Genomic DNA, 125,404 nt, shown 5'->3' with positions numbered 1-125,404 from the left:
TTAGGATATCCATTTTGTTAGTCGTGTAAGTTGTATGTTGTACAGGTGTTTACACCTTGATTAATTTTCATGATGGGATCGGGGTTATCAAATACACGCCATTTTGTTGAAAAAAGACTTCCAAGATTTAGATAGCGTTGTTAGAGAATACTTCATCCAAGAGAGCAATGTTCACGCCTTTGGAGAAGTTTGACGTTGTGCTTGCAAAGGACTACCGCCCTGTCGAAAGCATGCTTACAAGATCCATTTCAAAGAAGGGACGTTAATCAAGATCGCAACTGAAGAAGCCAATGACATATCAAAGCACATGTTCAAGTTCGTCGAATTTGACACCATTCCCATTAAAGCACGCCAAATAACTTTTCTCATAGATGTGATTGGTGTATTGAAAAAGTTAGAAAGGCTGCTGGGTAACTTTTAAGAGAAGTCGTAATCATGAATAAAAGGTAAGGTATACTGCTCATGAAAAATTTACATATTATAGCTTTTACTTTACCAAAAGATTTAGAAAAAAAAAAAACAAAAGCGAAAGATGACATTAATTTTAGATGTTCCTACTTAATTTATTGTTTTGGTTTCATATATATTTAGGAAAGAGTTGTGAAAGAACACATGATGTTGGTTGAGTGAGTCTTAAAACGAGAGAAGAAGATCGTAAGAAGACAGAGGCTGCTAAGTACGTTTTGTTTTATTCCATAGAAATGTTAAGGACATCCTATTCCTAATTTTGATTTTTCTAGTCATGCATTTTGACATGTACTTAGGGTGTTTATGAGTAAGCTATTACATGTCTTTAACAATGAAACCACCCAATGAACATGTTTGTTTTGCAAATAGACAAATTTTTGTGGTAGTGCAGAGAGCATAATGTTAGCTATCATATTTGGTTTTCCGTTTTCTCCCTCCTTTTCTCTTTCATAAGTTCATAACAATGGGTAATGCCTCAAGTAGCCTTGATTGAATTAGTAGCTTGATATGTTTGATATTTCTTTTCTTTTTTCCTCTAGAATGCTTAAGAATATACTTTTCATGGGTTGTTGTGTTGTTTGACTTCATGCTACTATTATTTAAGTTGATTGGTTTATTGTTTGAAAAGATGCCTATAAAACTGAGAATCAGCACAAAGTGATAAATTTGATCTAAATAGGGAGCCATCAAAATCGTTTCTAGGAATAAAATTTAACTATTATGATTTTTTTTACAAAAAATACTTTTCTATTTGGCTTTTTTTTTTTCTTTGTCTTTCTTTCTCTGTACAATTTTAACAATTAACATGATTGTCATACATTTTTAGTCGATACCGCAATATGATTTTTTTTTATTGAATTATTTGAATGTGGACTAAGAAAATAGGTTTTTGCCAATTGGTTGTGGTTTTAGCATCATATGGTTGCACTATATCAGTACTATGTTCCCTTTAAATGTTTCTCTTTAGTAGTGGTTATAAAATCCCTTTAGTACTATATTTTGTGGACCAAGCAAGTGTTCATAATCAAATTGCCAAACCGAAGTGTTCAAGATTTTTGTTGAGTGTCTAACAAAGTAGTCCAGGTTTGTCTATGCAATCTTTCCATTCCGTTATATATGTCCCCCATTCTTCTAATTTTCTGGATGGGACGTTTTCTTATATTTAGATCAAGCTAGGATTGATGTTAAAGAATTCCAATTTTAGGGGTTTTCACCATTCCAATTTGATGTTAAAGGATCTGTTCCTTTTGCAAATGCGAACAATTGAACACGGAGTGTTTAACTAAGTCTGAACTAACATAACTTAGATGGATTTTACTTTTAATTTTCGAATGTGAAAATATTTGGCAATACTCTATGAGCTAAAACTAAGGATTTAATACAAACTCTGACAATTCTATGTATATTTAATTAATGAAAAATACATTTTGTTTGCCCAAATTATAGCGGTGCTTTGTCAATGAAAATATACACTCATAAACACTTGCACATGTACACTAATAATTTTCCTCCCTTTATTAAGTTTTCGTAAACCTTGGATAAATTGGAATTGATTGAGATTCGTCATCTAATTACATATGTGCTTTCCATTCTCACTTCTATGGAACTTTATTTTGTAACCTGAATGTAAGCTTACTTATTTGCTTAACTTCCGAGGGAGCTGAAGGGTGAATCATAATGGAGAATGCAAAGTAATGGGGTTGGCAAGCATGAGTGGACAACAACTTAAGAACGTAGTGGACCTCTTTCAAACCAGGTATATATGTTTTTTTACCTATCCCTTGGTAAATCGACACTACATGGTGTTAGACTGTTAGGTACTTTAGTTTACATGCTTCAATGTACCATTTATCTTTTATGATGCTTTTTTCCCCATAGAAACTGGCATTATACAATCTAAGTTCATAATTTAGTTCTTCAATATGTCAATTAGACTAGACAACACGACTTGGCAAATCTCATTAACTGCAATGCACACACACCATTCAGGGAACACCATGTCCGAATTCAAGGTTATCTACCTTAGATTCCAAATTAGGCTACACATATAACACATGACTAACTGAGGGCACCTTATTCAAACTAGCTTACAAGGGTTTAGGACTATAGTTCACCATTTCATTGTTAGATTTAGTTGAGAGAGTATCATAGTAAATGTATTTGCCTGTAAATGAGAGCCTGAGAATGAAGACACCAAGATGATTGGGCGTGCCATCACAAATATTTAAAGTCAATATGCCAATGCAACTCCCCCGTTACATGAAACATGAGTTGATGACAACTTTAGGTCAAAGTTGTCATTGGGTGTTGGAGCATATTCACACACAAGTAGTTGATGAAGCTGAGGCATGTTGATTTTTGACGTAAAAGATACCCGACAAACCAGATTATAGTTAAGTTCTTTTGTAAAATGAACGACTGATATTTGAATTCTAAATAAGTTCCCAAAAGTTTGTGATTGAGTTTAACATAAATTTAGCTATTCATTCAATACCCAAATGATAATAAAAGGTATTAGTTAAATTGAGACAAATAGTTGCCATGTTTGTAATAGTATGAAAGAGCATATTGTGGTTTTTGGGTTCGAATAATGCTTTTGGGAGACCATTCTTTTGGGAGACCAATGGTCTGTTTGGAATGCTTTTGGGGGACCACTGATGCCCTGATGAGCATACCCTTTGCATGTCGTCAAATGGCTAAAGATCTCGCACTAGGTAAAGCCAAAGGCAAGAATTTTGTGTTCTCTCCATGTTCCATTCAACTTGCACTGAGTTTTTAAACAAATGGCTCCAGTGGTTCCACCTTGAAGGAATTGCTTGAAGATTTAGCACATGAAAAGATTAGACCCTATACGAGGAAATGGGAGACTGGCATCATGGATACCATTATGGAGTTAGACCTTGTTGTGAAAAAAAAAGGTTCTAAGGTTTGCCATTTGTGTGAAGTTAAACACTCTGTTCCAGCTATTGTGTTTTCAACCGGAGGCTATACTGGCAATGTTTACCATGACTTTAATGATGGGCTTATACCACTGTACATCACTTCCGAACATATGAAGAAGAATGTGGTGTTTGTAGTACTTTCGAAAGTACCATCAATTGTGGATGAGTAGGTACGGTGATGTCCTATCCCGCCTATCCAATTACCATGTGATCGACTTCAGTAATGACAAAAGAACACATTGCTTCCCTGAGGTAATTGTTGGTCTCAAAATCCATGACGAGCTTGCCATTGATTCTTCGTTAGTGCAAGGAAACAAGAGTATTAGTGATTTCCACAACGTTCTAGACAAAGCATATTGGCATAGAATACAAGGATGGATTCCAAAGGAGAAAGAAAAGGCGCTATTGTCTTCATCACCAACATTATCTGCACTGGAAGAAGGTGAAGAAACAGAACTAGCAAAATACAAAGAGAATAAGAAGCCGAAACTGGTCATCTTATCCCGAGGTGGATCAAGAGCAATAATTGATCAACATTTGTTAGTGCATTTAGCAGAGAAAATTGGATTCAAAGTGAAGGTGTTGAAGCCAGATAGAACAACTGAGCTGGCCAAGATATATCAGGTTCTCAATTCTACTGATGCCATGGTTGGAGTCCATGGTGCAGCCATGACGCATTTCCTCTTCATGAGACCCAGTTCTGTTTTAATCCAAATTATACCCCTTGGCACAGACTGGGCTGCAGAAACTTACTACGGTGTGCCCTCGAGGAAGTTTGGGCTCAAGTACATTGGATACAAAATCCTTCCGAAGGAGAGTTCTTTATACAACAAGTATAATAGTGATGACCCTATACTTAATGATCCAGACAGTATAAATGCAAGCGGGTGGCAATTTACCAAGAAAATCTATCTGGATGGGCAGAATGTCAAGTTGGATTTAGAACGATTTCGGGAGCAGTTGTTTCGCGCCTATGTCTACACCATCTCGGAAAGGAGCAGAGGGCGTTCTTAGCATACTTATTGCCGTTATTGGTGATTGAACTCTCATGGGTCTTCTTACATCCGTGAACATACGTAGAAGGTAGCTAGCTTGTAAAGGTTAACTTTGTGACATTTTCTGTCTATATATGTACGTTATACAGTATTACCAATTTTTGGCGAGGGCCATAACTTCTCCTGTATAAATTTATGCATCAGGATTTACCATTATACAGTATTACATTTTCCGTGTATTGGATTTTTTTTTGGGGTAAAGATATGTGTATTCGATTGAATTTGTCACAGATGTTATCATCTTTGAAGAACTTTTCTGCTTCAGTTTGGGCTAGAGGGATACATGCTCAGCTCTTTTAGAACTTGAGCTCTCCCAGTAATAGGAAAAGTCCAGAAAAACCGTAGTATACACTAAAAACCACTAGTAGATCATGTCATACATCCAATTCCATTTGGTAAGGCTTGTAGCGTGGACTTTCCTAATAGATATGTAAAAACAGCATTGATTATTCGTTTGAGATGCCATTTAAATTCGTTTCACCATACCTGATACACAGAGAAACAAGGCAGGCCTAGTCTTGAAGCCTGCCAACATCTAAATAGAAGTGCACCTATAAGTCTGAACTTGGAAGGATATTCAAACACATAAGAGAAGAGAATTGAAGATGAGATTTCATTGTTGCTACCCACATGCGGTGTAGCAGTTTCCACAGACCACAGGTAGTAGTTGCCACAAAATTTTTTTACTGAGTAATAGGATTCCATCTAGTATCTTATCAGATTTTCGACAAAACAATCCAACTTCGTCTTAAAGGACTTGTGATTATACCAAAGGAAGATGGGTTCGAGACGAGAGTAATCTTCATCACTCATACACGGAAGAATGCACATTTCTTGATCCTGGCTTCAGATGCCATAAAAATGGACGGAAGGATGATGAATATCTGAAATGGACAAAACTGTTATAGGGTTGCACTGCTTGAGGATGGCCTTTGTTTTTGTTTATGTTACCTGTTGCAGTGTGTTGTTCTAAAGATCCTCAGACTTGTGAGAATGTAGGCATGTAGCCAAAAGTATTTGCAGCTTAGTTTGAAAAGTTCTTGTTTAGTTGTAATGAGGTACTGTTTCTTAAGATTTTCATCCAAAGGTCCCAACGTCAGTTTCTCAGTTATGATTATCAATAGTGTTTTTTATATTTATACTAATTCACATTACAAACCCTTTCTGTCAAGGAACACCTTCATGTGAATCACTTGCAGTCCACACACAAAAAATATTTGTATATGTTAGTGTAAAAAAGAGAAGGGTAAAAAGGATCTGAAATTATACATGTTCACAAATTTGCACAGAATTGAACTTTTTATTTTTATTTTATATTTGCTGCTGAACCCAAGTTACTTCTGGGCTGCCTACGTACCATGGAGGGGGACATAAAGCCTTACCCCACTGACAGGATCAAGCTAACACGTAGTTCTTTTTTCAATTACAAGCAAGAGGATTCACTTCTAGTATGAGAGAATAGGCTCTGAAATCCTGATTTGTGGTCGCTTCCTCTAGCAGCTCATCACTGCAACTCCTTTGCTACACCAGGTATGAAAACCGAGTAGCTTGTCTAAGTCAGCGTTTTTTGATATTACGTTGATCGATCGCCCATTTTGCTGGAGATTTCGGCCATTAATATCTTTGTCTCCCTGGTCGCCATTTTCTGAAAATGCTTCAGCAGAATTTTTTTCCTCCTCGTCCTCAATAAGGGCTGCCTGTGCCTTCAGTTCTTCTATATCAAAATTCCAATTGCTTACTCCCCTTTCGTACTGATTATGCGATATCTCCTCCTTTTGCACATCCTGAATATTACTAGGTGCTTGCATATGTTCTACGTTCACCTTCACTGTTTTTGGGATCTTCCCAACAATGGAAGGAATCTTCTCCACAAGTGCTCGTACGCAACTAGACTTGTGATTCTTAAAGAATCGATCCCTCAAAAGCGCTGTTGCTGAAGGTCTTTTGATGGATCTTTTACTAAGCACTTAGCAATCATCTGTTTAAATTGCTTTGAGAACTTCTGGTCTTTTATATCATCTAAACGCGGTGGATCTTCTGTCAGGATTGTAAGAAACAGTTTCACAGGAGGATACTCTGAGAAAGGAGCATGACCGTGGGCAAGCTCTATGGCTGTGATGCCGAAGGACCATATATCTGCTTTAAAGTCGTATCCATGCCCTTCTTCCATATCCAGGATCTCTGGCGCCATCCAGCAAGGTGTCCCTGTTATTGTATTTCTTTTGGGTCGCCTATCACCAGAATCAAAAAGAGAAGCAGACACACCAAGATCACCGAGCTTAATTGCTCCATGTGAGTCGACTAAGATGTTTCCAGCCTTGACATCTCGATGTATACACCCTTGCCCGTGAAGATACTCCAAACCCTTCAACGCCTCATATAGAACAGTACAAATAACCGCCTCGTCTCGCAACCCGTCTTTATAAGCTGTCTTAAGTATGTGTTGAAACGATCCTGCTTCCATAAACGGCATCACAACCCATAAATCATTGCCGATAACAAAAGCACAGTGTGCTTTTAAAACATTAACGTGGTCGACAAGTTTCATAAGGCGAACTTCTTTTGCAACCTTGTCGGGGTCTTCATGATCAAAATCAAGAATCTTTATGGCAACCGTCTCCTTCAAAGGTTTGCACAACGCACGGTACACTGTTGCAGCACCACCCTTTCCTATTTCTTCGTATAGCTCGTAATGTTCTTGCCCTACTGGAAACTCCATCACCCTTGTTGCCGCAGGAACATGTCTCCAGAGATGAACCATTGCCCTTCTTCTTCTTCTTCTTCTTCTCTTGCAGATCGAAATCAACTCTAAACACAATTATTATGAAAAGGCTCAACTCCATCGCATATTTATATAACTCGGAGTCGGTCTGTGTTAGTCCAATGATGTCTCGAGGGTGCTTCTGAACATTTTTCGAAATATTTTCGAACATTGCAAAAAACCACTTTCTTGTACTGTGGGCTTGGTGCACTTGAGTTTAGGCCTCACAGCCTAACATAAAAGCCCACTAGTGCTGAATATATAACATAGGGGTTATATATTTTCAATTTTTTTTCGGAATCTAATATGCTAGCCAAATCCGATCGAATTTTTTTTCGGATTCAAAATATATTTCCAATTTCAGAACTTTCGGAAATTTCGGAATAACTCTGAAATTTTGGAATACTTGGTAAATTTTCAAAGATCTCTTTACTTTCAATTATTTTTGGAATATCAAACCAATGTTCATTGTAGGGAGAGAAAACTATGTCCACAACACCAATGCACCAACAACAATACGTTTACTTGTTTGTTTCTCGGAAAACTCATTTTCATTCAAACAAGTGATCCAAGAAAAAATGAGAAAAAGAACCCGCACCACCAATAGCAAGCATTGCATTACATTTGAGGTCCGGGTATTTGTAATGTTTCAATCTTTTTTTTCGGTGTGGAAATTAAAGCGTGAAGTGTCTGCATAAATAATGGATTATGGTCTTGGACTCTAAGTAGCTTTACATAATATTCTATCTATTGGAATTTGGCTTTTGGATTGGTCTGGAAGTCATTGTATGACTCAATGACATGTTTTTTCATATCATTGTTATTATGGCAGATAGTGTAATGACAGTAGAGTGGTCCAATTCAAGTGGGGAAGTAGCGGATAGGTTATGTTTTTGTTTTGTTTTTGGAAGTAAAAAACTAGAAAATGAATGAACGGTCGAGATCTAATCAAGTGGATAGTGAGAGAAGTATATATTTTCGGAATAAATTGGCAATAATATCGGAAATTTCAGAATTTTCGGATCGGATCGGATCGGATTTTAGAATTATATCCAAATCCGATCCAATTTTTTTTCGGAAATCGGAAAATCGGAAAACCGGCCCATGAAAACTACACCCAGAGCCAGACCAATTTCGGGCCGGATTTCGGAAAAATCGGAAATTCGGCAAAAAGAGACACCCCTAATATAACATAAACATTTCTAAAACATTTCCTGCTTTTCCTTGCAGCAGAAATGGCTTGCAAACTAATGCAGAAAATCTCTCCATGACACACAATATTACTGGGAGACAACCAGTCAGTTATCAACTCTCTGAAGAAGACCAGTTCAAATTCTGCTGAATGGATTAGTAATTCTATTTTAGGAAATATTATAAGTATTTGTAAGAACTTCCCTTTTTCTGTAAAACATTGTTGGATTAACAGAACTGGTAATGGGGAGGTTCATGCATTAGCCAAATGGGCATCTACTTTTAATGGTATAGATCGAGCCTCCACCATTGTTCTTAAGATGTAATCTTTTCTATTTTGAAACTTAATGGAAATGAAATGGTATTATCGAAGAAAAAAAAATTGATTATGGATATAAAAAAAATTGTTTGGTATAAAAAAAAACAAAAAAAAACAACAACAACATTTCGTGCTTATATATATACACTAGGTATAACCCGTGCCTTCGGCACGATTGTCTTTACATTTCTTGATGTTCATTATAGTCAGAAAAATAAAGTTAATATAATTCAGTAAATTCACTCAATATCATTTGTTTAGTGTTTATGGAAAAAATATATATTTGTAAGACACATCAATTTTAGTATGCAGTTTCTTTTGTAATTGAATAATTTTTAATTATATTACTCTAAGTTTTTGTGGCTGGCACATTTTTATTCAAATACTTTAGCATGCAAGTTTACTCTCAAGAAAGAAGAACAACTTTTAAATAATATATAGGAGACAAATATCAGTCCAGACTCCAGACCGTATTACTGTTCAATTTTACACACGATTATGTTGTCATTCTAATTTCAGATACTAATTTTATTCCCAAATTAAAGCATATATTGTCTAATAATTTTATTCTCAAATTAAAGCACTGTCCAATAACCACTAGTTGCACCACTGTCACAAAATCTGAAGCAAAATATTATACAATCTTCGACATGGAATATATTTGCAAGTTTTGTATTCCATTAACTCGATCTGCTCATAAAATAGGAATAAACGTGAAAATATTGTAGCAAATCTCAAGTCATTATCAAACAATAAAAAGTCCAGATGAATTTATTCAAATTACTTTAGGCTATGTTTGGTTTGAGGAATCGAAATTCCTAAAAAAAATGGTGAAGAATACAGAAATAAAGAGTGAAGAGGAGAGATGCAGAGATGCAGAGAATTTAAGATGGGTATTTTTTTTTTCTCTTATTAAAAAAAAGTATAACTTAAAGAAAAAAAAAAGACTAATCAAACAATTACACCAGTAGTACTTAAAATACAAACACTATGCATTGTTTTTAAATAAGTACAAAAAATTAATTACAAAGTTTTAATTAGAGAGTTGTATACCCTCTCTAATTGCTTTACAAATTTCAAGTATGTTGTATATGGCATTTCCCACCTAGTAAGCCAAGTGGGTTTACCAACTGTAATCTCATGATTTTGTTGGCCAAGTGTGACAGCCGTAAAGTTTGTTTTAGGCCAAGTACTTGACAGAAAAGAGAATTCTAGCCATCTTCAACACTTTAACCATCTTCAACACTTCAACCATTTAGGCTTCACTAACTACAGTAGCTCCAAAGATCCATATGCCCTCACAGTAGCCATATAGTCTTATTCCATCCATAGTCTCCTCAACCCTTTGATGACGCCCTCCTCGATATACTTCAAAATCGCCAAACACTCAACAACAAAGCTTGTGTTAATACTAATATTCATACATAGCGCCTGAAGTATGGTAGTCACAATCTGTATATATCACCTCAAAACCTGCTATGCTAGAATGTCATTTGATGACCCTGTTTACATGGATTGGTCAGGTACTTCTCATTTAATCTCCTTGACCCTGACTTCAGCACCATGTCCCCCACTTCTTAATGTCATATATAGTGTCAACTACAATGTTAAACATACAACCCTTGAGAGCTAGCAAAAAAATTATATATTCACTTGCTTTTTTTGAATTCCTTTTTGCTCCTTCTAAAAAAATAAATAAATAATCCTTTCTGCAGAAAACTTGCCTCCAGTTTCTTGCCTTCTAACACTGTCTGATTTCTGCATTTCGAAAGTGATACCATTCTAGAAATAATTGTAACTACCTAAAGATGTTTCATGTTTGTGTTATCCCCCTCACAATGTATTAGTGCCTCTTCTTTCATGTTCTTTCATAAAGTCGGTCCTGAAGCCAAAGATCTTTGCAACCCATTTGTACAACCAGCAACCACCTCGAGATGAATATATTTATTATCAGCCACCTTTTCATGCCAAGATCAATGCCGCACGCGCCTTTCATGTGTTTGAATGTAATCAAATACTACTTTGAATCGGTCAGCAAATATCACGTCTCAATATGAATGATAAGAGATTAAAAAAAAAGGATTTGATAGTTAGGTAAGACTTAATAGGTTTCTAAAGAATAAATGAAAACATGAAACTACAAAAGGCAATTTCCTTGATACATCGCGACCTTGCATATCGAAAAGTTCAAACACCAAAAGCACAAAGAAAAACAATAGTTCGAACTAAGAAGACACTCGACTACTAATAGAGTTTAATTATCTATCACCGCTAGAATTCAAAGGTTGTAATCATTAAGACATGCTTCGCGGAGGTTGAAAGCCTCAAAATTCAATTTGATTAGAAACTATTCCCCTAAAAGAAATCTTCGTGGTCGTGTATTTCATATAAATTAGTACGTTTAATAGTGACACACATTTGTAGTAAACAAATCTATCCTTGGCAAACTCTTCACAGAATATATAAAGGGAAAAAAAAAATAGAAGTGAGGGAGATTTAGCATAGCCTAGCAACACAATCATTGCTTTCAGTTGATGTCAATCAATTTGGTGATATCCCAACCAAGGCATGAGATGACATTCTAAAATTAAAAGCTAGATGATGTCATTGCCATATCGGAAATGGTTTTCAAAGAGGTTTTATACTTTTATGTCGGTCTATTAAACTCAAAAAGTTTATAACCTTCTTTGGAGCTCAAACCGACATTGACAATAGTAGCCATTCTCTATGAATTTCCAACAACAACCATTTTAAAAGTTCCATTGAAAAATTCAATATCTTGTTGAAAGTTTAGCCACCTATTTTCTAACCATAATCGACAATAAGATATTGCAGCTCGCCATGTTAAGCCAATAATATATACAATGCTTATATTACAACCCAAAATAGTAAATAAAAATATTACAATCCCCTATTTTGATCATACTTAAGGCACTTAATAACACCAACATTTGTTTAATTAATGTGTATAACCAACAAAATTTCGAGATTTACATACCATCCAATATCCAAAAGGGACACAACCACATTCCAATAATAGCCTAAGTTCTCATCCATATGATATTTCAAATATAGAATTAATAGAAAAAATAAATTCATGATTGATAAATGAGGGGTTTCAAAGTCGTACATGAAACTTGATGCTTAAATTGATAACTTTGTACCTTGAAATTTATAAGAACCCCAATACTCGACCAATCATCTCGATGCAAGAAACAATAGTTATTATAGAATACATATGAAAGAAATTATCTAACAATAATCAAAATAGAAAAGAATCCCTAACATGGTTTTGTCCGTGAAAAGATAGAAAACCCAAAAACAAAATTATTAAATATATATATCGAATGACGCTATCATGCAAAGGCAGTGCCATGCCACTGGAAGGCGGCAAACACTGACGGACTTGGATAACACCAAAGACCACCAAAAATCCATTAAAAGGGGGAAACAATATTAAATCTACATAATAATGCTAAAAAAATAAAAAATAATTCCTAACATGGTTTTGTCCGTGAAAAGATAGAAAACCCAAAAACAAAAATTATTAAATATATAAATCAAATGACGCTTATCAAGCAAAGGCGTGCCATGCCATTTGGAAGGCGGCAAACACCGATGAACTTGGGATGACACCAAAGACCACCAAAAATCCATTAAAAGGGGGAAACAATATTAAATCTACATAATAATGCTAGAAAAATCTGATGGAATATGAAACTACTTGATCCAAAAGTAAGATTCCACTATGAATACCAAAAAAAAAACTATTTTAAATTGAAAAACTATATATACCATAACACTCCTGAAATTGTCGGATTCTCAAATGCAAAGAATAAACCTTTTTTCTTATCATTCAAAGAAAGAGCTCTTCACAGGAATACCATCCATTTAAATAACATAATATCAAAAAAATCTTTTGAGAAAAAAAAGTTGTATTAGAAACTATAATACCAACCGTCTAATTCAGTTCAATGTTTGATCACACATAATTTCTTATTAATCGTATAAGATTTTCAATGTAATGGAAATGTAAGAGAGCTTATAACAGTGTAGGTAACCTGAATCTTCTGAACCAATTGGCAACGATGCAAATCTAGCAGCAATTGCCTGTGAAGCAACCTGAGGGAGAAAACATATCATGAGGGAGTATTCTTATAGAGTATTTAAGAGATTAGTAACCTATACAATATTCTTAGAACCCTAAATGAAAAGCGGAAGACATACCTAGAAGAAGATGGAGTCTTCCTTCCAATTTCTAAAAAAATGAAGTATTCAGAAATTGAGTAATTTATAGTTGTTACAAATTTCATTAAGCAAAGAGAGAGAGAGAGAAAGAGAGTACTCCATGTTGTTAATGGTGAAATTGGAATTTGGGATATTATCGGAAAAAAAAAAATTGGGATTTGGGAGAGAGGAGTTGTGGGAAGTGAAAGACGTTTCTTTCCTTTCAATTGTGAATTAAAGGACGTTTTAGAAGGTTTAATACTTTAAACCAGACATAGTACTTATTAATCTTCACTAACAGTTAGCACTTGTTCAAAGAAGTCGAATTTCATTTCAAAGAAGGGACGTTAATCAAGATTGCAACTGAAGAAGCCAATGACATATCAAAGCACATGTTCAAGTTCGTCGAATTTGACACCATTCCCATTAAAGCACGCCAAATAACTTTTCTCATAGATGTGATTGGTGTATTGAAAAAAATTGAAAAAGTTAGAAAGGCTGCTGGGTAACTTTTAAGAGAAGTCGTAATACTGCTCATGAAAATTTTACATACTATAGCTTTTACTTTACCAAAAGATTTGGAAAAAAAAAAAAACAAAAGCGAAAGATGACATTAATTTTAGATGTTCCTACTTAATTTATTGTTTTGGTTTCATATATATTTAGGAAAGAGTTGTGAAAGAACACATGATGTTGGTTGAGTGAGTCTTAAAACGAGAGAAGAAGATCGTAAGAAGACAGAGGTTGCTAAGTACGTTTTGTTTTATTCCATAGAAATGGTAAGGACATCCTATTCCTAATTTTGATTTTTCCAGTCAGGCATTCTGACATGTACTTAGGGTGTTTATGAGTAAGCTATTACATGTCTTTAACAATGAAACCACCCAATGAACATGTTTGTTTTGCAAATAGACAAATTTTTGTGGAAGTGCAGAGAGCATAATGTTAGCTATCATATTTGGTTTTCCGTTTTCTCCCTCCTTTTCTCTTTCATAAGTTCATAACAATGGGTAATGCCTCAAGTAGACTTGATTGAATTAGTAGCTTGATATGTTTGATATTTCTTTTTTTTTTCCTCCAGAATGCTTAAGAATATACTTTTCATGGGCTGTTGTGTTGTTTGACTTCATGCTACTATTATTTAAGTTGATTGGTTTATTGTTTGAAAAGATGCCTATAAAACTGAGAATCAGCACAAAGTGATAAATTTGATCTAAATAGGGAGCCATCAAAATTGTTTCTAGGAATAAAATTTAACTGCTATGATTTTTTTTACAAAAAATACTTTTCTATTTGGCTCCTTTTCTTTGTCTTTCTTTCTCTGTACAATTTTAACAATTAACATGATTGTCATATATTTTTTGTCGATACCGCAATATGATTTTTTTTTTTATTGAATTATTTGAATGTGGACTAAGAAAATAGGTTTTTTCCAATTGGTTGTGGTTTTAGCATCATATGGTTGCACTATATCAGTACTATGTTCCCTTTAAATGTTTCTCTTTAGTAGTGGTTATAAAATCCCTTTAGTACTATATTATGTGGACCAAGCAAGTGTTCATAATCAAATTGCCAAACCGAAGTGTTCGAGATTTTTGTTGAGTGTCTAACAAAGTCCAGGTTTGTCTATGCAATCTTTCCCTTCCGTTATATATGTCCCCCATTCTTCTAATTTTCTGGATGGGACGTTTTCTTATATTTAGATCAAGCTAGGATTGATGTTAAAGAATTCCAATTTTAGGGGTTTTCACCATTCCAATTTGATGTAAAAGAATCTCTTCCTTTTGCAAATGCGAACAATTGAACACGGAGTGTTTAACTAAGTCTGAACTAACATAACTTAGATGGATTTTACTTTTAATTTTCGAATGTGAAAATATTTGGCAATACTCTATGAGCTAAAACTAAGGATTTAATACAAACTCTGACAATTCTATGTATATTTAATTAATGAAAAATACATTTTGTTTGCCCAAATTATAGCGGTGCTTTGTCAATGAAAATATACACTCATAAACACTTGCACATGTACACTAATAATTTTCCTCCCTTTATTAAGTTTTCGTAAACCTTGGATAAATTGGAATTGATTGAGATTCGTCATCTAATTACATATGTGATTTCCATTCTCACTTCTATGGAACTTTATTTTTGTAACTGAATGTAAGCTTACTTATTAATTTGTTTAACTTCTGAGGGAGCTGAAGGGTGAATCATAGTGGAGAATGCAGCGTAATGGGGTTGGCAAGCATGAGCTGGACAACAACTTCGTAGTGGACCTCTTTCAAACCAGGCATATATGTTTTTTTACCTATCCCTTGGTAAATTGACACTACATGGTGTTAGACTGTTAGGTACTTTAGTTTACATGCTTCAATGTACCATTTATTTTTTGTGATGCTTTTTCCCCCATAGAAACTGGCATTATACAATCTAAGTTCATACTTTAGTTCTTCAATATGTCAATTAGACTAGACAACATGCACTTGGCAAATCTCATTAACTGCAATGCGCACACACCATTCAGGAACACCATGTTTGGAATTCAAGGTTATCTACCTTAGATTCCAAATTAGGCTACATATATAACACATGACTAACTGAGGGAACCATATTCAAACTAGCTTACAAGGGTTTAGGACTATGGTTCACCATTTCATTGTTAGATTTAGTTGAGAGAGTATCATAGTAAATGTATTTGCCTGTAAATGAGAGCCCCGAGAATGAAGACACCAAGGCGATTTATCGTGCCATCACAAATATTTAAAGTCAGTATGCCAATGCAACTCCACCGTTACATGAAACATGAGTTGATGACAACTTTAGGTCAAAGTTGTCATTGGGTGTTGGAGCATATTCACACACAAGTAGTTGATGAAGCTGAGACATGTTGATTTTGACGTAAAAGATAAATTAATGCACTGTGATTATAGTTAAGTTCTTTTGTAAAGTGAACAATCGATATTTGAATTCTAAATAAGTTCCCAAAAGTTTGTGATTGAGTTTAACATAAATTTAGCTATTCATTCAATACCCAAATGATAATAAAAGGTATTAGTTAAATTGAGACAAATAGTTGCCATGTTTGTAATAGTATGAAAGAGCATATTGTGGTTTTTGGGTTCGAATAATGTTTTTGGGAGACCATTCTTTTGGGAGACCAATGGTTTGTTTGGAATGCTTTTTGGGGACCACTGATCAGTTAGTTGTTTTTTTTTTTTTTTTTTTTTTTTTTTTTTTTTTTTTTTAATAGTATTACCAAATCCTAAATCATTATTTGTCTGTGGAATTTGCCTCTTGGAGCTGTGGTTCACCCTTTTTCTATTTAAGACCGGTATTTGCTTCAAGCATAATTCTAATATGCATGGTAAGAGGATGTCAAGTGTGCTAGAGCCATTGCTTGCTTAAAATTGCGGAGGATGCTTATATATATGAGAATGCAAGAATGATTGAAGAGGCAAAATAAATGTTATAATTGAGAATTGTTTGGGGGTTGAAGTAGTTATATGTATTAAGTGACTTCATTAGACATGTAAATTAGGGTACTTTCAAGATAGTTAGGGGCTTGGTGTGTAGTTTTCTTATATACCCTATCGGAAACTTGGTCGTTAATTCAATTTGTTATTCATGATACCCAGTAATCATACATTGTGTGAATACTGGGTAGCTCTCCTGTCATTATTAAAAAAAACCATAGGTTGTCCTTAATTATGTGAATAAGAGTACGTTATTGTCTTTTTCCCTCGATTAATTTGGTAACTTTCTCATAATTAAATTCTTTGAGCGCTTGAATAAAGTATTGTATTTTCTATTAAATAGAATAGACTGTATAAAGCTAGCTATGGTATTAGACTTTTTAGTGTTTTTGATGCCCTCGAATAAAGAGTATTGTGTTTCTATTGGTTCTTTTCTATTCTTCCTTTGTAATGCTATGAATTTTTTAGTGTATTATATTGGATTTTATTTTAAATAGTGTACTAGATATTTACTTTAGAAGCTTGGTTTTGTCGTCCTAACAATTTAACTCTTAAAGTTATGTGTTGTTGAATTGGCCATTGTTTTCTTCTTCTGTAGCAAGCGTTGAATGGGTCGAGTTTAGTGATGGTCGCTCCAATTGAAGTTAGTCTCTGTTTACATCCAATGCATCTACCATCAATATTCTATGTGTTGTCATTATGTGATCCATTTTGTCTAAGGAAGCTGAAGTATTTTCATTGCGTTTTCATCTCAAACACTTCATTTTATTGCGCTGGGTTTCACATGCATAGGGAACTAACATATTGTAAGCTCGAAAGTAAAGTATGCTTCATTCATCACTGTGAAAGTTTTGTATTAATGGTGGGTCACTCTGCGTTAATTTGTGCAAGTGCATCCCTTCCTCTACATGTTACCTCACAAGAATTGTTCGATTTACTTTTGTATAAATTATTATGGACATGGAGCTTAAAGGAGACGAGAAGAACATGGAAGAAATTATTGAAGTTACACAACAACTTTGCTGGAGAGAGTCATTCAAGAGGACACACAACTAAAGTGTCGGGCAAGGATCCTAAACGGCATAGCAACTTGCTTACTTTTTTATCGCATCAAAAACTACAATGTGATTGTAATTTTTATGACTGAAAAGTTGTATAGTTGGTTTACGTTTGATTTCTATCATTCACTGTTTTCAATGTCTATTAATTACAAAAGTGTAATTTCTCACTGACTAAGTTTTAAACTTATAGCACTCTCAAATCATTTTTGTAGTATTTGTATATATTGTCGGTTTTGCTTGGTGGGTTTTGATTTGGTATTTCTTAACGATGTTGTTTACCATTTGAATTAGCACATTCACATAAAAATAATTGTATGTACGGCTCGAATAAGACATTCCTGCCGAAGGATATTGACAGTGTCGGCCCTAGGCCTATGTTGCCTAAGCCCTTGCATAGGGCCCAACAATAAACGAAATTCAATGGCCCGTTATCTTTTGAAAGAAAAGCCTACTACATTGATAAAAAAAAAAACCAACAAAGATCCATTACAAAAAAAAAAGCCCACTACTTAAACCCCAACAACCCCGCCCCTGAGACACACACAATTTTTAAAGAGATTTGCATAGGGCCCATTGGATTTCAGGGCAGGCCCTAGATATTGAACTTAAAATATCTTTGCAGGTCCACATTGGTTCACATTTGTTTGGTTAACTAATGATGGACGTTAGAATTGATTAAGGCATACCTAAGAGAATATGAATCCTTTTGCACGAGATTTTCAAAAGACTTTTAATAATATTGTTCTATTTCATAAGTATATGTGATTCTATATCCTTCAAATTCTAATATGAGCTATAAGATTTATTTTGACATATAGTTTGTCCATGATAACATTACAATGAAATAGTTACTACTGACTTAACCATCTTAAAGCAATTTTGTCATTTGTAAGAGCAATTATAATTGTTTATATACATATTCGATAAGTGAAACATTTATAGCAGCAGTTGAAAACAAGGCTTTAGAGTTCCAACATAAATCTTAGGGGTTTAAATTTTATTTTGTGCTAACCACGTTTTTTTACAATGGCAGTTCAGAATGATTGCATTGGTACTATTTTGCAGTAGAGCTACTAAGGGAAGTCCCAAGATACCATCCCAAACGATTGCTTTTGTGTAGTGGCATTGTAAAAGAAAATGTGTACAAATTCGCACATAGGCCACCCATTTTAAAATACTTAGATAGATGTATAACACAAGACAACAAAATAAGCATCTCATAACCAACCGTGCCGTAGGCACGGATAATATTCACAAATATTACCATGATGCAACTGTCACCCATACCCGGGTTTAAAGAGTTATATTAAATTTTCTACATGCATGATATTGTTTTATAATAATTCTAACAGCTGGGTTTGATGGTCATGGAGATGAGTCTTAGGGATTAAGCCCACTTTTAAAGTTCAACTATTTAAAACAGAAATTAATATGGGGGACACGTGTGTGGTTGGGATCGTTTTGAATGAATTAAATGTTATGGATTAAATGGTTTCTTTATTTTCACACTTAATGACTTGAGAGGTTTCATTTGAGACAATTACATTTTATTATTATTATTATGAGACGTTTTTTTTTTCTTTGTGCAAAAAAAAATTTGTAAACATTTATGGCGTTTTGAAACCTCAAAGTTTTTTCTCAAGTTTATGTTTATGTGGGCTTGGGATTTAGATAAGTTTAGAAATGAAAGGACCCGCCTATCCTAGAGTCATGCTAAGTGCTAACTGTTAGTGAAGATTAATAAGTACTATGTCTGGTTTAAAGTATTAAACCTTCTAAAACGTCCTTTAATTCACAATTGAAAGGAAAGAAACGTCTTTCACTTCCCACAACTCCTCTCTCCCAAATCCCAATTTCTTTTTTTTTTTTCCGATAATATCCCAAATTCCAATTTCACCATTAACAACATGGAGTACTCTCTCTCTCTCTCTCTCTTTGCTTAATGAAATTTGTAACAACTATAAATTACTCAATTTTTGAATACTTCATTTTTTTTAGAAATTGGAAGGAAGACTCCATCTTCTTCTAGGTATGTCTTCCGCTTTTCATTTAGGGTTCTAAGAATATTGTATAGGTTACTAATCTCTTAAATACTCTATAAGAATACTCCCTCATGATATGTTTTCTCCCTCAGGTTGCTTCACAGGCAATTGCTGCTAGATTTGCATCGTTGCCAATTGGTTCAGAAGATTCAGGTTACCTACACTGTTATAAGCTCTCTTACATTTCCATTACATTGAAAATCTTATACGATTAATAAGAAATTATGTGTGATCAAACATTGAACTGAATTAGACGGTTGGTATTATAGTTTCTAATACAATTTTTTTTTTCTCAAAAGATTTTTTTGATATTATGTTATTTAAATGGATGGTATTCCTGTGAAGAGCTCTTTCTTTGAATGATAAGAAAAAAGGTTTATTCTTTGCATTTGAGAATCCGACAATTTCAGGAGTGTTATGGTATATATAGTTTTTCAATTTAAAATAGTTTTTTTTTTTTTTTTTTGTATTCATAGTGGAATCTTACTTTTGGATCAAGTAGTTTCATATTCCATCAGATTTTTCTAGCATTATTATGTAGATTTAATATTGTTTCCCCCTTTTAATGGATTTTTGGTGGTCTTTGGTGCTGTCCAAGTTCATCAGTGTTTGCCGCCTTCCAGTGGCATGGCACTGCCTTTGCTTGATAGCGTCATTTGATTTATATATTTAATAATTTTTGTTTTTGGGTTTTCTATCTTTTCACGGACAAAACCATGTTAGGAATTATTTTTTATTTTTTTAGCATTATTATGTAGATTTAATATTGTTTCCCCTTTTAATGGATTTTTGGTGGTCTTTGGTGTTATCCAAGTCCGCAAGTGTTTGCCGCCTTCGGTGGCATGGCAATCGCCTTTGCATGATAGCCGTCATTCGATATATATATTTAATAATTTTGTTTTGGGTTTTCTATCTTTTCACGGACAAAACCATGTTAGGGATTCTTTTCTATTTTGATTATTGTTAGATAATTTCTTTTCAGATATGTATTCTATAATAACTATTGTTTCTTGCATCGAGATGATTGGTCGAGTATTGGGGTTCTTATAAATTTCAAGGTACAAAGTTATCAATTTAAGCATCAAGTTTCAGGTACGACTTTGAAACCCTCATTTATCAATCATGAATTTATTTTTTCTATTAATTCTATATTTGAAATATCATATGGATGAGAACTTAGGCTATTATTGGAATGTGGTTGTGTCCCTTTTGGATATTGGATGGTATGTAAATCTCGAAATTTTGTTGGTTATACACATTAATTAAACAAATGTTGGTGTTATTAAGTGCCTTAAGTATGATCAAAATAGGGGATTGTAATATTTTTATTTACTATTTTGGGTTGTAATATAAGCATTGTATATATTATTGGCTTAACATGGCGAGCTGCAATATCTTATTGTCGATTATGGTTAGAAAATAGGTGGCTAAACTTTCAACAAGATATTGAATTTTTCAATGGAACTTTTTAAAATGGTTGTTGTTGGAAATTCATAGAGAATGGCTACTATTGTCAATGTTAGTTTGAGCTCCAGTAAGGTTATAAACTTTTTGAGTTTAATAGACTGACATAAAAGTATAAAACCTCTTTGAAAACCATTTCCTGATATGGCAATGACATCATCTAGCTTTTAATTTTAGAATGTCATCTCATGCCTTGGTTGGGATATCACCAAATTGACGACATCAACTGAGCAATGATTGTGTTGCTAGGCTATGCTAAATCTCCCTCACTTCTATTTTTTTTTCCCTTTATATATTCTGTGAAGAGTTTGCCAAGGATAGATTTGTTTACTGCAAATGTGTGTCACTATTAAACGTACTAATTTATATGAAATACGACACGAAGATTTCTTTTCAGGGAATAGTTTCTAATCAAATTGAATTTTGAGGCTTTCAACCTCACGAAGCATGTCTTAATGATTACAACCTTTGAATTCTAGCGGTGATAGATAATTAAACTCTATTAGTAGTCGAGTGTCTTCTTAGTTCGAACTATTGTTTTTCTTTGTGCTTTTGGTGTTTCGAACTTTCGATATGCAAGGTGCGATGTATCAATGAAATTGCCTTTTGTAGTTTCATGTTTTCATTTATTCTTTAGAAACCTATTAAGTCTTACCTAACTATCAAATACTTTTTTTTTTAATCTCTTATCATTCATATTGAGACGTGATATTTGCTGACCGATTCAAAGTAGTATTTGATTACATTCAAACACATGAAAGGCGCGTGCGGCATTGATCTTGGCATGAAAAGGTGGCTGATAATAAATATATTCATCTCGAGGTGGTTGCTGGTTGTACAAATGGGTTGCAAAGATCTTTGGCTTCAGGACCGACTTTATGAATGAACATGAAAGAAGAGGCACTAATACATTGTGAGGGGGATAACACAAACATGAAACATCTTTAGGTAGTTACAATTATTTCTAGAATGGTATCACTTTCGAAATGCAGAAATCAGACAGTGTTAGAAGGCAAGAAACTGGAGGCAAGTTTTCTGCAGAAAGGATTATTTATTTATTTTTTTAGAAGGAGCAAAAAGGAATTCAAAAAAAGCAAGTGAATATATAATTTTTTTGCTAGCTCTCAAGGGTTGTATGTTTAACATTGTAGTTGACACTATATATGACATTAAGAAGTGGGGGGACATGGTGTCAAGTCGTGGTCAAGGAGATTAAATGAGAAGTACCTGACCAATCCATGTAAACAGGGTCATCAAATGACATTCTAGCATAGCAGGTTTTGGGGTGATATATACAGATTGTGACTGCCATACTTCAGGCGCTATGTATGAATATTAGTATTAACACAAGCTTTGTTGTTGAGTGTTTGGCGATTTTGAAGTATATCGAGGAGGGCGTCATCAAAGGGTTGAGGAGACTATGGATGGAATAAGACTATATGGCTACTGTGAGGGCATATGGATCTTTGGAGCTACTGTAGTTAGTGAAGCCTAAATGGTTAAAGTGTTGAAGATGGTTAAAGTGTTGAAGATGGCTAGAATTCTCTTTTCTGTCAAGTACTTGGCCTAAAACAAACTTTACGGCTGTCACACTTGGCCAACAAAATCATGAGATTACAGTTGGTAAACCCACTTGGCTTACTAGGTGGGAAATGCCATATACAACATACTTGAAATTTGTAAAGCAATTAGAGAGGGTATACAACTCTCTAATTAAAACTTTGTAATTAATTTTTTGTACTTATTTAAAAACAATGCATAGTGTTTGTATTTTAAGTACTACTGGTGTAATTGTTTGATTAGTCTTTTTTTTTTCTTTAAGTTATACTTTTTTTTTAATAAGAGAAAAAAAAAATACCCATCTTAAATTCTCTGCATCTCTGCATCTCTCCTCTTCACTCTTTATTTCTGTATTCTTCACCATTTTTTTTAGGAATTTCGATTCCTCAAACCAAACATAGCCTAAAGTAATTTGAATAAATTCATCTGGACTTTTTATTGTTTGATAATGACTTGAGATTTGCTACAATATTTTCACGTTTATTCCTATTTTATGAGCAGATCGAGTTAATGGAATACAAAACTTGCAAATATATTCCATGTCGAAGATTGTATAATATTTTGCTTCTGATTTTGTGATAGTGGTGCAACTAGTGGTTATTGACGATGCTTTTAATTTGAGAATAAAATTATTAGACAATATATGCTTTAATTTGGGAATAAAATTAGTATCTGAAATTAGAATGACAACATAATCGTGTGTAAAATTGAACAATGTCTGGTCCGAGTCCGGATTGATATTTGTCTCCTATATATTATTTAAAAGTTGTTCTTCTTTCTTGAGAGAGTAAACTTGCATGCTAAAGTATTTGAATAAAATGTGCCAACCCCAAAAACTTAGAGTAATATAATTAAAAATTATTCAATTACAAAAGAAACTGCATACTAAAATTGATGTGTCTTACAAATATATATTTTTTCCATAAACACTAAACAAATGATATTGAGTGAATTTACTGAATTATATTAACTTTATTTTTCTGACTATAATGAACATCAAGAAATGTAAAGACAATCGTGCCGAAGGCACAGGGTTATACCTAGTGTATATATATAAGCACGAAATGTTGTTGTTTTTTTTTTTTTTTTATACCAAACAATTTTTTTTATATCCATAATCAATTTTTTTTTTCTTCGATAATACCATTTCATTTCCATTAAGTTTCAAAATAGAAAAGATTACATCTTAAGAACAATGGTGGAGGCTCGATCTATACCATTAAAAGTAGATGCCCATTTGGCTAATGCATGAACCTCCCCATTACCAGTTCTGTTAATCCAACAATGTTTTACAGAAAAAGGGAAGTTCTTGCAAATACTTATAATATTTCCTAAAATAGAATTACTAATCCATTCAGGAGAATTTGAACCGGTCTTCTTCAGAGAGTTGATAACTCGACTAGTTGTCTCCCCAAAGAATATTGTGTGTCATGGAGAGATTTTCTGCATTAGTTTGCAAGCCATTTCTGCTGCAAGGAAAAGCAGGAAATGTTTTAGAAATGTTTATGTTATATTAGGGGTGTCTCTTTTTGGCGAATTTCCGATTTTTCGAAATGAGGCCCAAATTGGTCCGCTGCGGGTGTAGTTTTCATGGGCCGATTTTTTCCGAAAAAAAATTGGATCGAATTTGGATATAATTCTAAAATCCGATCCGATCCGATCGAAAAATTCTGAAATTTCCGATATTATTGCCAATTTATTCGAAAAATATATACTTCTCTCACTATCCACTTGATTAGATCTAAAACCCGTTCATTCATTTTCTAGTTTTTTACTTCCAAAAACAAAACAAAAACATAACCTATCCGCTACTTCCCCATTTGAATTGGACCACTTTGTCATTACACTATCCGCCATAATAACAATGATATGAAAAAAAACATGTCATTGAGTCATACAATGACTTCCGCACCAATCCAAAAGCCAAATTCCAATAGATAGAATATTATGTAAAGCTACTTAGAGTCCAAGACCATAATCCATTATTTTGCAGACACTTCAGACTTTAATAATTAATTGAAAAAAGATTGAAACATTACAAATACCCGGATTCACCGTAATGCAATGCTTGCTATTGGTGGCGGGGTTCTTTTTCTCATTTTTTCTTGGATCACTTGTTTGAATGAAAATGAGTTTTCTGAGTAAACAAGTGCGTATTGTTGTTGGTGCATTGGTGTTGTGGACATAGTTTTCTCTCCCTACAATGAACATTGGCGTATGATATTCCAAAAATAATTGAAAGTAAAGAGATCTTTGAAAATTTACCAAGTATTCCAAAATTTCAGAGTTATTCCGAAATTTCCGAAAGTTCTGAAATTGGAAATATATTTTGAATCCGAAAAAAAATTCGATCGGATTTGGCTAGCATATTAGATTCCGAAAAAAAATTGAAAATATATAACCCCTATGTTATATATTCAGCACTAGTGGGCTTTTATGTTAGGCTGTGAGGCCTAAACTCAAGTGCACCAAGCCCACAGTACAAGAAAGTGGTTTTTTGCAATGTTCGAAAATATTTCGAAAAATGTTCAGAAGCACCCTCGAGACATCATTGGACTAACACAGACCGACTCCGAGTTATATAAATATGCGATGGAGTTGAGCCTTTTCATAATAATTGTGTTTAGAGTTGATTTCGATCTGCAAGAGAAGAAGAAGAAGAAGAAGAAGGGCAATGGTTCATCTCTGGAGACATGTTCCTGCGGCAACAAGGGTGATGGAGTTTCCAGTAGGGCAAGAACATTACGAGCTATACGAAGAAATAGGAAAGGGTGGTGCTGCAACAGTGTACCGTGCGTTGTGCAAACCTTTGAAGGAGACGGTTGCCATAAAGATTCTTGATTTTGATCATGAAGACCCCGACAAGGTTGCAAAAGAAGTTCGCCTTATGAAACTTGTCGACCACGTTAATGTTTTAAAAGCACACTGTGCTTTTGTTATCGGCAATGATTTATGGGTTGTGATGCCGTTTATGGAAGCAGGATCGTTTCAACACATACTTAAGACAGCTTATAAAGACGGGTTGCGAGACGAGGCGGTTATTTGTACTGTTCTATATGAGGCGTTGAAGGGTTTGGAGTATCTTCACGGGCAAGGGTGTATACATCGAGATGTCAAGGCTGGAAACATCTTAGTCGACTCACATGGAGCAATTAAGCTCGGTGATCTTGGTGTGTCTGCTTCTCTTTTTGATTCTGGTGATAGGCGACCCAAAAGAAATACAATAACAGGGACACCTTGCTGGATGGCGCCAGAGATCCTGGATATGGAAGAAGGGCATGGATACGACTTTAAAGCAGATATATGGTCCTTCGGCATCACAGCCATAGAGCTTGCCCACGGTCATGCTCCTTTCTCAGAGTATCCTCCTGTGAAACTGTTTCTTACAATCCTGACAGAAGATCCACCGCGTTTAGATGATATAAAAGACCAGAAGTTCTCAAAGCAATTTAAACAGATGATTGCTAAGTGCTTAGTAAAAGATCCATCAAAAAGACCTTCAGCAACAGCGCTTTTGAGGGATCGATTCTTTAAGAATCACAAGTCTAATTGCGTACGAGCACTTGTGGAGAAGATTCCTTCCATTGTTGGGAAGATCCCAAAAACAGTGAAGGTGAACGTAGAACATATGCAAGCACCTAGTAATATTCAGGATGTGCAAAAGGAGGAGATATCGCATAATCAGTACGAAAGGGGAGTAAGCAATTGGAATTTTGATATAGAAGAACTGAAGGCACAGGCAGCCCTTATTGAGGACGAGGAGGAAAGTTTTTCTGCTGAAGCATTTTCAGAAAATGGCGACCAGGGAGACAAAGATATTAATGGCCGAAATCTCCAGCAAAATGGGCGATCGATCAACGTAATATCAAAAAACGCTGACTTAGACAAGCTACTCGGTTTTCATACCTGGTGTAGCAAAGGAGTTGCAGTGATGAGCTGCTAGAGGAAGCGACCACAAATCAGGATTTCAGAGCCTATTCTCTCATACTAGAAGTGAATCCTCTTGCTTGTAATTGAAAAAAGAACTACGTGTTAGCTTGATCCTGTCAGTGGGGTAAGGCTTTATGTCCCCCTCCATGGTACGTAGGCAGCCCAGAAGTAACTTGGGTTCAGCAGCAAATATAAAATAAAAATAAAAAGTTCAATTCTGTGCAAATTTGTGAACATGTATAATTTCAGATCCTTTTACCCTTCTCTTTTTACACTAACATATACAAATATTTTTTTGTGTGTGGACTGCAAGTGATTCACATGAAGGTGTTCCTTGACAGAAAGGGTTTGTAATGTGAATTAGTATAAATATAAAAACACTATTGATAATCATAACTGAGAAACTGACGTTGGGACCTTTGGATGAAAATCTTAAGAAACAGTACCTCATTACAACTAAACAAGAACTTTTCAAACTAAGCTGCAAATACTTTTGGCTACATGCCTACATTCTCACAAGTCTGAGGATCTTTAGAACAACACACTGCAACAGGTAACATAAACAAAAACAAAGGCCATCCTCAAGCAGTGCAACCCTATAACAGTTTTGTCCATTTCAGATATTCATCATCCTTCCGTCCATTTTTATGGCATCTGAAGCCAGGATCAAGAAATGTGCATTCTTCCGTGTATGAGTGATGAAGATTACTCTCGTCTCGAACCCATCTTCCTTTGGTATAATCACAAGTCCTTTAAGACGAAGTTGGATTGTTTTGTCGAAAATCTGATAAGATACTAGATGGAATCCTGTTACTCAATAAAATTTTTTTGTGGCAACTACTACCTGTGGTCTGTGGAAACTGCTACACCGCATGTGGGTAACAACAATGAAATCTCATCTTCAATTCTCTTCTCTTATGTGTTTGAATATCCTTCCAAGTTCAGACTTATAGGTGCACTTCTATTTAGATGTTGGCAGGCTTCAAGACTAGGCCTGCCTTGTTTCTCTGTGTATCAGGTATGGTGAAACGAATTTAAATGGCATCTCAAACGAATAATCAATGCTGTTTTTACATATCTATTAGGAAAGTCCACGCTACAAGCCTTACCAAATGGAATTGGATGTATGACATGATCTACTAGTGATTTTTAGTGTATACTACGGTTTTTCTGGACTTTTCCTATTACTGGGAGAGCTCAAGTTCTAAAAGAGCTGAGCATGTATCCCTCTAGCCCAAACTGAAGCAGAAAAGTTCTTCAAAGATGATAACATCTGTGACAAATTCAATCGAATACACATATCTTTACCCCAAAAAAAAAATCCAATACACGGAAAATGTAATACTGTATAATGGTAAATCCTGATGCATAAATTTATACAGGAGAAGTTATGGCTCTCGCCAAAAATTGGTAATACTGTATAAGGTACATATATAGACAGAAAATGTCACAAAGTTAACCTTTACAAGCTAGCTACCTTCTACATATGTTCACGGATGTAAGAAGACCCATGAGAGTTCAATCACCAATAACGGCAATAAGTATGCTAAGAACGCCCTCTGCTCCTTTCCGAGATGGTGTAGACATAGGCGCGAAACAACTGCTCCCAAAATCATTCTAAATCCAACTTGACATTCTGCCCATCCAGATAGATTTTCTTGGTAAATTGCCACCCGTTTGCATTTATACTGTTTGGATCATTAAGTATAGGGTCATCATTATTATACTTGTTGTATAAAGAACTCTCCTTCGGAAGGATTTTGTATCCAATGTACTTGAGCCCAAACTTCCTCGAGGGCACACCGTAGTAAGTTTCTGCAGCCCAGTCTGTGCCAAGGGGTATAATTTGGATTAAAACAGAACTGGGTCTCATGAAGAGGAAATGCGTCATGGCTGCACCATGGACTCCAACCATGGCATCAGTAGAATTGAGAACCTGATATATCTTGGCCAGCTCAGTTGTTCTATCTAGCTTCAACACCTTCACTTTGAATCCAATTTTCTCTGCTAAATGCACTAACAAATGTTGATCAATTATTGCTCTTGATCCACCTCGGGATAAGATGACCAGTTTCGGCTTCTTATTCTCTTTGTATTTTGCTAGTTCAGTTTCTTCATCTTCTTCCAGTGCAGATAATGTTGGTGATGAAGACAATAGCACCTTTTCTTTCTCCTTTCGAATCCATCCTTGTATTCTATGCCAATATGCTTTGTCTAGAACGTTGTGGAAATCACTAATACTCTTGTTTCCTTGAACTAACGAAGAATCAATGGCAAGCTCGTCAATCGTCATGGATGTTGAGACCAACAATTACCTCAGGGAAGCAATGTGTTCTTTTGTCATTACTGAAGTCGATCACATGGTAATTGGATAGGCGGGATAAGACATCACCGTACCTACTCATCCACCATTGATGGTACTCGAATACTACAAACACCACATTCTTCTTCATATGTTCGGAAGTGATGTACAGTGGTATAAGCCCATCATTAAAGTCATGGTAAACATTGCCAGTATAGCCTCCGGTTGAAAACACAATAGCTGGAACAGAGTGTTTAACTTCACACAGATGGCAAACCTTAGAACCTTTTTTTTTTTCACAACAAGGTCTAACTCCATAATGGTATCCATGATGCCAGTCTCCCATTTCCTCGTATAGGGTCTAATCTTTTCATGTGCTAAATCTTCAAGCAATTCCTTCAAGGTGGAACCACTGGAGCCATTTGTTAAAAAACTCAGTGCAAGTTGAATGGAACATGGAGAGAACACAAAAATCTTGTCTTTAGCCATTTGACGACATGCAATTCTCTCACGATGAGGAAATCTCGTCGTCTCCTTTAACAGGTTCTCATCTCTTCTTGTATATAATTTTCTAATAATAATTAAAAGTAAGAGTGGGGTTATGTGTTTCATCAAATTTCATTGTGTCACAACTCACTTGGAAGTTTAACATCACCCCATTTCAAAATTTGATATGTTTAGGGTTAGGGATTATCCAATTTGTTGACTTTTTAGTTTGTTTGGAGAGGTGAATTTGTCTCAGTTTGGAATTGACCCAAGTAAATGTAAGTAACGAGCAATCTTTGGTCTTTCGAGTCAGGAGTATTGACTGCAATTAGATTTTATTGTGGATATCAGTTGTTTTTCATTTCGCAATTCTTTTGTCGGGTCTGTTTCTTGCACAGTTTTGGACCAAATTTTCAAGTTTTTTTTTTTTTCTCCTGTTAGAACCAATTTTTAAATGTTTTCGATAGCTCTGACACCTGCTTTGCCTTGGATCTTTAGAACTGTTTATTAAGCCTGATGCTGATATAACTTTTTTATTTGTCTGCAGACAAGCTAAGTGTACTATCCTTCCTTGAGGCTCTAGACGATTCTGTTGCAAAAGTATCTGATTCTGACGATACGGAGCTGCCATCTCAAATGCCTAGTGGTAGTGATGCTATGGAAGCTGGGGGGAAAGGTAAAACATATTTGGCTAATGATTCTGTTTTTCATTTGTTAATAGATTAGTGAAAAATTAAATCTAATATACTTGTATACTGATTAAAATGATTTGTGAGCTCGTCATATTAAATCATATTGTGAATGTTAGTTCATAGTTCATAGTTATTTGATTATGGACGGTGATCTCTGTTTCCTTTAAATATTGCAAAATGAGTTTTGAAATGCACTAGTGTTTACTAGTACACTTTGTTGATCGATTCATGATTGTATTCAGCTCATTGTTTGGTTATTTAGTTTTGTTGAATGCTACGTTGAAAGAGATAAGTTATTGGGTTGTTGATCGAGTTCACTGTTCTTTGAGTGTAAAATGAATTATACATACAGATCTAAAAATGAATTCTAAATTGCACAAATATTTGCTTGGACACTGCATAAAGTGATTATTGTTGTGAGGATTTTGGAACACTAGCAATATTACTTATGTATAAACTCAGCAGTTGTCACATGTTCTGTTTCTTAGCGGATTGCTTGAATGACTCTTTGTTCTGTTTAGTTTCTCGATTTATATATATTTGTTTGATTCTTCTGAGAATCCTTTCAAGGGAATCTTGACCAGTTTTCCCAAAAGTGGAGGTAGTGAGTTCGGAAAGTACTACAGTCTACCAATTAAGCAACAAATAATTTGTATACTTTCTTTAAAAATCATCCCTTACCAAGGTGCAAGGTGCATATAAGTATAGAATGGATGAGAGGTGTTGTTTCAGGGCTTTGGGCATTCATCTGGAGGAGCCACGCTGGTATAGCAGGTTGGTTATATAAGGATAGAATGGATGAGAGGTGTTGTTTCAGGGCTTTGGGCATTCATCTGGAGGAGCCACGCTGGTATAGCAGGTTGGTTGATGTGTATGTTTCTTGTGGATATTCTTCTTGATTATAAGAGAGAGAAGAGAATTGTAAGGTCTTCAATTATTATTTGATAAAAAGAATATTTAAAAGGGCCACGCTGCTTCAATTCTACCCTTTTTGTATAGAAAAGTGGACATACTAAATTTCTAATTTTAAAAGTTTTTTTTTGCAATTTAAGCAGTATGTTTTTTCTTGTATTTATTGTACATTCATTTATTCACCGTACCCACAAGTATCCAATACTCCCTTGCTGCAGGAATTTATGTTGATGATGATAAAGTTGTCCATTTCACCAGAGGAAGAGGCCAAGAAGTGGGCACTGGTACAGTGTTGGATGTTCTTCTTGTCAGCTCAGGACTCAGGACCTGCTCAATCTCTAGTTCCTTGCACTGTCTACACATAGCTAGAAGAAGGTAATGGCGTTGTGTCATCTTGCCTTAATTGCTTCCTTTCTGGTGGAATTCTGTACCGTTTTGAGTATGAAGTCGGCCCTGCTCTCTTTCTAGCAAAAGCACGAGGTGGAACCTGCACTCTAGCAGTGTCAGACCCAGATAACGTTGTATGTTCACCGAGCCACCTATTTACTTACAAATGGATTTGGGTGCTACAATGTATTCACAAAAAATTGTGAGGACTTTGCTATCTACTGCAAGACGGGTCTGCTTGTTGTTGAACAAGGAATATTAGGCCAGAGCGGGCAGGTGGTGTCGATTGTAGGTGGACCTCTTGCAGCTGTTTTATCGACGCCATTACGCCTTGTTACCGCTAATGTGTATGGGATGGTGGCAATGGGTGTAGGGGTCTACAGCCTACTGTGCTAGTTGATATGCTGCTGACATTGGCAAGAGGAACGATGTGGTTAAAGTTGAGGCAGAGGATCTGGTAACAAGGCTGGCAACAGGTAGGCTCCAAGTTGCTGAGACAATGGCCATTGTGCCTGCGGTTCAAGTACGGTAGTGATCCGGAACATGTGTATACTTGATGTGAGAGGGTTAATAATCTGTTGGAAGTTGCATGTTGGTGATTTGGTTTGTGAACTGTGTCATCATTATTTGGTGTAGCTGTTGTTCTTTGGGTATGTCGTTTGGGCTTTCTGTCCTTGGTGTAGTTGTTTTTCTTTTATTTGCTAGCCTGTAATCATGTATTATGGTGCCTGTCTCAGACGATTCTGTGTCGAAAGCCCTTGGTGTAGTTGGTTTTCTTTTATTTGTTTGCCTGTAATATCCAGACTACTATCTTGGGCCTTATATTACTGGTTCTGCAATTTCTGCACAATAAGATTGTTGGCAACATCCAAAGTATAAGTGAAGTACTGTTGATTTAAATTTTTGTTTAAGTATTCATTTAGATTTTATATGATCGGATTCTGAGTGTTGGAAATTGCAGAGACAGTAAGCAACATTTTCCTTGCTTCAGAATAAATGATGAAATTTGTATAAAGATTGGAGTTTTCTCTTGTCTATTTATAGTTGAAACAAGACTGAGGTTGATCTGAATGGCCTCCTTGTTTTTTAAATGGTTAAGATAGTAGTTATGTTACGGCATTTGTTTAGTCTATTTCATATTAACTCCTCAGTCCTCACTGTTGAGTACGTTTTAGTTCTCAGGCATCATAGTTTGGGCGAGGTGGAATGTTACCTAACCTTCTTGAATTTCGCTAGGAAATGTCTTGAATTTCTGGTTCAAGAAAATTGTTAAGAACGATTTTGATTGAGAGAGAGAGACTCTACCAGAATTGAGAGAGGGAGAGAGTGTTGAGGCGGGCTAACCTTGAGAGAGAGAGAGAGAGAGAGAGAGAATCGAATGATCAAAACTAGGGTTAAAATTGATCAGAAAATTGCCGAAATTGCCAAAAATTGTTATTTGCTGAATTTGCCGGCAAAAATTGTGTTATCAAGCACCACCAAATGACATTTGCCACATTTGCCTGTTGACAAAACAAACAACGGCAAAACTCTATTTTCCTGCTAGGTAGTTTGCCGACAAATTTTTAAGTGGGAAAATGTTTTCCCATTACATATTTGCCTCTTAAGTGGGAATATTTATAAAGCACACCCCCACCTGCTTGATAAATTTTCCCACTTGTTGGGCAAATAAATAATGAGAAAATAATTTCCCACTTAAAAATTTGCCAGACAAATACCTAGTGGGAAAATTTTGTTTTTCCGTTGCTTGTTTACACAATTTGCATCAACTGGCAAATGCTGGCAAATGTCATTTGCCAATTTTGCCGGTGCTTGATAACACAAAATTTTCCACTGGAAAATAAATTTTAAAATTTATTATTTTGTATTTTGTATTTAAAATGGTTCATACATTTTAAAAAGATAAAACACATAACAACTTTTCATACAATTTTCCCTGAATATTTTTACATTGACTTGTGATATCATGAAGGAAAATTACATTTCTTACTTTGCACCCATATTTGTTTTGTTGATTAAAAAGATAGATAAAAACACTTCACAGTGTTGGGTCCAAGAGTGCAGCTAATACAAAATACAAGCATGAACAAAACAAAGTCACCTAGTTGCAGTTTATACTCGAACAATTTCTCAGGAGCTTTGTGAAACTTTACGCATTTCTCAGGAGCACCACTCACTCACTACCTGCAACACCTTAGCACCACCCACCAACACCTGCACCACTCACCAGCACCTGGCAGCATAGCAGCAGCATCATTTGTCAGCAGCAGCAACAACACTTGTCAGCAGCAGCACCCACACACCTGCACAACACACACACTCCACTCCACCTGCAAAATTTAACTTGGAACATAACAACACAACTAAAAGCACTCTCACACAGTTACACTACAACTAAACAATCTATTCATTTCCAAACAAGTCTCCAAACCTTCAACATCACCATTTCCAACACACAAAACCAACAAGGCACCACGACTTGCACTGGGGGAATGGAGAACCGAAAAAAAGATACAAATAATCAGCAGACTACAAGTGTGAGGAATTAATCGGTGTCACAGACCAGTTTTGGTTAACACCTTCTCCAAAAACCAATAAAGAGTCTAAAAAGGATGTAGTTCCCCAAGAAGAATAAGTACCAGAACGATAAGTACGAAGGTAGTCCAAAGCTTGGAAGCTACCTACTAAAACAATAATTTAATAGATAAAACAAGGTAACATGTTACATACCTTTAATCGTGTTTGTCCAGCTATGCTGTTGACTACTCCAAGAGGAAGACCAAGTGATTCCAGTACAGGGCCTTGTTCAATGTGAACCTTTGGAAAAAAGAGACAAAAATCAAAAAGACTTTGAGAACGATATGAATATACATATATTTGGTGATAGGCAGTGAGAGTGCCAGCATACGCAGTAATATAATCCCAGACTGATCCTTCCTTGTACTTGAGTTGAAGAAGACTTTCCTCAGTACTCTCAAATGAGTTCTCTTTGAGAGCATGTTGGACTGTTGCACCACTGAATGAGGTTTTATCCATCAAACTCAAGGTGAAAAAGAGAAGCATTATTCCATGTATAAATTGAGTGAGTCGGTTAAACCTCTTATCGGATATTAGCAATGCTGAGACTGGTAGAGTTCCAGCTAAAACAGCACTTCCTAAACAAGCTGTCTGAAATCTAACACCCTCTTCATCACTAAATGCAATCACCTGCAAGTTTCGAGCAGTGAAGCAACAATAAGCCAGGTTATAGTAAACAATTGTGATGCATCAACTCTTCATTATGTCAGGGAACAATCAAATTGAAGATGGATAGCTATAAACCCAGACATGCACGTTAGCTCAACAAAATGTGAACCTGTATGCGATAACTGGGGAAAGATCAGATTATCTAACAACCAAGTATCATGCCTATATCTTCCGTTCTTGTGATCCAGTTCTTAAGTACTTTGGACAGTAAGTTTGTTCTAGCTCTACAAATAGGAAGTTAAACAACACTCAGCAGGAAGTCAAGGTCCAATTTGTCAAATGGTAGTCTAGTTTCCCTATATGTATTCAATCACTGCCGGATCTGAACATAACCACGATTCAGTGCTCAAAGTGAAACCTATTTATAACGGGTGTTAGTATATATTTCTTTAACAAGCAGGACTCACTTTTGAATTATGATTCATAAACTACGTAAGGTACCCCCAAAAGCATTCACATGTAATATATCAACATAGTGCACCGCTGGCATAGTCATCACAGCTAAGCAAAAACACGAAGTGGCATCATATTTCACTGACCTTTATCGGTCTTCTTATATTTTCTAACTTTCCTTCGATCTTCAAAACCTTAACTGCAGACACTGCACAAACTATACCTAATGAGCCATCGAACATTCCAGCATCAATGACAGTGTCCTGTACAAGATAAATGCTAATCATCAACTAATCACACTGCCAGAATATAATAAAAGTATCGGTGTGTTCTAGTCTATAGAAACCACCCTCATGCAGACTTTACTCAAAACATGAAATTAGTTGTAAATACTTTCGATATTACCTTCCCTAACTCCTGAAGCCTGGATGCTGCTTCTTCCTTCAAAATTTCCGGGAACAAACCACTTCTAATGATGTTCGTATCGTTTGTCTCCACACCTGGTCAAAATAAAAACCTTCATAAAGATAAACTCAACACAGTTTCACCATAATGTAGTATTTCTCTCAATTTAAAGAATTGGGCATGCATTTGTTTTCCTTTCTGAACAATCAATATTGAATCTTTCATCTTAAAACTCACTATATCAATAAACTTTATCCCAAAATCTGAATTGAAATTGAAATAACAGTTAACCAATTAAAATTGATTTTTTTTTAATAAAGTCAATTTTCTGTTGGCAAAATATATCCGTCTCCCATATGGATAAAATTTTCCTGCTTCGGGTGGGAAAAGATGGTCACGTGAGTGTTTTGCCGGCAAATTGGTTTTATTTTTGCCAGACCCATATATCGCAACAAGCAGCGGCAAATATGTGTTTAAGTGGAAAAATATCGATTTGCCAGCAGGAAAATGGATTATCAAGCAAGCCCTAAACTCTCACTCCAGATTTCCGGCGTCAGCTTCCCTAAATCTTATTGTCACGAGTGAGTCAAAGGATTGGGTTGGGTATAACAGACTTGATGCATGAGTCAATTTGTCGCCTCTTCCGCCCATTTGTTCACTTCCTTAGTTATCTCGATTGCCTTCATCCACATTATTCCACAATATCAAATTAATTAATCCAACTAATTACTACATATCTTTCCGAATAAAATTAAATTTCTATAATTACATATTCTGGCTACTGTTTTCTTCTAATACTTCAACATGTTTTAGGATAAACATAAATTTCCATAATTTTCGTTCAACTTAATGCATTTTGCTGAATAAAGCTGGTTAGTACTATAATATTTCAAAACTATTTTTGAGCTATTAAATTTTTTTAGCAGTATAGACCAATTTAAAAACATTGTTCTAAGAAAAATTTAAGATCAAATTAAAAGAAAAATGGCTCACCTTGTTTTGGAAATCTACGCTTTCAGCCTTGCCTTTGTATATCTCTTCAGCAACAGTCACGAAGGTTGGTTTCAGAGTGCAAGACTGGTCAACCCAAACACCACCAACAAAAGATAAGATAGGTCCACCATCAGTGGATCCAGTGAGTATCTCAATAAATTTCATAGCAACAGAGTTGAGATCATCCAAGTTTTTAGCATCTAGAAACTCAAGCAATTCCTTCAAGGTGGAACCACTGGAACCATTTGTTAAAAAAGTCAGTGCAAGTTGAATGGAACATGGAGAGAACACAAAATTCTTGTCTTTGGCTTTACCTAGTGCGAGATCCTTAGCCATTCGACGACATGCAAAGGGTATGCTCATCAGGGCACCAGGTCGACCTCCAGCAATACCAAATCTTGGGTTTCCACCCCCATTCCATCCACGCACACAGGGGCGGATCTATGAGTTGGCTGACCCGGGCTGTAGCCCCCTTTAACTTTGCTCAAAAATCATAAATACATTGGTAACTGCTCGCAAAAAAAAAATAGTGAGGATTAGTGCTAGTAGCCCCCCTATTGTTGAATCCTGCAACCGCCCCTGCACGCACAGCATGACTCGTGTTATATTCAGGACTATTTGGGCTATCAAAAAGAGATTGCTTAAGCCGGGGGCGCCGTCCATGCACAGTGCCGTCAATCGTTGGGCTATATGCGCTGGAATCTCCAAATGTGTAATTCCTTTTAGACTGCTTATAACGATTGACCTCCACTTGTTTTCCGTCTAACTCATGGAATGTCTGGTGCATAACCTTTTCCACGGCTGCTTCAGTATCAAAAGAAATAACTCCAAATCCAAAAGGACGACGCCTAGTATATTCTACACAGGTAACATGACCATATGTCCATATGTAGCAAAATATTGGCGTAATTGCTCTACTGTGAATGTGAGAGGCAGGCCGTGAACAATTCTCTCTCTTTTAACATCCATATTCCCGCGAAAAATTTGTTGGGCCTGAGGAGGGGTATCAATATAAGAAAGCCCAATTAGCAAATCAGCGCTAGCAGACGATATGGGACTATAGGCCACATTCAAATTTTGGGTCCTGCCCACGCAATTTAAAAAGCCGAAGTAATTTTTTTTTACTATCCCCTACCGATGATCAAACGGTGGGGAAACGCATATATAGGAGAAAAAGAAGAAAGTAGATAATAACTTATACGAACTTGCCCATGATTGAGTTGGTCTCGTCTTATATGTGTAGTATAGAAAAGTTATAATGTCGGTAGCACAACTGGTCAGTTTGATTCCTCTCAAGGCCACTCACGAGATAGTACCTGGTCGAATTTCCAACTAGGGCCTCGAGATTAGTCAAGGTGCATGTTAGCTGGCCCGAACACATGGTTAGCATATATATATATATATATATATATATATATATATATATATATATATATTTATATATATATATATATATATATCAACAACTCATGCGCAACAACAATTCGTTACCTAGTACCTCTACATGCCCGTGAACATTCTATAAACAGCCCTAAAACTGGAATTTTCTAAAGAAATAACTTCAACATTTAGTAGAGGACAACTTCAACAATCAACCACATATTTCCATGTACATATTTACACCAAAACATCACCTGGTAACTTGATTATCGGAATAAAAAGAAGAATAAGCAGAGGCAACTTGAGTGATCAATTCCAAACAGATAAGATGCAATTGTATTTGTACCATTGATGCAAACATTAATGTGCATGCAAATTGGTGAACCTTGACAGAACTTTTACTCCATAAACAGGAATAATGTTATCCTATTTTACTCCATAAACAGCGTCGTACCTGCCAGCTATAAACTACCAAAACTCTCTAGGACCCCAACGAAGACCTCTTGTAACTTTTGACGCTATACAAGTTTACAAATGACAAAACTCACTACAAAAGAAAATGATGGTCATCAGCAAACAACTCAATCATCTAAGTCACTCTAGGAAGTACAAATAGTACAAGACCAAACAGAAAATAAATGCTCATACTTCACAATGTATAACCAAAATTCAGAATATAATATAAACTATTACAAAAGCAAAAGGTTTAGAAAGACAAAGACAATGTACTCCATCCTATAAACATGTCTTAGGAAGCCAAGCTTGATGTTGCATGGAGGATTTTGTTTCGGTGTGCATAAACAATGAATCCTCACATCCCTAAGCAATTACTTCAGAACATATTATGGAGAGACCTTGGATGTTCTTGAGAAATCAAACATCTTCTTAAGCGCACTAACATAAGCTCGGATGCTGGAGACAACAATATCCATTCCTGCCCCAGTCCCACTGTCGAGAACAAACAATTATATAAATAGAGAGAAGGCTATTAACATACACGACAAAAAACAGAGAAATACATCAACTTTCCACACCTGAACGTCCGATTGACTGTTTGCAGTTTGTACAATAACAACATGATCGAGTTCATGGAGTACTCAAGAAGTGTCACCTGTACCTACAATGGTAACAACATGTATTCGATTGCTAAATTACGAAAAGCTAAAAAAAAAAATAACAAGAAGGCTGAGCAAACCTACAAAAACTGAATTTTTTTTCCAACATCCCTAACTTAATTAACCCCATGAAAATGCTCCATCAAATTAGTTTTTATTTATTTATTTATTTATTTATTTATTTATTTATTTAAATATGACCCTTAAGTATCTTCACAAAGGTAATAGGAATTTCATCAAAACGGCCTCTAGCAAACCTAACCAACCTAACCCTAAATATATTCGAGTAGGCTTTAGATCAACTATTTGTGATCTTTTTTGTAATGTAATAGCCTTCTATACTATTATAAGATTGTTACTCAAATCCAAATTGACTATACAATGAACCATAAAACATCCTTCCGAATTACATAACCCATGAAACAGGGAAACAATCACAGTTGTTATATATAAAAGATCAGTTGTTACCTGTTTCACTTTACCTGAGAATAAGCAGAGATCACTAAGTTATAGTGATTGGCCAAGGTCCCATCGCCACGTTCATGGATGATAAAAATAAACAACGCCAGCTAGTTTTGTCCATTATGTGAGTGTGAGAGGACGAAAGAGCAGGGAAGGAAAAACGAAAAAATGAAAAGAAACATACCTGAGAATCAACAAAGATCACTAAGTTTTGAAGATATGAGAATCAAAGTTTCTTCGTTCAGCTAAAGACCATATAAACAGACGTCACCATTCAATAGGAATTGAAATAGATTTGTACAGAACTATAAATTCAGTTGCTATAAGATCAAAAAGAAGAAATTAGGGAAAAAAATCACTAACCAAGGTGTTCAAACAGTTCTTCAACGCAATACTGACAAAATGTAAATACACTCCAACTCACAAAACCTACATAATTTAAACGAAGCAAATTAACCAAGTAAGAGCAAATACAAATGTATCAATTTGATTAATTACTATAAATTCAATTAGAAACTACTCAACACGTGACTATAAATGAAAAGAACTTACGGAATATAGTAAGACTTATGGGTAAACAAAGTTTGGGGTGCGACTTTCTTAATTTGGATGAGGCTAGGAGAATATCGCGATATGTCCGAAAAAGTGCACCTTGATAGTGTGACATATAATTGACCGTGGCTAAGCTTCAGTGCGAAGGTCAATCCCCACATACTTCACCGATTGTTCTTGTGACTTATTTATAGGTAATTGATATATATATATATATATATATGTGTGTGTGTGTGGGCAAGTTTATGATTCTAGATGTCTTTTAAGAAAATAGGAAGTTGCAATTTCCTAAAACACCAAAGGGCGATTTCAGCCCTTTCTGAAAGGGTCTTTCAAAATTATATGGGTTTGCAAGTTGCAATCTAGCTTGAGCACTAGGACCTGCTCAACCCCATAGCAAAATATGCATGTGCTTAGGGCCTCGTGAGCCCAAGCCCCCAATATAATTCAACCCACAACACCACTGCTTTTCAGCCCCTATTTTAACGGTTAGATAACGTTTTATATTAGAAAGTAGAAAATTACATTAGTTCTAACAGAGAACAAGCCCATAGATGGTGCCGACTAGCAAAGTCGGTAAAATCTTTGAGTGATGATACCAAAGGTCTGGGGCTCGAACCCCGCCAGCATCAAAGAGTTACTGATCTCATTTAAAACAGGCTTACAAAAAAAAAGGCCCATAGGATCGGACAGAATTGGAGATTAATTTAGCTTCTAGTTTGGGTCGGCAGATAATTATGGCTTAAGGACAAACCGGATTGATCACTGCTTAAAGACGATATTACCCTCATTTAAGTTTTTATCAGTTAAATCAAAATCCCACGTGATTTTTCAATTTTGTTTTTGACCCTCAGCACACTCACACTTTATGTTAGGACTAACATATATGAGAAATTTCATTTATTTCATGGTGTACACATGCATAGTGGTGTTTGCATGTTTGTTGGACACATGCATACTGGTGTGTGCATGTGTGGTAGTAGTGTTTCCATGTTTGATGCACACATGCATAATGGTGTGTATGTGTAGTATACACATATGCATAGTAGTGTTTGCATGTGTGTTATACACATGCATAATGGTGTTTCTATACACATACATAATAGTGTTTGCATGTTCTATACACATGCATAATGCTATGATGTGTGCATGTGTGGTAGTAGTGTTTGTTTGTTTGTTGCACACATACACAATGGTGTGTGCGTGTGTGGTATATACTTACATAGTAGTGTTTGCATGTGTGTTATGCATTACGTATACACATGCATAATGATATTTGCATGTGTGTTATACACATATATATATGCATATCATATCATACACGCATAGTGGTGTTTGCATGTATATCGAGAAAAGGTTATAATTTGTATTAATAAAAATAATTTCTTGGACTTCCAAAAATGTCCTTATAACTAAATTATTAATGATAGATCTTTGATGTCAGCCCTTTTTTGTTCTAAAACTGTAATTATTGGTCAACCATGCCTAAAACCGAAATTATTGGTCAATTTAAGTGTTTGGGCCTAAATCTATGTAGTTCTAAACAGACCCTATATTTGCCCTTGTCCTTCTCCAACCAAAAAGAATCACATCTTTTGGCATTCAAATTTTGCTCAAGACCCCAATTGTCTTGAGCAGTCCCTGTTGAGCACTAGCTCGGTGCCTATTATAGAGCAAGAAAAACACAAAAATTTTATTTTCTTGACTCTATTTTCTTTTAGGTATTTATTCAAACCATCAAAGATTTTGCCCTCATTAAATTCAATCAATCTATACGCAAGGAGGTACCACTTAAAGAGCTCGAGGTGCACAGAACTTACTAGCAAAATAAAAGAAACGTTTATAGGCATTGAAGAGAAGGGTGAGAATGAGGAAATCTGGTCGATCTATCGTATCACAGTCTCACACTAACATTATTCGGTTATTCCATTCCAATTGAGCCATGAAACAAATTATTCAAAACAAAATACACCGTTCATCGAATCGTCAAACCTACCGTTCACATGATAACAAACCATCAACTAATAAAACTAACAACCGAGGAAAAAAAAAAAAAAAAAAAATAAAACACTAAAGAGGCTCGAGATCCTTTGTTCTATGATATCTTTTCTTGCTTACTCCGGGGTTTGTTCTATGATATCTTTTCTTGCTTACTCCGGGGTTAAGGACATGCCCCATGAACAATACCATCCCGCTTTCATTCTCTCTCACCATGAACATGAACGGATGATCTGCCACAAAGTCAACACACGGACGTGGAGGCGGTGGACCAGCACTACTCCCAATATAAGTAGCAACAGTACCAGCAGCAGCAGCTTTAGTTCCTTCCTCATTAACTTCTATATGTGACTTTTGATGAACGTTTGAAACACGAAGTCCGCCACCAAGTACCATCTCATCAAGTTCTGATTTCCCGGAGAAAGGCAACTTTAGTCCAACACCTTGAAGAATCTCAGATGCTTCAACGTAAAATGTCATCTTGAACTTTGGTATCATGAATTCTCTCACGTCAACTACACTTGGATACAAACTTACATACTTTTCCAAGAACAATGGATCAGAACCCACCTGCTCAATAATAGGCCACAAACCATCTACCTTGTTAGGAAGTATGATATACATGGAAAAAGTTGCTTTGTTATCCTTACTGCTCTTATATGGTAGTCCAAGAACTTTAAAATCTTCGAAAGTATCAATCCGCTGGTTATCGTGGCTAGTCACGAAAGGAACTTCCACAGAATTTCCATCAAGAAGGTTAAATTTGGAGTCCTTAGTGGCAGACTTACGAAAGGGTTTCATCCATCTTCCTTTGAAATAGAGTGCGTTTGCGAGCACGAGTACCGTATCTGGATCTAAAGGATGAGGTATAACAGACTTGATGAGACCATTTGTCGCCTCTTCCGCCCATTTGTTCACTTCCTCAGTTATCTCGATTGCCTTCATCCACAATATCATTGTTTCATAAGAAATTAAAATGAAATAATATAATTTTCAACGGCACAAAAATGAAATAATTCTAGTTCCTGCATACATATTTTCCGATAAACATAAATTTTCTACTTAGACAATGAAGCCACTGTTTTCTTCAAATGATCAAATCTTTCAATTCTTGTTCAGCTTAGTGATTTGTTTATAACTTTATATAATAATAAATGCATGGTTATTAGTATAGTATCAGTTCTTTAATATATCAAAACAGTTTTCAAGCTATAAATAAACTTTGGCAGTATAGCCAGTTTTCAGAATTTTGTTCTGAAAAAAAAAATGGACTGATGATCACCTTGTTTCGGAAGTCTACGCTTTCAGCCTTGGCTTTGTATATCCTTTCAGCAAGAGTAATGAAGGTTGGTTTCAGAGTGCGAGACTGGTCAACCCAAACACCACCAACAAAAGATAAAATAGGTCCACCATCAGTGGATCCAGTGAGTGTCTCAATAAATTTCCAAGCAACTGAGTTGAGATCATCCAAGTTTTGAGCCTCTAGAAACGTGAGCAATTCCTTTAAGGTGGAACCACTGGAACCATTTGTTAAAAAACTCAGTGCAAGTTGAATGGAACATGGAGAGAACACAAAATTCTTGTCTTTGGCTACACCGAGAGCGAGGTCCTTAGCTATTTGTCGACATGCAAATGGTATACTGGGATCACTTACATAGGCATTATATGGGCTCCTCAGGGCATCAGGTCGACCTCGAGCTAATAGTCTCGGGTTTCCAACAACACACCGACCAGACACAGCCCCAGCATTAATCGTGGGGCTATGTACAACAATCGCAGGACTAGTTGGGCTACATCCATGAATTGTGGGATTATATGAAGGGCTGGTAGGACTATACGAAGTACTACTAGTTGGGCTATACCGAGGAATTGTAGGATTATATGGAGGGCTGGTAGGACTATACGCAGTATTACTAGTTGGGCTATATCCAGCCATAGTAGGGTTATATAGAGGGTAACGATTTACCTGCACAGGTACTCCGCTTACCACATGCAAGGTCTCCTGCATAACCTTCTCCACTGCTTCTTCAGTATCGAAAGATATGACAACAACTCCAAGATGACGGGGACAGCGAGGGTAATAACTACTCTCGTTGTACTTAACTTCTATATCAGTTACATGACCATATGTCTCAAAATATTGGCGAAAGTCTTTTTCTGTCCGAGTGGGAGGTACCGGACGAACAGCTATCTTGCTTGTCTCCATATCTCCACCTGTTTCACTTTTCCTGCAAGTATGAAATACCAATTTTTCACGATCATAAATGTTGGACAAAGGTACAATAAAATTTCATATAAAACTAGTTTGGCTGTTCCTTGTTCACAATCATAAATGTTCGACAAAGATTCACGTCTGTAAGTCAACGATATATTTATTATTTAACTAAATTGCTCGTCTCACTGTGTTCTCATGAGAAACTAAACTGTGAATCTTATTTATATAAATTTAAGTTTAAAATGACCTCCCTATCTTAATTGAGATTTAAGAGAATAAAAAAGGTGTAGAAGGTAGAGAATTACTTGCCAAATGCCAATTGAGTTGCAGATTAATTTGGAAAGCAACTTATAGGAATCCAAAGAGGTTTATAATTTTATATATAAGAGAGGCTAATGTGCAAATAACTTCACGCAAGTAATGTGGGACTATTCCAACAATTGAACTTGGGGATTTCCACTTCCACCGCGCAATTTAAAAGGCCCAAGTAATTTCATTTCACAATATTCCTGTTTGATCAAAATAATGGGGATACACAGTAGGATGGATCATCAATCAAGTACGTGGCTCCCTATGTCTTCACCCTTTCAAGGACTGGTCACCAAAAAAACCGATATATCCGATATATCTCGGTTTTTGGGTACACCGATATATTAACCGATATCGAAATTTTGGGCCTTGCTGTGTAGATAATCGAATCTCTTGATTGCGCTTTTGCGGCTTGGAGTGGCTGTGTTTGGTTCAACGAATTTTGATTCTCAAAGAAAGAGAAAATCAAGAAACTAATTTGCCAGAATCTATTTTCGAAGAATGTGTTTTCTAATTGTTTGGTTCACAATTTTAAAAACTGGTCCACTGGATCAAACCCTACCTAAAACCCGATAACTCTCAGACTAGGGGTGGGAATTTGGCCCTAACGACCCTAACCCTTCCCGACGACCCGACCACTAAGCCCTATAAGCCCTCCACAACTAAAGCCCTCACAGTTAAAGGCCCACAGAGCCTACCTAATGCCTTCCAGTATGGCTAGGGCTAAGATTCTAAAACATAGGGGCAGACCCTAACCAAGCCCTAACCGCCCTGTTTCATACTTTCACTATAAATACACATACCATAATTGTCCAACTCTTTGTTAAATATTTTCAATTAAAATAACATTGTCCTTTGTAATTTATCACTTACACCCAAGGGTACTTCCAATAACTTGTTTTATATAACAAAACTTGTCAACTTAGCAGCCTATGAAAGAACAATGAAAGCACTAGCCTAATAAAAATAAGACTTTATTCCTTTGATCATCAAGTCAAAGTCCATAACTTATTATTCTCTAATTTCTTTTCTCACTTATTTCTTATAAATTATATTTTTATTCACATCCAAGCCAAGTCTAAAACTAAAGATTTCCTTCCACACCATTAAAGCAAAATACAGAGCAGACATTTGTAACATAGAAACCAAAAAACAACCTTTGTCAGAAAAATGACATTTGTAATCTCAAACCTTTCTTCATCACTTGTTCAAAAGCCAATATTTTCATTTCCATATACAAAGCTTGAATCACTTTTAAATTAGAAGAAAGGTAATATTATATTTGTTTGAATCTATTATAGAAATAATTTATGATATTACAAATAGTTTAACAACTTCCATGACCCTTAACCAAAACTATTATGTTTCTTCTTTATATATATTACTTCTTCCTTTAAAATGATAATATAATTATTTGTCTATGTATTTCAATGTTAAATGTAATTTTAGTGAGGTTTGAGTAAGAGGAAGAACAAATTCGAACTCTCGATGTACTTGATTCATTAGATTGTGGATGTGCATTTTAAATTTTGGACTTATACGGGATTATTACTAGATTGGTTGGACTTTGAGTTTGTAGATTATTGTACATTTTGTAATATAAATGAGTTTTAAACCCGATGTAGTAAAAAAAAAAAAAAAATATATATATATATATATATATATATATATATATATATATATATATAGGTCCCGCCCTAAAGCCGGCCCTACTAAAGCCCGCACCCTAAAGCCTTTAAAAGGGCTAGAGGTCGTGGGTGAGGGCTTGAGGTTTCGACTTGTGACTCGCCCGACCCGCCCTATATCGACTTTTAGGGTCGGTCAATAAATTCGGCCCTAATATCTTAAGGGCTTTAAATGTTTAGGGCCGGGCTAGCCCGCCCCGCCCATTGCCCACCCCTACTACATAACACACTAATGACTTTCTAGTTCCTCTACTTAAATAACTTCAAAAAATCTCGGCCTCGACAGGAAAAAGGAAAGCAACTTCTCTTGTTTTAAAAAAGATGTTGTTTTCCTCATTATTAGCCCTGAATGGAAAATGTTTTCTCTGTTTATCATTTTCCATGGTCTACCAAACACTTAATAGAATTTAAAATCCAAGAAAATATTTTCTTTTCTCCCATTTTCCATGAACCAAACACAGCTATATAATGTTTTTTTGGCGATATGTAGAACCAAGTCTAAATGAAAAATTAGACGATTCGGCATGGGATCAAAATTTAGAAATGCATAGCAAGATAATCTTTTTTTTAGCCATTCAGATGGTAGACATCGAGAGACTAAATTGGTTGTTAGAATCAGTTTAGTAGAGCCAATCAAATGACTTGGCCTATTAAGCTAAGAACGCGAGTCACGCGGATCTCTGTAACTGAACTTGTTAGTGAACCAGACATGTTGTACAAATAGATAGCTGGTATGTAACTGCTATTCAATGGCATAGAGCTTGCCTACGATGTTAATTAGAATCTTGATGTAACGGTGCTCCACGTGGCCTGGTGTATGTTATTAGCATGACCATCCAATTAATTCTAGTAACTAGCCATTTGGCCCGGCCTATGGCCGGACTTGCTACATAGATAGCTAATGACTCAAAAGCCTAAAGTTTACTTGAATAAATAATATATGTATATTGATAGCTAATGATTCATTGTATATTTTATTTGAAGGGTTTATGTTTTTCTAATTTTTTTTTAAGGGTTTTGACAAAAGGTTTTATTTCTATTTTTGGATTATTATTATCCTAAATAACAATTCTTATCATCCACCTATATAAACTATATCAAAATATAACGCAACAATCAAGGAATATAACACGTACTCAAAACATACCATATATTTAAGCGATAACCGAATTATATTCATTACACACAATGGCCTCTACATCTGCATATGATTATGAAGTTTTATAGCAGATCGGTTAAAGAGCCGTTTCAAAAAGATATCTTTTGGTATAATACAATAATCCCAAGCTAAAAAATTCATACAAAAAAGAATTCAATTAATCTACTTTATTTCTTCAATTGAACTCTTAACAAATAACTAACACAATTGAGACTTTCCACAACCATTTTTTTTATCCGACTCCAAGTTCAATGGCCGTTTACATTTTGAAGGAATGAAACTGCAAAACTGAAATAATGGTAATCCCCCTTTGAATGCTTACATTCATCCCGCCAGATTAGGGGTTGTTAAGTAGTAGCTACTGATAAATGATCCCATTTGACAATAAAATCTAAAAAGTTCTAGCCACTTCTTGCAACAAAATCCTAAATGCAAAGATATATCAATCCTTTCACAATAACGAAAATTAGGTATCTTGTAATTCTAGCTACACAAACCCATTACTAAAAAAAAGTCACCAATATGAAGCCCAAAAATTGTATTACTTAACAATTTTAATCCGAAAGTAGTTTTATTGACCTATGAGACTTATAAGTTAAATATGCTGACGTTTATATGACAATATGACTCAATTCTGAATAGATCCGACCATAAAACTCAAATCACACTATGGAAGGATAGATTTACTTGATCAAAGTCAACACCAACATAGGATTAGGCATCGTAGTTATATCTGGAATCTAGCTAGTGTTTGCCTAAACAGCAACAACAATATATATAAATACCAGTTGCCTTTTCTATGTGTCTCTTTTCTACGTGTCTTTCGGTTGTTCACAAAATTCGACATCTAATGCCTTCACTTTTAACATTTCCAAGTACTGCAAAGCATGGAACTTAATGGTACTCTACATTATGAGCCTGCCTGAACTCAAAAAGGGAAATTTAAATAAGATTATTTTTTTTTTGCTAATAAGAATACCTGTATTAATAGCAAAAGGTGGCTACATTGTAGTAAGCTCCAAAGAGGTAGCTTTATTGGACTTCACTCTTTTATGTTCATAAATCTATAATAAGTGAGTCCATCTTGTTCGCCCTTGTGTAGGAAGCCAGGCTTACCTTCTCACCATTGTGCAGTTCCTTTGGCCATAGATGTTCCTAATACAGTACATAAGTTAGCTCCACAATGAACTTCCCTCCAACTTGTTAAGTTGATCCAAGTTGTTGTTTAGTTGCTCCAAGTTGTCTGATCTAACCTTCCAGTGCACCTTGTTTGCTTGGAATGCTTTTACTGCTTCACCAGAATCACTCAATCCATATATAATTCCATTCCAGTTCATTGGCTTTGCTAGTCCCTTTGACAATGGCCTTAACTTATACAATTGGTATTAAGTCGGATACAATGGGTGCAAAGGACTTAATCAGACAGAACTTGATAAAATCAACAACGCATAATCAAAGACTTTTACCACACAATAACATAGTAAACGCAAAGTCATTATACTATGTGAATAACTTAACACCACGTAATAGCATTGTAACAATCAACAATCTCAATATGACATCTTTTAACATCAAAATAACTTTAGACACTCATTGGCATGAGGCATAGTCAAATCAAATAAGATGAGGAAACAGAGATAGAAGAAGGAGATTAGAGATTGAGCATGATTATTACCTTTCAAGTGAAAGCTTTGTGCAAAACTTTTGAAGCTCGAGTTTCCATAAAGAAATAGTTTGGGTGTTGTTTTTTTAAAAAGTGTTGAGTTTAGTGTTTAGGGTCTAACTTTCTTAATCGTTAGGAGTTTCCCAATAGCACTAATACTCTTCATTCTTGACCATCGGATGTGCCCAAACAGTTTTCTCCTTGACCATTCGATGTAGGCTTCACAGATTTTGAGTAAAATATACCTTGAAATCGTCACTTCATTCTTCTTCAATTCTCTTTCTGAGCTTTTCTCCTTTAAGTTGTATCTGCCACTTAGGTTTTCAACAGTGTGTATGCTCGATGATCTCACTTGTGCAATCAATACATTTTTCATGTAACGTAATTCCAATTTCAGCACAGGGGCTTGGCTTAGCTTATTAAAGCATTGTCAGTTTGTCACACAATTCCAATTTCACCAACAACAATACAACATGTATTAATTCTCGTATACATGAATATTTATCATACTTGATGAATATGTAACATTGAATAGAAATATATAATAAAAGTGAATGGTAAATTAGAAAATGGTTATCATAGGAAATAAACAATCGTACCTGATTCAGAATCAGAACCATGATTGAGCTACAATATCAGTGATATGTTGGTCTACCACCATCAAGACCCTGGAACGGAATAATACGATAAAATCAATTGACAAACTAACGCAAAAAAATAATTCAAAGAGAATGGAGAAACAAAAAAAAAACAATTAACTATTTTATTTTGGTGAGGTTTTGAGATATTATTCTTTAAATAATAATGAAAGTAGTAAAGTAAATCAATCGATGAACTGAACTTACAAAAAAAATAGTTCAAAGAGAATGACGAATCCTTGATTCGATTTCTTCTCAAGCGAAGCTCATTGGCAAAATTGAGGATTCTCCTTCCCTTGAAGAAGATGGGTGTGATTGAATTAAATTTTTTAAAACATGTGAGTCTTTTGGTTGAATTTCGGAAGATGAAGAGAGGGTTTGGAAGAGATGTGGTTTTTAGTACGAAGGGTTATTTTGATAATTCCGAAGGCTCCATTCCCGTTGAATACTCATTTTAATTCACAACGAAATAAGTCCCTTGACTAAAGCACAGGCAAAGAAAAAGCATGCGCTGTTTAATTGATTTACAACCGCAAGTTCAATAACAATTACACCATTCAACTACCACTAACTTTATTAAAATATTATTATCGCACTCATAACGCATCAACTCGTCAACACCAAACATGCAATTATAAACAATTAGGTTAGTGTCAAAATTTTCATCTAAAGGTTTTGGGATATTGTACATTGGTACTAAGTTTTAATGAATGCTTAGATTGATACTGAACAAATTAAAGGATAATTATATTATTAAGAAAAGGAGAGAGCATACCAAAGGTAGATCTGACCAGGAGTGAGATTTAATGTTTATTGCTCTTGTAATAGAAATGTACTGCTGAACCTATTTGTAGATGAGCATTTCAATGCCCATTAGCAATAACTGCAGCCTTCACTGTGATTATCGCATGGCCGCCACATTAGTTAGCATTTGTCATTCCAACACCTAACATTAATATCACACCAAAATGTACTTAATAATCCATTCATCACCAAGGAAAGTGTAAGCAAACATAGCCTAAACTTAGGCCAGAGATAGCAATATCTCTAACAACAAATAACCTATCGTACTTGAGCAATTATCATGAAAAGAAGCACCTGAGTATTATTTATAAAAAAAAAAAAAAAAAACCTTGAAAGTTTTAGTACCTAAACCTGGTTGATATATTCTCTAATCGGTTAATCTATTTTTCTAGTAAGGCAAAACTATTTACATTTTGCATATGATATGAAAGTGGTAAAATTTAAACCCACACATCTTCAACATAATAAATCTTGGAGCATGTTACATGCTTACAATTTTTTTGAGATGCGCAGAAAAAAGAAGAAGAAGAAACCTTACTTCATTTCATAACATAACATTCGCTTATAAGGATAGAATATTACTTGGGTTGTGAATGTTGACGGTTATGGCTATGTTGCCACTACTTTATCTATTATGTAGAAAGCTTAGTCAAACCCTCTCGCTGTTTCTAAATGGTGCATTGCAATTATATAACCTTATAGTTTAGAATGGTGAAATCGGAGAATTACTAATTGTCAAATTCCTGTAATGGAAAAAAAAATAAAAAATAAAAAATAAAAATAATAAAATAAAATAACAGGCTAAAAAATAAACCAAATTGCAAAAAAAGAGAAAGAAAATCAGGATGAACAATGTTAACAAAAGGTCTTCCAAATTTACTTATTGAGATTCCTAGTGCATCTACATGTATACCGTTCAAGTAATAGTCTTGCATTCACAACATGAAGTCATCTCCATTGACCGTAAGCATTGAAGAGCATATAAAATGTTTAAAATGAAAAATAATAAGAGTAGTTTTTAGAAGAAAATAAAACTTTCAATTACAGTATAAGTCCTCACTAACATATAACCATACTAACATCTTTAAAACGCATCCAATAAATAGAATACCTCATCCCCCCAAACCCATCCCATTATTGTGCTTTGGAGGTTTTTTTCCAAGTGGCATGCAGAAGAATGTAGATGGTCATACAATTACATCCTCAAATTCTAAATGATAATAAGTTCAGATAGTCGACTCTTTTCAACATCTTCAGAATGTCAACTTGGTCAAAAGTGTATTGTGTAATATTTTGCAAACTTTTAACAGTAAGGTAAAAATAATTTTCTAACATTTGGGCCTTACACTTGAAAAATAGCCTAGAAAATCAAGAAAATGATTGGATAATCGGTGGTAGCAAGAGTTTCTATTTCATTTTAGAAGCTAAGGCACGGAGAAGCAGAGGACACAAAAGCTCCAACGTGCAAAAAGTATGCAATGCAAGAGGAGCATCCATTGGAAGCCCTACTAATAAACAATATGTCCTTGCCTGCCCAGCCACAAAAGTCAAAAAGAAGTAAGTTTCAACCTATAAAAGTCAGAACTTCGATTTCCTTTGAAGTCTGTTCGCGCTTTTTGTAAGAAAGTACATCGAACCAATTGTATACGTTATTTATTTGTAAAGAAAAGGCAAGGGTGATTTGAAGTGACATAGTTTTGGTAGAAAATTTTCAATTGAATCCACCTCTCGCCTTCATTCAGATGTCATAGAAGCAGAGGACACCGAGGTTATAGGCTTCCGCAATTCTCATGAGCAGTGGCACAAAGAGCAGCATGTTGTTCTACCCTGTAAACAGATGAAAGAACCCTTGCATCACAATGTAAGTCTGTGCTTCCACTTTGTTCTTTCTTCTGATCTATGGTCCTCAACATACATTTTCATCACTGAATTTCATTGTTTTTCTTTACTTGCGCAGGAGATCACAAACTTCCACTTTCTTCAACTAATTCATCAGTCTTTTGTGCTATACAACTACATAAGTGAACAAACTCGGGAAAGAAATTAATAATAAATTTGTTAGAGTTACATGCATGAGTGTTGTATCATGTGTGTAGATATATTACTATCTATAAATTGAAAATGACATGAAGCCTACTAACATAATATGAACACAAACGTACCTTGCATGACTTCTGCTGTTTTCATTTATAGTTTTATAATATCTTGTGAGTCTATTAGAGTTACGTACTTGTCCTTTCAATCTAGGAATTGCAGAACCTTCTCAGTTCTCACCATATTCCTTTTGCCATCTCTTGACCTTCATAGGTGCAACTATCGTTCTTTTGCAAAGGGTGTCCAACTATCATAAAAGGCAATCATTAATTTTGCAAAGAACAGAAAAATTAAAGAAACCATGAATATAACTTTAGACACTCAAGTACATGGGTATGATTCTTGATCCATTACTCAGACAAATGGTGCTTACTGGGAGAAAATTATTGACGTGATGTATGAATAAACCAATGAAGGTTCTCTGAAAATTTAAGCAGACATGCATGAACTACTAAAACCTGATCTAAACCATGACTACAAATCCATAGCAGAATCCTAGACAATGTTATTCTTGGACCTGCATTATGTTAAATTATTGCTCTTCTCGTTGAAATAATCATGGATTGTGTAAAACAACTCTATAATATAAGAGAACTCTGTAACTTAAATAGAGTCCAAGTACAGTGGTCAATGGTATTACGGTACTGTTATGGTGAGCACTGAGCAGTACTGCAAAGAATTTTCATACATCATTTAAAAAATGAAAGAGATTAAAAAGAAAAAGAAAAAAGCAGTTAAAATTTTAACGACTATGTGAATAAATGAAACCCAAAATTAAAAGAACGTACAAAAAAATATCTAAAACTTTATCAAATAGTAAACAGTATTAATATAGAATAACTAAAGCTTCTGCACAATACGGTGATGTGCACCTAGGCTGAGACTTCAAATATTAATGTGAAAATGTTGCAGTGTTGCTGCGTATTAAAGAAATAAATTACTGCTAAAGATAAATCAAATATCCGGGCATCCAGCTATTGCACTAAGTATAGATTTGCTTTGCCGATGGTTATATTGATTCTATGGACCAAAGCACACTCCATTCTATTATAAATTTATAACATATGATGGAATCAAAAACATGTGAAGGCAAGCGTATGAACAAATAATTTTCAAACTTCTAGGAAAAGCTCTTCCATAAGAATGACAACGAATGAAACTACAATATATTTGCTACATAGAGTATACTTAATAAATAAAACTTCGTTCTATATGTACGCCGAGAGATAAAATACAACGCCATAACTTAAAGACTGCTTCTTTCCTGACCACAACTGACTCTGACGACACACTATATATATACCACAACTGACGATAATTTAAACTGACATTCTAAATCAAGATTTCCAGATGAAAGATTTGAGAGATGTTGGCAGAATGGCAATCATCATTTTTTTGGGAGAGAGAGAGAGTTTGGGGAGGATAGGCTTTTTTTTTTTTTTCTTTATTGAGTTTTGTGGGTTATGGTAAAAGCTAAGCTGTTCATCCTAGAGAAAAAAGAGGTGACGACGTGTTTCATTGGAACATTCTCAAAAATCTATCCTAAGATAGGTTTAGCTCTCATTTTTCAGGTTTCCTTTTGTTTAAGAATGGAGATAAGATTTAATAATGGAGATAAGATTTAAGAGATAAGATTTAAGAATGGAGATAAGATTTAAGAAAAAGGTTTTTATCTACTTATCTATTTTGGGCTACGAACAATTGAAATCGCCAAAAAAGTGCGTAGAATTCATTTTTTAAGTAAAATCTAATGTGTCAGTCCCAGAAAAAAAAGAAAAAAGAGGGGCTGACGTGGTCACTGGGAGCATTTTCCACTACTCAGTATTAATGGTCTTTGATTGGTGTAGGTGTGTAATGGATAGACCGTTCAACATATTGTATGTTATCATTCAAAGATAATTGCTAATAAAAAGTATCAAGATTTGTACGTTGCAAATAACATAAATACGAAAGATATTCTGCTAACAATAGAATATAACTTCAAGATGTGGTGGAGCTAGAACTTAGGTCGCTCAAAGCCCAAAGAGATCGATAATACGTACTCTTGCGAGATAGTAGGTCGGTGCTTATCAAGACTCAAGGTGACCTTGATGAATTAGAAAGCACGTTGACTCTCTTATGGCGACTCCCGTTGACTCACGTTGACTCTCATTTGACCGTCGCTGTTTAGATCTCAATGGTGGTTGTGTGTCCTTGGGGCTTCCTTAGAGGCTCTGTTCCCACCCAACAACAGCTAAAGGAAGCACCTTTAGTAGATCTCACTAAGAATAATGAAGGAAATGTTGAGAAAAGAGTTTCCTTTGCAGACAAAGTTCGCGGTGCTCAACCTCAACAACTGGATTTGGATTCTCTTCGGTTCGAGAAATGAAAGGAAATATGCGATGATTAAGCTACCAAAACAAGCGGTGGAAGCGAGGAAAGCTTTCTTTGTAAGTACTGACCCTTGTTGGTAGAATAGACTTAAAGCTCAATGTGGAAGAAGTTCGTAGAATTGCATTGGAAACTTGGAAGCCAAAGGGAGACTGGAAGATCATTCTTCTTGGTAAAGGATTTTTCATGATTCGGCTAACTTGCGAGGATGACTGGAGGAAGATATGGTGTGGCGGTCCATGGAAATTCAAAGATCAAACTCTTCGATTAACAAAATGGGCCTTTGATTTCGACCCCGACGTCGGGTAAAATCTAGTGCTTTAGTTTGGATTAAGTTTCCAAAACTTGGACAACAATATTGGGATTATGAAATCTTGATGTCTATGGGTAGAGGACTTGGCTCTCCTGTTGGTGTTGACAAACATACTCTGCAAAGAGACTATGGTTTTTGCTTTAGTATTGGTTGAAGTAGATCTTGAAACCGATACCAAACCTTGATACTTGTTGAAGAGGATGAGCATACATCTTTCCTTCAAGAAGTTGAAGTTGAAAAACTCCCAAAGTATTGTGGTCCTTTGTAAATTGTTGGGCACCTTGTTGCAGAGTGCAAAGCACCGCAAAAGGATTTAGGCATAAAAGAAACGATGAGTGGTCGAGAAACAAGCCGAGGTTGTGCAAAAACGAGAAGAAGAATAAGAGGAATAGAAACAAGAACAAAAATGTACCGATCGAACCAGCGAACAATGTCACCGGTTGAGGCGATGGGTACGATTCGTTGAGGTGCCCTACTACAACACCAACCGAGGTGGTTCCAATTGATGTGGGCACCGTGGATAGTGTAGTTGAGCAGACAAGCAACCGAGGAGGATGCACAAACACAAGAAGATGGAACCGATCACGTTGATGCAATACCACAAGTTGGGGTAGCGTAACATATAGTTATCGATGTTGTTGCATTGCTTCCACTAATTTGTGGAAATGCAATCAATGCAACCTTTGAATGCACCGCAAGCGGAGGTTACTGACTACTAAGCGCTCTCTAGCTGTTGAAAATTTTGTTTCTCCAACTCGTGTAGTCTTACACACTACATTGCACCTCCACTCGGAGTTACTATGGCTGAAAATACAATTGTGCCGCAAAGAGAATAGTCGGCGGTGATTCCTATTCTCCCATCATGAGGACTATGAAGAGTGGAGCATTAGAGCCCGATTCCTCTTCAACGATGAGAATGGCTAAGTTCAATTCTTCTTCCACTACTGGAGAGGGAAATAGGCTCAAATTATTGAATGAGGCAAATTCACTGCTAAGATCGGTTAATTGGGTGACCTCATGATGATGATGATGAAAATGCCGAGGATGGTAAAGAACCATGGCGAGAAGATAGCAAAGAAAAAGTATAAGCCTGCATGGATATCTCAGGAGCAGATTGATGACGAGGATAACTCACATGATGGTGATGAACCATGGCTGTTTCAAAAGGAGAAAGGAAGCAAGACAAAGGGGAAAGATGTGGATCGACTCCTCTTCCACCCAGGGGCAAAAGAAAAATTCAGCAAGATATAAATGATTTTCTTTTCTTTGGAAATGCACATGGTTTAGACTTTGGAATGAAGGCTTTATCACCTTCATGGAATTTATTTTTGGTTTCAAAGTGGGAACTTAATCCGGGCGGGTGGTGCTTAACCCCTAGTTTGTAAACTTATTATTATATATAATACATTCACATTTTGCTGCAAAAAAATCTCTATATATAATTCAAGTTGGAGTGGTCCTAAGTCAAAGTGGAATACTGAGAGAATATGATGACTTCACAAGTAATAATAAATGGGTCACAAAATAATCTTGTGATTTGCTAGCTAGAATAGTATATGATCCCCGAATATGCTCATGGCTGGGGTTAAAACCACTATATCAGACAAAGATTTCTCACATTAATCACATGCAAATCAGTAGATTCATGTCTTAGCGACCTAGCTTTTACTTCAAAGATGACATTTTTGTATAAACAAAAGAGAAATGGAGAAACTTATCTTGATCATGAGATGATTTGCTTCGGCCATTGACATATAACCTTTGAAATATTATTGTATTAAGTATGTTCACTGTGAAAAATTCCGCCTAGCTTTTTGTCCATACTTTGTGGGCTTGAGAAAAACGAGTGAAGAATATAGTTTTCTCAAGAACTTGTCCCCGCAGACGGCGCCAATGTTTAGGTATAGATTTATACTTTCAACCTGAGATCGGATTTGATGGAGAAGTGGTTGCACTCTTCCTTTGGAGAAGAGTTGCCTACGTATCGAGTCTTTGGTTAGACTCGAATCAAGCCAATCGTAGTTCTTTAGAGATTGAAGATTGAGCTTTTTGTGGAGTAGATGGAGCCCCTGTGGAGAAGGTGGAGCTTCCCTTTCTAGATGCGTCTATTATGAAATAAAGACCTGGAGACCGTTACAGAGTAAGGTCTCTCACTAATGTTGTTGTTGACTATAGTACGCAGCAGTTACATTTATTTCCTAAGTCGTCTGGACGACCTGACCTTAGAGCGTAATGCTTGTAGGTCATGGTGCCGACCTGTGATTGGAATCTGGACACGTGGTCTGCCACGAGTGGTTGAGAGTGGAGGGTACTGACATTCACAAAGAAACTAAATTAGTTTTTCACAAATATCATATCTTGATGGTGGATTTGAGAAAGTTGTTACCTAGTAACACCTCTATAAATGGAGCTTCTTTTACCAACAACACAAGGTGGCATTTTACTGATTCGTTTTTTTGGTAGTGCTTTAATCCTCTGTATATCAAAAGATTATGATGATCCATTACATTTTCTGAAGTTTCTCCTCCTCCACTACTTTCTACTACTGCTATTGCTTCAGCTTTAAGTTTTGGTTCACATGATGATCAGGGCGCGGCTCAACTGTATAGCAAAGTAGGCCTCCGCTTAGGGCCCCGTAGCCCAAGGCCCATACAATATAATCCAGCCATTGAAATAAAGAAAAAAAATTAAAACAAAAAGCCACTATTGTTTTTCATTTATTTTTAACTGTTGGATAAACGTTTTTACATTGGCAAATTGGAAACCATAAAATCACGTTAAAGTAGTGTTAAACACTTAAACTCCTTCAGTTCCCTCGCCTTCTCTAACAAAAAATAGTACACCTCTATAACTAATTAAAGTTCTTCATCACCCCATGACAAATAATCAAGTATATATACGCCAACAATTCAATCTTATCTATATCATTTTTTTGCCTTCTATATGGTTTTTTTTTATAATCTCGCTCTCTCTCTCAATATTTGTTTTATTTGGTGTAGAATTATTCTGCATTCTCTCTCTCTATATTCGCAATTCTTTGTTAAATAAATCTATTAAAGTTTCAAATTTGTGCGAAGACTATTCAAGAAAGAAATAAGATAAAGCTTGGATCATATGAAATAACATAAACAAATCAATAACATGTTGTGAGAAAAAAAATAAAAAAGATGTAACAATTTTTATTTGTTAAAGTAGTGTTAAACACTTAAACTCTTTCGGTTCCCTCGCCTTCTCCAACAGAAAATAGCACACCTCCATAACTAATATAATTAAAGTTTTTCATCACCCTCATAACAAATAATTAAGTATAACACCAACAATTCAATTTTACCTATATCATTTTTTTGTCTTCTATGGTTTTTCCCAATAATTTCTTTTTCTTTCTATATTTGTTTTATTTGGTGTAAAATTATTCTGCATTCTCTCTGTCTATTTGCAATTCTTTCTTAAATAAATCTATTAAAGTTTCAACTTTGTGCGAAGACTATTCAAGAAAGAAAAAAAAAAAAATTTGGGATCATATGAAATAATGTCTAGCAGTTAAAATCGGTTTTCGGATGTAATCGGTCTAAAGCGATATGTGATTAATCGGTGATTAATCGGCGATTTAATCGGTTTTATATTATTATATACAATTATATCTTCAAAATATTTTAATATAGAATAGCAACAATATTAAATGTATTAATAAAAATTATTATTAATTAGTAGGCATTGTTATCCTTGTTCTTATTTATTTTATTGTTATTAAAATTTTAGTTGTTTTTATCTAATTTGTAGTTTCATAAAATAAAAAAATTATCTCATTCTTATGTAATATTAATATTGCAATTTCAATGCATTTGGTGTGACAAAATTTGCAAAGCTCTCTTTCAATTTGATTGATTGAATAAAAAATAGTTATTAGTGGAAAAAACATAGAAAATAGTCAAAATATAACTTTTTTAGATGAGAATATATATTAAAAAAACTTAGTAAAACTTTAAAAAATATAAGTATAGATACGTGGCTTAACAAGAAAAGTAGTATGGCCATGTAACTAACATTGGTAAGCACCATAGTACTTCTTTACAAAAATAGAATAAAACAATGTTTGACTTTAAGCTTTGACCATCGTCCTCAATCTCTCTGGTTTTGCTGCTGGTTCTCTCTCTGTCCTCTCTCTTTGTATTTTGAGGAACCCATCACTCCTCAAAATTCCATCCATCGTCCTCAATCTCTCAAAATATAGATCTTGTTTGTATTTTGAGGAACCCATCACTCCTCAACCAATCACTCCTCAAAATTCCATCCATTTGCAGTTCTGGAATATTAATATTGTTAGGATCCGATAATATCGGCAAGGATTTTTCTCATTTTTTCGAGAAAACAGTGTTTTCTCAGTGTTATCGGTCGATATGACCGATTAAATCGGCAACTGAGTATTAACTGAGAAATCGGATAAAAGCATATCGCTCAACCCCCGAGATACGATTAATCGCCGATTAATCAGCGATATAATCCGATATTAACTGCTTAGAATAATGTATACAAATCAATAAGATGTTGTGAGGAAAAAAAAAAATATGTAACAATTTTTATTTGTTAAAGTAGTCTTAAACACTTAAACTCCTTCAGTTCCCTCGCCTTCTCCAACAAAAAGTAGCACGCTTCCATAACTTATTAAAGTTCTTCATCACCCTATAACAAATAATCAAGTAGCACACTTCCATAACTTATTAAAGTTCTTCATCACGCCAACAATTCAATCTTACCTATATTATATTTTTGTTTTTTATGATTTTTTCCTATAATTTCTCTTTCTTTCTATATTTGTTTTATTCGGTGTATAATTATTCTACATTCTCTCTCTATTTGCAATTTTTTGTTAAATAAATCAATTGAAGTTTTAAATTTGTGTGAAAACTATTTAAGAAAGGCAAAAAGAAAAAGTTGGGATCATATGAAATAACGTAAACAAATCAATAAAATGTTGTGAGAAAAAAAATAAAAAAAATGTAACAATTTTTATTAGTATATATTAATCATATAAGATTTCTTATTCGAACTTTGCTTAGGGCCCCGATTATCTTGAGCCGCCCTGATGATGATGAAGCCATTAATTTAGAAAATCTAAAAACTCTAGATTTTTTGAGAAATGAGAGGAAGTGAACAGTGTGTTTGAGTAGAAAAAAGTGTCTCTGTGAAGTGTTTTTTCTTGTTTTTTTTAAGTGAGAAGAAATATAGACGTTGGTTTTACTTTAATGGAATTTTCAAACACGATGAGTGTTTAGCTGGTCGTGGGACCAAGATTTGTTATCGTGCTCTTTTTTGGGTTGTGTGGGCCACGTGTTAAGGGCCAATTCTTATTTTTCCTGGTGTGTACATGGGCCTCGGGCCCGGTCTATGGTCCCAGTAAGGCCGAAGCAGCAATTGCTGTCTCAAATTTGAGTGTGCACATAGAGTCCGAATTTGTGGACAGAGTACATTTCTATTTGTTAAATCCATTTTCGGGCAGTGTTTAATAGTTTTTTTTGGGCATTCACTGATTTCACTCCACCAGATAATAAACTAAGGTCTTGAGACAGCAAACAGTTAATTATTCACAAACTTATTCTGGTGCACGTATACCGGTATACGCTAGAGTGAAGTGGTGAACCAAGCAAATGGCCACCTCACTGAAAAGTTGTCAAAGGGCTTTGAATTAATAAATATTTTATTGGTAAACACCTTATTCGATGGTCCAAGTGATAATATAGCCGTGACCCGTGGTTGTGCAAGACACATTTACATTTGCCCGTCTATGTACCAAATTATATACATGATTATATGTTATGGAATTTTTCAACTCTATGAGTGTAGACTGTTTAGGCTTTCATCACTTGGCTCTTTGGCAACTATTGTTGTCTATCGCATAACGAGTAATACTACACTGATACAAGAAAAATGACACAGTCAAGACACAGTAATGTGGTCTGTTGTAACATCAATGTTGCAATGGTGAAAATAAGAGCCAAAAATCTCTTTTCTCTTACTCAAAACACTTTTTCTCGATTTTTCCATTATCATCTTTCCATTTTTATTTTGTCATTTTCATATTTTCTTCATAACAAACTATCAATTCTATTGATTTTTCATGGTGCAACATTGATATTGAAGTGATATTTCTCGGTGCAATATTGACGTTGCAGTGATTTTCATGGTGCAACATTAATATTGTAGTGGTGATTTTTCGTAGTGCAACATTGATGTTGCGGTGCCACGTCACTGTGTCGGTCAACTGTGTCAAATTCTATATGTCGGTGTAGAATTATTGATCGCATAACCCTTAATATTTACTGTAGTGGCCGGCTACATTCTCAATTCATAAGTTGACATGTAATTCACTGCTTTCACTTGGCCTTACTTGGGTTTTTTATGTTTCGTTTTTTTTTTCTCTAGAAATTTTGATGTTTCTTTTTGGTTGTTCTCAATGATTAGTTGCCTGAGTTTAATGCAGTGTACGTACTTGACTTGTAATCTTGTATGCTGTGTCGAACATCAGAACATCCCACCACAAATGTTCATGCATTTCCTATCCAATGAGGCAATGACTAGAAGTCGAAAGGATTAGTTCTTGTGTGTGGGTCCTAAGGAGACGCCTTAGTTTACTGGGATTTCATTTAAGTAATGGTGAGACAAGTTCACAAGTAAGACCGAGACAAGAACGATCATTTATATATAAAATAAGGAATCAAGAAACAAATATACCTACCATTAAAGAGGCAGATTGAAGAGAGAGAGAGAGAGATAATGAGTAGTAGTTCAGGAGCAGGGAAGACGGTGTGTGTTACAGGTGCTTCAGGGTACATAGCTTCATGGCTTGTGAAGCTTCTGCTTGAACGCGGTTACACTGTTAAAGCTTCTGTTCGTGACCCAAGTCAGTTCTCTTCTCTTCTCATATTTGTTATGGAGTAGTCCTTAGCTGAATCTGACTAAACACACAATTGCCAGAAGAAGTAGTAGAAAAACATAAGCAAACTCATTTTATTTGTTTATTGGAATCACCCTTCTTCTAGCTTATCTAGTGTGTAAGTATTACAGAGGTTCACAAGTTAAAGTAATTCTACTGATTCAATTCACCCAGCTTCAGCCACATGCCCACATCCGAATTTTTTAGTCCACACACCACATAGCAATTAAGCTATGTATAGATGTTATTGATTGGTATTCCAGACCTCTACTGCGGGATGATGAAGAGCGGCACTCAAGCACTCAACCCCAGGATTTTAAGAAAACTCTTACCCAGTTATAGACAAATTTAAGATATCAAACATGCCTTTGTGAGTTGTGAACTTGTGACCAGTGAATTCTTTGAATTTTAGCTAATTAGTACTCTATCACCCCTTGGGAAAAAAGTAGATTAATAGTGAATTATGTTATTTTTCTTGTTGTAAATATTCAAGCGCAACATATAGCAGTCTAATTGCTTTTCGTCTGAAAAGAGCAGTAAGATGAGTTCATGTTCTATACTTCAAGATGGTATGACCAATGTCTCGCCAATCAGATGATTACTATGATACCATCTCTTCCAGTTGTTTAACAAAATAGTTAAGTTGATAAAATGTTGCAGATGATTCTAGAAAAACTGAGCACTTACGTCGACTTCCTGGAGCAAACGACAGACTTCATTTGTTCAAAGCAAATTTAGTCGACGAAGGATGTTTTGACTCCATAATTAATGGTTGTGAAGGTGTTTTCCATACAGCCTCACCCTGTTTTTTTAAGGCAGCAGATCCACAGGTTTGGTCTATGTATATCTTATGCTGACATTACCATAAATCTATTGAATTTAGCCCCAAGTTCCCCCTGCACAAATTTTTATTCTGATCGTGTGTTAGCTTCGATTGTTTACATTTTTCAGACTGAAATAATTGACCCCGCCGTGAAGGGAACACTCAACGCATTTTGGGTCGTGGTGCAAAAACGCCTTCTGTGAAAAGGGTGGTTGTGACATCCTCTATGGCTTCAGTTCTACACAACGGAAAACCTCGAACTCCTGAAGTTGTAGTTGACGAGACATGGTTTAGTGATTCAGATTTCTGTAGAGAGTCAAAGGTGCTTCCTATATATTATCTGAGCTTTTTGAAATGACAAGTACGAAACTCTACTAGTTTTGTCCCTTTTATGATGCTAGTTTGAGCATGTGATATCTTCTTCATCTGTTTGAGGAACTTACAACTTGATTTTCTGTTCAATTTTTTTATATGTTAGAATTTGTCATATGCTTGATCAGGGAGTAGGAAACTGTGCACATTCAGGTCCACAACATTTCAGTAGCATCTGCAGACCCATTGTCACAAACACATGTTGGACTTGATTTCATCTTCAGTGATTACTTCTTTTATTCTACGGCAATAGCGTTTCTCCTGGACTATTTTCCAAAATGGTTAAGTTAAATTAAAAGTGCTTGTTGTGTCTTACTGAAACTGAACGATTGCGTCATACGAAACATGTTGTTGCATTGTCTATCTTATTATCTCTATTCACTTTGCAAGAGATAACTTACGTAGCCAGCATATTTACATCCAAGTCCACCCTAAACTTTCATTGTGAGAGGTGCTACCTTTGGTTTCCGCCAAGTCAGTTCCTAGAGGTTTCCTGTTAGTTTCATTCACATAACAGGCCACTTCCAAATGGTTCGGACATTTCTATGAAACTTTTGTATACAAAATTTGCACATAAATCAGGGATGGTAAAGAGCAAGGACTCAAGCATGAGAGATTAAACAATGAGCACTGATACACAACGTTAACTCAACGATATTCTGCTTACCGCGCCAATTAATATTGCCAAGAGTTTAGAGCATGTTTGTTTGTGAACGTCGCTGTAATGTGGTTTTCTGGACAACATTCTTGTCACCACTGATATTCTCCTGTTCTCCATTGTCAAGTAATTGCTCAGACAATGTTTAGAAATTGTTTGTTCTTTAGTCTTTGACTCTTTCCATTCACGCTCAAATGAACCATAGTAAGTTTTGTCGTGGTGCTTCAATTCATGCGAGGTTTTATCTGTGGTCATGTGTTTAGTGCTACTTACTAAAGTACTGGGGGGCATAAATAACATATGATGTCTAATATCTACTATGTTAATCGAGCAGCGTTGGTATGCACTTTCGAAGACTTTAGCTGAAGAGTCTGCTTGGAAATTTGCAAAAGAGCATGGAATTGACTTGGTTACCATACATCCAGCATTCGTGATTGGTCCTCTTTTACAGCCAACGCTTAATTCAAGCACTGAGATCATTCTGAACTTGATAAATGGTATGGTTTTCTTTATGGTTGTGGACAATCTCTTTATAGTATGTGTTTGGTGATGTGGACTGTGGAGTAGAATACTGACTTGTTGTTCTTTTTTTATTTCAATCGTTCATTCATCATGGTTTTAAGGGTCCTACTCTGAAGAATTTTAGACTCAGATAGGAGCACACTGCACATGTTCAGTAGAGTTTCAATCGTAATAGATGACAATTACTTCTATAACGTGAGCAATTACAAAACTTTTTGGTAGAACGTTTTGTGCTATGCAACATGATAAGCTTTCTATCACAATTTTGCTCATGTGTAAAAGGATGACCTGATAAAGTTGCATATTTTGAAGTTATCTATGTTTCTCCTGGGGGTCTAAGGGTGTAAAAGGTTAATCAATGCAGGGATACAGACAGATATATATAGCAACTTAAGTTTTGGATGGGTTGATGTTAAAGATGTTGCCAATGCACATATTCTTGCATTCGAGGTTCCTTCAGCGCATGGAAGGTATTGCATAGTTGGAAAATATGCTCACTGTTCAGAAATTGTGAAGATTTTACGAGAGCTCTACCCTCAGATTCAACATCCTGAGAAGTATGTTTCTACCTCTTGAAGAAAGTGGATTATCATGTCTTAGAATCTATAATCAGTTAGGTCCATAGGTATCAGTACATCTACATTTTGGGGAAACAGAAACTGATATTGAACCAAATATTTTTGTTTCATGGATATATTTTTTCACAGGGATGCTGATGACAAGCCGTTTGTTCCAGACTATAATGTCTCGAAAGAGAAGGCAAAGAGCTTGGGCACTGACTTCATTCCTTTGGAAGTCAGCCTCAAGGAAACTGTTGAAAGCTTTAAGGAGAAGAAGTTAGTCAGCTTTTGAGTACTCCATATATGCAGGCAGTGCTAGCGCCTGATGATATTAGACGATTTTCAACTTTATATAACCTTTGCTCTTTATACTTTGTATCTGGTACTCGGATATATAGGTTTGAAATGTCATCTTGTGGTTATTTGTTTCTATAATGAAATACATGTTGGCAAGCTCAATGATCTCAACATCGTTCTCTTTGTGAAACCTCTTAGACAGGCCTCTCAGTCGAGCTTTAATTTTGAGATGAGGTTTGGGTAGCCGTATGATGTATAAGACCCCTGATAAGGTGTTTAGTTGTTTGGTCAAGTCCATTTTCAGAATATGGGCCACGACTTATGAATAAGGAGAACATAAATGGCCGATAACAAGGATTACGTTATCTCTTGGGAAAGGTAAGATAACGATATTCATTCAACTTAATCACATGAGGGGGGAAAAAAACGATAACTTGCAAGAAGAAAGCCTTCTTCTTCACCCCACGTGAGAAAAAAAAAAACGAGAACTTGCAGAAGAAAGCCTCTTTTTCACCCGCTTCTTCTCCATTCCAATCTCGACCACGCAAATATTTGTCACTTCTTTTGTTTTAAGTTCTAACTCCCATCATCTTCTCTTTTGTGTATTTGAAAAAACAAAAAACCAAAGCATTCCACAAATAGAATTTGGGTATTCAAAGAAGAACCATCTTCACAAATTCTTTATTTTTCTACTTTCAATATTCTCTCTATCTTCACAATCTAGTGCAGTGTTTTTAAATTATCATTTTTTTTTTTTTTTTGGACTTCAAGTAATACGGAGATTATGTTGAATTGTACCAGACAAATCTGAGGACCAAACAGTCTCCCGACTGATTACTTTTGGGTATCCACCACAAATTATACGTAGCAAAATGTTGACTATCTTTTGGGAAATGAAAGATAACGATATCAAGGGAAGATTTGAGGCGCGACCTTGATCGTTTGTGCCGTACCATTGGATGCACTATATGAATCTGTTTTGGATGCCCATAGTTCACACAATCGTCGTACTTGACACAGAAGCTCATCCCATTTATCACGATAATATATGTGTCATCCAAGACTGTTTATCAGTTGTTCGATTCATCTCTTTCTAGCAAGTATATGACAGGGAGGAAATAAAGGATGGACGAAAACAGATGAGAATCTTTAAAGTTTAAACAATGTCAGCAAAAGTTAAAAGAAGAAGCAGAAGCCTAGAAGCATGTACACCATTTAAATTGACATTTTGGCTTCCTATACACTAATACACTTCGTAACTCCCTCATGTAAGACATTAAAAAAAACTCCCTCATGTAAGCAATGTCCTCAATACGAGGAGAAAGGCTCACATGAACAAAGACCATTGCAACTGGTTACATTTTTACAAGCAAAACATATTAAAAAAATATTTCCTCTTCCACCAGATAATACCATTGGATGACGATGTCAAGCAAACCTTGCAGCCGCATGAAAGGAGTTTCTTTGAGTTAAATAATGTTGCAAGTGCAGAACAGCAGGTTTCCTTTTGCAAGGACACTACTCAAAGATGACCATCGTTTTGCCCAGTCTGAGTAGTCCAACGATCATTGTTTTCAATCTGTTGACATCAACAAACATAACATGTTTAGAATATGATCTCTGTGAACATGGTTAGGTTGCTGAAATGATTAATTCAAAGTTCTACTAACGATAAGTGACTCACAAGAGTTTCTGAATGATGATGTGGTAACAACAGCCTGACTTCAGACAAGACCATTAGTCAGAAGGACGGGCAAGAAGTAACACTGCTTCCGTTTCATCCAAGGATCACATTTCTGCAAAATCCTCTTTTTTATCACTAAGGAAAACATAACGATAATCAGATCAGCTTTGACAAAACAATATAAATCCAAAGATCTCAACTAAATGTTCTAACATTTATGTGATGTAGATTTAAAAATTAGAGAACATTCAGCAATTATAAGCAACGAAAAGAGAAGTGTCTGCTTTTGAATTTAGAACAGTGATGGTAACAACCTTTCGATTCTGAATTTGTAAAGAACCATTCCTTGAAGCTGAAGATCTTCCATCAAACAGAGTCACGATTGGAGACGGTGGCCTCACACTGATATTTTCAAACTTTTAGTTCCTCACTCAGCGAGAACTTGAGGAAGAGCATCGTGGTGAAGGTGTTGAAATGTGATCACCAACTTTTCTTTGACGGATTCTGTAAAATGTCCTGAAGCAAATGAGCTATCCTGAACATGATTAATAAGAAGCATGCACCACCATGGAAAAATGCCTATCTTGGAGGTTTCATACCTATTCTTTCATGGATAGAAGCAACAGAAGCTGTGTCACCACATTTCCAAGCAATAGCAGAAATATTTTGATACATTTCGAAAGTGTAGGTTGGAGTCCTGCTTCTTCCATCCAGTGCAGTACCTGCAGTCAAGTTTCACATATTTAAAAAAAAAAAAACAATCGAGGCCTATCATGATGCATTAACCCATGCTTCATCAAAATCTTTGATACCAAGTTGACTCACACTACTCAAAACGAGGCTTTGGGAAAAAGTAGCCCTTACACTGTTAAATTTGTGTAGTCGAGTGTGCCATACATAAAATTTGTCTCTGTAAGTGTTCTATTATGATACTACCACTGCACATTTTAATGTACGGAGGTAAGAAAGAGATACCTCAATGTACTTCCTCCATTTTCTGGCAGCCAAAAGATTCTTCAACAATATTGAGTATGTCCCGAAGTTGATTTCTGCTCCTGATGCTACCATCTCGAAAAACAGCTGCATACACAAGAAGGGAAAAAGAAGTCAATTATCAGAAGCTGCATGCTATAGTTTTAACAATCACAATGCGAGGAAGAGAGAAAGAGCAAGCTTCAAGTGAGCATGAAACCAAAGATATGAATTTGTTTTCATGGTTTATATATACAATATAAACTCACGTGATACATACACATACAATAGAGTATAAATAATCAAGCACACTCTGAGCTGCATCTATCACGTGCTTTTTATCTAACCTTATTGAGTCATCTACTCAAAGCAAGACTTTAAATAATTACATTGGATTGTTTGTGACGTTTATAATAAAACTGGAAAACACCTATCAACACCCACACATCTCCACCCGCCACCCCCTCTCTCCTCTAGTTGCACTTCTATACTTCATTAATATAGCACTTTCGAAAAAAAGAAACTATCCAGCACATATACAGAGAAACTAATCGACTTTATGGATGCACTAGCAGCTTCTATCCCATTAAGTTAGATACATAGAGATAATTCCTAGTTCCTTTTCAGAGGATATGAAAAAAATTATCTACGAGGATGTAATAGGAAAAAAGTACTTGAGAATGTAACCAAACTTCTACTATTAATGAAAAGGGGTAGAGGACCTCTATAACAACCTCGCTTGCCAATCAAAAAAATAGCTCTTTTCTTAAACTCAAAAAACTCCTCTTGACCCATGTAAAAGCATCACTCATTTTTTTTCTTAACCATGTCATAGTCAACATATATTGAATGGGCAATACCAAACAGTAATAAACGGAACTGTTTGATTACATTCTTAGAACCATGAAATAAATCCTATCTAACTAGATAGGGTAGCATCACTAACGATGTAACTTCATATATCATCTTGGAATGATAAGCGGAATAGAAGCCTACTTTAGAATGCAAAACACAACCATTTCTATGTTCAAACAGCAAGTGTAATGAAATTCAAATATACCTTCATCATCGTCTCTATCTTTCCACTTTTCCCAAGGAAAAGAAGAAGTTGATTTAGAAGTCCAATAGAAACTACTGAGAATGACGGCTCAATCATTTTAATTACATTAATTGTCGTCCTCCAATTTCTCAACCTTCAACAAAATGTAATAGCCATGGTTAAAGAGCTAGAACTAAATTTTCAGACATTCAGAAATACTATTAAAAGATAGAAATGAATGTTAATCAATTCACAACAAACTGAAGATAAACCACACAAGAACTAAGATACAATCTTTTCTTTTTTCTTTTTCTCCTGTAGCTCAATGCTTGTACGCGTCGGCATTTTCTATTACAAGAAAACATAAAACAAAACTTACATGCTGCAGGCTGAGACGATTTCGAAGAAAGTACCATCATTGAAAGAAATAGCTTTCTCCCTCATGAACTCTGCCAGGAGGAGAACTCTAGCTGGCTGGCCTCCTCCATTTAAAGCTTTCATGAGAGATGAGATTGCAATAGAATCAGGTTGAATGCCATTCATCTACATATCCTTGAACAACGCATAAGCTTTTTCCCAGCTCCCTATACGTAAATAGGAAGAATGAAAAGAGAACCTCAACTAAGTGGCTGAGCATATTTCAGTTAACCATAACTAATAAGCTTCAAGTACTATATTTACCTGCTGCATCATACGCTTGCATCATGGCAGTGTATGTTATAATATCAGGATAGCAACCATTTGTCTTCATCATAGTGAACAAAGATTCTGCTCTATCGAGCTGACCCTAAAAATTTGATAAGTTTCATAAAGATTACAAACACCTTGAAATTCATTGTGTTAGCATCAATACAAGTAAGATGATAAGAGTGCACTTACCACTTTGCTGTAAGCGCAGATCGCTGATGAGTACACCTCCTTAGTTAAAGGAATTTTAAGATCCATCATCTCATCAAAAAACTTAACTGAATCCCCATACTTTGCTATCTTACAAGAACCACTTATAAGCACATTGAAAGTAACAGAATCAGGTCTCAATCCTTTTTCCTTCATAAATCTATATATATTTAAAGCTTTTTCATACTCCCCCAGACTCATGTAGCTTCCAATAGCCGAGTTGCAAGCAATGGTGTTCAATTGGATGCCTCGAGATTCAGCAGCTGAAAGTACAGAATCGATGTTCACCTGTCGACCACAGCGGCTACAGGCAGACAATAGGGTGCATATAGTCACAATGTTAGGCTGGATTCCATCACCTTCCATTTCACGCAACACCCCTACAGCTTCTGCTAATAATCCTTCAGATCCATATGCATCAATCAGAGCATTGTAACTCACTAAATTTGGCTTCCATGAGTTTCTTTTGATCTTGTCAAATATTTCTCTGGCCTTTTCAGGTTGTTGTGATCTACCATAAGCATTAAGCAATGAAGTATATGATACAACATCAGGGCGGATGCCAGTCTTTTTAAGTTCATTAAAAACTGATAAAGCCTCCTTATGCTTTCCAAATGAAGCGTAAGCACCAATAAGTGCATTATACGAAACAATATTAGGTTTTAATCCTTCTGCAAGCATCATGTCAGACACAGCTTTGCAATTTTCAATTTGTCCACTGACAGAATAAGCACGAATAATAGTAGTAAAGTCACAATATCAGGATTGCTCTCTGCTCTTTTCTCCCTCATTGAGTTGAATATGTCCACAGCTTTCCCATATTCTCCCACCTTTACTAGGCAATATATGACTATGTTAAGGGTGATTGTATCAGGACGGATATTTGTTCCTTTCATCAATTCAAAATAAGACAAAGATTTTGAATACTGGCCACCAGTTTTGTAAGCAGATAAGACAATGTTATGAGTTGCCAAATCAGGCCCAACTCCATTTTCTGTCATTTTCTTGCACACATTCAAAGCTTCTCTCCAATCCCACTAGATCCACAAGCATTAATAAGATTGTTGTATGTTACCCGACTTGGAGGAATCTGCATCCACACACACACACACAAAAAGAAAACATCAGGTGGCTATGTTGCAAAAACATTTCCATCAAAACTGAGGACGAAGAATACGAATACACACAGCTGCTCGAAGCATGTCCTCCATAATATTCATTGCCCAGCGCCATTGACCAGCTCGACCATGTACGTTGATAAGAGCATTATAAGTCTCAGCATTCGGTTTGCATCTGCCAGCAAACCAAACAAATTACACAACCAAAGAAGAAAGCTTGTAACCTATAGACCTCATTCGAACTTAAGAAGATATGCATCAACTAAGAATGCTTAAATATTTAGTTCAAACCTATGTCAAGAGAAGACATTATGTATCTCAAGTTCCACTATCGTTAGAAATTTTTTAAGAATGTAAGCTGCAAGTTGGGGTCAGCTCACACAACAGCTTTCAGATTTAAACTTTATTGTTTCTCGTCAAAATCAGAAATAACCAAGTTTAAGTTTAAGATGCAAAAGTCAAGGAAACAAAAATTGACATATATGATGTAATAAGAACTATACCTCCACTCTTGCATCTCAAAAAACAATCCGCGTGCCTGATCAGTTCAGTTGTGTCTGGCATGTAACCTAATCATCATGTTATAGATATCAACTCGAGCACAATAGTTCTTTTGATTTTTCATCCAGTTAAAAACTTCAGCACTATGTTCTAGGCTACCTGCATTCGTAATCTCCTACACAAACATCATTAACACTCAACTACCACCTATTTTATAATAATTAAAAATAAATAAATAAATGAAATTGTATACAACAAAATCAACTATTTTTTAGTTACTGACCCGAATGAGGACGGGGAAATTCTTCCGATTAAGAACGCCTTCAATATCATTCCAGTGTTTAATCTTAAGAATCTTATTAACCACCTCAGAAATAGTCCAATCAACTTGATACTTAGTAAATCATCTTTTCTCAAGCCGTTAATTTGATTAGTGACATTGTGTTTCCCTTTATCGTAGTCTACAAACCCTACTTTGTTTTCCTTCCAAACTTCCTCAGTGTTGACCTTTTTCTTACAAAGAATATGGAGTTTTCGAGGAATGGGTTTTTTTGAGTTTTGAGGTGGTGGAATTTGGGTGGAGAAGAAGAAGAAGTGAGTGGAGGAGTTGAGTGTTGTCATCATGGATAATGAGCGGGAACCAACCAGTGACTTCTGATAACAGAATAACGACCAAAATATCGATAAATATCGCTGCACTGGCAATGAAATATGTCCAAATGATCTGAAATTTTGGTTTTTCATTTGGCGCAGTTCGAAGTAAGTGGGCGTAGAATGGTTTTTATTATTTTTTTTTATAGGATTATTTTTTTTTTCATTTTACACTGGGGTCGAAGTGGCTTAGAATGGTTTTTATTATTATTACTATTTTTTTTCTTCATTGGACGCTGGTTTCAAACCCAATGCAATTCAGTACCAGAATGAAAAAAACAGTTTTTTTTTTTTGTTGTGAAATGAATTAAATACCTAATTTGGTTAGTGTTTCACTTAATTCCAAAACTGCTCTTATTATTTTTTGTTACATTATCATCATATATATACAAAATTATAACCCAAGTACCAAAAATTTAAATCCATACATAATTGGTAAAATGTTCAAACTATATTGTACTTTTTATTCTCCCTTTGATACAATTCAATTGATTGTGATAAATGTTTATCATCTTCAGCAAACATTATAGTATTGGATTTATTTAAGATTATGTATGTTATTGGTGTTGGGGTTATGGGATTTGGGCTGTGATTGCATTGTGAAATCAAGTTGTGGTTGGCCATTGAGGACCACGAGCGATTGGGGAAAATGGAAGGGGTCAAATAAGGGTAGCATTGGGTATTTAAGTAAGGGCGGAATTTGAGTCGAGGGCTCCTGAGTTTCGGCTTGGGCTTGGCTTCGTTTAAAAGGCGGCAGCTTACTATTATCGTTCTTATATGGTAGAGTTTCTCAAATTAAAGCTCGTGTAACAAATGAGCTTGATGAAGCTCGACTCGTTTAGCTCAAATAGCATATTTATAGTGTAAAATAGCCGAGCTCGAGCTCAATTTAAAACTCGTGTAATTAGCGAGCCGAGCTTGAACATGGTAAAGCTCGGCTTGTTTAGCTCGAATTCCATCCTCATATTTAAGTCTAATGATTTAAACAACAGGATATTTAGTTTAAACCGGTATATAATTTGGAGGGTTCTGTCTAATTAACCCAAATATTTACTTTGGTTATTAATTATCTGGATGACTTATTTATAAAAAATTCCTATTTATAAACCCAACTTTTAGTTCCCTAGTATAAGTTTGCACTACACGCCTATAGGTTATGAGGCGAAATATAGAACAATGAGTTAAAAAGAAGATGAAGATTTTAAATGAGAGTTTGTGGCGATAGGGAGACTTTTCAGTACCAACCGTTTCACTCTGTCTATGATTAAGGAGGAATTACATAATACATGGGAAGCAAAGGGTAAAGTGATTGTTGAAACAATGGCGACAGGCTATTTCAAGATGATTTTCTCAGATATTAGTGAACTTCACCATGCGGTAGTCCATGGACCTTGGACTGTGTGTGGGTACTTGTTTGCAGTGAAAAGATGGCAACCTCATATGAGGTTGGGGGACATCAAATTCAACATCATGCCATTCTGGGTCCAAGTAGTTGGTTTACCAATTGAGAGGAATACTAATGTAAATCTTACCAGCATTGGGGAAACACTGGGGGAAGTATTGAAAGTTGAGAACGAAGGAACAAAAGAACTAAAGGATGCTGCCATAGATATTCTGGAACCTCTTTCCAAGGATAATGATGTGAAGCTTGAGGATGGAATCACTATTAAAGTTGATTTTAGGTATGAAAAATTACCAATCTTTTGTTACTTCTGTGGAATCATTGGACACGAACACTGGATATGTCTAGCAAGAGAGAAGTTTAAGAAGGATATGATGAACTTGGGTATCAAAGTACCAATTCCTCAGCCATTCACCAACTCTCTAAGAGTGTCAATGGCAAACCAGAGTAACATCAGAGATGGTAAAAATTCTGTCAACAGGGAAGCTTACTCGAGGAGTACGGCGAGAATTGTTACCGGAAAGGGTAATTGTTCCGGCAAACCAACAGAACAAGATAGTACAGGACAAAATAGAGAGACGTTGGATCCAGCGTTTGATAGCAATTCAGCAGAGACAGTATCAGAAGGTGGGGTCTTGAGGCAGAATACAAAAAGTGGGTCCCTAGGTCAGGTTCCAAACCAACGGGCGGGAAATGGGACCATGTCAACAGCTCGAAATGTTGTCAGTCGTACAGAGGAGGACAATAGGTGGCATGCAGAAGATGATAGAATATGGGCTGGGATCATAAACCCGAATGACAATATTCTTGTGGTCCTAGGTGAGTTAGATGGAACTCAGCCTTGCACTACAGAGTCCGGGCCAATGTTACCTAACCATGGGCTGAAAATGGACTGGGATAAGTTTTCTGGGAGACATATCTGGAAGTAACCAAGGTAAAGAGTGGGATACAGGGAAACTTTGCAAGGAACTTCTTGGTGAATCTGATGGGAGGGAAGGCTCTAAACACCAATTGTATGAGCAGTCTGAAGACTTGTGTTCAAGTGGTGAGATATCGGGAAGGAGGAAAAATTGGAAAGCCAAAGCTGGACGCTTCCCCAAACGAAGAGACAGGAAAGCCTTAGAACAAGTATTAGCAGAAGAAGAGGAGCTGCTGGATAGTCGATCAAGCTTTAGTATTTGTTTTTTGTCTGAAGAAGAGAAGAATTGGTGAGGCGGTGTCAGAGGATATGGAGAAAGGAAAAGGTAAGAAGAAAAAGAACATGGGTCGGGATAATATTGAGGATACAAAAGATAAATCAGGGAGCAGTGTTTTCACGGATCGATGGAATTTTACACACAAGCAGAGAGCTGGACAAATGGGAGAAGAAGCAGGTGGATTAGAAAAGAGGTTAGAGTTAATATGCTATCAAAGACTGCTATGGAATTGAAGAAGAGAAAACAAGAAAGAAACATGGTTCTAGAGGATGCTGCTAAGGTGATGAACATCATTCCACCACAACAGGCTACTAGTATTTCTATGGTGGATATTGAAAGGATGGAAGAAGAACATACATATGACAGTGCTAGAAATGGAGGTGCTATTGGAGTCAGGATGTCGACTGAAAGGGTTAAGCGAGCTGTTCCTCAACAGCTGCCAAAGGTTCAATGAATACAATGATAGCACTGAGCTGTCGAGTAATTGGCTCTTCTTTGACAGTTCATAACTTAGCAAACCTCATCCAGCAACATGAAGTGGATGTGGTCTGCTTATCAGAGACAAAAGCCTCTGGAAAACGTATGATAGCTATTAGTAAACAAATAAAGTTTGGAGGATGTTATAGTGTTCCTGCTGAGGGTCTGAAAGGAGGGTTAACAGTGTTTTGGAAGGAGGACTGCGGGCTGGATATCATTGGGTCGACTCAGAACCAGATTACAGGTAAAATTTCTTATAATAACGGGTTTGAGGATTGGTTCTTCTCCTTTGTTTATGGCAATCCTCAAGCCAACCTCAGGCATCAAGTGTGGTCATAGCTCAGGGATATTGCACCCTTGGTCCCTGGGCCCTGGTTACTCGTTGGTGACTTTAATGCTATTACTTCCTTGGATGAAAAGATTGGAGGTAATTTGGAATTTTCTCAGAGTATGTTAGATTTAACTTGTTAATAAATGACCTTGGCCTAATTGATTTGGGTTATAAGGGACCTAGATTTACGTGGTCCAATTGCAGAAGATTTAAGGATCATGTTGTTGAGCGATTGGACAGAGCCCTAGCAACAACAGAATGGGTGGCTGCCTTTCCCAATATGATCGTTAAGACTTTAGCTTTTGGTACTTCTGATCATCTAGCGTTACTTATTAACCATTCTGCTTCAGTTGAAAATAATTCTAAACCCTTTAGGTTTTTTGAAATGTGGCTTCAGAATAACTCCTGCCTACCCATTAGGTTTCAGACTTTCACTAGATTTTGCATTTTCTATTCACTTGGACAAAATTGAAGGTCAGTTTGATTTTGGTTTTTTTTTTAACTTAAAATGCAATTGAACTCTGAAATGGGGTTTTAGTAATATGTTTGGTTGTTGTCATTTTGTACATATGGGCTGTGTGGAATTTGTAGAACTAAATTGTCACTTTGAAAGTAAACCTTTCTCTTTAATCTAAAATTTTCGATATATGCTTGGGCTTTTTAATTGTAAGTACAAAGTAATGGACTAATAGAGTTAAATATCAAGTCTTGTCTGCTTTTTCATGCAACTTATCACTTATGGGGGATTGTATCTCTGATTCTTGTTTGGTTCATTTCTTCTTTACTTTCAGGTTTTTTCCTTCCGTTAAGTTAAGAAATTTGTTTGTGGATTTTATGTCTCATTCTTAGCACAATCTTAGCAATGGTTAAGAGGCAGAGAGGAGGAAGGGGTGATAGTTCAAAGTGTAACAGCGAAGAACAAGAAGTTACTCAAGGAGATGAGGCAAAGAAGGTTATCATGCCTTATCTCAACCACGATTTGGTCTTCAATATTTTTACTAGAATTCCAGCTGATATACTTCTTGACAAGTTCAAGTACCAATGTAAACGATGGTTTAACATTGTCTCTGATCCAGTTTTCATCGATGCCCACACCATGAAGTCCGAAGCGGTCTGTTTGCTACAAGAATTCATGACTGACGACAGTGAGAACGTTGAATTGAGATTCTTGAACCTGAATGGATCAGAAATTAGTAAGGTGCGAGTATTAAATGAGTTTCCGAAAGATTTAAGATTTTTTCGTCCTTGTAATGGTTTGCTTGTGGGCGAAGATTATTTTCAGAATCTTTGTGTTACAAATCCTACAACAAAGGAACTAATTACAGTTCCTCGACCCCATGGCGAGATGTGTAGAATTTTGTATGACGTGGTATATGTTCCATCTACCAAGAAATACAAATTAGTGGAATTATTCTATACCGGTGTTTTTCTGTTTTCACGATAAAACCCTAGATGCCCATTCGAGGAATACATGGAGACGGATAAATGAAACAAGTGTTCTGTCAACAAACATTTTGATTTTACTATATGCACGAGTTTCGGTTAAGGGGATCCTGTACGTGAGTACAAGTAGTGGTGGAGATACAATATCCTTTGATATTGATAACGAAGAAACAATCCGGTCATTGAAACTCCCTACAGATTGTTGTAGCAAGTCGCTCATGGAGATGGATGGTTTCCTGGCAATCATAGATAATATGCATGTTAGGGGGAGTCCTTATGATGTTTGGATTTTGAAGGATGTTGACAGGCAAGAGTGGGTAAAACAATTCCGAATAGACACATTGCCGGTGAATATTTCTGAACAATGTGATGGATTGGCATGGGCTTTGGGAAAGATAAGTAATGGTGAAGTAATTTTCTTTGAAGGTGGTAATAATAGAGGACAAATAGTTGTCTATTGTGTTAAGACAAGACAGTGGGAGCACTTAAATACTGAAGAAATTGAAGATAAAGTATGTATCCGTTCTTGGATCTATTGCAACAGCCTTGTATCGCTGAAAAGTTCCATATAGTTCAGTCATGAGATTGTGGTTTATTTTATTGCATTTTTCTGATTAATCTCGAGTACTGCAGCAATCGTTTCCGTGGATAATAGATTCCCATGGCAGTAGCAGTTGAAACCAGGTCTCAGTAGAGTTGCAACCAAGATTGAGAAGCAGTTGGATGTGCACAAGCGTGGGAGTGTCTTCGTTTTAATTGCAAGTTCTAGGAGAATTTCCTCACAAAGTTTCTTTGTCAGTAATCTACCAATGTCCAATAGAGCTTCATTTGTGAAGTTGGCTATTACATTCTGTTATTTTTATAAAAGTAGTCATTCACTGAAGTTTGCTCTAGGTTTCGAAATTGTTGAGTGATGGTGTAAAGAACCAAACTATGACATTTAGTACAAGTTAAGCTTGTTCATCTGACCCTTGCCCACCTCATGTGTTCTAATAATTTCCTATATCGTATATTTTTATAGAAATGTTTGTTGTTTAAAGTTTAAACACCTTCATGTATCTAGGCATCTAGCTAGGACTTCGACTTGGATTTGGGTTACCCGAGCGAAGGTGCACAATATAAAGTGGCCATCTTTAGGATCCTAATTACATTACATCATCTTTCGTCATCTCATTATTCTCATCATATATCTCATTCGCGGGTAAGATAGTGTAGTAGGTCCCACGTATTCTCCGTCGACCACTAATCTTCTGACACCTCTCCTTTTCGGAGCCAGAGAAAGAAAGAGTCGGTTTGAGAATAAAAAAAGAATCTTTCGAATATTCAAAGAAGCAAAATCTTTACTCTTCCTTCTCTTTTTAGAGATTGTAGCTACTTCCTCACAATGATCTTCGACTAGTTTGAGGTAAAAAAAATAAATTCTCCATATCTTCAGTTTAGTCCAGAATTTTTTTTGAGATTTAACTTTGATTTTCTTGTTTGATTGTGATTGTTATCTAGGTACAACCACAATGAACTTTGGTTTTCTTAAAAACATACCACAAATTGGATTCATTTCAAATCATAATACCAGTCACACTCCAAATCCAATAGCAGCCATCACAGAAACTACTAAACAATGGATGTCCTATGATTACAAGATCTTGGGTTGGTCTCTTTTGTCTTTTATTCCATGGGTTGGTCTCAAAGTTAAACACAGATTCCACTCAACAATCACAGTGAACAGAACAGACCAACAGGAATACAGGGAACCCATTAGAACTTTGGAGCCAGGTGGTGGTTGTTATGTTCCGCTGTTTAGGCCTTATGTTGCTAAGGTTCCCTGGCACAGTGGAGCAAGAAGCTTTCTTTCTATGATGTTTCCGAGATATGGGCATTATTGCGGGCCAAACTGGTCTAGTGGAAAGGCTGGTGGTTCTCATCTCTGGGATCAACGCCCACGCGATTGGTTGGATTTCTGCTGCTATTGCCATGACATTGGCTATGACACTGGTGACCAAGCTAAGCTTTTAAAGGCTGACCTTGCTTTTCTTGAATGTTTGGAGAGGCCTCGGATGAGTACTAAAGGCAATGCCGGTGTTGCGCATCTATATAAAGTAATGTGCATTATAGGTACTTACCAATTCTCTTGTGTCTTTGATTGTTCTGTTTGTAATTTGCTATTCTCAAGTGAGTTATCCTTGGAAGTTAATTATTAATATTACTGTTGCAGGTCTCAGAAGCATACTAATTCCTTACAGAAGGCACCTTGTGAGGCTACAGGAAGGGCAACCGCTGTTTCACTGGATGGGAAGTTCGAATGGAAAGAATGCCGGACAGACTTTATAAAAAAAAGACAGAGTTGATAGTCTGGAGGGCATCAATTATGGAATGTGATGAGTAAGAGTTTATGTGGAATTCCTAATAATTCGAAAGGGTATTCTAGTTACATAATTATTTTCTCTATAGTGTTGATGTTTCTCTATGTTCAGCGTTCGAGCAAATTACTATATGTCTAGATGCAGGATGTATCATATTTAGCTTCTAATATGATGTACAAAATTAGTTAATCTTAACAATGTGACTTTTTGCCTCTTCCCTCTTCATGTTAAGGCTTTAAGCTTCTCTGTAGTTTGAAGGTACCATTTGAACTGTTAGAAAATGCAAATTTTGAGCTCTAGAATCAGTTGGAAAGGGTGTACTGCTATCACATATATGGAAAGATGTTTGATCGAAACATCTGCTGATTTATTTTCCCCTGGAAGAAAAATTTTGATTTTGTGCTGGAGGATACAATCAATGTAGTTTTGCAAAGGGTGCTATGAAGGAACTATATACATATGATGAACTTTATTGCATACATTAATGAAAACCAACCTGCTTGTAGTTTCCCCCAAAGAATATTGTTTCTGATTTGTATTAACATTCAGTTAATGAATGGGGGTGGAGAACAATACTTTTATATATTGTACTCAGTTCTGCACTTCTGCCAGGCTCCCTATCAGCACGCTTTGTTGTCTCAGTTGTCTGCAACTCTGCATTATCAGCTGCCTGCTCATATCCATGAAGATGTCTGTAATGGAGGCGGAGTATTGGACTTAAAAAAGTAGCAAGTAGCAAGGGACCAAGGGCCCATTGAGTCCAAATTTCAGGATATCCATGAATTCAATTTCTAAGATCATAGAATTGATATCCAAACTGAAAAGCATTGCACATATGCAAGACGTTGGAGATATCTTGTTCTCCATAAAATCTGCTGTGGATTTTCAGACAAAACAAGACGCAAGTAACTGGCTCCAAAGGCGTTCTTGGACACACCCATAAAAACACTCACATACTCCAACTTTAAAATAAATAAATAAAATTATTTTAGACACATTTAGGTTTCTAATTTTTTTTTTATTAGGTATACTCAAGACAAAACAAGTCATTTATTTAATATATATCGTGAGACTCCATACTAAACCCTAGATACTCTACGTTCTTCACTTGTAATTGAAAAAGAATGTGTTATTATTCTTCTTCTTTCTTTCAAAAGAAAAAAAAAAAAAGTATATGATTGATTTCTTCGATCTTCCAAAAGAACGAGTATCTAAAAGATGTTATTTTTTATTTTTTTTAAAAATATCTCAAATTAATTTGGGAAATATTATTGGATTGAGACGGCTATTGGGTATGACTAAAACTTAAGTTAGTTATAGAATATGGAAGTGTTTATATGGGTGTGTCTCAGATCACCCTATCTAAAATGTCCTGCATATATTGCTACTCACTTTGTGCAAATTTTAATTTACTGGCATCCCACTCTCTATTGCTAAACAACAGAATTTTAAATTTTATATAACTTTAGTGTCCAGAACTCCAGGCTACTAGGACATATACAACTGATTAAGCCAAATTCTTGTCCTTTTCTTTCTATTTCATGCAATTATTTAACGCCAATCTTCATACTCGTATATCGATCACACCACAAAATTTCCTCGGATTTGGATAGAATTTTCAGGAATGAGGATGATTTGACCATACCATAGTACCTAATTAACGTACCTACTACGAACATTGATCTGCGACTTGGGCTTTGGTGCTACCCCACACACACTGACCTTAAAACTTAAACAAAAAAGTACTAATAAACAGACAAATCTTGCTGAAGCCGTTTACTTTCCACCCCTTTTCTTAAAAAAAAAAAATGTTTTCAGATCACATCCAAACAGACCCTGAATAAAAGTTTCATTCTCATTCTCACAGGCAAGTTACGCATCTCTCTTTTTCTCTATACTCGTTTACTTCAATTTTTCTCCTGGCTTTTTTTCACTTTTTCACTAATATATATGTATGTACTTTTCACTAGTGCAACATGCAATTTTTCAACATTGAAGATCTGGGTCTATGCAATTTAGTCTGTTTGATATGTTGGTGTGCTGTGATTTTGTAAAGTTTGATAATTTGATCTTGTTTTAGCTCATTGTAAATTCACAGATACCAATGCAAAAGGTTTCTTCAAGGTCAATAGGTGCTTTAAATGTTAAAGAGCTCATTTTTTGAAGTATTTATGTTGGCAATGATTGGATAGAAGAGAGTTGGAAATTGGAAGGAATTGGAATACACACTTTGAATGATTACTAACAATGATTGGAAAAAAGAACATGGGGCGGGCGTCGCCTTTGTTTCTACTTCTTTTGGTACTGGGCTTCTTTTTTGCGACGTATAATTTATTGACTATGGTACTTCACAATAGACGTATAGAAGGAGGGGGAGTGGATGATGGGGCATTTTCGAAGTATTTTGATCCTTTAAATCAAATGCCGAGGAAAGTGAAAGATGCTAAGTTGCCATTTCATGTTGCACTTACTGCAACTGATGCACCTTACAGCAAATGGCAGTGTCGTATTATGTACTATTGGTATAAGAAGATGAAGGAAATGCCTGAATCAGACATGGGAGGATTCACTAGGGTACTTCACTCCGGAAGTCCTGACAATCTAATGGATGAGATACCAACTTTCGTGGTTGATCCTCTTCCAGCAGGTCTGGATCGGGTGAGAATATTTCATTAGTAGTTTTGTCCCTTTTTTTTTTTTGAGAACCTGTTATCTATCTTGCTTGGTGCGGGGTATTCTACTTGCATACATTTTCTTAGAAACATATTTGTGCTATTTTGTGTGCTTTTGAGCCGAAAACCTTCGTTCTCAAACATTGTTCTAATGTCATTTTACAGGGTTACATCGTATTAAATAGACCATGGGCATTTGTGCAGTGGCTAGAAAAAGCAACAATAGAGGAAGAGTGAGTAAGCTTTTATTGGAGTTTTGGAGTTTATTGCCTTAATGTTATTAATTTGAAATCTTATAATTTCTTCAACAATTCCAGATATATTTTGATGGCTGAGCCTGATCACATTTTTGCAAATCCCTTACCTAACCTGGCACACGGACGAAACCCAGTAGCTTTCCCATTTTTCTATATTAAACCTGCTGAAAATGAAAAGGTAATAAGGAAGTTTTATCCGGAGGAGAAGGGACCTGTGACAGATGTTGACCCTATTGGCAATTCCCCTGTTATTATCAAGAAGGTAGAGTCCTCTTTGCCATTTTATCTGGTTAGGAACTTTTGAACTACCATATCAAGTGACAAATCGACATCAATTCATCAACTTGTTACAGCATCTGAATGAGTAATAGTGCACCAGTATTGATACTGCAGTACTTTTGAGGTGTTAGCACTATGGTTTTCAATTATTCTTGGCACTCTTAGTTTTCGGAGCCAATCTTTTGTATTCTGACTTGTTTAAATCATTTGTGGTCTAATTGATCCTTTTCAGTCCTTGATGGAGAAAATTGCACCTACATGGATGAATATCTCGTTAACAATGAAGGACGATCCAGAGACCGATAAAGCATTTGGCTGGGTTTTAGAAATGTAAGAACATGTTCAGTAAGATTCTTTATCTCAATCAGTGTACTTCTTGTATGATAGTCAGTATAGATTTTATTAACACTCTTCATGTTTATTTTACTTGGCTGTTACACTAAAGGTATGCATATGCTGTTGCATCCAAGATTGCATGGTGTGCAGCATATTCTTGGAAAAGATTTTATGCTACAGGTTTGGTTCTTCTGCCTGAGGAAGCTTTTGTTTTTTCTTTTTATTCCAACCAGTCTTATACTCTTATGTATTTCATCTACATCGTTTATTTATTATATCCTTACTACTTTTTCACAAAAGCTATTGAAATGTTGATGGCAGCCCCCATGGGATTTGGAGGTCGGAAAGAGGTTTATCATTCATTACACGTACGGATGTGATTACTCCTTGGAGGTAGAGTGCAATTCCCTTCTCCAGCTATTAGTCATGAAATTGTAAATTTTCAAGTATACTTTTGAATTGGTCACTTTACTTTCGGCCAAGTGGAGTTTCTGATTCTCTTCTATCTGTTTTATATTCTTGATAGCTTTCTTATATTAGTTCTTGATACACATGTAGGGTAAGCTAACATATGGGAAAATCGGGAAGTGGCGTTTTGACAAAAGATCATATCTCGGGGTCCTCCACCAAGAAACCCTCTTTGCCCCTCCTGGAGTTCCTGAGAGTGTGGTAAGCATGCTTCTTTAGTTCTTTAAGTCAAGCTAATGCTTTTCGTGTTATAATGTGAAAAACAAACACATCTGCAACCACTGTTAATGTTAAAACAATGAATATGCAAAAATTTTATTGGTTTGGTAATGTTTGATTACTCTGTTAGTTGGCATTTAGAATCCTATAATGTATCACACGTAATATCATTTCAGTAGAGTTTAGTACCACAGCCTGAAATGTTTCTTTCTCAGTTTTAACATCAATCAGGTCAAAATGCAATTGAACAATAAATGTCATTATTCTGGTTTAGTTGTAAGTTGTAACTGCCTTGTTTTATGGCCTTGCTCTCGAGTTGTTTCTCTGTAATGATTATATTCTTCTTCCAACGTAATTGTTACTCCTAACCCAGTCTACAAGACTACAACTCTACTATCCTCATAGTTCAGATGATCTCAGATGAAGGTATACAATCTTACATTTTGGTATAAACAGCCTTGGCGTAGGCCCCTTATCAGTTTTTAGGCTCCTACTCGGGTAACATGGATCTGACTTTCATATGCTCTTTCTTTGATACATGTTCCGAACCATACATGATTAGAAACTGCTGTTTCAGAATCACATCTGAACTTTGTTGATATGCGTACTTCAGGATGTGTTGCTTAATTATATCAGTAAAAGTCGATTTCACTTGGCTCTACTTTGTCATCTCTTTTGTCCCTTTAAAATTTCAAATTCCCACACATTGCTAATTACTTCCCTTATCATAATGGAGAGTGAACATTTTGAAATGGACTTAATAACTGTTACTTCTTATCTATGTTGTACGTTTCATCTTGCTAATAAACTGTTAGTCTATTAAATTTCTACACGATGTTGTTGACTCTATGTTTCTAGTAAACGGGTACATCTGTTTTTTTGTTATCACTCGCATTACTTTCATGCTTATCATATATCTGATCATTGTTCTGTTTATAATTGTGATTGCAGGTCACACTAGTTAAGATGGTGAATGAGGCTACCGCAAATATTCCCGGGTGGGAGGCCGAGTAATGCTTGGAAAAGTATGTTGTAAGCATATGTAATCTAATTTTTGAATACTCCATCCGGTTAAACTGCTATAGAAGATCGTTGTATACAAACCATTTAATAAATTATGTTGAGGTTGGTAATGGAAATATAAGGCGAAAGGTGAATGATAACAAATAAGGATCTCGTCTCATTAATACGTGTTTAAATTAGAAGTATTTATGATCTCCTATTGAACTTAAAAGTCGGGTGTGTTTCACCTCTTAGGCTCCTACAACACTCCCATTGTGCAATGCCATAAGGAATATACAATCCAATGCAATGACCAAAATATTGCCGATATATTGTTGATATATATTGTTTTTTTTACATCGATATCGATATTTTTGATATATATCTACTGAATATTGAATTCTTTTTTTCCGATATAAATTTTATTTTGCTGATATAATCGATATATACAATATTTACAATATATATTGTTTGACTTTTTGATCATTTTTTAATATAAATCTGATATTTCTAATATATTTATAATATTTCCGATATTATATTTCCAATATATCTGATATTTTTGATATTTTAAATAGTTTGGACGGGTCTCAGAAAAAATAGATATATATGATATATATTAGTTTTTGGATATACTGATATATTCACCAATATCGATATTTTGGTCCTTGATCCAATGGTCATCCAACTTTTACAGCTAGGCTAAAATTGAAGGTTGAATCATTCTTTGGGAGTAAATACTGCCTAATGGGACATAAACCAAAGCTTAATTCTTATTTTTCCCAAGAGAACAGGCATTCATCCAAGTATCCAACCAATGTTTACAACTAGAAACTAGGTAAACATAACATTGGATCCAAATACAATGCAGCAAGATCTGCTAAAAGAAACGGTTAAATAACATTTTACATTACGATGCGTAGTCCAAAGGATCAATTTTATGGTACATTTGGGGATCGTCTCAAGCGTAATGATTGTTTAGTGAAACTGGTTTGTGTTTAACACTCACAAAAGTCCCAAGAGGCTCGAGTTTGGGTGTCATGGGGAAACATTCAGTTAGGCAAATGATTGTTTAGTGAAACAGGTGTCGGCGTGTGGCTGCCCGAGTCAACAGTGATGGCTTATGAAGTATGAAGTTATGAACATGAACCCACATGCACCATTGCACCTAAAACCCAGATCTGGCACAATTTCTGCCTTGATATGCCCCACCCTTGTTATTTTGTCAGCATAGTTCAGAAGACGTGTGAGGACAATATCCTCAACCTGATCGTCAATAGTTGGGTCGTCACAGTCGTGCTCGTGCAATGCATTGTGCTAATTTTAAGTTTTAAACCAGAAATTTGTCGCTTCTTGTAAACAAGAGGTTGGATCAACTAGTCTCGGAAGCTGATTTGAAATTTCTTCCTTGAGGAATTTGGCAATTTGCTCACGCTTTGTGAACGTTTACGTCGAATGTTACCTAATTCATGTAGATGAATTTTGACATTGCTTCAAACTTTTCAAAGAGTTAAGAGTGTGAATTTTGTTCGTAATACCACAGGACCACAAACAAGTATGAATTTATATCAGGAAAATGCATGGGAAGTATGTCTTTCAATTGAAGACGGTTGAAACTCAAAATATTACCATAATTTAAAGTTCGAGATCTTCATATTGCTCAGATTGTCAGCCCTTGGAATGGCATATCCCCGATATACTTTCCACAATATTGGAATTTGGAACATAACTAACTTCACCAAGGAAAAAGTCGATACCAACAAAACTCTTATGGTGCGTTTGTTTCCCACGAAGGACCACCCTGAGGTGGACGGTTTGGATGGGTTGTAATTTGAAAAAATTGGATTCTAATAGCATTCCCCATCCAAGCCACTCTTATTCACCTCCACGTCAGTTCTATTTTCTCTCTTTTCCACCGTTTTGATGAAAAACAAAGTGACGTTATCCAATGCAAATGTGACTATTATTTTTGGACGGCGAGAGATGGAATGAAAAAACAAACGATTTTTTTAAAAAACACAAGATGGAATAAAACATTCCGTTCGAAATTCTTAACTCAACTACTATCTCGGTTGAAAGTTTTCACTCTCGTTTTGAGTTGGAAAAATAATCACCTTAATATTCACATTTGCATTGGGCAAAAGTTTGTGACTATTTGGAGGTGAATATTGTCACATCCCCTTGATATTCATTTGCATTGGGAATGCTCTAAATAGAACCCATTTCCTCATTTGCATTCTTGAGAAGTGACCCTTGTTAATTCGACAAAACTCATTTCTTATTTCCTTATTTGCATTTTAATTGGAAAGAAATAATCTATTTGACGTATAAATTCAGACTTATAAAAGAAAGAAATAACTAAATTGAGGATTCAATATGACAACCAAATACAAAAATTTACATAGGAATTGAAATTCAATAATTTCTGAAAATTTGCCAAATACACATTTTATAAGTTTGAATCGAATTCTATTCAAATGGATTCTATTCCAATAGTTTCCAACTCCATTCTATTTCTAATTAATTTTCAGTTTGAGTTGCCAAATACACTCTCTTAGTCTCTTATACGAATCTATAACACAGCAGATATCATGAAATTTTAAGATTTCTACATCTTGCTCTATGCAGTATATTATTTGTGGATGGTACGATAATCAATATTGTTTACCAGTCCCAGTTCCGTTCCTCATGAACGATACGTGGTGTATTCTTCCAGAGGGGATATACTTAAAATTGTGCGCAAGGATCCAATAGATACACATCTCATTAGTGTTTATCCCCAGTACAAGGGAACACTCGTACACGTGGCAACACTGTCAGATTGTTGTCCCACAATCTGTACGGACAAATAAGAGGTGCACACTAGTACACGTATGCTCAAAATATTTGTCCGTTTCTCAGAATCGCATATCACTAATCCTTTTTATACACCCCCTCAAAACAAGAGATCATTGCTACATCCTTCACACACACAACACACTTGTAGTCAATTATGTCTCGCCATAGGCGTCAAGCATCACAAGCTTTACCAGCATCCTTCAATGTGATTATTGAAGAACCTGCAGCATCAATGGAGGTGTTAGCAGATGGTGGTTTTGGTAACAAAGGCTGTGGATCAACTAATATTGCCAGTGGTACTAGTGCTAGTATTGGTCATGTTGGTGGTGGTACTAAGAAGTTCGTGAGTGGCGGTCAACCACCTTTGGCTAATCAAGTTGATTGTCTTGGTACCAACAACGCAAAGAAACCAACAATTGATGGTAGTTCTACTTAGAGTTGAAGATCGCAATATGATTTTTACTCATTTACTTTCCTAGCTAGTAGTGTGCATTGCTATGCATTTTGTAACTTCGGTGTTTCATTAATGAAAGTAGTTAACTAGTTATGTTATATGGCAGTATGGCACAGTACGACTATGGTGTTCCTCTATTTTTTCGATCAATCTACTTCTGTGAGCTATTCCTTGCTTTTGGGATCACTGTGGAAGTGTGGAAATATATATTCCTCGGATACCAAATTTTACTTGGTACTGCATTCCACTTTTAGCTTCCGCCTTGTAGCAGGCTAGCAGCTAATTAACTTAATGTACTGTAATTTTAGTATTTGGTACCAGGCTACCAGCAGATGTACATGTGGGATCACTGAGTCCTATTCTGAACTAGGACATAGAAAGACGTGGATGAGTAGATCTTGGGTACTTTAAATTTTGGAAGTTAGAAGCATCGCAAATTTGGACGTCAGCTAAGATGGCTATCTGTGTTCAAAACAGGCATACAGATACAGATACATTATTGTTCTGAAATGCAAGCCATATATAGTTAGTAAATCCCATTCAGTTTCAACATTGCATTCGCTTGCCATGAATAACTTCTTCAGTAATCAATGTGCTAGTCTGCGTCGATCTTTAGCCCCATCGATAGAAGCCAAAACATATTAATCACAATTCTGGTTTCTTTTCGACACCAATGGCCTACACATGGGGGCACTAGTTTGCTACACTGTTATTTTCCACTGAATTGACACTCATAACGCAAGGCCCATGCAGGATTAAGACAACTAGGTAAGGTACCAAAATAGTTTTCCAACAAAATGTACCAGATTTAATTTCTGCGTCCACTGTCCACATGTACTGGTAGACTGAAGTCATTTAACTATTTAAGATCCTTCAAAGTGTCAAATGTCCCAAAATTTTGGTACCGAATTTATATCATTAACAGAATGTCACCATAAACTTTCAACATTTCGCCGAAATGTAGACTGACTGATTTTGTTACTTTAGAGCATCATAGATATTTTTCCTAGCATCAAACACCAAAGAGTGTGTTTGTTACGATGGAACATTACGAAAATGAAAGAAAAATAAGAATGGCTCACTTTTTCCAGTTTGGAAAGAAAAATGTTTATCCATATAAATTACGTATAAATGAAAACAAAATCATGGAAATAGAAAAAGTTTTGTGTCTTTAGTTTTAATCCCTGAAAATTTTGTGGAAAGGAAAGAAAATAAATAGCTAGGGACTTACTACTAGGAGTACTAGCACACCCAATAATACAATTATTCATTTCCATAACTTTTGCAAACAAACAATGATTATTCATTTCTCCAATTTTTATTGTTCTTTTTTCCATTTACCAAACACATATTATTTAAAATTATTTCCATTCCATTCTATAGTGGACCACCTATTTCCTTTCCTTTCCTTTCCATGAGTTAAAATTTAACAAACACACCCCAATTTTTCAACAATTTGGCTTTTTTTTGGTATGTTGATGAAATATGCTGAAAAGGTGTTGTATCAAATCTATCACAAAATTTTTTTCTAACGAGTCCAGATCAAATCTATCAACCGGTTTTTCTTGATCCGGTTCTCACACACACGGGTTGATCTCGTGATTCTACCAACACACACAAACATCTCGAGCACACACACAGTATCGAGGCACACACACACATCTCGGATTAGGATAAATGGCGAGATAACACGATTCTGAGATGATGATCTCAGGTACCGGTTGTAGAGATCTCAAGTCTTTTCTAACACCGTATGGGCTTAGGCTACTAAGTGGTTTCTATGGGGCTCGGTTTTGAGAATACTGCGCGAGAGATTGGGAAAGAAAATAAAGAAGAAAATTGATGTGCCATACATCGTGCGGTTTTGGGAAAATGGCGTGGACTATATGGCGCGGTTTATCTTTATTTGATGTCGAAAATTTGATTTTTCTACTAAAAATGGTCGGTGTTTTTTTTGGTGTTTGGTTTTAAAAATTTGGTGTTTTTTTTTTTGGTTTCTCTCCAAAAGATGTTCATAAAGCAACGACAGTTACAAATCTGTTTCTTTCCCGCCATATCAAAGAAAAAAAAAAAAAAAATGCTCACCACTAATTCCTTCTCGTTCTCACCAATCACTTCAAAAAATCACAAACCAAACATTCCAAAACGAGCACCTTCCTCAAAACCAACTTCACTCACTTCACTTACAACTCAAACCAACATTCTCTTATCAACTTACCTCAAAACCAAAACCATAACACAATCACTTCAACTCTTTCAACTTCTTCCTTATAAAGACACCATTACATATAACACAATCATATCTCATTGTTCAAACCACCCCAATCATATTTCCACGTGTTTTAATCTTTTCTTTCAAATGATTAGTTTTAAGGATACCCAACCTGATATTCTCACTTTTCGAGCACTCCTTAAAGTTTGTGTTGATGATTATTACCCATTGGGTGTTCAAGTTCATGGTTGGATAGTAAAGTGTTTTGGGTCGTGTAATGTTGATTTGATTACTAGTACTTATTTGATAAATTTTTATGGTCAGTTTGGGATGCTTGATTTTGCGCGTAATGTGTTTGATGAAATTAGTGTAAAAGATTTGGATTTATTTGCTTTTAGTTCTTTGATGGGGTGTTATAATAAAGCTGGAATGTATGATGATGTGTTAAAGGTTTTGAGATATTTGATGGATATTGATGGTTTAATATTGCCTAATGCGTATGTTTTAACTTGTGGTTTAAGTGCTTGTGCTAGTTTGTTTTCTTTATTTGAAGGAAGACAAATCCATGCTTATATTGTAAAGGGGTTGTTAGGTTCCGATGTGTTTGTTGGAACTGCATTGATTAATATGTATATAAAGTGTAATGATGTGGATTGTGCAAAGAAGTCTTTTTTAGAAATTGAGACGCCAACTGTGGTGGCTTGGAATGCTCTCATGGCCGGGGAGTTTAGTGGCAAAGAAGTTTTGAAGTTATTTGAGAAAATGTGGGGAGAGTATGAATCAGATTTGCGTCCTGATCATGTGACCCTTGCAACTGTTCTTCGTGCTTGTAAAGATGTTGATTTGTATTCAGTTCGTCAAATACACAATTTGGTCATTAAAACTATAGGGGTTGAAGTGGATGTGTTTATTGGTGGTGCTCTTTTCGACATATATGTTGATAATGGTTGTGTTTCTGATGCCGAAAAAGTTCTTGATGCCATTTGTGAAAAAGATCTTACCGCTTATAATTTGGCAATACAAGGGTATAGACGAAATGGACATAGGCAAAAGGCAGAACAGTTGTTCCATGAAGCTCTCCATATGGACATGGAACTAAATGAAGAAACTTTAAGATCCCTTCTGATAAGAGTTCAAGACCTTGGTGAAGGGAAGCAATTGCATGCTCTTATTATGAAGTTGGGTTTTACAGGATCTAGGGACAGTGATCTTCACATTTCCACATCATTAGTCTTGATGTACGCAGAGTTTCAATGTTCGGATGATGCAATTCAACTCTTCCATCAAGTTCATTTCCCTGATCTGATTTTGTGGACTTCAATGATCTCGGGTTTCTCTATTAGCGGTGAAAGCCAAAAAGCATTAGATTTGTATGTCCAAATGTTGAAAGGATTAGCTGAGCCTCCAAACCATTATACATTCTCCAGTATCTTGCATTCGTGTGCGAGTCTTGCTACAGTTGAAGAAGGTAAACAGATTCATGCCCAAATTATTAAGTCTGACTCAAATATTAAATCTGATGTATTTGTTAATAGTGGCCTTGTGGACATGTATTCAAAGTGTGGCTATGTAACAGAAGCAAAACTTATATTTGATAAGATGCCTGAACGAGACTTACCTGCATGGAATGCCATGATCACAGGCCTAGCACAACATGGGCATGCTGAAATGGCCATAGAAGTTTTTCAAGGACTCTTGAACATGCCAAACATACAGCCAAATCATATTACATTTGTAGGAGTTCTCTCGGCTTGCAGCTACCGTGGTTTAGTGGAAGAGGGATATAGGTATTTCAAGTTGATCAAGGAACCCACAATTGATCACTACACCTGTTTAATAGACCTATTAGGGCGGGCAGGATGCCTCGAAGAAGCTCTAAATGTCGTTGAAGAAATGCCTTTCAACCCAAATGAAATTATGTGGTCGTCATTGCTCTCAGCCAGTACGATTCATTGTAACATCATGATAGCTCAATACGCAGCCAATAATCTCTTACAGTTGAATCCAAAAGATTCTGGAACTTATGTTGCTCTCGCAAATATTTATGCCGGAGCTGGAAGATGGGAAGATGCAAATAAGATTAGGAAATTGATGAATGATCGTGGGCTAAGGAAAAATCCAGGTCAAAGTTGGTTAATGGTAAATGGAGAGACCCACATTTTCCTTGCAGTAGACAAACGAAAATTGCAGCAAACTTGATTATCACTCTGGGTTTCTTTCTTTAAGAAATGTTGAATCTAGACTATGACCCAGATGAAATATACATCTTCCGTCCAATGCAGCTAGAGCGGTCCTGGTGGCAGCTTAACAAATTGAGTTATCACCATGTCATAGTTGCGGTCAAGTGATTAAGTTCTTAAAGCTATGTGAAAATAAGTTTATGAAGAGTGGACAATGATTGCATGAAAGGAAAATTCAGATCTGTTTTAAGATAAATGAGAGGGTTCCAATTTCCTCTGCGACAAGCATAAAGAGGGGAAAACCTTAAAAAGCTTTTGCTTACTCACTAGTGTGAGTTTGATCATCCTTCATCAAGTGGTTAAAATCTTCAACTGGATCAGGTAAAATCATCTACCAGTTCCTTTGGGATACTGATGTGACGACATGACCATAATGGATTTTTTGTTTTGGCAGGTCTACAAGGATATAGAGCAGGATTCTTCTGAACAGCTCATCAATGGTGAGTAATCTTAAATTGTGTAGCGAAGTTTGGAATCTTCAATTAAGTCCTTGGTGTTAGCTTAATCTACTAAGAGATGAAGATAGAGCTACTTCCTAAGACATGATAAGCTGAATTTTGAACTTTTTATCTTTTCTCTAAACTACACTATTTGAAAGTTTTTTTTTTTTGGGTTAACTAGTATTACCCCCACTAGATGAGCCAATTAGATTTTCCCCCCCACTAGATGGGAAATTAGGGTCTCCCCCCTAAATACACACAAAAAAAATTCGGTCAACCCACTTTGACTTTTTTTTTATGTGTATTTAGGGGGGAGACCCTAATTTCCCATCTAGTGGGGAAATCCTAATTGGCTCATCTAGTGGGGGGGTAATACTAGTTAACCCATTTTTTTTTAATCACAAGAATTAACAGCGTCTGACATACATTCAAATAAATTGGCAAAAGTAATTGTCCATAGTCTTAAATATGGTTTTATATGCCTGATTGTATAATCAGAGGTTCTTATCTATCAAGAACAATGCAAAATTGTATTATTCTTACAAATTCTACTTGGAGACCTAAAGTCTTTTGTAGTTTAAAAGCTTTGTTATTTCATTGGTCTAAAGTCTTCAAAGAGTTTAGAGGATGTTTCTTTGAGTCTTTTGTTGCTAGATGGGACCGTCTTCTGTTTTTAGACATGGGGTGACGGTGCTTGTCTGGGGTTTTTTGTTTTTTCTTCTTCTTATGTTTTGTTTCATCGCTTGTTAATATTTATTTTTCGGTTGTTCTCTTGTAATGTAGGCTTTCTCAGCCTACTTTTCTTTTATTAATGGAATATCACTTTTTACCGAGCAAAAAAAAAAGTCTTTTGTAGTTTTAGCCTTCTTTCCTTCTCCCACTTCTGACCTCTCTCGCATCCTTTCTTATTGGTTGTTAAGTAGGTATGTAGTGCCATGGAGTCTTGAACCAAGGCTATGGTAACTCAGACTTATAAGCTAGCTGGCACCTGCAGCCTCTCTCAGATCTTTGACATCGAATAAATCTTCATCAACTGTTATCTCAGAAAATCCTTATGGAGTCACCTCCCAATTACAGTGTTATTTAGCCAACTTATTTTGGATTTTCTACTTCTGTATTTTGTTACTGTTGTTCGTTTTGATTGAGTTGCGTCAATGTACATCCAGAAGTTGAAAAGTCCTTTTTCTTTGCTCCCCACTTCTTTTAGAGCATCATGCTTGGAGTATTTTTATATGTCATCGTCTGAGTAGATCAGAGGATCCGAGGATAGAGATTATAGAATCTTCTACTGAATGGTATAGATTTTCACTCCATAATCCTCAAAATCAATATTCACCTCTTTTGTTGGTCAGTGGCTTCAATTAGCTCAAGATGTCAATTATGTGCTTTAGCTTTTATCTTTTGTGTTGAAATATAATCTAGAGCAGGCTGTGCCCTCATCTAGAGTACAACACCTCACCATCTTTTTGCCATACTGGCTTAAAATACAAAACTTGTGTATTTCGAGGCATTCCTGTGTTTCTGCTGATGTATTGTAATGAGGGCGAGGTTATCTGCTGTTCACACGGCAGCCTGCTTCACACAGATAGGTCTGCATAACAATATTGTTAATTTATATTAATTTTTCTTTTTGGAAATAGTTGTCTCTGACATTTTGCCAGTGCCCTTGTATATCGTTCCTCTTGCTTTTGGTGAGGTTCTGTCTTCAGGAAATAACACCAAAACTTAATTTAAATGAAATTGAATTGTTGAAGAACTTCTAATGGCCTATTCATATCAGAAATACCATACTGCACTAGTTTTAGCATTAATTTTCATTACTTTACCGATATTAAGTTAACTAGTTTTGTTGTTTAAGAAGGATGATTGTTCTACTACCGCATTGCCTTAGGTGTTGCATGTCACTCCAATAACACAGTCCAAATAAGATTGCGCTCTGGTTTTTCAATCATCATTATCCGTGGCTAATGCATGTCTATTTACAAATAGACAATCCTAAATGATCTTAATGGTGGGGCTCTTATTAATACTTTGTCAAAACAAACAATTGTAATCTCAATTACATATATAAATTGACGTCAGTGCATGTTGTTTTCATCACCAGTAAGCCATGTAGTTTGCATTTTGGTATAATTTGTTATGCCATGATTTTGTTGGTTTTGTAGGACCATAGCCTTTTACCCGTGCGTTGTGTGTATGTATGTGTGAGTGTGGGTGGGGCACTGGGGGGGTTGGGGTCTATATTATTAGGAAAGACATAGGCGTGAGTTTAATTGAGGACACTAAAGACTATGCAGATCTTAAACAGCGAGACCGAGAAAAGGAGAGGAAGAAGCAATATTTAAATTAATCTACTAATGAAAATACATTTCATCTAAAAGAACACTATCGCTGAACCAACAAATTTATATAGAAAGTACCGAGTACTTGATCAGTGAGAAAGGCGAATTAAATAACTTCAATTCTGAGAATCATCTAAATGCAGAGGGATGTACCAAAAAACTGTCAGATGTTACATGACTGATTTTGGATGACTAAATAAATAGCAACAGACAAATGCGCCACTCAACAGAGTCCCAGCAAGACACAGAGAGAGTGCCATGTTTATCTGCCTTGTGAGCCTTCGACTAAAGGTTTCACCCTGATCTACGTGAAAACAGTGAAAAGCAGTGTAATAACTTATTTTTACATGCCACTCCTCTACCATGGAGAAGCAATTTCTTAACATGTACCTGTCAGAAAAACGCGCGGCTACCATAGAACACCCTTGACCCATCCTTCTTTTTCTCCAAGTCAGTCTTCTTGTTATGTTGCTGAATAACGTCACCGTTGTCATGTTGTTCTGGTTTGTCAAGATCCATTGGGAGTTTCATCTTTGCCAATGATTCTGTAAACTGCTGCATGCTTCTCATGTACATATCTACTATCTGTTGCTGCATTGAATTCTGCTCGGCCTCAATGTTGATGTTCCCTATTGGAGCTTTGAATACCTGTGCATATTCAGCAGAACTTGGATGGCAATCTTTTGAATTATGTGTTTCTTTGCTTGAGAAATTAGGATCTTTGTTGTCCCTAACATCACTCTCTTTTTTTGAAGTTGGCGTCTCCGGAGATGCTTCTGAACTTGGATGAGCGTCAACAGATATTGATTGAACTGGAGAATCAGATGACTCATTTGCAACAGGACTCTTTTTCTCCATAGAATCGATTGAGCTTCTGTCATCACTTAAGCTGGTTGTAGTGGAATTGAAGAATCCAGAATTCTGAATACTTTCATTTGGAGAAACAGACCCACCCCGATTCTCATCAGAAGAATTTAAAATCATGTCATAATCATCTGGAGACTCTGATACTGCACCAAGATGAAGGAAAGAAGCAGCTCCACACATAATAGGCCTCAAAGAAGAGTTAAAATACTCTGAAACCATCTGTTGATTCTCCCTTACAACATTGATGTCAGGGAATTCAATTCTCTCATATTCAACTGGGTCCAAACCAACCTCAGACATTTCACGATTTAGCAACACAACTTCGGAACTGATGGAAGAATTGAAATTTGACTCGGATGCCTTGCCAGACAGATTAACAGGCACAGATGTGCTAAGAAAGAGAGTCAAGTGAACGGTCCCCGCAGGAGAATGGAAGAGATCAGTTGAAGAAAGGGTGAAATCTTGTGTCACCTTTCCCTTCCCTGCCACCAAAGACATAGGTACTAAAGCAAATCCTAACAGTTGATCTTCCAAATAATTCCTTGCCCTACTTAACATCCATATCTCACATTTGAGAACAGCATCAAGTTGATTTATCTTCATTCTAAGATTCTCATTAAAATCTGGATTTTTCCCTCCACCATTTATGATCCTAGTTGAGATAGTCTCATCTGGACTATAAGTAAGAGAGAATTTTGCATAAACGTCTTGTTTTTCATATATGCAGATGTTTTGAATGTTTCTTGCATGGTGAACATATATTTCCAATAAACCAGAAAACTCATCTTCACCATCTACACCTGAGTTAGGATTATAATTGAACTCAGTTGTTCCACCGAAAGATTCCATTCCAGCTAAAACAGTTTTGTACTTCTGGTGCTCTAGTATTCAAAAGCAGCTAAATAGCATAAATTTGAAACAGAATCAATGTAAGCCTAAATCTTACATAACACTTTTGAAAATTCTTATGCAACTCCCATATAAATTTTAAAATGCATATATTTAATAGTTTTATGAGACTAGCATTGGGACCTTAGTTGAGAGTTGTATAAGAAAACAATAGAACAAAAAATGAACTAGAGGAGTTGAAGATAGACTTACAGTAGAAGAATGGAGTGGAATGACTTGATCACTAATTAGGGAGAGTTGGTGGTTAAGGAGTAGTAGGTGAGATTGAAGTAAGAAAAGAAGAATTTGAGGGTGATGAGAGTGGTAGTCGTGATGATGATGTTTTTGTTTGTTTTTGTTATTTTCTTGAATTATTACTACTTTCTCTTCTTTTGGGTAGGTGGAAATGAGAATTTTGTGTTTGCTTTGCTTGACATTGCAGCTTCCTTAGAATTGAGTTCACTCCACTGAGTTCAATGGAGGACCCACTTGGCTCCATCATCCTAGTTCTGTTTCCACTATTTTGAGCCTCGGGTAGTTTACTGTTAGGTACTAGTGCATCTACTATATGATGTGTAACTCGACAGCGGATACTGAACACTAACTCAAATGATTAGGTGATTATGCACCTTAAGGGCTTAAGGCCTAGAACCTTTCGCGCCATGGTCTTGGAATTTTGAGGTGGGCGTAAAATTGGTTGAGCGTGACAGAGGGCAGAATGAAGGCCAGGCCTGGTCTGAATGGCCCTCAAATATGTCAGGACTTCGTTTCGAGAAGTTTTTTCAAGACCATAGGCTGAGCCGTCATTGTTGGGCTGAGAGCCCGAGACAGTTAACCTCAGTACCTCCAAGGAAGAGGCACTAAATTAGGTTTCCTAATTTCCTACCAAAAAGAACAGACATTCTATTAGGAAGAACACAAAAATCACAAAGGGCATACTAAACCGTTGGGCATAAATTGCCTAAAATCTTGAAAGGGCATACAATGCGAGATTTTAGGAAATTTTAGGCACTAACACAAAGGGCATACTGTTTTCACCCAAGAACAGACACTCTTGAAAGGGCATACAATGCGAGATTTTAGGCCAAGGTCAAGTGATTAAAGGATGGGATGAAGGTGTCTTGGGCATAAATTGGAGAAGCTGTCCCCTGACTATGCGCGTTTGGTGCTAATGGATTTCCAGCTTGGGCAATACAACCCAACTCAGTTTTGGTGTTTGAGATTGAAGTCCTTGGCGCCTAGTAACTAGCATGGTAGAGTTAGACCATCTAGAGATGTAGTTATTTGATTCTTGTCTGATTCTTTAACTTTGTGCTTTAGTTTCCTGAATGTTGCTTTGGAGTTGTGTCTGAAATGATATCTTGCTATAATGTTATGCTTGAAAATGTAGCCACCAGAACTGTTTCATAGAGTAAAAAACATGGCTTCTTGTGATACTTTCCCAATTCATCCCAGTGTGGGCCTAACTCTGAACTAACTGGGCTTTGACAGAAATGAGCCCAACCCGAAAGCCCAGCATATTTGAGAAGCAGCAGCGTTTTCAGCAACCTTGAAACAAAGGCGCAAGAAGAAGAACAGTAGAGTAAGTTTCCATTCGTTTTTTTTAGCCAAATTTTTACACTTTTCAGTCAAGAGACAAAACTATTTATATATTTTAGTAACAAAGATTAATTCTTGGGTGATTGGTCTGTCATAATAGTGTGTTTGCAAGTTCAAACTTTGTTAATCCATGCTTTGTCATGGTATAATATTGTCAATATTATGTCCCCTAACCCTCTGCACTTGTACAGTTGCAAGTATTGAAATCACAACCGGGTTTCCAGAACATGAAGCAGATTGGAGTGGAGGAGGGAAACCCCGTGCAGCAACCTTCGGGTGAAGGCGTTGATGCCCTGCTAGAAGTAAGTCCCTCACTCATTCTTACATGTATTCTAAAAACCAATGGATATATTTGCTTATTCCGTATAAAGCAGGCAGCTAGATATGACGATATTGATGATCTTACAAGCTTGGCATCTTCTGGTGTTCCTCTTGATTCTAAGGACTGTGAAGGCCGAACAGGTTATTATCACCAATGCCAGTCTTATTCTTTCTTCTTTGATAATAAATTGGTATATTGATTAGTGCTTAATCTCATGAATGTAGCACTTCATATGGCGGCTGCTAATGGTCATCTTAACGTTGTGGAGTTTCTCATCCAAAATGGAGTGGTAAAGAAGCCAACTTTTGAGGATATCTACTCTCTTGCTACATATACTACTATTACTTCTTTCGTACTTCATACTTTATTGTTTTATGTTTGAGATGCTTTTAAGTATTCTTCATACGAGGTAACAACATATTGCATTATTCAAAATGATCTTATCTCCATAACAGTCTCCTACTTGGCTCAAGACCCGCAGTTTTCAACCTCTTGTTAATCCCACATTGCTTATCTTTCTTTCCAACACTGTAGCAAGAATCTCGTTTCTGATACCGATCCAAAGTAAAGAACCTCCACTTTTGCTGTTTGTAATTGCCAAATGTTAGATGCTAGTATTCAGCTTCGTTCATCTCTACTAGTCCCTATTTATTTTGATGCAAGGATATTTCAGGTTTCGTTTTACAGCAAATAAGTACATTATGAGGATCTCCTAGTTGTTAATGCAATAAATTGTAGGTTGTGGTAAATGATTCGATTTTCATAGCCTGTTTTTTTTTCCTGTGCCCATCTAAATGTAGACAAGCTTAGTAGTCTTCAAGAATCTATAATGTTATAGGGCTGGCAAATTGTTTCTAGTTTGTACTGTCAAACAGTCAAAGACATGTCTTTCACTGTGTTGTCATTTTTGAAGTTAGAGACCATGTTCTAATGAAGTTAATCCATGATACAGGATCTGAATGCTTATAATGTGGAAAAGAATACAGCTCTTCATTGGGCATGCTTGAATGGGCATATTGAGGTGGGACTATTACTTCTTAATGATGGGACTCATGAGTCATGCCATTTGAAGTGTTACTGATCAATAAACTTTCTCGTTTGCAGGTGGTTAAGAACTTGATTATGGCCGGAGCTGATCTAAGTATTCTGAACAGGTTTGTATATTCAACAAACTGTATTCAGTTTTTGTCTTTTTGAAGATCGTTGTAGTCAGTTATCCGTTAAGAAATCATCTTTAGGATGCGTAGGCAGGTACAGGAGTTGTTGGATGCCGTCTACAGATGAATACTGATGTAGTGTACCAACTCATCAAGTTGTTTTGGACTAATCTTAAATACTTGTGATTGTTCGGTCTTTGTTAGCCATGAGCGCTCCCCAGTGGACGAAGCAGTGAGCCATGGAAAGATGGAAGTGATTGATGCAATCAATGAAGCTGTAGCACATGCTGAACTAAATGGTGTTAGGGTTTCCTGAGACATGCTGAACTCATTGTAGATCATCATCTTAGGTATGGACTATGGATATTTGCCTCAGCAAAGAACAAATTTTGCTTCTCAAAATTTGTGGAATTAATTATGTTTTATACTTCTGTAAGACTAGAGTGTTGTGATGTCCTAGAATCCAAAATCGCAAACAACGTTTGGGAGTTTTTACTTTCAAGAGCAGTAAACATTATTAGTAAAGAATTTCAAAGTTCCATTAAATACGGTGAATAGTTAATAACTCGCAGTGCTATATGAACCAATGCTGCTCAATAACGAAAAAAGGACTTGTTATTCCAGATGTGAACAGCTTGGCCTTGGTGGTGTCAGATTGAAACAAGCTGCATTTGGGTTCATAATTTAGTGCGCAGACCACTTGTTGACCTTCAATTTTGCAAACTTTTATATCATGGGTTATACGAGATGATATCGCAAAGTTGTGTAGCAATTAGCAAATGTCATCCTTCTCTATTCTTGGATGGGGACCAACAATCGGACTTTAGCAGTACACACTAGAGTACTGAACAGCGTGAGTTGTTTGACAGACAAATGAATAAAAGCAGCTCGTTTGGGTGCACAGAACTTTTCAGTGATTCCAAATTTACCACCATTAAATTTGTTGCTATTTTTGGTGCGGAGTTGATGGTATAGGTGGTCTGGTCTCTTCCATAGTTCCATCACATCCACCAATAGATCCGTTTTAACAAGATTTAGCCACTGTAATTGTTAGGGGATTAGATTTTATTGTGTCAAAACAGGATTGGGCGTAATTCCATTTTTTTAGCAATGTATGAAAACTGAAAAGTAGGAAAAGCTCAAGTAACATATCAACCAACCAGTCAACCACAATTGTGCAACAAAGTTCCTCTCTTTACCAAAAAAAAGGCTAGTTTATCTACTTTGGACCTTCTAGTCTGTTCCAGAAAAGAGCGAGTGAAAACCTCGCACTCATGATCCAAGTTTCTCCCAAAATTTGAAGCTTAGAACCATGTTGAGGCATTAACTGAGTCTCTCATGTTGGGGATTATATCAATACCAATCGATTCCCCACTACACAGATAACTTGTATTTGAACACAATTCAACTCCGGACAAAAATCTAAATATCAACTACAACCTATACTAACATGCCCAACTCGCTAAACAACTATTAACAATGATAATAATGTAAAAGCGGTAAAAGCAAAACCACAACACAAAGATTTACCGTGGTTCGCCAATGATGCCTACTTCCACAAGAGCCGAGTTCTTAATAAAGTGGGAAGGAAGATTACAATCTCTCTTTCCTCTCACCTTACTAGATCACTCTTATCTCTTTCTGATGGGTTGTATCTTCGTAAAGGTTTCTCTCTTTGTTTTAGTCCGGATTCCAATCCTTGACTTGTTAGGTTAGGTTTTCCAAAACCTTGATCTTGGTTTTATCTCCAAAAAAACCAAAATAAGAAAGGCCCACGAAATTTTAGCTGAGTCGCCCTCTTTGAGCTGGCCCAATGTGGTGGAGAGAAATAGCTGGTCCCCTAAAACGATATGGTCGCCTCTATTCTATCTGGAACTCGAGCGAAGTCGCGCTCTCTTTGAAACGCAGGCTCGACATTTCCAACGCCCATTTTAAGGTTTCTCTTTCTCTGTTTTTCTCTCCTTGTGAGGGATAACTCGACAATCAAATGAGGGGGATACCTCCATGCAATTGCCAAATCGGCGGGAGGAGGGTGGCCGCCATTCCGCAATAGCACAACAAACATCAAACTTACCTTTCGGTAAGACTTTGGTCATCACCCGTTCTTCGGTATGGATCTTCTCGATACACAAATGCTTGTCTTCGAAAGTACTTCTCTAATCCAATGATACGCACGCGTGTATGTGCTTGGATCTAGAATGAAAACTTCGGATTCTTGCTTTGGATGGATTTGACCACATAGAACTACAAACCTGTTTCGCTTTAGCCCTAGTTCGTCGAAGAACCTCTTTCATCCATAAGCAACTCTTTGCAACACTCGATTGGCCGCAATATACTCAAACTTCAGAAGTGGAGAGGGCAACACACTTTTGCAACTTAGATTGCCAAGAAACCGCTCCCCGCAAAGTAACCCGGATAACCGGAGGTGGAGTTCATCGAGTCAACATCACCGCCATATCCGCATCGATGTAGCCTTCAAGTAAAGGGCTTTCGCCACCAAAACACAAACACGATTTGGAAGTGCCTTTGAGATATCTCAATATCCACTTAACACCTTCCCAATTTTTTTTACCCGATTTGACAAATCGCTTACCACCCCAACGGCGAAAAGCAATATCCGGTCTAGTACACCATGACATACATCAAACCGTGCCGGATGCATAAGGAATCTTTTTCCATCGACTCGCTCATGCTCACCCTTAGGACACATCTCTTTGGTCATGCGGAACCGCCACCAAGCGGACAAACCGGGTTTTTGAAAACAACTTTCCACTCTTTCTCGTCACGAGTGATCCGTGATCCCAAGTATCGCTTTGCTTGACCCAAATCTTCATACCAAAGGAAAAGTCTTTCTTAGCTTGGATATCTTGTTGATGTTTGGGCTAACTATCAACATATCATCCACATTCCGAGAATAAGACAATGAAATCTCCATCCGGAAATCTCGAACAAACGCACAATGATCGGAAGCGGACTTCTTGTATCCTTGCCCGCCATAAAGGAGTCAAACTTTATGTGTAGTGTCTCGGTGCCAACCCATACAAGCTCTTTAACTTGCATACTAGGTGCTCCTTGCCTTTGACCTCAAACCCTACGGTTGGTCCATGTAGACATCTTCTTCAAGGTCTCCATGAAGAAAAGTTGTCTTAACATCTAGTATTTCAACCTCTAGGTTCATACTTCTGGCCATACCCAATACCACCGGATAGAAGTCATCTTTACTACGGAGAGAGAAAATCTCATCAAAGTCAATCCCTTTTCTTTGACCGAATCCCTTCCACGACAAGGCGAGCTTTAAATGCTTGACTTTGTATATCCACTTATTCTTGAGAACTTTTCTCCTGTGGGTTTCTCAACTAACTTCATAAGTGTGATTCTTATGCAAAGAATCCATCTCGTCATGCATGGCCTTCAACCAACCTTCAAGTGCCTCTTGATAGTACATAGGTTCTCCACCATCCGATAGTTGCGTATGTGGTGGATACTGGTTGAAGCTATTCTCCCTTGCCGGACCTCTTTGCCCCATCGGGAGGTTAGACGCTTGCTCGGTGGTGGTTCATGCATCATCTCATGCATCTTCTATACCAATAGGTTCTATCCCATCAGCAATAGGATTCTCATCACGAGCTTCAAACTCATGGTTTCTGCATTCTCAATGCCTTTCCACGGTAGGAACTTCGTTTCAATCAACAAGATCATTGGTGAAAACGTAGCTTCTACCTCCTCAAAGGCTATGGTTTGGTCTTCTAAGAACACAACATCTCGACTTCGGATTACCTTCTTGTTAATCGGATCATAGAGTTTGTAACCAAACTTTTCATCTCCATAACCCAGAAAAATGCCTTTGCTTGGCTTTGTCATCAAGCTTGGATCTCTCATCCTTCGGAATATGCACAAATGCCCCCGCACCCAAATACCCACAAGTATCCATAATCAACAGCGACCATACTCTCTGCGGATAATCACTATTGAGGCTTTCTTTGGTGACGGGTTGATCACATGCGGTAATTGCTTTTAGCTTAGGTAGCTTAGAGTGAGATAGCATGCATCTCATCCCTCTACAATGGTGCGGTTCATTCTCTGCTATTCCATTACATTTGCGGTGTCTTGGGAGCGGTGCGCTCATGACGAATCCCATGACTCGGCAAACTCTTCAAATGGCCCAATGTACTCACCCCCATTATCGGCGAATACACTTCAACAACTTCCCCGGTCTCTCTTTCCACCATCTTTGTGAAATTTCTCAAACACACCAAGTACTTCATCCTTGGTCTTCGGACTATAGGCCCATATCTTTCTTGACGATCATCAATGAATGTCAAAAGACGAAGCTCCACGGTGGGACTTCACTCTCATAGGACCACATAAGTCATTATGCACTAGCTCAAGGACAATGTCCTTTCCGTGAGGCGGGAATCTTTGGAAAGACACCCCCTACGCTTTCCTACCAAGCGATGAGTACATGTATTTAAATGTGTACCTTTAATGTCCGGCAAGGCCTTTTGCTTAGCAAGAACTTCCATCCCTTTTAGTTATGTGACCACGGTCTTTTACGATTCGGATGAAGCTTCTTCTTCTACGCGATTAAACTTCGCTTTACACAAACCAGCCTGTGTTTTGTAAAAGAGCAAGTTTTCTTTCCTCACGGCGCTACAATGGAACCCTGCTTTCGGTTTCCATACCCCATTACCAAACGAGTTTACAAAGCCATGATCATCTAATTTCCCGGCCGAAATTAGGCTTAACCGATGTCGGGGACATGTCTTACATCCTTGAGTGTCAAGGTGTAGCCGACATTGGTTTCTATATGAACATCTCCAATGCCTATAATCTTGAACGCCGCATTTACCCATCCTCACTTCACCATATTCACCACATTTGTAGGTAGTGAAGAATCCCCGTCTTGCGGTGTGGCGTGATAGGATGCTCGTATCTAAGCTCAGTATCGACATGAGGTACTAAAGACACACCACAACTGTCGACACAATTCCCACTAGGTCGCCGACTAGTGCGGTAGTATCTCGCATGTGTTTCCGTTCCTCCGCACCATGTCTTCATGTACACGGTTATTCTTCTCATCCCTCTTCGATTATTCGCGACTCATATCCGGTGGCCTTTTGTGGCACAATAGTAACATTGCCTCGCCTTAGGAGTTCTAGCTTCACCCCTAGATTTACTTACGTCATCACCTCTAGAGCGAGATGGTTTTCTGTTTTGACCTCTCCCCGTTTCGCGGAAAAGGATCTCCTCGAGTGAGAAGACGCTTTTGCACTCCTTCTAGTCTCCTCATTCAACAAAGACGTGGTAGCCATCTCCATGGTAACAATTCCATCCTTTGGTCGCTCCAAGAAACCGCTAATGTCTCCCAACTTTCGGGTAGAGAGCCTAATAGAAACAAAGCCTCAACTTCGTCTCCCAAATTGATCTTCATCAAATGCATCGATTGATGATATTCTCGTACTTCATTAAGATGCTCGGACATTGAAGAACCTTCTTGGTATTCGCAAACTTCTTAACGACTAGCACTTTGTTTCCACCGACTTCCTCTCGTAAAAGTTTCTTCCATGAGCGTAGTCTCTCGGGGACACATGGTGAAAGACATTGTCGTCAATCCATTTGTCGAATGTATCCAATCCGTCAAGCTTTTTCCACTTCAAATTTCATCGGTCTTTTTACGGTTTTACTCCTCATTCTCGATGGGAAGTGCCAAGTCCTTGCGGTATAGCAAGTCTTCCATCTTGGCTTTCCGGATGGTGTAGTTCTTCCTATTCGGACTCATCATACGAGTGTTCACGGAATGGTCCATCTCTACAAGTTATTTAACCTCAAATCTTCTCGGGGAATTTCGTCAAACACGCCCGACCAAGATTCGGATAACACCCAAGGCTATTCTAACCAAGGCTCGATACCACTTGTTGGGGATTATATCAATACCAATCGATTCCCCACTATCTGGATAACTTGTATTTGAACACAATTCAACTCCGGACAAAAATCTAAATATCAACTACAACCTATACTAACATGCCCAACTTCGCTAAACAACTATTAACAGGCGGATAATAATGTAAAGCGGTAAAAGCAAAACCACAACACAAAGATTTACCGTGGTTCGCCAATGATGCCTACTTGGGGTTCTTAATAAAGTGGGAAGGAAGATTACAATCTCTCCTTTCGGTCTCTCACCTTACTAGATCACTCTTATCTCTTTACTGGGGTTGTATCTCCGTAAAGGTTCTATCTCTTTGTTTTTAGTGCGGATTCCAATCGCCGACTTGTTAGGTTAGGTTTTCCAAAACCTTGATCTTGGGTTTTATCTCCAAAAAACAAATTGCGAATGTACTGTAGCAAAGGCCCACGAAATTAGACTGGCCTTGAGTCGCCCTCTTTTTGCGGCCTTCAATATCTTGGAAGGCTGGTCGCCCTCTATGGCGCTGGTCAGCCCTATTCTATGGAATCTCTTCTTTGAAGCGTGGCGCTCGACATTTCCAACGCCGAATTCGCCCGTTTCTCTCCAGCTCTGTTTTCTCTCCTCATGTGAGGGATAACTCCAACATCTCAAGTGTCTGAGAATCAAAAGAATAAATCAGAGGAAGTGAATTTGGTTCTTAGAAAACCTGATTCAATCACCAATAAATCAGATGTTAAAATAGAAAGTATCATATTTTGACCACACCACACATCACGTAAAATGGTTGTCTTTCAATTTCACAAACTTATATGGACACAACACCAGCTAATCCCATCTTCTTGGACTATATATTCAGCTAAACACAAAAAACTGGAACAGCAACACCTGCTTTACAATTTATCTAAAATTAGTATGGTAAGTTGATATTACTTGATGGGAAGTAGAGATTTAGAAAATCTTATAAATAAGACCAATCTTGAACAAAAACTAAGCAAATGAAAGTGACATCAATCACTTTGTATGGTGGAGATCGCATTGTACATTTGTACTACACTACTACACAAATGCACGATACACTCAACACCCAAAGGACCAACTTATTACACAAGTAAATGGAGAGTGACCAGAGAGAGTTTAAAACTTGGAAGTACATTAATAGGTGTGTAGCACTGTGGCAGTAGGGACTGTAGCACAGCCGCCTTAATAGCAGAAGAATGGGCGCATGAGGCGCTGAATGTTTATGGCAATGACAAATTTATTTATGTTCAACTCTAACCAATAAAAGGAAATAAAGCACAACTTCTCTGGTCTCTTTATAAAGAACCACTCATACTATACCAAGTAAAGAAGATGCACCGAAAAAAGCAAAACACACCCAGTGTCTCTCTTTCTCAGTATTGAAATGCAGCTTTCAATACTGCACTAATTGAGCTTCTTTCACTAAATGCAGCCACCTCTCTCGCGTGCTATCTCTTTCTTCAACTGTACCTCATTTTCCTCTCCTTTTTATGAAGCTTCCTATATATCCTTTCTTTCTTGGTTAGTAACTTGTATTATTGTTATGGTCAACTTCCATCAAGCATTGCTTCATTGCTTCATTGCTTCATTGGGAAATATGGATTCATGCAAGAGTTGTCTTCATGCAATCAGATAAGTTGGTCAGGGAGAGTCTGAAGAGTGTTTACTTTACGATCATTTCGTGTCCCAAAAGCATTTAAGTAAAATCTTGACCCAAATAGAAACTGCTTGATGGATTTCACACCAAATCTTTTGTCTTTAACATTGATGGAAAATCTAAATCAGTGATATATTGTTGATCACTTGATCTATATTGGTTTTTGTTCCACACTTCCACAGTTCAATAAAATAAATTTAAACATATATAAGAAGTTAAGAACAACCTATTTTCCTGTTCTTTTATTTTTTCGATAAACAAAAGTTAATATAGATAACCATCAGAACATTTCCTGTTCTTACACCATCAGAACATTAATTCTATATACTTCAATTATAACCAAATCTAATTTTTGTTGTTATTTCCTTCCTCTTTTTGGCATGCATAGAAGACAATATGGCATGCCCAAAAGAGCTCCAATGCTAGCATTATGACTTCGGTTGGATTACATTACTATCCCAAATTTTAGCTCTGGTGAAGATACCAAAACTTGGATACCATATGACATCGCTATAATTCATCCTCACCAAGAATCAGATAACTTGCATACTCGCATAACATTTACAATTGATATTTACAACGTTACAGTATAGAATGCAGGCGCAGCCAGAAAACTCATTTGTAACAAAATTTCTTAGTTTCACCTCTTCAGACATACCTAAAAAATAGCAACTTGATAAATAAGCGGTTACAATTAAGATGTATACAAAAAATAATATTAGTTTGGTCCAATCCCAAATTCCCTCTACACTTTTTTTCTTCATATACAACGGCCGATCCCAGATCTCTATTCCTCTTCTGGGACAAAAAATTTGGTACCAAAAAGAATGCATCCCCATACAGGTTACCCTAACGTAAAATCATGTACAATTCTGCCTTTACCAAACCATAGTATACATTTTCTAGCTGGAAGTGGATTGCTCATGCCGTGGAGTGCAACTTTAAATACCAATCCCTTGCAGGCTATGCATCTACGAGGCTACTGGTTGACAGGTACTCCCGTTCTGCCAATATTGACTACACATGGACATCCTCAGCTGCCAGCATTAGCCAACCTGCTCGCAGTTTTAGCCACTGAATTCTCATCTCATTTGAGAAGCAATGGTCATGACTGCTTTCGATTAACCATCAAATGTCTTCTGTGAAACATTTGTATATAAAATCACGGAACCGTCTTGAGTATTGTCGTGGATCAACAGCTGATATTGAGGTTGGATCATACTGGAAAGACTTGTAAGCGTGCTCTAGTTTCTTGCTTATATCATAGTCTTGCAGAATATCTATAATCCCAAAGAACAAGACCACATCGTAAAACTCTCCCGTTGGTTCTCCAATCAGCTGAGAATCATAATCACTTCTTCTAATTGTATGTTCAACTCGAGCTGGCAAGTTCACACCTAATCTGATGGTTTCATGCCTGCAACATCCCACATATAAGTATATAATGCTCCAAAAGAACAGTCAAGTGCACTATTGACATTTAAGGACTAGATAATGCTTTTATATTACTGTACCAGGAAGGGTCGAAAAGAAGCCGATCCATCTCTACTCTTGAAAGACGAGGAGCAGCTTCTTCACTCTCAGGATCACCATTATCTGAAGCTGAAAGTCGCAACTTTTCTAGTTTGTTAGAACGAATTTGAGCTGTTATAAATATAGGGAAACAGAGACTATAAAGGATGGCAAGGAAGTACCTCTTGGAGTTCGAAATCCTGAGGAACTATCCTCAAACAGTGGATCCCTATTGTATAGTGTTCCTCTGAAGTGCACGCCCACCAAAAGACTATAATCCATAATTCTTTCTTGTTCAAGAAAATCACAGTCCCTATCCACTTGCCTGTGACAAGGATTGTTGCAGTTAGGTGGAGAGAATATAGACAAGAATTATGCTTGTAAGTTGCAATACGATCCGACTAAATCATACTGAATTTACCTCTGGAACTCTTGGAACCATTCCTTCTGAAGTCGAAATATAAAGTTGAGATCAAGATCCTTAAGGGTCGTGTTTCCATCAATCTCTTCCTCCGGCTTATCTGTTGTTCTTCCATGAGAAGACCCTTTCAAATCAAAGCGCCTGTGGATGGTGTACTCAGAACAGAATAAATTTCCCATAATGACAAAGCGCACCTGATTCATCAATTACAGCTGTACTTAGAAAATATTAGACGACCCAATATGTCTAAAACCAGGGAAAATACCTGCCTCCTTACCTTCTTCTGAGTAGGTCCATTTAATTTTACACAGTGCAAACCAAAGAATTTGGTCACTAAAGTATTCTCAAAGGCTCGAACATGATTATAATAGGCTGAAAGCATTTTCAGAAGCACCTGCACCATAGATAGAGAAAAATGTAAGTGAGTCACTGAGAATAGCTTAGGTCTGAACCAATACATGAAAAGGGAAGAAGCAAACTGACTTTAACTTCTGACTTCTTCACTGTCTTTATCATGTAACGGTCATCATGTGTCAAGTAAAAGAAACTCCCGCTCTTTCCTGGAGATGAGAGCATGCGGAGTGCATCATCACCACATATAGATAACATATAATCAGCTGCATCCACCTTGAACAGTTTCCGAAGAGTCCTGAATAGTTATCAGGATAACCAATTAGTACAAGGGAAAATTACTCTTAAAGTAAAAGTGCATGAAGCAAAATTGTACGAGAAGATATCTAAAGGCTCAACCTGAAAACCAGAGGACAGTAATCCTTCCACTTAAATTCACAAGACTGGTGTGGTGGAGTGTGTTTGGATCCTTCGGGAGGAAACTTGGTCCATATTTTCTCTTTAGGATCAAAAGCTGAAGCTTTCAGATCAAGGGACGTAGTAGGAGCAGGTCTTCCAACAGCGTGCCTACACAACCACGTCAAATAAACTAATGATTTATAAACCATGTTTCAATATCTGAATCAGCCAGTAATACGTACATTTTCCTAATATTTTTATTTGAGGTCAGAAAGACTGAGTCATTGGGAAATGACCTAGTTATTTCTGCTGTACTTAACATTGCTATTATACACATCAACTGAATATGGAACTCAGAAAGTTTGGAAGGCCCAGAATGTGTAAATAATAACTCCTGCAGAACATGAAAGTGAAGAACAAGCCTTCGAATCCAGATCCATTTAACCCAGTTAGTCTCAGACGTCGTCTCAACATGAAACTGTTGCTTGACCACGAGCCCATGACAGCTCAAACAAGTATCATCTTGGGGGTATTTTTGATTGAATATATGATAATTGAAAATGAAATATATGGCAAATTATGTTTTGTGTAAAGCAAATTAAACTGTAATTATATAGAACTGTAGCAGAAAAAAGGAAAAAAGCAAATTAAGCTGAACGATAGAAGCTCCAAGGAATGACCCTAAACTATATATGTGTAAATATAAGAAGTAGTCAGAAGCGTATTTGTTGTCTGTGGATCCAAACTTTTTCTTCATTTCTCTGTTTTCATTGAAGTTACTTAACTAGTAGCAGAGCCACACTGTAACTATAGAAGAATTTATATTGGTATCAATTGATAGGTATTCAATAATTATATGTATGTCTGTATCTCTGTTTTTTTATCTTACTCTCCCAGTTTCCAGCTTCCCCCCTTTCTGGCACTTCTCCTCGGCACCTCCATGTTATATTTCTCTTCCACACTCTGTGTCCCTTCTCTCTATGTTCCTTTGGTTGTTTGAAGGTCATACAAATCGTCAACTACAATTATTAACGTAAAAAAGGCCCACTTTTATCATTTTAGTAATCATCTGCTCAAGATACCTCCGGGTAAGAAAGGTTACAGAAAGTATTTCGAGATGCTATATAGTAGCATTCTATATACAATTCGATAGGGAAAGCTCAACAAGGATATCAGCAAAAGTTTAAAGTCTAACCAACCGGGAAACTTTGATTTGGGCTATTCAGAAAATATGAATAGAGTTAAGCAATTCCGAAGTCTTAAAATTTTGTCAACTTATCAAGAATTCATACCCAGTCGAATTAGCCAAAAGTCAACTAATCTCTGATCACGTAAGAATATTCACTAAAGGTTTCACAACAAAGGCATCATTTTCAGCTGCAAATGGCATAATGTGTCTTGATTCCATTGTAATCTAGACCTTCTTGACTGCATTTAGAACATATCCAGTACAGGGATAGGAAAAATAAACCACAACCTATGGGGATTATATATGAAGATGAATAATAGAAAGAGCAAAAAGGGGACTAAAATAACGCCATATATCGGATATACCTGATGCCCAGCTGCAGATTGAGCATAAGCTCATAGTTCTTATGCCCTTTAGAAATGGTTTCTCCCTGTCTCTTCGTCTCCTTTGGCTGCATTTTCATCATTTGCCGTGGGGTTCCATAGACATCCCCATCATCAAGCTCTAAACTCTTAAAACTATCATCCTCGTCCCTCCCAATCATCGAATTTCCATCAACAATGTCACACGTAATGTCCCCATCAGACTCCCAAATGCAAATCCTATCAAACCCCTTTTCCAAACCACTACTCCTCCTTCCCTCGGCCGTTGTCCGTTTCAATTTACCACACGAATCCACAACCTTGGACAACCTCCACATTGCCTGTTTAGGTACATAATCAGCACCCATTCCAGACCAATTAAGTGCCTTTTGAGAAGGCATAATTGAAACCTTCTCAGTTGGACAAATCTTACACTCATTCAAATCAATCCAAAAGACTTCCTGAGGATCCCAATTGTTCTTACTACCAAGTGAAGCACCAGACGAATAAAAAATCCCATTCTGTTGTTTAGGGTCTTTACTCCAAAAACCAACATAAAAACTTCCATCAGCCCATTTATAAGTACCATTCCCTTTAGGCAATCCATCTTCCCAACACCCATCATATCTATTCCCATTAGCCCAAATCAAAGTACCATTCCCATTAATCAACCCATTCTTCCATTGCCCAATATAATGATTCCCATTCTTCCACTGATATCTCCCCCTCCCTTCTTGTGCCCCGTGTCGCCAGTCGCCTTCATAAATATCCCCATTCGAATAATGCTTTATACCTTGTCCATGTTTCAAATTCATTAACCAAAACCCACGATAAGTATCCCCATTTGAACCTATATACATACCATTCCCATCCATATAACCAGCTTTAAACTCCCCTTCATATGTAGCACCAGAAGGCCAACAAAATTTCCCTTTACCCATTGTTTTACCTCTATTCCATTCCCCTACATACATACACCCATCTGTCCATAAATACTTCCCAGTCCCATGTGGAATATTTTCACACCACTCACCTGTATAAAAATCTCCATTAGCTAAAACTCTCTCATCATGATAAATCTCTCCTTTTTTCACATTGTTATTGTTGTTGTTGTTGTGTTTGGGTGTTTTAGGTGGTGTACTAACTATCCCATTGTCGTTGTTACCAACTCCATCATCATCATCAACATGTGCTACTGACATTCTTGTGAAGAGACTGTTTCCTCCTTTTCTCTTCAAAATAACCTCTTGTGTTTTTTTAACTGTTGTTCCCCAACCTTTGAAACCTACACTCATTTCTCACTCATTCCTCTCCTTCTAAACCTTGATACCCATTTTTGTATTACAGTGACAACAATGAACAATGAACAATGAACAATGTAATGCTGCTTGTGTTAGAATAATTATTATTATTTTGGTTTATGGGAAAGAAGAAAAGAAAAAGAAGGTTTGGAATGAAACCAAGAACTGGCTTTTTCTTTTCGAATCATAATAGACAAGAAACAAACAAATCTTTGTGGACTTTTCTTCATTTTTTTTTTTTTTTTTTTTTACTCTTAATTTTTGTTTTTAGAACAATTTCTATTTAAAGAGTTGCACCAATACTACCTACTTCTGTTACTTTTTTACCTTGTGTTCCTATTTTTATTTCTGGGGGAATTAGCAATACCCCAACATTTAAATATCACTTTTGCGATACCCCACATTTGAAGATTATTTGCGATACCCTACATTTCCAATTTCCGTTAGTCAATAGTTAGCTAACTAAGTCAAATTGTCAAAAATAAAAAATAAAATAAAAATCGACCTAATTAAATAGTGGAAATTACCAAAGTACCCTTCCACTAACCTGACTATTTAACTTCAAGATTTTTAAATCCAATACACAATAACATGTATTTAATAATTTCACTTTAAATTAGTTATAATTATTTTAAATTTAATAATTTCACTATAAATAATTTGGCAATTGTTTTAAAATTTTGGTAGTATGGCTTGAGAGGAAAACGATATAAGAGTACTTTGGTAACCTTCACTATTTAATTAGGTCAATTTTTTATTTATTTTTATTTTTTTGAGTTTTTTTTTTTTGTCGGTTTGACTTGGTCAGCTAACTGTTGACTAATAGAAGACTAACGGATGTTGGAAATGTGGGTATCACAAATGATCTTCAAATGTGGGGTATCGTAAAAGTGATCTTTAAATGTGGGGAGTATCGCTAATTCCCCCTTTATTATTTTTTTAGCTGATTGAATTATTTCATAATAACTGTTAATTGACACTCCAGACTCCACTAATTCCCATGGTGTAGCACAAGTGCAACTCTTTCTTTATTGGATTGGGATTGAATAAGAAAAAAAAAAATCTATAAATAGATTGTGTATTATCAGAAAGAAATATATCTTTTTTTTCTTGTTTAAACCGGATTTATTTCCTAGAAGCACTGAGGAGCCTAACATTTGGAGGGAAGAGAGAAACAAGGGTCATGTTGCTATAATTAGAATCAATGGGAACAAAGACTTTTAAATCAATCTATTAATAATAATTTAGGCAGTAGTTGCCGACTCCTTCTCCCCAACAGTATTACTTATAGATTATACGGTCGTGCAGCCTCCTATCTAATATCTTTCCATTTAAGATTTAAGGGTTGTATCATCTATCATGTGTGTGTGTGTGTTGACCTTGCCTCAGAAGTGGAGGATGTGTCATGAAAGGAGTTAAAGTGTTCACAGTGCCACATTATTCATTTGGATACTAAAGTTGAATTTGCTAACTTTAAGCTGATTATCTACTGTGGTTCATCATTTAATTTCATCATAAAGTTTTGTTGGTAGTAATTAGAAGCAAGAACATCTACCGTTGAATCTTTGGCTAATGAATGTTTACAACATTTATTCCAAAAATAAAAACGAAAACAGAACCATTAAAGAAACGAAAATGAGAAAACTGCAAGTAGAATTACTCGTCAATTAATTAAGGCCATGAAACTGACCTAGGAACTCGCGCCTGTCTTGGTCAAATTAAGTTGCATCACGAAATTCTTTTGGAGTCTAAGGAAGTAAGGAGACTCAAACATGAGATCTCCCACGGGTCTATGTGTCCTTTTACTATGGTTACGGACTTATGGTGATCCAATATAATTGCTTAATTGACAGAATCACACAACCCTACTGTTTTCTCACCACATATATCAGCCAGAGGTACTGCCGTATTTGGGAGATGGGATGCATGCTTCAACATGTACTGCCATTTTCAGTTGATGTGGATGAATAGATGATGAACAAGCAATAGTAGCTAACATCAAAGAATTTGCAGCCTGATAGCGCATCGATCAAATTTCATTATTATTTTGGTCACCTATATTTTGGTTTGGCCGGACTCCATACGCATCAGTGTCAAGTAGGGGTGTCAAATGGACTTGCCCGACTCTCAAACAATAAAACCCTCGTGTTTTGAGGGTTGGGCGGGGCAATGTTTAAATTTCGAAACGAAGCCCTTGAGGGCCCTCAAATTTGAGGACCGAGTATTAAAATTTACAAAAAATCTCCACAATTAATTAAAAAAAAATCTAAAAATTATTAAAAATAATAAAATTGTACTCACTTCACAATTAAAACTTCAAACTACTTAAAAACTTGTTAAAGTTACAGTTCTCAATTAATATTAACTAAATTCATTTCATAAAATATTATAATACAATAATAAGGTTGACAAATTTAAAAATAAACATTCTTTTAAGTGATATCTAGTGTATTAGCAGGTGCCAACTAGCAAAATCAGTAAAACCTTTGGGTGATAATACCAAAAGTCTGGGGCTCGAACCCTATCAGCACCAAAGAGTTATTGATCTCATTTAAAACAGGTTTGCCAATAAAAAAAAAAAATCTAGTGTATTAATACTAAATGAAATATATTATAATAGAAATCAACAATTCTATGTGATAAATGTTGAGGGCCGATTAGGGCACCCGAGCTTATAGGAGAGCCTAAATTCACATTGAACTAAATGCTGATTTTTAGTAGAGATGAGTTACCTACCATAGATAGTATCTCTAGAAAAAATTAGCTCAATTGGATATATCTAGTATTGTCAAAAAAGTGTTTAAATTATGGACCGTCAGATAAAATTATAACTTGAACTCAACTTTTAGTAGGATTATACATGTTCAAAGGAGCTGATTTTTTGTAGAGATGATATCTATGTTATAGAGATCATATCCCCATAAAATCAATTTGTTTTCAGCATTCTTGTCTTTAGAACACCTAAGCAGTGTTCACCATTCTAAACGAAATGTCAGAATTCCGCTGGAAATTTCAATTTTTAAAAAAATGAGAGAAAACAACATAAAGTCGAAATATTATCAATTTCAGTTTTTCAGATTTTCAGAATTCCAAAAATTCCGAAATCCCCAACTATGCACATGCAGCTAGGATTGCCTAATACAAGTAAACTAATAATTTCCCTTGGAAATATTTCTTCGTCTCTCTGCCACCTTCTGATTTTATAGAATTTGGTTCTCCTTTCCCAGACCGATAACATGTTTGACTGTTTAGTTGATTTTCTTCTAACGAAATTCCCATGAAAATATATCATTACCGATTATATAAAACAGTTGACAACGCCAAAGTTGTAAATCTCCGCAAATTGGTTGTATACAAATGCAGCAGCAGAAAAGCAAAGAAGTATTGTAGTGGGACCAATAGAATGTTCCAAGTGGATGAAATGGAGACATGCTGCTGGCTAAAAGGAATCATCATCATCAAGTGGCCCTTAATTTCACAAATATTGAGTTAAATCATCATGAAGCTGCTCGTGAATATGAAACCATTTAAAGTCACCTATGTTATGATGAACCAAGTAATGTTTGCTCACTCATTGAAATATATATACGGAAATGAGATTACAAAGCAGCTGAACTCCCTACATAATTATGTCAAGAACTTTATATTTAACGTCGGAATGAGATTCAAATCCTTAGATAGTTAGATGGACCTTTAAAAGACAACGACATGTGAGCTTAAACTTATCGAATTTTTGGAATGCAATCATATATGCCAACTTCCTGTTAAATAAATTAGTTAGGGTTTCTTTAAAAAAAACTTCATGTTATAGAGTTGATGAATTATATATATTCAAGGTGTATTACATCAATACATACAAGAGAGCTAAAATTTAATAATTTATGTTCATAGTTTCATAAACATTGGAGACCCAGTTTGGTACATAAATATCCTGGGCATAGGCAATAAATAATTTCAACAATTCAACTTTTTTATTTGATGATACGGTGAAACCATAGTTCAAGATTTCATAATTTTTGAAATTTCAACATTTCCAAAAACTGATATACTGTATTCCAACTACAATATGTAATTTACATTTTTTTACCCTAATATTATTATTTCAATTTCTTAAAAAACCAAAATGAATTTCGAGATTCCATTCGAAATCACAAACTATAGGTGGGTGAAACTTGTGCAGTTTAAGCGTTAATCGGCAGTAAATTGCTCCAAAAAGCTTATAGCGATTAATCGGAAGCTAAGAACATTCTCAATGCAAACAACAACTTGTTACCTCCACATAGGTGCCACATATGACTATTTCCCCTCATAGTTACATTCTTTGTGAGAAGCTACTAAGGGTTACCTAATACAAAAGTGACTTTAAAATTTGGACGAAATGTTTTTATTCCGGCCAATGCAAAAGTGACTTTAAAATTCGAACGAAATGTTTTATTATGTCCGAATATAAATAATAATAATAATAATAATAAATAATTTTTAAAAAAAATGCCATCCGGAATGAAACATCCCGTCTGAAAAAAAAATGGAGAAAGTAAAAAAAAAAAAAAAAAAAAAAAAAAAAAAAAAAAAAAAAAAAAAAAAAAATAAAAAAATTTGAATGGAATATCCCGTCCGAAAAAAAAATCGAAAAAACACACGAGATGGAATAAAAAGTTCCGTCCAAAGATCACAAGTCGGCAACTATCTCAATAGCAAGTGTTATCCTCATTGTAACTAATTAGTGAAAAACTACTCTCATTGTCACCCTTGCATTGGGTCAGTGTTTTTGGCTCATAAGGGTAACAAGTTACTGTTTCCCCTCAAAACTGCTTGCTTTGGGAATTATAGGTGATAATTTGGCCCTCAGGCCCTCAACTCGACCCTCAATAATATGTGTCAAAACCTTCAAAAGTTAACCCTCACAGATTTGAAGGGCGGGCTGGCCCAGCCCTCATGCTTGTTAAGGGCAGGCTAGGGTCTAGATTCTGGAGCAATGGCCCTTCCAAGCCCTCACTTAGCCCTCAGTACTCATAAGATATATTTTATTTTTTTACATTATATATGCAGGGTACCACAATTATCCCTATTTGAACTAAATATTTTCACTACAAATGATTTTAATAATGGTAGTTTACCACATATCATATGAGGTATTTTGTAATTTGAGTATAAAAGAGGTTAAATATAAAAAGAAAATCGAACTATGATTATTTTGTGTAAACCCAAAATAGGGGTGATAATTTATGTATTATACTATATATTTGTATAAATCCTAAAAGAAAACCACATTTTCTTGTTATTTTATATTATATTTAGATTTGGGCTACCACGAGGATATCCCTATAGGGATGAGTGTTTCGAGACGGTCCGAAAATCAAAAACAAAAAGGAAGAGAGAGAATATGGGTTTGTTTTTTATTTTCGGACCGTTAGATCTCGGATCCAACGGTCTCGGCTGGCGTCCCTATAGGGATATCCTCGTGGTAGACGAACTCTTATATTTATGTATTATACTATAATTATCTAAATTGTATAAAAAAATTATTAAATTAGTTTTCAATAGGAGATAAATTATAACATAATATAACATATGCGCTTTTATAATTGATTTAATGATATGTATATAAGTCATACATAAAAGCAAATCCAACCTAACAACATAATTAAGAATAAAAAATGTAGATGTTTTAAGAATATCATCTCTTCCACCATCTCTATCTATTTTTTTCTAAAGACATAAGAATTAGTTTTGCATGTATACTTAGTTAAAATTGATATTCATAATCAAAATATGATAAAAATAAATAAAAAATTACAAAAAAAAAAAAGTAAACCAGTAAAGTATAATTAGATCGGGCCTGACTCGGCCCTCATTTGGCACTCAAAAATGAGGGTCGAGGGGCGGGCTAAGGGCTTGAGTTTTCATGTTTGACCCTACTCGACGCGGCCCTCAATACAAAATAGGGGCGGGCTGACCCGGCCCTCAATCATAAGGGTTTTTATGGTTTGAGGGGCGGGCTAGCCAGACCCGACCCTTTTATCCCTATTGGGAATGCTCTAATCGAGGATTCTTCCCCTAGGCAACCCACAACACATATGCCATATATAACAACATAAAACAAAATAAAGTAGAAAAGTATATCCCAAAGTGTAAGTAATGCTTCCAAATTTTTGGAAATTAAATTTTAATATTAATTTGAGCTCATTAGTTTTTTTTTAAAATTGCAATATTAGTTTTTGTGTTTATTTTAATTATAAATTATAAAAGAGAAAAAAATGAAAAATGGTTAAAAAAAAGGCCATTACGAGATGAGCCTTTCCCTGTAAAAGTTTACACATGATACCCAAACCTATAGAATACTTACTAGCATCATGCCACGTGCTTAGAAGAATCCTAACGTGGGTGAGCCTATAAATCTTTTTTTTTTTTTTTTTCCAAAATTTACAATCAAATTAAAATTACAAATTTTCCCCCTAAAAAAAATGCAAAATTACCAAACTATCCCTGTATATAGACCTTTATCTAGACACAGGGACCCACATATGACATCACAATTGATAAAAACTATATTTAAAAGAACACAATTACCATTTTGCCTCTCAAAAAGACAAAATAAAAAATAACAACAAAAACTGCAAAATTACGACTTTGGCTATGTGACGAACGTGAAAACACTATTCATCAACCCCCATATTTTTCTATATAGTAAAGATGCACAACAGTACGACACATTCACACTATAGCAAAATTTCCTGTTTTTAGAATTCACAACCCAACGTCTTCAACAGTTCAAACTCCACGATCTGGTTTTGCAAAATAGAACCGCCTCGCCCAATCTCCTTCTCTTCATATACTTACCAAAGCTAGTAAGTAGTAATCTTTTTGAGTGGCAAACAAGAATCTCTTCTCTCATTGCAGGTCACGACTTCGTAACCAAAGCTGCTAGGCGGCACTTTTTTGGAAATTGATTTTTATTAATCGTTAATCGGAAGAAACTGCTAGTTTTTTTTCTCTCCTGCTCAGACCTCTAAATTTTTTCTTAATCGGATCGGTGAAGTAGTGCATATAGCACTTAATCACTGTTTAATTGGCGCTTAAACTGCACAGGGTGAAACAAATACTTAATAAGTTTTTCTTTTGGGTGGACTTAGGCTAAGTCTAATGGTTTGGTTTGGTGCGCCATGGCCAAACCACAATAGTATAGTGTATAGAGTTAGCTGGTTAGCGTTTCCAAAGGCAATGGTTTTTCTCACAGCCGCCAGTACCTATGGCGTACAAGGATTTTTATTTTTATTTTTTTGACTCTCTAGCTGCCATTGTCAAAGATATTTTATGTGATGTATTTTGGAGGGCTGGAGTACAAGTGAAGAATGAGGCTCTTGTGAATTTTCTCACTGATCCGAATGAGGGGAGATCGACATTTCGGCCTGCGGATGTATTGATCTACAGTTGGTCGGTCTGAGGGGAGGCATGCGTGTGTTGATGTAACTGGAGTCTCTCCGTTGGTAAGACTTGGGAATGGAGTCTTTGAGGTGGGAGAAGCAGCTAATAGAGCAGCAGCAGGGAAAATTGAGAAACACGAGGATGCTTGTAGAGCTAACCAGCATTGTTTCATTCCTTTCAGTTTTGACACTTTTGGCTTCTTAGCACAATAGTTTGTTGAGCTCCTTAAGAGATTGCAGAAAGTTATGGACTGCAATATAATGACAATTGGTTCTAACGAGTTTGTTTTTAGGAGGATAGGATTTGCCATTCAGAAAGGACTTGCGGCGCAGCTTGTTGCACGCTTGTCATAATTATTTGTAAAACTAGTTATCATTATTAATAAAATTTCTACTTCAAAAAAAATAATAATAAATAAAAAATCTAGCCACAACACAATGTGGTGTGTAGCTTAGATTTCTTCTACCGCCACTCATACTGGCGTGTAGACTTGATGCTATCTCGATAAAACTGGCGCTATAGATAGATAAACTTATATCGATACTGTTGTCGGGTTAGCGTTTTGACGGACTATTGGATCAGAATTTTCGTGATATTTGGTGTTTTGCCACACTATTGGACTTAGCCTTATAAATAGGGATTATTAGGTCTTGCCATTTGGGCTTCTATCAAGCTTCAAGTCGAAGCCTATATGGGTTTATTGATCACTAGCCAAGTAAATTTTAATAAATATGTTGAATAATATTGATGTCAATTTAGGCCTGTTCACAAGTTATAACATCAATCACAAGAAGCAAGTATTCAAGTGCTCAATAACATGAACCATTTAGCCCAAAAAAAAAAAAAAAATTGCACAAGTTATAACGCCAATCTCAAAACTCTCTCTCTCTCTCTCGAACCCGATTCGGTTCGGTTTATATCGGTTAACTGAACTTTCAAACAGAACCTAATCTAGTCGGTTTTGCCTTTTGAGAACCAGCAATCGAATTGAAGAAGTAAAAAATAGTTAATTTCACCTGGTTCGGTTCGGTTTTCTTGTTTTTTTGAACAACCCTACTCCCAACCAGTGTAGTCAAGGCACAAAGAGGTGCACGACTAAGGCACGAGGTGCAATTTAGTGCCCAGCCTCAACCAAGACGCGGGTGCACATATAAGGCGCGTGCCTTTTGTGCTTTTTGTTGAGGCGCGAGGCGCACAAAGCGTGCACCTTATCATCATTTGCAGTTTTCTGTACTATTTTGGCTATATGTGACACATCCATACTCAATCCAATAGTTATATGGTATAAGAAATCATACAATTTTTATAAGTTTTATATTAGGGTCGTACACTCTAAACTTTAAACTTATATTTTTACAAGTTTTTGTTAAGATGAATGGATTGAGAGAAAGACAAAAAGATGAATTAAATAAAGTTTTATGAGTTTCCAAAATTTAAATCACGTTTGTCTATTTTGTGAAGTCTCTTTGGCTCAATTCAATTTGTTTGCTTCTTTAATTTATTGAACTTGAGCTAGATTGTTTTGAGAGATACAATTTTCATTTTGGATATTTAATTGTTGTTTCTATTTTTTCTTTTAAGTGATCGATTACTACCGAAACGATTCGTGATTTTTACGGGTGTTGCTCGATAGTTTACAAGTTTACAATTTTATAGAATTGATTTTATTGTTTAGCTATGCAAATCAATGATAATTCAAGTCACATTTTAAAAGAATAAAAGTCATCTCCCACTTTCCAATGAGTAGTGCTACAAGGATCTACTTTTTAGACCTACTATTATGACTCACTATTTGGATAACGTTGGTTTACATTGCAGTACATATGGACACGTATCTCTATATAAATCAATGGTTATCATTAGTATGTAAGTAGGTCAAATTAGTAGGTATGTGCATCATTACTGGTTTTCTAAGAGTCGGGTCGTTTCAATTCAACAATAACTACCCTCCAGTTAGTTACCTACCTAATCTAACATAAGAGTTCTCGGCCTGTGAATCCATTTACACAGAGAACATGGACTAAAAGATATAGTGTAGTGATAGACATTAGCTATTGATCCTAATTTGTTGTGAGTGGTACTACATCAACTTTGATATCAAGCATACAAATAATCAAATCTAATTGCAATGGCTGGAGTTACGGCGATCTATTTGCTTCCGCTTTTAATTATTTAACATCTCTTTTTAGGACTCGTCACTGCTTGCTATGACACAGCTCCTAGCCTCCTAATGGAAGTCTCACTCTGCACCTTCCTAGGCATTTGTGCTAAGTTAGTTGTAGGTGGAGTGCGAATTTGTTGCACACGGATTTATCCGGGTGTTTGTTAACACTGCAGCTCATTGGGCTAGGTATCACTTTTTTTTTTTAGCATTTAGACTTTAGTAATAAAAATAACCAAAATTCTATAGCAACTGAATCTTTTGAACCGAATTTGTGAACACACTGACGTGACACTCATCGTGGCCACACAAGTGCGTGTGTATTGGTCAAAAAGAAAACGAAAAATCAAGGTCTCTAAAGTTTGCCACGTCGGTGTGTTCACTTTCAACCGAAATTCGGTTCAAAAGTGTGAGTTGCTGTATAAACAGAACACATTTGTATGGAGAAATATAATATTTGGGTAGTGCCCCAAGACAGTAAATCCCTATTATGTTTTAACCCAACTAGAAACTTTAATCAAAGATGTTTGGAAATGTCTTTAAATCTCAAGCAGATTTTGGTAGTGTTTAAATTACCATGGTTTCAGAATTCAAAATTGGTCTTCCATTCTTCACAATGTAGAAAACCCAGTTCTTATTTTCATCTTCAACTAGAATTTGCATTGTGAAAGATGAGGGCAGTTTGGTCTGAACGGATTAATTTTTTTTTCGTTTGAGACCTTTTAACATTTCCAACTTACCTTTCCACGTGTACCAATCAGCAGGAGTGTGCAACAAGCACCCGTGTGCAACAAATTCGGACTCGTTGTAGGTGGGTTAGTTGATGCTAAAGTTGGTTCTCCTCCTGACCCAACTTGTTGCACCCTAATTGAAGGACATGCGGACCTTGAAGCAGCAGCATGCGTTTGCACAGTTATCAAAGCCAATGTATTGGGTATCATCCTCAGTGTCCCAGTTTCCCTCAGTTTTACTTCTTAATGCCTGTGGAAAGAAGCCCGGCCCCATCCTGTCTTCAATGTGCCTAGAGTTGATTTTGGACTTCTTGCATCACCCAGTTGTGTACTTGTGTTAGTTGCTTGGTGTCATTACAGATGTGTGGTCCATAGTTTATCTGATGTTAAAATTGATGTTATGCTTTGGATAGGACAAAATATTAGGATATGGGTGTTTATCAATATTTAATTTTTAGATATATTATATATATATATATATAGATATTTTACATTATTTGATATGCAAATATCGTGAATAAATCTAAAATATCAACAAATATATCATTATATATTTATTTAAAATATAATGGTAAATATTAAATAAAATTGTTATCTAAACAAAATATCGCCAAATATCACAATATATCTTAAAATATTATAAATATTATCGATATTTGCAGCTGTATATATCTCTAAACTTATCGCGATATTTATGTATCTTTTATTGAAATCTCAATATATTTCACAATATATCGCGATATTTTGTATTTTGCTTGTTTGTTTTATTTATTTATTTAATTTTTTAATTGTACCATGTATTAGTGATAAAATTGTTTTATTTATTTATTTAATTGTACCATGTATTAGTGATAAAATTGTTTACCTTTACATCTAGAATCAATTATTTTAAATACACATTGTTCTTGGAAGCCATTTGAGTACTCTAGATTAACTGTTTTTAAGTTGTTTTAGGCTTTTAGCAAGCAACAAATGTACTTTGGGATGGAGAGAAAGCAACGAGTGATGGGTGTTATATAGAAACTTTGAAAGATTTGTTTGAATTAATCATACAAGAATTTAAGTAGTGTTAAGAAGTGGATTTTGCTGTCAAATCCAGATGTGGATATGCTATTTTGATTATTATCAGAGTAAGAGGTATTCCCGTCGAGATTAACTTAGTTCACTAATTAGTTTGCACGCACATGTTCCAATGTTCGAATGTTTCTGGATTCATGTCCTCTTAGTTATGTGCACATAGGTGAGTCATTTGAATTAGCTAGTAGGGTAAGCAATAGGTAAGACCGTAAGAGGATATAAACTAGAGCAACATGTAGCCAGGTTTGGCCGTGACATACTATTGGGCGTACTGGCAAATCAAAGTTTTGGACTTTTGGATATGTTAATAGACTAATACAGTAAGATTTGGGCTAACACGAGGATATCCCTATAGGGATGAGTGTTTCAAGACCGTTCCGAAAATCAAAAACAAAAAGGAAGAGAGAGAATATGGGTTTGTTTTTTATTTTCGGACCGTTAGATCTCGGATCCAATGGTCTCGGCTGGCGTCCCTATAGGGATATCCTCGTGGTAGACAAACTCAGTAAGTAATAGTTTGATCATACAAGCGGAGAATAATGTAGACTGTAGAGCATCTAGTTTGCATGTACATTTATGTTTTCGTTATACAAAATACTATAACTAACTAACAAATGGCTGTGCAACGTACACATTGACGCATATACATACACATTGATGTATATTCATTATAACAACTGCATCCAGACCCAAAACCCAAACTGTAGGGGAGTAATATTTTCATTAAGGATTATCACGCACGCGTGAAGCATAAGTGAACTCAGGACATCGGCCTTCAAGACCGACCTGTGAGCAGCTCCCTTGTGAAAACATACGCGCACAGCATAGGTGAACCCAAAACATCGACCTCCAAGACCGATCTGTGAGCAGCTCCTTTCATGTAGGTGGTATGAACTAAGATGTCTCAGTACGAACACATGGCCAGAGACAGAACGACTCAAATAAGGTCACCACCAGGGGTAATCATTACCAAAATCTTACTTGTATTTCCCAC

General features: G+C 36.1%; 8 protein-coding genes, 1 long non-coding RNA gene and 7 pseudogenes across 22 annotated transcripts; 8 read left to right on the top strand and 8 right to left on the bottom strand.

Annotated features, from left to right (window-relative positions):
* Positions 1-3,250: 3,250 nt before the first annotated feature.
* On the top strand, positions 3,251-4,579 carry LOC147485417 (xylan glycosyltransferase MUCI21 pseudogene; annotated as a pseudogene). The gene has a single exon (XR_015202339.1). The product of XR_015202339.1 is annotated as a xylan glycosyltransferase MUCI21 pseudogene (transcript).
* A 994-nt stretch (positions 4,580-5,573) lies between these two features.
* On the bottom strand, positions 5,574-7,360 carry LOC147485416 (uncharacterized; annotated as a pseudogene). The gene has a single exon (XR_015202338.1). The product of XR_015202338.1 is annotated as an uncharacterized LOC147485416 (transcript).
* A 17,746-nt stretch (positions 7,361-25,106) lies between these two features.
* LOC147485415 (uncharacterized) lies at positions 25,107-26,720 on the top strand. Its single transcript, XM_086571656.1, has one exon. It carries the CDS (start codon positions 25,241-25,243, stop codon positions 26,507-26,509), a length of 1,269 nt encoding a protein of 422 aa, XP_086427782.1. The 5' UTR covers positions 25,107-25,240; the 3' UTR covers positions 26,510-26,720.
* A 181-nt stretch (positions 26,721-26,901) lies between these two features.
* Positions 26,902-32,175, top strand: LOC147485413 (protein LEAD-SENSITIVE 1-like; annotated as a pseudogene). The gene is made up of 3 exons (XR_015202049.1): positions 26,902-27,514; positions 29,832-29,960; positions 31,107-32,175. The product of XR_015202049.1 is annotated as a protein LEAD-SENSITIVE 1-like (transcript).
* On the bottom strand, positions 27,825-29,561 carry LOC147485414 (xylan glycosyltransferase MUCI21 pseudogene; annotated as a pseudogene).
* A 1,005-nt stretch (positions 32,176-33,180) lies between the features above and the next one.
* Positions 33,181-36,615, bottom strand: LOC147485412 (allantoate deiminase-like). 4 transcript variants are annotated; one of them, XM_086573151.1, is made up of 7 exons: positions 36,313-36,615; positions 35,320-35,414; positions 35,061-35,177; positions 34,373-34,482; positions 34,184-34,291; positions 34,006-34,092; positions 33,181-33,605 (listed from the first exon to the last, which is right to left on the bottom strand). In XM_086573151.1, the coding sequence occupies exons 3-6, from the start codon at positions 35,154-35,156 to the stop codon at positions 34,038-34,040; spliced, it is 369 nt and encodes a 122-aa protein (XP_086429277.1). In that variant the 5' UTR covers positions 35,157-35,177; positions 35,320-35,414; positions 36,313-36,615; the 3' UTR covers positions 33,181-33,605; positions 34,006-34,037. The 4 variants fall into 4 exon arrangements, with proteins under 4 accessions (XP_086429277.1, XP_086429276.1, XP_086429275.1 ...); XM_086573150.1 differs by lacking the exon at positions 36,313-36,615 and adding an exon at positions 35,557-35,691; XM_086573149.1 differs by having other exon boundaries at positions 34,006-34,291.
* Positions 36,616-41,891: 5,276 nt separating this feature from the next.
* On the bottom strand, positions 41,892-44,365 carry LOC147485411 (serpin-ZX pseudogene; annotated as a pseudogene). Its single transcript, XR_015202730.1, has 3 exons — positions 44,340-44,365; positions 43,102-44,047; positions 41,892-42,758 (listed from the first exon to the last, which is right to left on the bottom strand). The product of XR_015202730.1 is annotated as a serpin-ZX pseudogene (transcript).
* A 17,328-nt stretch (positions 44,366-61,693) lies between these two features.
* Positions 61,694-65,394, top strand: LOC147485410 (phenylacetaldehyde reductase-like; annotated as a pseudogene). Its single transcript, XR_015201509.1, has 6 exons — positions 61,694-61,967; positions 62,661-62,830; positions 62,952-63,145; positions 64,188-64,350; positions 64,740-64,932; positions 65,083-65,394. The product of XR_015201509.1 is annotated as a phenylacetaldehyde reductase-like (transcript).
* Positions 65,395-66,351: 957 nt separating this feature from the next.
* LOC147485409 (uncharacterized) lies at positions 66,352-66,986 on the bottom strand. Its single transcript, XR_015202704.1, has 2 exons — positions 66,917-66,986; positions 66,352-66,811 (listed from the first exon to the last, which is right to left on the bottom strand). It is a non-coding gene; the product is annotated as an uncharacterized LOC147485409 (long non-coding RNA).
* Positions 66,987-67,343: 357 nt separating this feature from the next.
* Positions 67,344-72,223, bottom strand: LOC147485408 (pentatricopeptide repeat-containing protein At2g41720-like; annotated as a pseudogene). Its single transcript, XR_015202729.1, has 10 exons — positions 71,727-72,223; positions 71,446-71,618; positions 71,012-71,117; positions 69,807-70,914; positions 69,609-69,714; positions 69,307-69,511; positions 68,949-69,081; positions 67,892-67,996; positions 67,516-67,638; positions 67,344-67,432 (listed from the first exon to the last, which is right to left on the bottom strand). The product of XR_015202729.1 is annotated as a pentatricopeptide repeat-containing protein At2g41720-like (transcript).
* A 5,972-nt stretch (positions 72,224-78,195) lies between these two features.
* On the top strand, positions 78,196-79,520 carry LOC147485407 (uncharacterized). The gene is made up of 3 exons (XM_086572621.1): positions 78,196-78,348; positions 78,444-79,055; positions 79,156-79,520. Exons 2-3 carry the CDS (start codon positions 78,455-78,457, stop codon positions 79,269-79,271), a joined length of 717 nt encoding a protein of 238 aa, XP_086428747.1. The 5' UTR covers positions 78,196-78,348; positions 78,444-78,454; the 3' UTR covers positions 79,272-79,520.
* Positions 79,521-80,987: 1,467 nt separating this feature from the next.
* On the top strand, positions 80,988-84,704 carry LOC147485406 (hydroxyproline O-arabinosyltransferase RDN2-like). 5 transcript variants are annotated; one of them, XM_086573243.1, is made up of 9 exons: positions 80,988-81,170; positions 81,274-81,961; positions 82,141-82,208; positions 82,293-82,494; positions 82,744-82,841; positions 82,957-83,027; positions 83,169-83,240; positions 83,406-83,516; positions 84,486-84,704. In XM_086573243.1, exons 6-9 carry the CDS (start codon positions 82,959-82,961, stop codon positions 84,546-84,548), a joined length of 315 nt encoding a protein of 104 aa, XP_086429369.1. In that variant the 5' UTR covers positions 80,988-81,170; positions 81,274-81,961; positions 82,141-82,208; positions 82,293-82,494; positions 82,744-82,841; positions 82,957-82,958; the 3' UTR covers positions 84,549-84,704. The 5 variants fall into 5 exon arrangements, with proteins under 5 accessions (XP_086429369.1, XP_086429370.1, XP_086429368.1 ...); XM_086573244.1 differs by having other exon boundaries at positions 80,997-81,170; positions 81,384-81,961; XM_086573242.1 differs by having other exon boundaries at positions 81,009-81,170; positions 81,402-81,961.
* A 5,164-nt stretch (positions 84,705-89,868) lies between these two features.
* LOC147485405 (putative pentatricopeptide repeat-containing protein At3g25970) lies at positions 89,869-94,071 on the top strand. The gene is made up of 3 exons (XM_086570394.1): positions 89,869-92,601; positions 92,675-92,720; positions 93,644-94,071. The coding sequence occupies exon 1, from the start codon at positions 89,906-89,908 to the stop codon at positions 92,237-92,239; it is 2,334 nt and encodes a 777-aa protein (XP_086426520.1). The 5' UTR covers positions 89,869-89,905; the 3' UTR covers positions 92,240-92,601; positions 92,675-92,720; positions 93,644-94,071.
* Positions 94,072-95,108: 1,037 nt separating this feature from the next.
* On the bottom strand, positions 95,109-97,317 carry LOC147485404 (Calcium-dependent lipid-binding (CaLB domain) family protein). The gene is made up of 2 exons (XM_086570395.1): positions 97,031-97,317; positions 95,109-96,827 (listed from the first exon to the last, which is right to left on the bottom strand). Exon 2 carries the CDS (start codon positions 96,776-96,778, stop codon positions 95,456-95,458), a length of 1,323 nt encoding a protein of 440 aa, XP_086426521.1. The 5' UTR covers positions 96,779-96,827; positions 97,031-97,317; the 3' UTR covers positions 95,109-95,455.
* A 991-nt stretch (positions 97,318-98,308) lies between these two features.
* On the top strand, positions 98,309-100,441 carry LOC147485403 (ankyrin repeat family protein). The gene is made up of 7 exons (XM_086570396.1): positions 98,309-98,399; positions 98,608-98,718; positions 98,791-98,878; positions 98,963-99,027; positions 99,691-99,759; positions 99,843-99,892; positions 100,100-100,441. The coding sequence occupies exons 2-7, from the start codon at positions 98,644-98,646 to the stop codon at positions 100,209-100,211; spliced, it is 459 nt and encodes a 152-aa protein (XP_086426522.1). The 5' UTR covers positions 98,309-98,399; positions 98,608-98,643; the 3' UTR covers positions 100,212-100,441.
* Positions 100,442-107,988: 7,547 nt separating this feature from the next.
* On the bottom strand, positions 107,989-113,143 carry LOC147485402 (phosphatidylinositol 4-phosphate 5-kinase 6-like). The gene is made up of 8 exons (XM_086572581.1): positions 111,719-113,143; positions 110,165-110,332; positions 109,898-110,063; positions 109,692-109,808; positions 109,415-109,608; positions 109,176-109,318; positions 108,996-109,083; positions 107,989-108,898 (listed from the first exon to the last, which is right to left on the bottom strand). The coding sequence occupies exons 1-8, from the start codon at positions 113,008-113,010 to the stop codon at positions 108,610-108,612; spliced, it is 2,457 nt and encodes an 818-aa protein (XP_086428707.1). The 5' UTR covers positions 113,011-113,143; the 3' UTR covers positions 107,989-108,609.
* Positions 113,144-125,404: the final 12,261 nt, after the last annotated feature.

This window comes from Coptis chinensis, chromosome 7 (assembly GCF_015680905.1).
Source record: "Coptis chinensis isolate HL-2020 chromosome 7, ASM1568090v1, whole genome shotgun sequence".
NCBI lineage: Eukaryota > Viridiplantae > Streptophyta > Magnoliopsida > Ranunculales > Ranunculaceae > Coptis > Coptis chinensis.
The sequence above is the reverse complement of the archived record's forward strand: the minus strand, read 5'-3'. Positions and strand labels throughout refer to the sequence as shown.

Excerpts from the sequence above, each read along its gene's own strand:
- LOC147485415 (XM_086571656.1), top strand. The coding sequence starts at position 25,241 with ATGGTTCATCTCTGGAGACATGTTCCTGCGGCAACAAGGGTGATGGAG.
- LOC147485412 (XM_086573149.1), bottom strand. The coding sequence starts at position 35,156 with ATGTTCGATGGCTCATTAGGTATAGTTTGTGCAGTGTCTGCAGTTAAG. Across the intron at positions 34,483-35,060 it reads ATATAAGAAGACCGATAAAG|GTGATTGCATTTAGTGATGA; the intron begins GTCAGTGAAATA and ends CGAAACTTGCAG. Across the intron at positions 34,292-34,372 it reads TTGCTAATATCCGATAAGAG|TGGTGCAACAGTCCAACATG; the intron begins GTTTAACCGACT and ends AACCTCATTCAG.
- LOC147485407 (XM_086572621.1), top strand. The coding sequence starts at position 78,455 with ATGAACTTTGGTTTTCTTAAAAACATACCACAAATTGGATTCATTTCA. Across the intron at positions 79,056-79,155 it reads TAAAGTAATGTGCATTATAG|GTCTCAGAAGCATACTAATT; the intron begins GTACTTACCAAT and ends TTACTGTTGCAG.
- LOC147485406 (XM_086573245.1), top strand. The coding sequence starts at position 81,551 with ATGATTGGAAAAAAGAACATGGGGCGGGCGTCGCCTTTGTTTCTACTT. Across the intron at positions 82,842-82,956 it reads TTTGGCTGGGTTTTAGAAAT|GTATGCATATGCTGTTGCAT; the intron begins GTAAGAACATGT and ends GTTACACTAAAG. Across the intron at positions 83,028-83,168 it reads GAAAAGATTTTATGCTACAG|CCCCCATGGGATTTGGAGGT; the intron begins GTTTGGTTCTTC and ends TGTTGATGGCAG.
- LOC147485405 (XM_086570394.1), top strand. The coding sequence starts at position 89,906 with ATGCTCACCACTAATTCCTTCTCGTTCTCACCAATCACTTCAAAAAAT.
- LOC147485404 (XM_086570395.1), bottom strand. The coding sequence starts at position 96,778 with ATGGAATCTTTCGGTGGAACAACTGAGTTCAATTATAATCCTAACTCA.
- LOC147485403 (XM_086570396.1), top strand. The coding sequence starts at position 98,644 with ATGAAGCAGATTGGAGTGGAGGAGGGAAACCCCGTGCAGCAACCTTCG. Across the intron at positions 98,719-98,790 it reads GCGTTGATGCCCTGCTAGAA|GCAGCTAGATATGACGATAT; the intron begins GTAAGTCCCTCA and ends CGTATAAAGCAG. Across the intron at positions 99,893-100,099 it reads GATCTAAGTATTCTGAACAG|CCATGAGCGCTCCCCAGTGG; the intron begins GTTTGTATATTC and ends GGTCTTTGTTAG.
- LOC147485402 (XM_086572581.1), bottom strand. The coding sequence starts at position 113,010 with ATGAGTGTAGGTTTCAAAGGTTGGGGAACAACAGTTAAAAAAACACAA. Across the intron at positions 110,333-111,718 it reads AATCTGCAGCTGGGCATCAG|GCACGCTGTTGGAAGACCTG; the intron begins GTATATCCGATA and ends GTGGTTGTGTAG. Across the intron at positions 109,609-109,691 it reads ATGGACCTACTCAGAAGAAG|GTGCGCTTTGTCATTATGGG; the intron begins GTAAGGAGGCAG and ends TTGATGAATCAG.